The 125,263-nt window shown below is 28.1% G+C and overlaps 1 protein-coding gene across 2 annotated transcripts; it reads right to left on the bottom strand.

Moving 5' to 3' along the window:
• Positions 1-5,725: 5,725 nt before the first annotated feature.
• On the bottom strand, positions 5,726-48,585 carry LOC129968470 (carboxy-terminal domain RNA polymerase II polypeptide A small phosphatase 1-like). 2 transcript variants are annotated; one of them, XM_056082376.1, is made up of 8 exons: positions 48,333-48,585; positions 17,778-17,911; positions 16,998-17,072; positions 15,127-15,183; positions 13,853-13,945; positions 13,594-13,692; positions 13,426-13,512; positions 5,726-11,714 (listed from the first exon to the last, which is right to left on the bottom strand). In XM_056082376.1, the coding sequence occupies exons 1-8, from the start codon at positions 48,403-48,405 to the stop codon at positions 11,505-11,507; spliced, it is 828 nt and encodes a 275-aa protein (XP_055938351.1). In that variant the 5' UTR covers positions 48,406-48,585; the 3' UTR covers positions 5,726-11,504. The 2 variants fall into 2 exon arrangements, with proteins under 2 accessions (XP_055938351.1, XP_055938350.1); XM_056082375.1 differs by having other exon boundaries at positions 16,998-17,108; positions 48,333-48,583.
• Positions 48,586-125,263: the final 76,678 nt, after the last annotated feature.

Here is a 125,263-nt window from a genome sequence, read left to right as displayed (position 1 = left end):
TATTCAGTAATTTAATGATTTTCATTTATTTGGTTATTTTGATTGATGCATAGCATTTGCAATTTTCTTTAGTACTGAATGTTAACCATTGTACCTTTAATACTCTATTAGATGGTCCATTATTTGCATTCTTTGATATTCTAACAGTACAAGTATTGGTATAATATTGTATTTGTGGAAATTCAGACAAATTGTCTATATAAAATCAAGTGAAAAGAAATCTTAATAAATAGAGAATATAAATAATATTATAATAGAGAAAATAAAACAACCAAGTGTTTGTATTTTTTAATAGGTCTTATCCAATTCCTAGTTAGCTAGTAATTAGGAATATTTATTTAAAATATACTTGATTTTCATTCAGTAGATAAATGAATTATTCATTGCCATAATCATGACATCTTATCGAGATTTACTTTGGCAAAACATTTTATGCAATATTCTGCAATTTATATGACATATTTGGAGTGGAATGCATGTATCAATTAAATTTATTTTCCACCAGTTAAAAGAAATAAAATAGTTTATACATGTATGTAAGCTATTTTATTTCTTGCAGAATATGTAATGTTAAGTAAAAATGTTATGAATAAAATTAGAAGACTATTTTGCTTAATGTGAAAAAATCATTATTTTTAAAACTGTAAATAGTATATTTATATATATATAAAAAATCGTAAGTTATTTTTCTGATTCTACCAACATTTTCTTGTCACTTTTTTTGTTGAAATGATGAAAACTTCTATTTTTACATTAGCTTTTATATTATGTTAATTGTTAAAAATTTTGATAATGAATGAATATGTATTGTTGTATTAAAGTTACAAGTGTGCCTTAAGAGTTTATAAAATGTTTTTATGATATTTATTCTATTCAAAAGTAATATAAAATTTTAAGAAAATGTTATAATTAAACTGTAAAAGTATTTTTTAAGCATAAGAGCAATTAAAAATGGCATTGGTTATGGTATATATTGTAAAAAAAAATAATAAAAGCTTGACAATTTTTTCTGCTATTTTATATTTTGAATAAATTTTTATTTGTCAGCTTTTGGTGTGCTAAATATAATCCAAACAACATACCCACAACTTAACTATTAAAGAATTTATATTAACACAATACTTCAGTCTATATTGTAAAGCATATTCAGCAAGCAGCAGTTCATGTATGTGCACAGTAGGATAAACTCAGTCACTTCCCTCAATTTTTCCCAATATTTAAATTTAATTATCAATTTTTTGAATTTTATCTGTTCTATTTAAATCTATTAACAGTTTTCGTTTTAGATCCCTAGTCTTTGGGTAGTTACAAAGAAAAAGGGATGTCTTTGGGTGATAGTTAAAATGCAGTCCTTGAATAAGTATCTCACTTAAGTTCCAGTTCCTTCTTCAATATATAGATGTTAAAAATTTTAAAATGCAAAAATATTTAAACATTAGTTTACTTTTTTATATATATAAAAAAGATATGGAAATTTTTTGCAGATGTAAAATTTCAATTATTATACTACACTGTGCAAGATATATTTCTGTGTATGTTTACAACACCTTCACAATAATTACGCATCCACTATTCCTGAGTATTCCTTATGGATTTTAAAGTTTTTTTTAGAGTTTTTAAGTTAAGAGATAAAAACTGTTTCAAAATTTTAGTAGAAATGATTACTTTTCATAATAAAAACCTTGATATCGTCTATTTTACAATTTGAATTAAAAAAATATTCAAATTTTCGAGCAATACGAATAGTTACGACTTTGAAATAAAACACTCCTTCAGAGCCAATAATTTTGATTTTTTTTTTTTTTCCCCCTTTATATGTTTTATCACTATAGTAACAGAAAAATGCGTATAAAAACACACTACTCAAATTCTTGGAAATTTTTATGGTATTTATCGCAAAATAAATGTTGCTGTAGAAGTAATTATTTCTCAACTTTTGCATTTTATGAGGAAACCCAAAGTTGACCACATGTGAAATTTTTATTTTGACTATCTGCTAATTACATTTAAAAAAAAATATTACTTTTCTTCCTCCTTGTACACATGGATCAGAAGAAAAATATAATTAAATATCGATGCTGATGTAGCCCCAGCCCCCTCTTCATTTTGGCCCAAAAGCATAAAATTAAGGCATTAATTTTGGATAAACTATGCCTTAGATGCAATGTCTTGCATTCCTTAGTATAATTAACCTAATACAAATAAAATATTCTCTATTTTATTTTCAATTATTATAAAGTCAGATGAAATGCAAAAAACCCTTTTCCTCCTTTTAGGGTAGATAAAATCAATAATATAAAAATTTAGTTTCCTGTATTTTTAAAAACTAAATATTTTAATGTAAACTTCGGATTGCTACAATTTATCTAGTTCTATCGAGTCATTTTTCAGTCAGTAGGAACTATTTTTCTATCTCTTGTTTCTAAAAGGTTATTATGGATATAACCATGATAAATGATCCAATTGTAGAAAAGTTTTTACCCCCCTCCCCCATTATATAATCATTTCTTCAAAAATGTACTTGTTTCTCGTTGTAATATACATTAGTTTATATTCTAAATAGGAAACTTAAAACCTAAATTTTACAGTATATATAATTAAATTTATGCATAAACCTGAACAGTTGAGTTCATTTCAATTTAAACAAAACCTATTGATCTATACTGATTATCTTCAATTTTCTAAACCATTTAACACATATTGTTTTTTTTTTTTCTCCCCTTCCTTTATTTAGTATATCTATCACAAAAAAAGAAATAGCTAAAACATGGCACATTCAGTTTTATAACAGGTTTAAAACATATTTTCAAAATCAAAAGTTTCTTATATTATTTTTATACTGCAAATACAATTATATATTTTTCCTAACAAAGAAAATTATAATTCTACTAAATATTAGATGTCATAACTTACATTATCTTTACATGCAAGTAACAAATTGTTAATGAAAGTCATGCCATATAAATGTTGTTGTTGCCAGCTATGAATTCTTGGTAAGTTTTCCTTTTTTTTTTTTTAAGTTTATTATGCTGTTTTATAAATATCAGGACTGAGTAGAATCTTCCATTTCTGAATGTGCCTTTCATGTCACTTAATATATCAAAATTTGATTTTAAGTTAAGATCTAAATTTAAACTACAAAATTTCTGAGATTAACCTGGATTAAATATAGGCACAGTGAAATCCTAATATTACTCTATATTGAGTGAGACATACGCATGGTAAATTTGACTTGGATAATCCCATGCAGATTAAAGAAAAAATAATAGGAGTCTAGGATTTAACAATCAACATGGGTGCCTTTGGATTGTTTAAACACAGTTTAGCATCATGATGTATTTTATAATAACCAGGAAGAAGGACATTGCTCCTCATTCCCACAGAATTGTAGAATGCCTTTCACATTAAAACAAGTACATTCATGAATTTAAGTATTTTTAGTCACTATAAATTTGCAATCAATACAAAAATATTGATTGCTCTAATACCTCGTTGAAACTTTGAAATCAAGGATTGCTAGTTAAAATAATTTTTTTTAAATCTAAATTTTTATAATCTGCATTTAGCTTACTTATTAAATGAAAGTTTAGATATTTCGCTTATTTTTAAAATGAAATAGTTTAATATTTTATTTCTAACTCCTTACTGCCAAGTATTTAGAGCAATTTCTACTAAAAGAGATTTAACATTTCTCAAAAATCATAAAATAGTGAGTTTTCTTATTTAAAACATAGTTGGTATGATGATATTTGAAGTTGCAATGAGCAAAATGCATTTCATCTTTTTTTTTTTATGTCATTCTTGCAGACATGGAACCAATTCATTCAATTTTGTTCTAATATTTGGAATATAATATTTCTTGCAATAATTAGCAAACAGACACTCCATGCTAAACTAATAGAAAAGTGACATTCTAAAATAGATCATCGAATGCTCAAGAATGATCGTGTTTAAATAAATGGACTGAAAACAAAAAGGCATAGTGAAATGAAAAACACATCTGAAAATGAAAATTTCGCTCGTTTTTGACACTTATAAAGTAACACAAAAGTGCTAGCATAAATCAGTATATTTTTAAACCACTAAATTAATGTAAAACTTCAGAATTCAAAAATTGAATAAATTTAATGCATTATTTAGATCATAAATTCTGGCAATTCTCAACATCAATCAGAGTGAATATTGCTCAGAAATAAGCATTTCATATTATCAAACTGTGCAAATTAACAGAGTACTGACGGTTCATATTTAAAATTTTCAGTTCAGTTCTGTCTAGGTAAATTTTTAAAGCAGTACAGAACATCTATACATTTAATTTACGATTAAAGGAGAAAAAAAAAAAAATCTTCAGAAGTTTAATGCTAGAAGACATATCAATTATCAGCAACTAGTTTTGACTTGCATTAGCAGTTCTGCAAACTGATTTAATGAACCATAAAATATTAAATTCTTATTTTTCATATTTTATACTTTTTTATTGTATTCTTGTTAAACATAATGTTAATTGAAAACAAAGAAAATTTTAAATATTGTTATAGTTGTGTTGGAATATTATCACAAAATTTAATATGTGGATTTATACTATGAAATAAGTAATCAAGGTTAAGTGTAGTATCTTTAGTTTGATGCATTTAATAATTTACACTCTCTAAATTAGATCCTATACTTATTTTGTAAGCAGTTTGGTAAATTTTTGTAAAGAATTTTGACTATATATTGTATAACTAAAGACAATTCTAAAAAATGTTCGTTTCACTTTAAAAATATTTTACAATTCCCACTCATCTCAATAGCAGTCATATTCAAATAAATGATTACAATATATTTCATACAATGAATGAATTATAACAAATCCTTCCATGGGTTTACTAAAACAAATTATCTTCTCGGTTTGACCATTTTGCAGTATGCCTGGACTGAAGATTTATATCTAAGCAATAATTTACAGAGAGAATCTCGCAGGATTAAGTGTAAAAATTTCATATAGTTTGTTTATAGTGTTTTGCTTTATTTTTTAAAGATCAAAGTTGTTCATTGTTTACAATTACTTTGGGTTGTCAATTCATAGTTGTATTATTTCATGTCAGCTTATCATTGCCATTTAAAGTGTTACTAAGCCAATTACATATTATATATGCAAGTGGCTTAGTAACACTTAAAAAGTTAATGATAAACTGTACATCTACAAAATAAATAACAGTGCTACAACTAAAATTCATAAATCTAAACAGAAACTGAATATAATTGTAAATAATAATTGGGACAATTTTAAAACATATATTGTGAGCAGTGCCCCCCCCCCAGTATGCAAGGTAAAAATACTCACGCAATGATAATAAAAGAAAAATTAAGAAAAAAATATTTCTGTCAATATTTTAAAATGACCAGTGTGATGAAGAATTTGAAAATTATCTATAAAGAGATGCTAACAATAAATGAATCTTTTCTAATGGATTTGCCAGCAATTCATCTCATTATAAACATGGTGGATAATGCTTTCTGTTTATTAAATATTCCAGATATTTTTTATCCAAAAAACTCATATAAACCTTCTACTTATAACTCAATAACTATTCATTAAATGAAAAAGTTACTGTTTGATTAATGCATATACCTGATGGAGAGATTCGAGTTATGAATTTAAGATGCTAAATTTAATTCTATAATAATGCATGTAAAAAAGACATTTAAAAAAAATCAGACACAAGTAACTGAAACAATTAAACACAGGTCTGTTCAGTTTTTAATGATATTGACAATTACCCTCCATTAATTGTATATTTCAAAGGAAAGCTATGTATGATATAAAAAAGTCTCTTGTGAACATTGCTTCATCTGAAGCTTGTAGTTCTTGTATAGAAACAAAAGGCACATTTCTGGACTTCAGCACAACACTAAGAGGTATTTGTTAACAGAGTTTATCAATCAAACACATTCATTTGGGTGTCAATAAAAAAAAAAATAATAATAACCATCTGCACTACCAGGAGACTAATAATATGATTAAAACATAGTAAACTTAATTACATGAAACAGTGACAGTACATTAAAAATTTATATTTTAAAAAAGACAATATATATATATTTTTATTTTGATAATGGGGCAAAGAAAAATAATGTATGCATAAATCAAAAACTGGTAATTTTACATTAAATTTAGTGATCTTTAATTAACAAAGGCAACTGACTTTTTTTCCTCCTCCCCTCCACATACAGAAATTCAAAATGGTACATTTATAGAGTGTGGAAAGGAGGAAAAAAAGACACCCTTACCCCATTTCCAAAACAGATTATCAATATCATTCTTAATAGTAAATACAGCATCGAAACATTAGCAATGCATTTTAAGAAAATTGAAACATACTTGTATTCATTAAGAAATATTTTTCTGTTTTTCTTCCATAATGCACTTTTACAAAAACTAACTATAACACCAATATAAATAAAAGCAATAATGTATTAAATGAGGTATTGCATTTAAAAATATGAACTTTTCTAGAAAATATAATTTAGTATATTCTGAATTTGTACTTAACACTGATTAATATATAAATACATAACCCGAGAGCAGCAGAAACAATAAAATAAAGTTCAATATAATAAGTGCTGTTAAAAATGATATTAAATTCAATTTTAAACAAATACCATCTAGTTAACAATTTTAGTAACTAAAAAATTCAATAGACCAACAAAATCATGGAAGAAATTTTATTTGAGCTGTGATAAAATATTAAAAATAAAAGAATTTGGAGGACGGTATGATCATTTAAATTCATGTCATTTCACATAAAGCTGAAGCATCATTTTACTTATTTAAATTCAAAAATTACACTATAAATAAAACTGTAAAAGAATAAATGACAGGCCTTTACAGTAGTTTAATTTTATACAGAACTCAGCTCATTCAAGCAACTATTTTACAGCACAGTGAAAATAATACAATTTTTTTAAAACCTTGAAAAGATATTTCAAAAATTTGTTTCATTAACAAAAAATATTAAAATACACACGCTGTAAACTCTCTTTGAAGAAAACTAAGAGTTAAATGAAAAATAAAAATGAATCATTTATTTTAGGCAAAAAAGCTCATAAAATGAGCACTCCTGGCAAGAGATAAATAATATCATAACTGGTTAAACGATGCACAACAATAGTTTCTTCAGTCATGAAAATATTTTATATATTTGAACAAGCCACTGTTCATGAAATACTCCATACTTGAACAGTTACATGGAGAGCTTATGTAGTTCAACTGGACACACACAAATAAGTATTGTTGAAAGGAAGACTTAGATTAACCAGTTCCCCACCCATATAGTAACAAGTTTGGCACACTAACTTCTACAAAGAAAGAAATGTTTGAGCATATTTTAATCTTGCAAAAACTGCTATATAACAAGTCACAATCCCCCAAACCAGCTGGGGTGATAATTAACCTTTTAAAACAGTAAACGAGCAATAGCAGCTGTACATAATATTTAAATTCTGGAGATAAAAATAAAAATGAATTCAAAATTTGTTTTATGAAGTAGAATTAAAACTTTAAAATACGATAAAGCATAAAATAATACTATTTAAAAATTAACTGTAACTTAAAATTTAACAAAATGAAGCATTGCTTTGGAAGTAACTCAAAACAATCATATACTAAATGTGCCTCGATTGGGGAGGAAAGTTACTAGACTTGTATTCATGATAATGAACACTTTATTGAGCACCAATTCTTTTGAATATCTTGAAGCATGAAGTTTTAATTCTTGAATGTTGCTATCACAAATTATTTTCTTACAAATCACCATACCTAAAAATATCTCGATTATAATTTAGCCTTCCTTTAACCAAATGAGAGGCTTATGAAGACATACACACAATAAACAGATTTCCAATCAATGGCCCAACAAGCTGTATATTTAGTCCCACTTCTCAAAAAATCATATATTTAAATGAAGGATATGAATTATAAACCACTTGATACTATCATTATTACCACCCATCGTTAGACTATATTTCTAACATTAGCACAAGACACAGTATAAGTTTTTATTTAGAAACTTAAAAGAATAAAATACTTAACAATCCAAGCTCAAATGATATGAATTTTACAGAGAAGCTGCTGCAGAAATTATTCTGCCCCTAAAGGTGAAAAATAACTCAATCTTCAAATAAAACCAAGACAATAAAAAGAAATATTGTTTGCATCAGAACTAACAAGATATAAATAATTATCCTCAATAATTCTACAGATTTAAAAGGGATAATTTAATAAAATCAAAATGACTATATTTCTATATAAAAAATGAAATTCGAAAACCAACATATTGGGAAGAAAAAATAATATTAGGAAAATGCTTCAATTCAAAGAATGATAAGGATATAAAGCAAATATATATACATATATATAAAATAGATACTAACTAAACTTGCTTTTATTTCACCACAATATGTTTAAAGAACAGGATGAACCTTAACTGAAATATCAGCACGTCTACTTAAAACCAAAGTTATATTTATTAAAAAGGGATAGAACGTATGGAAAAGAAAATGTTCATATTATAAAAACAGCAATATTCAAGTTAAAACTCAACGCTTCTCGATATACACAAGAGTAACACACTTTTAACAATTTAGTCTCCTGGTAGATTAGAATCACATTATGCACCTTTAGTCCTTCGTAATCACAAGATACAAGTAGTAAATACATGACGACGCTTAACACATCATGAGCTCATCAGGCTGATGTGCCATGTGTGAAAAAGACAGTGAGTTTTTGATCAGAGCAATTGCTATTATTCTATTGTGTTTAGTTGTGTCCACATAAATCTTTGTACAAACAAGGTGTGGAGCTCATAAGGCCACTGTACACAGTATAAAAAATGTATCAATGTCATTTATAGGTATTACTGACTTATTGTTTGTGAGAAATCTAAATCTGGAGTAAGCCTGAAGGGATCCAATGTAACAAATTGGTTCTTATGATATTCTATGTACATAACAATATCAAAACCATTTTGAAATTTGTCCCAAGTTTCCCCATGGCTGGAACAATGGTAAATACAACATGGCTACATTTCTACATGTGATTCTAATTATTTGTCAATATTTATATTTATACACTTAAAAATATTCAATTAACTTAAATTATTTAACAAACACCAAGATAAGGATTGCTAAAAAAGTTAATTAAAACTGAAAAAAATTATGAAAATTTTTCATTAAAATCTATAACTACACTTTTTATATTTTTGGAGTAATTTAAATCAACATTAGACAAAGGCAATCCTTTCAAATTGAAAAGATAATCAATACCATGAGGAAAATTAGTACAAATTACAACATGTCTTTTAAAAAATATTTACAGAACATGTTCTCATTTGATTTCACATTACAACCATCACTCATTATTAACAAGAAAGCAGAACATTTTGGATATGATGAACTTCATGCAAAACTCAAACTGTACACACTAGAAAACTTTGAGGAATACAGAAATCAGTATCATCTTAAAATCAAATCAACAATACCAATAGTTCTCTCAACTTTTTTTTATCATTCATATATTATCGCTGTTTCCTTAATTCAACAAAGCAGCAGGCACATTCAAGCACTTTTAAACCAATAAAAGGATATTAAATTTAAGCAATGAATGATAAAAATGAAAGTTAACCTTATGAATGCAACAGCTCTACTTTATTAATCTTTCCTAAAAAATGGATACAAGTTTAATCGACAGAGAATCTTGAATTTTGAAAAGGCTCGAATTCATCTTAGTAATGGGAGGCAAAGAATAACACATTTTGCCGCTTAACATCATTTAGCAAAATTCTTTACTCAATATTTTTTCAAAAATTTCATACTTTACCGTTATAAACTAAATGAAATCCTTTTTTGTGCACTTTTTTTATACACCCTCAAACAAGCAAATGATGTAAAAGCGACATCCAAAAATCAATGAAGCATTTAAAAAATTTACCACGTGAGAAATTGAAATATTTTAAGAGGAGCAACAATCAGTTGTAATGTAATAAATTAGACTTCTTTATTTGAAATTCACTGGGATGGGTATTTAAAAGATTAACAGCTTGACTGCACCTACTAACAGATGCTATTGAGCATAATTTAACAGTCACTTTCAATCTTCAAGTAACTTAGTGTATCCATATAAAATGACTACTTTGAACATTTTATCATACAAATACATATATAGCTAACAAATTTGCTTTGAAGCTCAATTTTCAGAAAAACCTTGCAAATATCCAGGTTTTATATGCAGCTTCAGATAACTGCATATAAATTATTGTATTGCTCTAAGATTTTCAAAGCCAGCCAATGACCGGTATGAAAAGATAACAGTGTTATTGATATGAAGAGCCTCATTTCACTTCTAACAAAAAGTTAACAAATCACGTGGTGCTGATAACAGCCCAACTCTTCTGGTCTTGAAAATAAAACACAGTCCTGAAATGTGGCAGAATGCAGCAGATTATATCACGTTACAGGGGATTATTTTGGCAGTAAAAATTTGTCTGCCACAACACTCTGAATAAGCCGATTATTTGTCTATATCTTGCCATGGCAACATTGTTGCTCAGCTCCAAATTTTTTTACATTGGAACCAACAGTATCTTGCTTATAGAAAACGTAACATCTACAATATCTCACACATAGCACTTCCAAAATTTTATGTTAATGTAAATCTGTTGAATTATCCATAATAGAAATTGAAATAACAGCTGCCAAATGAATAAAACAATAATGGCAAAACAAATTTTCATTAATTATCTTAAAAATTTTGTAAGCCACTATTAATAAAAACTATTCAGTTGACAGTTGAATTAAATACAAAGTAAACAAATAAAAGAAACTGTCTAATAAAAGATTTTTATTCTATAAAAAATAACAGAAATAAATTGTTTCAAAACAATAAAACTATGTTCACTTCTGTAAAATTTAAACTTCTGACTAATACACAAGCAACAATTAACTGGTATGATAAAATATTACTAAAATTTTATATACATGATGATTGAATGGAATGAAAAACAGCACATAAGCAAGGCACAATATATGGTAAAAATATACACAGTGGCTGAAGTTCTGATTCAATTAATTCTCACAAGGGGTTAACAAACAAATCATACTATATATTTCAGTTCAATATACACAAGTAAAGTGCAATAAAAGCAAAAGGCATCTTCTATATATTCTTCCTAGAATCTTTAAAGAATGGAAGAATGCTTGCAGTTATGTAACAAACTTTAAATAAGCACTGAGTAGTTAAAAAAAAAAATTCATTTCGTTGTAAAAAAAAATTGCCTTTCGGAAATTTTGTTGAAACTTTTTGCCGATACAAAATTCTGCTTGATAAAAGGAAATTCAATAAATATATTTCTCATTCTGTCTCAAGTTAGAATAAACTTCCGAATCACTACAGATATAAGGTTGCCACGGCAAATATCGGCCTCCAATATCTTAGTTTGTTTCACATCACCTTCATGGTTTTTGTGCTAAGATGGTTGCATCAGACCATTTACATGCTGCGTAATGAAATGGGAGCCATTAATAGTAGGGTTCGGGTGCGGATGTGAGCCTGCAGCATGGTTTGAATTACGCAGAACAGAGTAGACATCATCCATTTTACTCAGCTGCTCAAAAAAGGGGATTAGATCCCGTAGTTCTGTGTCTGACATATCGTCAAACCATGAATTTACAGGCACCTATAAATTAAAAGTAAATTAAGATTCCTTTACATACAAATGTCACATAAATAAGTTTCAAAGACAATTAAAAATGAAACATTATGTATATGAAGATTTAATCATATTTTTTCCATATTCACACAACTTGAAATGATTCAAAAGCTCTTCTCTCTATGATAACTATTTATTAGCTTAGAAAAGATAACCTAATAATTAAAATTAAATTTTAAACAAAAAAAAAAATTCTAGCTAAAATTTTATTATGCATGCCAAATTATCATATTTAAATTCCTGGAAATATTTTCTAAACTGGACACATATAAAATAAATTATGTATAATAGTAGCCACTCTCAATTACCATTTTTGCGGCACAAATTTTTTCTAATATACATAAAGTTAAAATAAGCCCTGGAGATGGATACTCAAGCACTCTTGAGTAAGAAAGTTTTATCTATTCAATTTCAATGAAATCTATTGTATTTAACTTCTTAGCAATGAATCTTTTATTAAAATAAAAGGAAGAAAGACAGCAGAACAAAAAGGCACCAACCCAGGACTTTTATTCAGACAATATCTGAAATAAAACTAGAATAATTATCTGTCTTAAATGTGGATAGAAAGATGAAAAGGTCTGTTACTGAAACAGAAGATTCCATCAGTCATGGTTACTGAACAAGAATCAGCAGAATAAAAAAATTGAAAATATCAATTGCTCTACAAACACGTGAATAAATTAGAAGTTTATATTTTCAATAAAATTAACTCTAACTCTTTCAATAAATTAACTCAATAAAATTAACTCTAAGACTCTAATTAAACCCTAGGGGATTTAAGCAAACTTTATGCATTTTTCTTTTACAAAAATTTTTAGACCATCTTCAAGTTGAGTATTTTATTTCTTTAGACAAGTAGCAAAATTCATTATCAGAAATAATTAATTAGGGCTTCTTCAAATATTCATTTTCCAAAGATAAAAATCTTTCAGATCAACTACTTGGAATGGAGGAAGGCTAATGAAGAACATTCAGCTAAACCAATTTTTGGCATCTTAAACTAAATGACTTTGAGAAGCATAATCTAATTTCCCCTTCAGCATACTTCATTGCACCATCCACTCCTCAAGAAAAAGAATTTACAGAAATTGAGAACATATATTTTTATTAATTAGTATACAAAAGAGTAGAAAGCTGTAAAAACTAGATAGAACATTAATTAAATGCAATTTTGACAAGTTGATAAACATAAATAAAAAAATTTATGTTTTATACTGTATATGATTAAAAAAATATTCCAATTCATTAATTAATGGATAATATATATATCTATTAATCTGTACATAATATTTATTTTAACATTAGATATTAGGATTTAAAAAAATTTAAGTCAACAGACTGGAATTCATTAATTCATTAAAATATGAGAGTAAAACGATTAATTGTCTAATAAATTCACTGATACTCACATGCAAGTATGTGATCAATGACATTGGTTATCAATACAATCACATGCCATCAACAAGGAGCATGTTAAGAGTTAATATGTAAGTAAGGGCACAAATGCTTAGTACTTATGGAACATTATAACAAAACTCAAAAGTCATTTTCAACAGAACATTTTTTATGCTTTGCAAATTCTTCACTAATAAGATTTAAAAATGGATTTTAAGCTCTCTTTTAGAAGTCATTTATTTCCAAATTTTTTCTTTATCAAAATTTAAACTAAACTTACTGCATTATCTGGATGGAAGATATAGGAAGCAGGAGAATTGTCTACTATGATTACTTTGCGAAGATCTCGACCTAACCTACCCAAATCCTGAAAAAGATACAATTTTATTTGCTATGATACATGAAGTAATATACGGGTTTAAAAAATGCTTCAAAGTATCATACTAACCTTCACATAATTACCACGATAAAAAACGCATGATTCTCTAAAAAGACGCGAGCGGAAAACACCCCATTTGTCAAGAAGATCGGCAACAGGATCAGCATACTGCAATATTAAATTTGCAAATTAGTAATAATTTCCAAAAGAATTTCAACATATATTTATCTCTAAATTATTCAAAAGATATACATATTATAACAATCCCTTTTCAGAGAATATGATAGTAACTGAAAAGAAAATTTCTGACAGCAAATGCAATTCTTACTTTAGCAAGGCTAGCTGTAAATAAAACGCATTCAAACATCTCCCCCATTTTTTGCAGAAATTCATCTACATAAGGCCTCTTTAAAACATAAACCTAAAAAAAATATATATAAATTTTTATTAAAATTAAAATATGATTTTCCTTTCAATATAAATAAACTAACTATTGCAATCATTAATGAAATACAATGATGCACTGAATCACCAATAACATCAATAATAAATATTCAATTTATAGTATACAATTTTTGGTTAAAATTACCAGACTTCAGAGCTCTTTCTTATAGACTAGATAGAAAATTTATTGTTCGAAAATAAAAATTGCTCAGTAAAATAGACCATTTTATTTTTAGCTGTTTCTTAGAGAAGGGGAAGGGACTTTCTGCATCCAAAAGAATTTTTCAGAAAAATTACTGTTGCATTGTGTGGAATAAAAAACAATGATAAATTACTTTCTAGAACAATAATGAAACAAAATTAAATAAAAAGATAGAAGAGAATATTTTCAAATGATTTTAAAAGTCTAAATTATCACATATTCTGAATAGAAAAATCATGTAGATCCAATTTTTATATGACTGACAAAAATGAAAAGTTACTGAAAGCACAGCATTAGTAGATTTGAGAAGTATAAATACTTTTTAGACAAAAATAATGCCCTTCAATTAAGTGCCTATTGTGTTTCAGTATAAAATCTATTATAGGGGGAGGGGGGAAAGTTACACAGAATTTTTTTAATAGTAAGTTACATGGAATATTCTGTAATTTGATTGAATTAAAATGGATTTGAATTATTGAAATACAGTTTGACTTAATCTTGTGAATAGTGTAATTGATCTTCACTGCTCACAAGATTCTTTTCAGTTATGGTTACATGATCAATGATTAATATAAAAGCTTCTCATTTATGTCCTTCATTTAAAAATTAATAATTTTTTATAAAGAAAATAAAATTAACACAGTCCAATGACAATTGGGACCCAATGAATCACATTGTGAGAAACTCAGCATAACAATCAATATTTTAAATACACAAATATGTTTTTAAAAGTAATAAATATCAATAAAATGTTCCTTTTTTATGATAATGTTGTTCCTAATGTTATTAAAATATTTACAAACAAAAGAAAAACCATGATCAAATACTTCATTCTTGATCCCAATAAGAGTGCTAATATAGATAGATGAAACCAAAACATCTTAAAATGTATAATTTTCATGCGTAGCTATACAAAAAAATGTTTAAATTATTATATAAAAAACATTTTTAATTACCTGATGAATAACTCCATCGATTTCCACAGGAACTATAAAATCAGCATTACTAATCGGCTGAAAGGTTAAAAAAAGATACACAAATTAATATATTACCTAAAAGGAAAAATATATATTGCTGACCGAACTTGCAATTGAATTGCAAAGCAAAACAAAATATATGCCATGCAAAATGTAGAATCATATTGATTCTGAATGCTCTTTCAGCATCGTAAAATTTAAATATTTTTAATGATTTGGGACAATAATTAATCAAATGGACATTGTAATTAATTAAACATTTTGAAGTTAAGAACTATGAATACTTTGCCAATTTGAGGAATGTGTCATAGAAATCTTAAACTCAAGATTCTTAACCTCTGGAATGAACATTTGGCTACTAATATGCATTCAGTTTACTTAGTAGGTGATTGTACTTAATTAAATGAAAGTTTTTCACAGTATAATCAATAGATTATACTTCAAAGGGAAAAAAATTTTAAGAAGGCAGAATTTTACATTTATCAAGTTATGTTATACATTTGCACTTACCAAGTATAAAATTAAATTTTACGGTCATCAGCTAAATTTCAGATACTGAACGAAAGTATTTCAGTCTATGTATAGCAGCACTAAGATGAAACATGATGAAGATATAATCATCAATTACACAAGTATTTTAAAGATAAGACACAAGTATTTTAAAGATAAGATTATTACAAATTTATAAAAAATGAAATGAGCAGATCATGCTATTTGCCACTTAAAAATCACTTTAAAAAAAATCTTTCTTGCAAACTTTAATGGGGAAAAATCCTATACGGAAGATCTATAATTAGAAATACTAAATATGATAGGTATTTTAATACTATTAAATTAATTAATTGGAGAAAAATTGCAGAAAATAGGCTAAGATGTAATAAACTCGCAGAGAAAAATCGGATTCCATTCTTGGTAGTTGAGGTATTGAACAATTTTAAAAATTTCATTGAGTCTTAAATAGGGGATACTTTGTCAAAAAAATCTTAATTTTTTAAACAAGGGTAATCTTTTAATGAAAGAGCAGCATTATTACTTAATATAAAAGCAAATCTTTTTAAGGTATTCATTTTTATAATACTGAACATTTCATGAGGAAAAACAATTACATAAGAGTAAAAAGTAAGTTCTAAAAATTACTTTTATAAAAAAAAAAAGTAAAAGAAAGGTTATGGAATTAAAATGAAAACAACTATTCGTATTTACAAAGGAAAGTCAAAATCAGAATTATGTACAATAGAAAATTCATTAACTAGATTAACACAGATCTTATGAAATCCAACTTGGCTAATTAATTTTTTGAAATTTGATTTTGTCAACAGTTTCAATTATAACCTTTGGTCTTTAAATTTTTCAATAAACATTAATGCTAAAAGCATTAAATACAATTCCAATATATTTTCATCAATTCTACATCAAACTAAAAATTGGTATACCTTTTTTTTTTTTTAAATACATCAGTATGTTATTTTTAAGGCCCACTTTAATGATAAATTTAAATATATAGTAAAAAATTTATTAATTTAAAAACATTAATAAAATGTATATTCTGAAATGCTATATACTTATACTCTGTATATATATATAAATACTATATACTGCTTATCAATATAATTTAATAATTATCTTTTAAACTGCAAAAATTTACACACCATTTTAAAATTTTGTTTTCTTTTGCTGTACATTGATTATTTAGATCCAATTTTTTCTTGATTTCAATATCTGAATAATTCAAATAAGTCAAATTCCAGCATATTAATAAAATCCAACTATCTTTTTGTTATTATTATTATTATTCATTGACTAATGAAAATAAAAACTTTTAAATAACTTTAAAAAAGAAAAGGACATACCTTAAATGAACTATGAACAAGTGTTTCATCAAGATCAATGACCAGGCACATCTTATGAGCATCTTGATGTTTTACCTGTGGAAGAAGGTGTTTATCTTGAGGGAAGAATATCTGTAAATAAACATTAAGTACTGTTTTTACATGCAAGCGACTTAAGGAGTTAATTTTCTTTTACCAAGCAAAAATCACAACATGTTAAAAAATTCCTTCACCCTTTTATTATTTCTAATAAGAATTCATAAGAAGCAAAGCATTATGGTTTTTTCTATACATACATGAATTTAGTTGTATACCATATCTGCTAATGACAATCATAATGACCATTAGATAAAATAAGCACATGCAAGAAATTATAATTAACACGTAGAAAAAAATGTAATGAAAAAAGCATATAATGAATTTTAAAAATAATAAATACAGTCATCTTTAAAAATTAAATAGCAAATTCCATGAAAGCAACAATGTATTTTTAAAACTTATTCATCATACAAACATGATAATTTAAATACTAAAAAAGAGAGGGAAGGGGAAACACGATGGGCATGCAAGAAGCAATAAAATAAGAAAAATTAAAGCAAAATATGGTAGCATTGCTAATTAAGATTCAATAAAAATATTAAAAATTGCAGTGTTATTACATAAATAAGCCACAAGAATTTAGTAATTCAGAAATATATAGATATGAAAATAATATTTCCAAAAAAACATTGCAAAATGTTTTTAAAAAAATCAACAAAAACAGCAGAACATAAAGAAAAAGAATAATTTAAAAAATCTCACTTTATTTCGCCTACTCCCATCAGATGTTCCTTCTGCGTGGATTGGTGGGTTAGGTCGTTTTGATTTCGCGCCAAAGCAGCAAAGTAGGGAATTAATAAGACCCTTGTGACGAGGTTTTTTCACTGATGTTAAAGCTAAAAATAAATATACCATTAAAATAATTAACAATAATATAAATTTTCAATGCTTTTTTAAAAAATTTATGTACAGTAATTACACATCAGTGAAATAATATACATATATTTTATAATAAAACTGTCTATACCATATTAAAACAAATTATAATATTTATTTAAAATATTTTCAAAAAGAAAATTCTTATTAAAAAAATGGAAAATAATTATTTTGATTTAAAAAATAATTTTCCTGAAATAAAATAAGATTTTTCTGAAGTGTTATCACCCTAATGCAAACTATTTATATTTATATCACCATTAAATGAAACAATGTACGAAATTTATACATAATGAATATGAAACATGTACATAAAATAAAACAAATTAGATATGTCTAACAATTATGATGCATCTAATTCTTTAATCTAATCCTAATCTAGTATAATTATATTTGTTTTTTCATTTAAAATACATAGACAAGTATTTTTTTTTTAAAAAATCAGCTTTTTTTAATATTTGGTTTATAAATAATAATTTGCTATAACTTCATTTGAATGCTGTAATTTTAAACAACTAATAAAAAATACAGCAACTATTTTCAACAGTTTGCACAGTTTCTATTTCATTAATTTAACTGAATTATTATTACTAATAATGTGGGCTTACCATAATTTGCCACAAAAACAAGTTGCAATATTGAAAAGCGTACTTAATAGTCTGAATACAGCAACTATGAAACAATTTTTCTACAAAAATTTCATTTTGTTTGTTTAGACAAAACAAAGCTAAAATAAATAATTAATATTCCAGTTTGCACAAAATAAAATACAATTCCAGAATCCTGGTTAAAGGAAAATATTATATTCAAAAATAAATATTAATGTTGTTTTTTTTAACTTTCCTCTTTTAAACAACACGAATTTTATGCTAGAATAGTGGAATAATAGCATAATTCAAAATCTGATTATTAAAATACATAATTTGTTTATGAGTTAAAAGAAATAAACTATAGTAATCAAACAACAAAAGGAAAAATTATCTTTTTCAGAATCTAAACATTTAATACTCAAATTTGAAATATATAAATTTTAATATTCTAATAAAAAGAAACCAAATAGATGTTCCATTTTATGTTGCCTTTATAAATTGAGATTTTCATAAATACTAAAATACCTTTTAAAAAGTTCCCCTTTTAAATAAAATGATTTAATTTATTTTTTAAAGTTAAAATAACTCAACAAATTTTTGCAAAACACTTAACAACATATTAGTTAAATATCTCTATCCATACACCCAAGTTATAATGGATGATGAAAAATTTTAAGTAGTGAAATAATTAGTAATAAATAAAAGGAAATGCAACTAAAATTTGATAAATTACATTAAAATGTCCCAACTCAAGAAATGTTCTTACATTAACTTTGTAAACGGAAAGCATTTTGATGTATGATAAGAAGTGTTACTAAAACTTGCTAGGCACAATAAAGGAAAAAACTTCATGTTTCCATATATAGTCTCTCATAAGAATATTATCCTCTTTACATTAAGAAAGCATATGTCTTGACACAAAATCTTGGAATTTTTTGTAATAATAAGAAGAAATATTTCCCAAAATGAATTAATATACAAACTATTTTGTAAACAAAACTGCAGAATTGTACTGATTAGCTGAGTTTCTCTGCTTCTTTTTACAAGCTTACTGAAATCTTACAGCTGCCATAATCAAAATCTTTCACAACTTTTCAATTGTTACAAATTTTAAAGCCAACCATATACTTGTTCCAGTAAAGGGATAAAAAAAAAGTAGATATCATTTAATGACTTGTTCTCTTTTTTATTAAAATTCTTTTTTTCTATTAGTAAACAGAAATTTTCTAATAAAGTTTTTTTTTTCTTTCTTCTTTTCTTTTCACAATATGAAATTAACAGGATGAGAACAAATTTGCAACTAATATTTGAATATTTGTACGAATGAGACTTAAAATAATAACTGAAGACATGTTGACAAATATCAATAAATCCACCAAATTTCTAAATTCCTGGTGCAATTCCAATATAATTGATATTTTTTTTTAATTGATGCAAAAAAAAAGGCTTAAAATTATGCATTTTATTAAATCTGAAAATGAATCATATTTAGGTTTTGAAGATTTTAAATGGAATAAGCCTGATGTTGCTTTTATACTTCCTACGACTAACTGAACTAAAGAGACTAAAATTTGAAAATTATTAGAAATTTCATCTAATATTAAAGTAATAGCAGTAGTAATAAAATAAAAATGAATAATATGAAGTATGTATATCAATCACTGAAAAGGGGTGACAAAAACTAGCTGTTTTAATTACCAAATTTAACATTTTCTAATCAACACTTTTTCTATCTTTGTCTTAAGCAATTTATTGCTTATAAGCATTAATTTTGAAAAGTAATATAAGTTCCTTTTTAAAGCAAAATTAAGCTTCGCCTGACTTTTTTTAAATAATAAGTTTTGATAGCAGTTATTTTTCCATATCATATTTCTTCTTAAAGTTCTTCTATTCTCAGAAACTAACTATTTCCCTATTTACTTCCACATAACTGAAAACTGGTAATTAAAAAAAGAAAAAAAAAAACTTTAATTTTTATAAAATAAAAGTATATATCTTCCCTAGATAGGAAGACTGGAATAAAAAAAAAACAGCATTACAATAATAAAAAGAATATGAAAAATGTAGAACATGGCTTTAGTTACATTTTCAAATTTACTATTAAGTAAACAATTTTTTTTATAAGTTTTAAAATAAATGGTCAATTTTAAAGAGATCCATTTCCATATGTAGCGATCAAATTAGCAATTTATTATTATTTTTTTATAATCTGGTATTGCCATAACGAAAACATCAATAAAAGCAAAAGATATTCGCAACAACTGATGTTTCAGTTTTCAGGATTTGTGTGATCTCAACCAGGAAAGATATTCTTCCGCTCTGTTGGCGGATGACAACTCTAAAACCAGTTTCCATTCGGTGCCGCAGTGGAATCTCGAAATCCGCTAGATGTTGGGCTTGCCACAGACACCGACCTCAAGCTCGGGCAACTTCTAAGACTAGTTCTGCTGCAGGGTAAATAGACCAAGGGTGGCTGCGTATTTTCACTTAAGATGGAAACGCAGGCAATGTGAATGAAACAGATTCAAGAAATGTTTGCGAGGAAGGCAATTAGTTAAAGCATGCGTATAAATCCGTGGAGAAAACTGCAGCAAACATGAAGAGGCTATGTGAGGCTGTCTTGTTTTTGAAATGCAACGCCGTGAACTTTTAGTTTATTATTTTTATTTGTTTTATAATGCCTTGCTACCAGAAGTATAATAAGTTTTTTTTTAACGATATTTATGTTGAGATATACAATTAAGCTACTCACTTTCACGATAATGGGACATTGTAAATTCTCTTCCACATTCAAAATTTAAAATAAAATTATGAACATAAATGGTTTGATAAAGATGTAAAGGTGAGAATAAATTTAAAAATTTATATGGAAAAAAATTAAATTTATATGCCAAATAATATTAAAAATGATTTAAAACAAAGCAATAACTATTATCTGAAAGTATGAAGAAGAAATGTAACTTAAATCTCTTAATATCTTTTTACTTGATCAATCAATGAAAGAGAATAATATCGTCAAAATGTGCACAAAAATGTTTCGCGTTGAAATTATCAAACCTTAAAAAAAATTTAACAAATCGGAATATATATATATATATATATATATATATATATATAGAGAGAGAGAGAGAGAGAGATGCATTTAGAGTGATTTTTAAAGTACTTTAAAGTTTTTTAAAATTTAAATTGGTTTTCTCGCATACGCCGGAAAGTAAGGTGAACCTATAGTAATGTGACTAAGCTGAATTTGAGACAGTTACCTTTCCGCTAAAGGCAAAATAAAGCAATTACAAAAAAAAAAAAAAAAAAAAAAAAAAAGATATCGGATAAAAATTTCGATTAGAAAAGTGTTTGCTATGCTATAATAAAAACACGGGGGGGAAATCCATGAAGTTATCTATAAAAATGACGGAGATATTTGTGAAAAATTATAAACTTTCCATGTTTTGAAAAGAGGTTTGTCAAAAAATAAACAAATAATGTATCCGTACTGTATTGGAAAATATACTTTCGCAAATTTGCTTAGCTCCGAAAAAAATATATGATAATACAGGAGAATATTTTTTCAATTTTAGGTACATTTTTTTAACTGCACTTTCCAGTTACCTATTATTTCTTGTATAAGTTCTTTATTTCGCCGCTAGAACGTTGTAATCTGTCTCAATAAATTCAGTATCGTTGCTTTACTATATGTACACGTTACTTCCCTGGATATATTCGATGTTATTTTGATTTTAAAGAAAATAAAAGGACTTGACTGATCATCTTGCATATAAGGAATATGAAATCTCTTCAGACAACTCTTCACAGAAAAATGAAAACAGTATGCAAATCTATTGCAACTATTCTCGACTTTATTCGGGACATAAAAATTAAGAAACTATTTTATTTTACACACACTAATATTTTCCTTATAAGGAAAATTTGTAGTAAGAACAGAGATTTTCAACATTCGGACAATCAACAAGTGAATCGTACGAATTTATTTTAAGCATCTTCAGAACTATTTATAGCGCATATCTTTTTGAGAAGCAAATGACCACAAGAAACCCCATAAATATAATTGAAAAGAGTAAATATGAAGAACTTCACGAGAGAATGTAAGAAGTGAAACCTAGTGGAAGGCCAATTAGAGTACCCAAAATGCTGACTGAAAACTCCACAGCTGCGTGGAACGGTGACCTGAAAGACGTAAAACGAGCTTTGCGGAATGTTAACATTCAAAGAAGACAACATAAAAACTACATAATGACACGAATACAATTTTAATTGAGTCTAGTTATTCCCTGCTCTTCAAAGACAAGTTGTGCACTTTTAAAAAATTGGGACGTTGGAATTTGATAAATCTGCCGCGGTGAAAGCAATGTGCATTAACTGTGATATTTATAAATAGCTTTAAAAATAGTTCTTGATATAAACGACACTGGTTTTACAACATGTAAAAGAAAAAGGATAAATAAGATACTACATTTTCGTCTTTTCACCAACAAAGAAAACTAGGTTGACATATTATTTAACTAATTTATTACACATCGAAATATGAATACCTAGTCGTCTTTGATGAGTGTTGGTTCGCGTGAGTTAATGGTTGCTAAATATTTCAATTGTTTCCTCAGCAAAATATTTTTAGACCTCACAATTTGATAGACAAATAAATAGCAAGCATTATTTCAAAAGCATAACAACGTTTTGTTATTGAGCTATGTATTTCTCTAATTTTCTGTCTACATCTTTATACATCCAATTATATCACAGCAAAAAACGGTGGAGCTTTGAAAATTTTCCATAATTACTTGATTTTGAGCTTAAACCTTAATTTCAAGTATAACAAAAAAAATAAATAAATAAACGCACGCCTCATACTGCAACCTACTTAACATGAAAAAATAAGATGAATCTTCATATCTCTATCACAAAAATTTGGGGGGGGGGGGCAGTATGAAATATGCAGCAACAATGCGAAAGGTTTGAGTTCCAATTAAAACAATGAAATATATATAGTAAATACGCTTAAAACATTTCATGAAAATTAATTAAAAATAGAGAAAAAAATTGTGATAAAAAAATTGGTATCATTGAAAAATATATACAATTTTTTTTACCTTTAAGATGCTTATAAATCATATTTTACTACAATATGTTCAGGTTATCGCAGAAAAAATATCACTATTTTGCATAATTTTTAATTAGTTAAAATTATCATTTCTGACCACCAAAGTATAAATGTGACAAATTTGGAAGCTCTAGATCAAAAAGTTTGTTTGGCGTTTACAGCGCCAACACACAATCATCTTTTATTGTAAGTATAGGGATACAGATTGTACTAGGATGGAAAGACTGGTCACTTTAATAACACTCGCCGTAAACTGTACATGTATCCTACTAGTAATCTAGCATTAGTTACCAGAATTCAGTATTGCGAAAACAAAAAGAAAACTTCTAAAATATAACTGATAAAATCATAAGCGAATACATCAAATTTTTTGATAAAAATGACTAGCCGCAATGAGTAATATTATTACAGGAACACATTTTAAATCGTGCATATATTTTTGGAATTCCAACATTTCATAGAAATTAAACCAAACATAACTTTAAATAGGAATCGTGGTAAATAATTCCATTTCTTTCATTACATACCTTTTTCACACACGTAAACAAAAAGATTCTAAGACAGTTAAGTAAGGAAACGCACATTTATGACAGACGTATTCCTTGAAACTCCCAAATTCAATTCTGAATTATTCAGATTTCCCCCCCCCCTTCACTATAAGTATTTATTGCGATATAACACTGATAACACATATAATAGAGTTGATTTATCAGTATGCGAGTTTCTATATCTAAAAGCATCAAATCTAATCAGCGGGAGTGGTCTCCCCCAAACTTTCTTGCATACTCACTAATAAAGGTGTTAACCCAGAGAACGCCTTGCGTGGCACTGGATTTAGCCTTGGCACTCCCCACCCCCTTTTTTTTCTTTGGGGGGAAGGGTGCGATTAATCCCTGCCATAAGATTACAAAATCCAAAAATCGAATTTCGGTTTAAATGCATTTTTCCCCATAGACAGGCAAAATTTTGGCAAACTATAGTTATAGGCACAAAATCCCATACCAAATTTGATACATTTAATCACTGCGTTTTTGAGCTACCGTGTTTACATGTTTCTGAAGGTAAAGACCAGCAGACGATTAACCCGTTATTGGATTTGGCTCAAACTTTATAGGTGTCTACACTATAGATGTTAAATATGAGTACCAAATTTTATCTATATAGCTCTCTTCATTTGTAGTTATTATGTTAACTTATATTAGAACAGACGAACAGGCAGGCTTCTGAACGGATTTTTCTCAAAATTTGATCGAAATCTACAAAGCTAGAGATAAACCTTAAGTCTTGCCCAAAGTGTTTATTAAGTCATCTTTGTTACAAACGGACAATTCCAAGTATTTTTTGTGCTCAGGGAAATCTAAAAAACGTGGAGATACACCCAAATCTACGAATTTATTACAACAATACAATTACAATATTTTCTCTATACTTCATATACGAGAAAGTGAAAAGAAGAATTTCAAATTTACCATACGGATTCATTCGTAATTTACTTATCAACTGAATGATGATAAAATGGAAGAACTCGTATTGAATTAGACGAGAATAATTAGGAGAATCCAAGCGACAATAAATAATTACAAAATGCAATGAACATTTGTTAAAAAAGCATATAAAGCAAATGTATCGAATAATTTCAAATTAGTCATGTTTAAAAATAATTTGCTAAACTTTCGAACTTCGGCTTCACTGTAACTTTAATTTCTAAACTGCAAAGGCATTATGTTACCAAATATGGGAGAAGTATGAGAATAAACATTTTTCTCGAAAGGGAGGGAGGGGAAAAGATTCAATAAAAACTGATTTTTTCCAAATTTTTTACCTCCCCAATGGTAATTTTCCAATTAACATATGTAATATAATGGCATGAATAATCCTCGGAAAATCCTTATCAATGCATGACGAAAAAATGTTTTGTAAATATAAATAAACAATTCGCCATGATTCTTATTTGCTAGTATAAAGTTTAGCTACCTCCAAAGTTAGATTTTGACATCAGACTACAAATAAGCATTACAGCAAGACGTGGGGTGAATGTATTGTCAACTAAAAGAGGTCTATTGCGCACAGCAAAACTAAAAGAAAACAAAGAACGGAAACGAAATACACTTGCACGTTCTTTTGTTTCGTGTTTGAAACATTCAAGGACAGAAAGGTGGAACCATGTTTTGCATAGTTTTCAACGCTATTTATTCCGCATCAAATGCGTTGCTAATAAGACAAACACTTTGCTGCCCTTCTCATAAAAGGATAAAACACAGAAAGAACTATTTCAATCGTGTTGAGGTGAAGAGATTACTGCATACAAAGATTTCATTTATAAGGAAATAGAAAAGATGATACTGCGCACATGAATTTTAAAAAGCTGTCACAGAACTCAATTAATAAACAATAACAATTTTTTATTCTAAAACTGAACAAAATCCCTTATGACAACTATTTATTTATTCATTGTCTAACCATTTTATGAAGGTCTTATAATAACTACAGTATTACCTGGCCTCTATGTTTCCATTTGTAATGCTTTCCTGCCGTTTACAACACTTTTTGTTGACTCTCACAAATAAAATTTAAACATTGAATTGGTTCCCCATACCTCCACCCACCCACCCATGATTTCTCATTTTTCTTCTGGTTCATTCTAGAAAAATGTAAAAGAGGAACAATACTGTGTTCACGTTTGTTTGGCTTTCAAAAATAAATTGTTATAGAAAAAAAAATCTTCAAACAACTTAAAAAAATTTTAAAAAGGAAAAATTTCTGTTATTAGTTTATTATAACTGAACAAAATATTTTCAGATAAAAAATCCTTAACACAAACATAATATCATTAAACAGAATCTAGATTTAGAATTATATTTTTCTTGAATATCCTCATTTTCCCTATAAATGTAAAAATAATTCACAGTAATCTAGATTATATGCACTATAAAAGAAAATTTATTAAAAAACAGAAACATTCAAGAATAAATGTTATAGATAAATCCAAAATTACTTAATATCGTAATCATTTGTTAATTTTTCAACACATAGTTTTAAAAATAAGTTGCAACCAAATAATACAAAATCCTTTCATTGATAATGATAACAAATGAACCGTCATAAAAATTCGAAACTAAAGAAAGATGGAAAAGAATCCAGCAAGATTTTAATTAACGATAATCTTTTAAAAGTAATGGATTTTGTTCCGTTCTGATGCTTGACAAAGAAGAGAACCGTCATCCATGAAACAGACAATAAAAATAACTAGGATATTTCACCAAATAGTTAAGATGTAGAGACAAATACCAGTTATTTTCGCCCAGATGTAGAGACAAAATACCGTTAGAAATAAAGCCAGCAAACCAAAAATAGGTGTTAGTAGTGTTCAGCAATGCATTCAATTCATTACTCAAACGAATCAGTGGTCACTATTGTTTGATTACAGAAGATAATAAGAAGACAAGGCCAGTCAAGGTTACGGTAAAGAAGAAGCATTAAAAGGTGACAGAAGAGAAGAGAGAATCAGTCAAGCAGAAAATAGCTCGGCGTGCAATTACTGTTCATAACATTAATCAGATCTCGAGCAACTTGAAGCTAGAATATCAGTCAATTGAGTGAGAGAAAAACGATGGAATAAAAAAAATTTTTTTAAAAATCATACACTATTTGTGTCCAGATAACCTTCTAACCTTCTCCAGTGATACACTAACAGCCTTAAAGTACAGAGCATGTTGTAGATAAAAAGGAATAGAAAATGGCAAATGGATTAAGCACAATTAAATTCATCTAGTTTTTCATTAATAGAAATCGCATCAAATAAATTTAAAACTAACAATTTCTTCAGTTTTGATTACATTTATATAGTTTATAAAATCAGATAAAGTACTAATACTATTGTTGTTTGGTTATTTAAAGCTAAATATGAAACTTAATAAATTCTCACTATATCGTTTATTTTTAAATTTTTTGATTTGGCGAGTGATTTTAACAGCAACAATCGCTTTGAAGGACAATCATTCGAATGATATTATAATTTAAATTCTATCTCCGCCCTGACCATAAAAAATTTTATTAGTTAACAAAATACTATTAAGGAGAAAGAACAATCTTAATCGTTGTTAAAACGTGGTTCTAAGAAGAAAATAAGAGTTCTTCCTTTCTGTTCTAGGAAAGCTATCTAATGTTAAGACTTAAAAATTATACTCATGCAGATAATGTACAAAAATGTATGCAAGCATTCAAAGATATAAATCCTATTATTTCGATAGCATAAGTCATAAATATATGTGTTGAAAACATCATAAAAATAAATTATACTTTTTTATAATTTATAATAAGTATAATGATAAAAATTATGCACAATTTAGAGCTATGAATAATAAAATATTAAAGGAAATAATAAATGTGTTTTTAATTATTTGGAAATGAATGAAATTTAAAAACAATAAAAAATTCAAATGCGAAATCTTTATTTATTTATATTTTTTTTGGTTGTTAAGAAAGATTTAATAGCAATAATTTTCATCTACAGTTAAAAAAAAAAAAAAAAGTTTCGAGTTGCTGACATTTGAAAGTTGACCCGAAAAATCTAATGAATTTACGCCTTTGTAGGAATATCCGTTATATAAGTGAAGTTTCAAATACTTTCTTTTTCTATTAAGTAAAGGAGTCCTTGGTAAATCTCAGAAGATGTCTAACTTTAACAGCTGTTCCCCTTACGTACAATGCCACTGATACTGTACCAAGCAGAGTTGATTATTATTATAGCACAATTTAAATATAAAAGATAAGATATTAAATATAAAATTGTATCACATTAACAATAAAAAGAACGTTAGATGATAAATCAATTATTAAATTTAACATTCAAAATTTCAGCTGTTCGACCAAATTAATAGTATTAGTCACGTCAACCAACTTGAATGAATTACATTATATTAGACCAAAACAAAATATTTTAAAAAATGCATGCACGACAAGCAGTATTTAACTATCCTGGCAAAACGGTGAAATTAATAGATGAAATCAATTTAAATGTTCAAAATGGGGCTCGGAGTTTTATTACATCTCTTTAATATGAAAATAGTTGGAGGCTCGAGAGGGGATAAGGAACTAATTACATCGTATCTATAAATTTAAAAGTTTTTTTTTTAATAAAGATTTTTTTTTTTTTCGGATTTAGACAAGTGATTCATGCTGGGGGATTGGTTATTAAGTTTTGCCAATTATTTTTAAAATGTTTATACACAAGGGAGAGTCATTTTCTTTAAATGATACAGCTTTGGGAATTGTTTCATTCGTTACTATGAATTAATCCCTTTTTTTTTTCCCCTATCTTTCAATTAAAACCTAGGTATACAAATGTTTGCATCACGATAAAAAAAATGTATATTTATGTAAAATATAAACTATGTCTTATATTTTGCATATATGTAAATTTTTCATCGTGGTTGTTATAAATTTTTCATTGTACAATAATTTATATTTATGCAAAATATAAATAATGATTTTTATACTATTAAACATCTTTAATGCAATAATAAGTAATATGCGACAAAGTTTCATCTATCTTTCAAAAAAATACATCACGAATTATTATTTTTTATAAATAAGAATTTAAAACATATGACAAAAGAACGATTGGATCAACGTTTAAGATCCATTCGTAGATGCATTCTATTGTTCCACTAATTGAGCAATTATTATCTAGCACTTAAAAATGATGCTTTTCCTGTATGTGATACGCAAAACTAAAACTACAGTGGTGGGCAATTTAAATCCCACAATTGCGGGTGTAATTATTCCTTAGTCTAATGACGCGCTCTACGTGGCCTTGGAAACGATAGTGCACAAGTCGCATCGTACAATCCAGCAAAAAGCAGACGACGAGTAGAAGGAATAAGTAGTCGTGTCACCAGTCTGATCTTTTATTTCAAGGAGGACACACAATACAAAACACGAGACGCAATGGGTGCGTCGGCACTTATTCTGGGATTGATGCCAAATTTAACCGACAGGATCCGAGTTGTTTTATGACTGATATCACAGCGCGCTCGCCCCCACTTGCTTACTATTTTTTTTTTTTTTTTTTAAATCCAGTGTTGCATAAGTCACGTTTTCAAATATCCCTCGAAGACATTCCAAGAGTATAACTACGTAACTTTTGAACCCAGTAAATCGAATCGCCTAGGCAAGTTGACCGAATTAATTAAGGTCACGCGTGGATCGTTTAGCGAACTAAAGTACCTCACTAGAGTGCATTTCCATTAAGGATCAAGACTTGACATACATAGGAGCACGAGGTCATAACTTTTCCTGCCATTTTATCGGTTCTATTTACAGGATTTCAACGCATAAACTTACTTTCCACCAAGTGCATTGTTTTCTTTTCTATGTGCACACATGCACAATAGACTTACATTTTTATGGATTTTGTAAGGATACCAAGAAATCCGTAATAATCAAGATGATAATGGCATATGCCAGGCTTATGTGCCAATTTTTTAAAATTTTTAATTTATAGGGACAAGAAAAAAATTCACAGCTTGGCCTATGAATAATGTTTTCATTCTTGTATTATTCTACATTTGAACTCAGTATTTAATACCTCGCATTTCACCTGTTATTACACAATAAGTTTTAAATGTTTTACAAGAAAAATTTCATTTATGCATTTGGTATTTTATTTCAAATTAAAATAGTTTATAGAAAGCTTTATACTCAGAAATTTGTTGAGAATTATTAAAAAATATAAGTTTCATTTTAAAAATAGCAATACAATACTCAGATACTGCCCAAACTGCGTTATTACAAAGAATGTGTGCATACAAATTCGAACTTATTCCGAGTTACTTCATCATTAGTGTACAGAAAAATTTATTAAAACAAAAATAAGAAAAACTTCTCAATATATATTACGATAATTTACTTATTAAAATTTTGCGACAGTTATATAAATAATATAATGTAGCAATATTAATAAATATATAATTTGTAATGTAGACTTTGGAGGCAATTTTAACTTTGAAAATACAAATAATCTAAATGCACAATAGTAATATATAATGGATACGGAGATACTCATTACTGCTATTTTATATCTTGTTATTTTTTTTATAGGTTAAAAATGTTTGCAATTTTTAGTGTGATAAAACTGATAGCGAATATTAATTTCTTCTTCACAAATCTGTCACTGACGGCGCCTTAAATTTTCAGAAGAATGATTTCAATAAAATTTATATAACAGAGCTTTAAATGGTGTACTGCTATCAGAAGGCAAATCTAAACATATTTCTTCTGAATTTTTTGTTTGTAATTTTAACCATTAAATGCGTTATGAAGAGCCATTATTATGGAAATAAGTGGATTATAATCGCAAGACTGTTATACTAATCAGAAAGAAAATAAATAACAATTCTGACAAGCTTATCAGTTTTCAGAACAGCTGATTCGGCATTTTTCAGACGACACTACTACAAGTTATAAGCTTGATGCAATGGAAGCAACGTGAAGGAAAATATACCTATATACCCAACACTAGTCAAAAGTTTCAAAAACTTCCTCATCCAATATTTTTAAGATGCTTGAACTACTTGGCTAGCATTTTATTTATACCTGTAAACATAAAGTAACATTTTAAAAAATAATAAAAACTACGCATTTTATGAAGAACTCAAATAACCCTATGATGCAACTACAAAAAACCCTAAGCGTAATCACTCTCACGATCGAAAAAAGAATTTGACTTGCTGCCAAGATACAGGGGTGGTTAACTGTCAGAAAAAGCTGGATGAGTAAGAGTATTTTCTAACAGGAGGGAAAAGAGCACTTAAATCCGTAAGTTACTCTTACGTTTCTATCTTCCTCGAAGTCCATCGACATTTCATTAGGTTATGATAAAGGCGATGAAAATAAAAATAATAATTCGGAAATAGTTTGCAAATATTTATTTAATCTAATAGTTCAACTAGTCAATATGTTTTCCATTAAGAATTGTTTTCTTCATAGTCTGAATACAGGACAACATATATCTGAATTTTGAAGGGATTTCGCGTTTATGTCATTAATTAGTCAAGATCAGCTTCTCCAAGACTTTTAATTATAAACACATGTAATGTAAAAATTAGAATTAATGCATGCTAGGTTCGAATCAAGGCTCAACAGAATTCACTTGGAACATATTGGGATCGAGGAGGGTAAAAATGTGACCTTAATGTATGGATACAAAAGTCAAATGCAGTAAACATAACTTAGTTGTAATATTTTTAGACATATTTTAAATCAGTTTCTTATATGATCCCATCTCAGATGACCACCATAGTTTAAACAATTTGTTGTCATTGAAACAAAAACTTAAATATATTAATAATTAAAAGCCCTAATATTAAAATAATGCTTTTTGAAGCATCAATGTTTATCATTTTGTTTCTAGGTTATGACGAAATAATGGAATATCTACCGAGGACAAAAAACGAGGAAGAAAGACAAAAATATAAAAACAGATAACGAAAGACTGCAAACTTTTTTTAGCCTTACATATATATTCCACTAGATGACAAAGCTTCAATTTATGCACATAGTGACAGATTGGAATCTTAATGAACAAATTATCGAAGTTACATAATAAGAATTTTATATATCATTTAACAAGTATTTGAGAGTAACTATTGTAACACTCTTTAAAATGCTAATCAAAGAAATTATACGTTGTACTTTTGATTCGTTCAACAGGTACACATTTCTTAGAAACTTATTCATATTTTGAATAAAATTTTTTGAATGTTTATAAAAATAACTACAAATAAAAAATACCTTTCTTTATTATTATTTCTTTTTTTAATCATCGAGTGAGTCACTGATATAATTTCTAAAGTTGTAGTTTAACTGCGTATATTGGAAATGTATAGAGAAAAAATAAATACTATCAAAGAAACAAGATGAAGAGGAATGTACAATACATCGATAATTTCCAACTTGGAGGTTGCCCTTAAATTGCAATCACAAAATTATAAATCATGTTAAACCAAATATATAAGCCAGGCAAAAGTTTCAAAAAGAAATGCTTCATGTAAAGCAAAAGCTCCCACCTCTCATCAATCAGGATAATTAAAAACAGAAAACACTAGTTTTGTTGTTCAAATATTTATGCTAAAATAGATATAATTCGTTTGAGTTATTTCTTACTGAAATTTTTTTCAAAAATTAATGGCAAAATATTTTGATAGCAAAATAATTTTTAATTACAAACAAACTAAACATTTATTCCAAATAAAGAATAAATGCTGAAGATAAATAAAAATTAAGACTTTAATTTTGCCAAATGACTTAATGCATGAAAGCAGCTATTAATTGCAAATTCAGAATATGGATCACTATTGCATTAAAACTTCTTTCGAATGCATAGAAAACCTGCCAAGAAAAATAAAATATGTATGGTAACAAATAATTCAGTACTAGTAATAAAAATTAATGTACGATAAACATTAAAATAATTTATCAAAAATGCATTTGATATAATTTTTTTGCTAAAATTTATTGATCAAAAATGTTTTTTTTTAATAATCATAAATTTTGATGTATGATAGTCAAAAGTTTACACATAAAATAATTAAACGAGTTAAAAATGCTAAATCTAACAATTTAAGTCTCATATTTTTAGAAATAGAATAGCAGATTAAGAATTAAAAGAACACCTTTAAAGATTTTTTATAAGAAAACCTTATATTAACCTTTTTTTTAATAGTTAATTGATATGGGTACTTGAAAATGAGAGTAAAGACTTTTAACACATATATATAAATGCATCTATTCTAAAATTATATTCAATTCTTCAGTATGGAATATTAATAAAGAATTCATAATAGGATTAAGACTACTTGTTAAAAAATTATTGACAAAGGCCCATTAATTATATATAATGTAAATTGTTTAGAACTTTATTCACATACTTTATGAGAAAAAACATAACAGGACTATTTTGTACAGCTTTTATTACATATATTTTTTTAAACACACTTGTTTTTTATTAAGAATAAATTCATTGGCATTAGTTAATTGCTTTCTAACACTTAAGACAAGAATGACTTCTTTTAATTACTAAAAAAAGTAAATATAAATTTGTAAATTGAGCCATACTAAGCCACAAACTGCAAATACAAATTGAGGAGTGGGAACAAATTTTAGGAATATAGATGTAAATAGTTAAATACTAAAACACAATCCTTCTAAGCATAAGTAAATAGCAGTAAACTTTAACTGGCCATTACTCTTTGTTTGTTTAATGGCAAGTGGCTAATATTCTTTTAAAGAAAAACAACACTAGTATCTTCCAATGAAAATTCTTAAGCACTTATATTCATCAACTGCATTAATGAAGAAACCAAACAGCCATTTTATGGTTTTATAATTAATGTGTACAATTGATTAAAACTTATTAAATTAAACAATTATCAGAGTAATAAGGATAGTTGGAAAAAGTTTTTTTTATTGCACTTGCTTAAACACGACTATGTATACCTTTGGTATTTAAATGAATTTTAAGCATAAAAACAATGAATTCTACTCATATAAAAAATTAAAAATAAGTGGTGTAATACATTTAAACCAAGCATTTGGCTCTAATATCATTCAAACAAAATAATCCCATATCACAACACTGAACCAGTAAGTTATTTTTCTCATCTTGTTAAAAACAAATAATGCACATTATTAAAATAATAATGTACAATAGTTATAAAAATATAATATTTCATCCAGAAAATCATTATTAATTCCTAAATAATTTCATACCCATATTATAAAAAATAAAATATATGTTTCTTACATTAACTACTCTTCACTTCAACAGATAACGAAAATGCAAAGGCAGAGTACTTTTAGCAATAACAGTTAACTTGCATTGTATACTTATTAACTGAGGTATTTATTAGGAAAAAATTACTCATAACATTAATAAGCAAAGTATTTCTCTTTTCCAGACATTTTCGCAAATGGTTCCCATGATTTATACTTTCTCATTATTTAAATCACAATTTCTTTAATCCCCTCAAAAATGTAAAAGGAGAACAATACTGCAAATTCAAATTTTTTAAGATTTGTACTTATAATTCTGAACATATATTTGATAAAAAGAAATAAAATTGTTTATATAAATAATATGTTTTTTCATGAAATAGAAAATGTGTGATGCAATAAAAAAAACATCCCTTTCCCCTTTATATTTCTAATAAAATTCTTAATCATACAATATACTTTAGAAGTAAACCAATTGACTGATAACTGTTATGTAAAAAAAAAGATATAGTTTCAATGACTTATTTTTTTATATTTCAAGTTGTTGCAATAGTGACGCAATGGAAATTCCAAAAGTAATTTCCATATTTTTTAGCAATACTGATTAATTGATACATAACTGATACTGATAATACTGATTACTTAATACATAACTTCAGAAAATCCATACAATACCTTCTTATTTATCTCATTTTGACATATCCCCCTTTTCAATATTTGCATTACCAAGTCAAAATGTATTATTAATCTGTATAAATAATATCTAAATTAAAATCTTCATTAGATGTTCTTCAAATTTTGCATATGAATGCTATTAAGTATATGAAAGGTTTCATGAAATTTCAGTGGGTTAATTCTTTCATTAATTGAACATTTTTCCTTTCTAAAAAGACAATATCAGACATTTTAAATTATTTAATATACTTGCATTTCTTTGTCATGCTTACATTATCTATTTATATTCTTTAAAAATTACTAATAATTTAAAGAGAAAATTAGCCATTAGAAGTTGTTCAAAATGCTTGTGGTTATTTTAATTAAAAGACTGTTTACATTGTTTATTATAATAAAAGTATTTTTTACAACAATAATATTAAACATGAAAATATATTCCTCTCAAGCAATTTTAGATAACTCAGCTAATATGCAATTTTTCAGAAGAAAATTTAAGCCCAATACAGAAATTCTTATCAAACAAAACAAAATGTTGAATAAATATTTTTCAAATAGGAGTTCATTTATCTATCAATTACTAACAGAAAACCAGTTACTCAATTACTAACAGAAATCCAGTTACTTTGTCATCATCATAATGAAGATTTTATAACGAATGACATCAAATGAACGAGACTTATCAAATACTCATTTATTTCAATTAGAAGTAAATAAATAGGTAGGAAAACAGAATACTGATCTATAGAAATACGTAATATTTTAAATTTTTCTTCTAATTTTTTCCAACTAGCTTCACAAAATGTATAATTAAGAATACGAAAAAAAAAAATAGTTATGACAAAAAAGAAAAAAAAAATGATCCTACGATATAATGGAATGAACCATTTCATAAGAGAATATGAATAGAATAAGAATTTATCAATACTTTAGAGTCCCTCTCGTTAAAATATAATAAACAGATTTTGATCATCATAAATGTAATATTTAGTAATAAGAATAAGGTGAATTTGCACTGCACAATAAAAGCAAAATCGCTAAAAGATATTTCTTCTGCATAGTAAACCAAAAGTAAAGGTCATACATATATTAATGTGGCAAATATGTACATGATTTTAAAAAAATCCTTTATCTACATGAATGCAAAAATAAATTCTTTAAAGTATTGAGAAAAGACTTTATAACATAAATAATTTAGAATTATTGTAATTAAGTAGAACATCTGATCAAAGTGTGGATATTTATTAAGAATAAAATTTAAAAATTTATTCTTAAAATAATAAAATTTTTATTTCTTTCATAGAAAATGTAGAAACGTTGGTTAAATGAAGGAATCATTTACAATTATATTTGAAAATTGCATCAATTTCAAGCTTTAAACATAATAAAAAGAAAAGAAATAAATTATATACTTGAAATGGATTATTGTATCGTTTAAGTGATATTTTACTTATGACTGCAGTAAGAAAAGAGGGCTAGGATAAAAATGGATAAGTGAATCAATTTTCACTAAAGAGCAGATACTAATACAAAAGTCTCAAGAAATGTTTATCTTTAACATGCAAGAATGAAGAAACATTACTGTAGAAACATTAAATAGGCAAGAGGAGAAAGAGAGGAAGAGAAGGGCAAAATAAAAAGGAAATTCCTCATTAATTTCAAAGCTGTAAATATTTTACAATCAAAACCAAGCACATTGAAAATATTTTTAGAGTGAATAAAAGAAATTAGAATCAAGCATTTGAAGACAACTATAAAAAGAGAAGTGAAGAGACAGAAGGGATGCATCTTATCTCTAGTTAAGTAAGAAACTGCTTCAAATGTATTCAACGTAAAATATGGTCTTGTCCATGTCATTTCTAAAACCTAGAATATTTTTTAGTTTATCTCTCCTTCTCAAACTTGTTTGCTATATCCAAAGTTACTGCACTATTTTGATTACATAATTTTATTTACTTAATAGTTCCAAATCTTTACCCATATAAATTAATTGAAGCAAAGAGTAACACACAAAACGTTTCTTGTATTTTTTCAAAAGGAAATGTATTTGCCTAACAAAGACATTTTATAGCATTAATTAAAGTTTATTTTTTGCTTCTTTCACATTATTGAAATTGAGGTTACTAAAGTAAACACAATAACAATATTATGACCATGTCAGGTACAAAATAAATAGATGAAGAATGTCCTTGACGGTAGGGCAAAACAATAAAAACCTGCTTGGTATGCCAGTTAGACTACATCAATACACATTCAACAAAAGTTTATGGCTCATTCAGAATGAACAGTGTAATAAGTTCATATACCAAAAGAAAATGGATATTTTGGAAGTATTTATAATTTTGTAAGCAATTTTAATGTTTCTTCCAATAGCCACAACCCCCTCTGAAATTAAATTTGTTACATAAGTCACCACTTTAGAAATTCATTTAGAATTAAATTAATTAAACACTCTTAATTTGGAAATCTAAAAGTTTGATTTTTCATAATTTAATTTCTTTCAGTAAATTCAGTTATAGTGCAGTTAGATGTAAAAATTATCACTGAGATATATTCCAACTAAGCATGTACACATACAAGATAAATGTAATATTTAAAAAACATGCATTAATTAAAAAAAGATTAACTGGCATCAATCAAGATATTCCGACAGGTTTTCATTGGCTACTGAATGATTCAATGCCAATTGAGTAACCAATGAAAGGGGAAAAAATTGAGGAAAATACATTACTAAATAATATATAATGATTTTTATTAGTATATTCTGACTGAAAGAAAAAACCAAATAAGAAGCAAAGTCTTAGAACAAATAGAATATAAGAAATAAAATAAATGTTTACAAATAAAATATTATAAAATAAATGCAAACATTGTATGGAATAAACATTAAAGAGAGCTTTTTTTTTTATTTCAGTGAAAAGAATATAAAGGTTTTACCTGTCAAAAAATTTGAAAATTTAATAATATTGAGATTGTTTACTCTATAAATATTTCTATAAGTAGAAGAACAATATTTTTTATGATTTTGAGCAGCATTCAGAATGTTGAACATCATAAAAAAATTAATTTGTTTCATACAATATGATTACTGAAAAAAACTAGAATATTTCACCTATATTTTAAAGATTTTTCAAGAACCCAGCAAAAATGAAATATTAATTATTTTTTGAGGGGGGAAGGGGGCTGAGTAAAGAAAAATAAAATAAGAGTTTTCAAAGGCTGTGAGAACCTTACAACCTGTATTATATGCTAAGTATTGATAAAATTTGGCAAGTTTTTCTTTGTTAACCAACTGAAGCAAAGTAGTATTCTTTCTTCCTCTAGTCAAGCTGCTGAAAGATTAAATTAAATTCATTTTGAATTTAATTTAATTACATGCTTATCTATGAACTCTCATTTAGTTTATATATCGAAAATTATTTCAAAATACTGAAATTTCATCATTCATGAAATCTCAAATCATTCATGGCTCATCAAATCATGAGCTCTTTTTATACTGCATATACTAATGAAGTTGGTAAATCATATGTGGGTGTATCTGAAAGTTAGCATCATTTTTTTGTATCAGTCTGACAAGACTATAAAATGAAGATCATTTAAAATTCTGAATTCTGCCATTTCATTTGGAGGGAAAAATCTTTATATAAATAAACAGAAATTCCCATAAAACAATTTTTTTTCCCTTAAAAAATGATGAGTTATATGACAGTGTAAACAAAATGAACCGACATACACACACACACTGTCCCATTCTTCCCAAAATCATATTGTCCCATTCCGACCACAAAAGATTTTACTTTCAAAATGAATATCACATAAAGCAAGCTACATTTAAACTTAGTCTGACTGTTAGTAAGTAAATTCTATATCTACAAATTTATTATATATTTAAAATATTTTTTTTTTACAAATAATAAGATTGAAAAAGTAAGAATTTATTTACTTCTGAGGCATAAAAGTATAGTTTTCTGCTTTAAACTCAAACAGAGCTGTAGCTGGTGCAACAATTAGGATCAAGCAAGGGGATATGGCTGCAATAGCCAATGGAGAAGCTAGAAATATATTCTAATCTTTTATTTAGACATAAATGCAGCTGTCCCATTCTTCCCAACTCTCCCCAAGATTACACAACCAAGAGAATAAAATTTAGGTTGGTTAGATAAGCAGAGATCAGGAAACATTTCACAACATTAAGCAAAAAACAGGTGGGTTTTTTTTTTTTTCACCTTTTTTAAAATCTTTATTTAGAGGAAAGTTACAAGTTTTAAACTCTTCTTCCTTATGATATCTCTTGGAATAATATGTAATTTTCTTATGTATATATGTATATATATATATATATACTAGCAGACCCGGCCACTCGTTGCTGTGGCTAAGGTTTTTGTTATATTACATAGTAGTAAACTATTCAAGGGAAACGGTAGGAGAACACCAGTCATGGGGACCACCATGCTTTTTTACACAGATGCCATTTGTAAAAAAACATGGGGACCTCCATGATTGATTTTCTACTACCATTGATATTGAGCAAAAATCAATAAAAAAAAATTAAATTTCTTTATTTTTTTGTATTTAAGTTTGTAACAAAGGAGTACATTACAAAGTTGTTAGTAAAAAACACGTAACACTTAAACTTATAAATGAGGTAGGTAGGGCAGATAGTTTTAAATCTTTGACAATAATGTTTATTATTTTGAATTATAAATACTTTTAATTTCAATTTAATTTAGCACTAATCGGTGCACAAAATTTTTGGTTAACCTGTCTTTAGCTAACACAAATAGATTTGACGGTTTTCCTACACTTGAACATGCAACATATAGTTGCCCATGAGAAAAACATGGATTTTCCAAATCTAAACCACAAATGGACATTGTTTGACCTTGAGACTTATTTATAGACATGGCAAAAGCTAAACGAATGGGAAACTGTGACCTTTTGAAGGGTATCGTAGATTCTGATGGTATCATCGGAATTTTCCTTCTCCTTTAAACTTTCCAGTTAAAATGGTAGCTTGAAGTATATTTCCGGTGATCTTTTTGATGACCAAACGCGTACCGCTGCATAATCGAGGTGGATTCAAATTACGCAGGAGAATAATAGGTGAACCAATCTTTAATCGAAGGTTATGTGGTGGCATTCCAGGTATATCTAGTGAATTTAAAAATTCAATTGGAAAATGTACACTATCATTTTCATCAACAACAGTATCGATTGATTTAAAAGACATCAGATCGCCTGGTAACAACTGTTGTATTTGGAAGTTAATTTCGTCAACATCAACATTTTTGGCTGCCAAAATAGCTCGATCACTGAGCCAGTTATGATTAAAATACTCCGAATCAATTCATTTTTTCCCTGAAGAACAGTGCAGAAATTGTCTGACAGTTTAATGCATTACGTATTTGGTTGCAGTTCTATTTTACCGTTCCCAATATCTAGTAATTGTTCAGAAAATATTTGTGCTGATGGATCATTTTGCAATTGTACGCGCATGTTTATGGCCAATCGAAGTGTTTCAACACTTCGCCATAAGAATGATTGTTTTAAACATGCATTTTAATTAAAGATTGTTGAACAATGAAGCATTAATAATTAAAAAGCAAGAAGAATTCCACTGTATTACTTTTACTATAATATGAATTCAATTTATACTTTAGTCTAAATAACACGTGGTCGGCTATGCTAATACCAAAAATTGAAAAAGTAAGAACAATTGAATTTCATTGTATTGCGTTTACTACGAAATAAATTTAACTTATACTTTAGCCTCAGGAGCACGTGGTGGTTATGCCATTAAATTGTAGCTCATGTGAAACGTTGGTACTTTTAACACAGCGCCATCTGTTAGAATACTTACTCAATCCAGTCAACAGATACCGCCATCTGTTAGAATCGCTTGGAGCTAACAGATAATTGTGACTGTCAAATAATGAACAAATAATTTGTTCCTTCTTAATATAAACCCTTTATGATGTATAATAAATCCTCTAACTTCAATGATACAGATTCTGGCTTCCTTAGCTTAAAGGAAAGATTAAAAAAAAAAAAAAAAAGTTATATATTCCACACATGAAGTTGCCATGACATTTATTCCGTCATTGATACATTTGTCTGTTGCAATAATTCAAAATTCATTTACAAAATGAAATCAGTTTCAGAAACATTTATTAAATAATGATAAGCATTGTAGCTGAAGTGAATGATACCCGAGTTGATGATAGCTGACATAACTTGATACGTACATGCAGTTTATTAGTAAAGAAATGAAAAACTGAAACGATTATTGTAACCATTTTTTATTATCATATCTTCAATAATTTATATAAAAAAAGATTAAATTTCATTTAGCATTCAAATTAGTTAATATTTTTTTTATTATCCGATTAGAGGAACTTATTATTGGCTCGTTCACTTATCTTTTTTACGATATCCTTAAAAAAAGAAATAAAATCATTTAATTGAAAATTCAATGAAGGTAACAAATGTTATTGCCGTACAAGATTTTTCTTAGTAAACAGTCAGATAAAGAATCGGAATTCATTCAAAACGAAAAGTAATAATTATCCGTGTGCACCTCCAAGTATTTTTCCAAACTTCTTTATAATTAAAAAAAAGCAGAATTTTAGTATGTTATATTAATCAGTGATCCGTTAAAACATTTGTAATTAATCATTTTCAAATAAAATATCTTATTTCTGAGAATTGCCACCGTGCACAGTAATACAAAATTCAAACATAAGATCGTGATACTTTATCCGTTGCAATGTATCAAATTTATTGTATGCATTAAAAAATAATTGTGGAAAATGATATCTTATTCCTGAGAAACGTTTTCGGATAGGATCATAAATAATTCGAACATTCGGATTCGACACGTAACGCAAATGCGCGAGTGTTTCTACGGCAGTTGGGGTAACACTATGCAGATTAGAAATTTTTAATTTCCTTTATTCTGTTTTATTTTAATTCAAAAGTACTTAAGAATGAATCTGAAAGATCGATTAATTAACAATGTTTAATTTTAAATGCATCAAACATTAAGAAAATAAATAGAATCGTTTCAAATAATCAGCCGAAAAATCTTAAGAATAGCCTCATGACTGTTGGGGAAAAAAACTGGAGCCGTACTTATTTGGCGGTTTTTTGGCGGGAAAAGATTTTTTGGCGGGAATGTTAGTTTTTGATTAATAATTAAAATTCTAATTAAAAATTCAAAAAAAGGGCTATCCTATCTTTTAAGTTAGATCAAACTGCACACGGTGTGCAAATTTGATTAAAATCGGTTATGTAGTTTAGGAGTCCATCTCGGACAAACAACGTGACACGTAATTTATATATATTAAGATATATATATATATATATATATATATATATATATATATATATATAAATTTATTTCATGTATCTTGGAAAAGGATCTAACGATTTGGATCAAATTTTATGCTAAGATAAAGTTCCGCCTTTCTAGTTTATATATATAAACTTAAAAGGCTTTATTAACTATTACAATAAATATATCCAACTTTCACTCTGAAGAGTGGACATTGAAGTATAGTGATTGAGAATAACATGAATGATGTATGTGTTCGAGTCACGCTTTTTGCTTTATTATTTTACTTCTGCATTTATATTTAATACTTTTGCTTCTTTTTAAATTTATCTACATAGGTGTTTTTCCTAGAAAAATATGCAATTTTACAAGAAAAAAACACATTTTTTATAACTAACTATTAAAGCTTTTTTCTATCTGCTCTCATGCTGACAATGTCATATAGCACCATTTCAGACTCGATTTCACTATGATAAAACTGTGTAAGTTCAATAAAAATAAAGATAGATAAACTGTAAAATGAATAATGTAATATAGTAGATTATTTTGAACAATATGTTAAACTAAGTACATTCACGACTTATTGTACTTAGATAGCCAGTTCATACAGAGGTAAGATCGAAAAATATTCATATGTAATCAGTATGCGAGTTGTGTCAAAATATTTTCTCTAATAAAACACAAAATATGAAAAAAAAAAAAAAAATGCCTAGCAAAGTTTGGTCTTCCAGATATTAATAAAGATGATGATGATGATACTTGTATGTTTGCAGTCTACAGGCTAGATCACTTGATGTAGAACTACGGAATTTAACACATATATATTTCAAAGAGGGAGAATATGCCTTTCAAAATGTTTTAATTAAATGAAATTTTGGTAATTAGTGATTACTTCCAAAAATTATTTTTAAACCATTTTAAAATTTAAAAAAAAGTTGTTTTTTTTTTGTAATTTATATATCCTATTTTTAATCAATTTTAAGCATATTTTTCAACAAGAACACAAAAATACATAAGAATTTTAAAAGAATATTAAAGGTATTAGGAATGATAATACAAAAACATAGGAATTCTAGAAGAACACCAAAGGTGTTTTTTTGCTACACAATTCTTTTACAGATATTAATATTAAAAAAATTAAATTAAACTTCTATCCTTAATAGGAATCATTATTGGCAAAGCAGATAGATTTCAATAAAGCAAACAATATATTGAATTCAGAATGTACAAGAGATATAAATTTATATTTAAAACCTTATTAACAGAAATCCTATTAAGAAAAATAAAATAAAATATTTACTTCTTCTCAAATACTTTTGATATACAAATTGAATTGAATGATGAATCATAGAAATTTTGATTGAATAATGCTTTGAGATATTATATTATGAAAAATTATCTGTAGTTTTGAATGGTTATATTTAAATATTAAAATAATAAGTTGATTTCAGCAAAATAACTTTCGATATCAGTTGAAGTTTAATCACTTCCACCTCAAATAAATGTTTCGATTTTAAAGAACTAGCAAAAAATTAGGAAAATGCATAGTAAAATTTACTGTACTCACGGATGGTACATGTTTTCACAAAAATAAAGAAGTAAAACTTTTTCTTTATTAAAAAGTCAACGTGTCACAAGATTTGTACAATTTTGAGAATGTGATATGTATATGTCTTGTACCAGACACTTAAATCAAGTATGAATACCATTATGTTAACTGTGCTTATAGGATATTATTATATAATTTTGTCAATACTTAAGTATTAACTGCATGCCAATGCTGAACTGGCTCAACTGCATGCCACTGATGAAGAGTGTCAAATTTTAGCGCCAACTAAAGAACATCTTTGGAATTTTTTTTATGTGTTTAATCGCTAGCATGTAGTTACTGTAAAAGTGCTGTTTTATTACTAGTTGCAATATTTCTCAAATTTCCAATTTTAAAAACATTAAATCCAATATTCCTAGGTAGATAAAGTTTTGAAGTAATTATAATAAGTATATTACAGTTCCAATGTGAAAGCCACAACTACTAACATCAAAATGATTAAATGTTGTCAAATCTTAGTATAAGCAGATAATTGCATATAATACACATTATCATCCTTACTCCCCTTTATAAACGGCACAAACTATTTTCATGTCAACGAATATAATAAAAATTGGATGAAACTGAAAAATGGCAATTGCAAGTTAAAAAAAAAGTTAATCAAAGACAAATTTGTGCATTTCAATTTTATAAAAAATAAAAGGATCCATCAACTTTAAAGACTTAATTAAAAGTCAGAACTATAAAAAAAATTAGAACATTTAAGTGTAAAAAATATTTTATAACAATAATAAACTATACAGGCTATATGTTCAAGAATATTTACTATACTAACAATGCTAAACCTGAAACCATTAACAATACTTTGAGAAATTAACACTTCATAAGATTCATGGCCAATCCCTTAGTTGTTTAAACTCAGCTAAACTGCAACTCAACTTACAAATACTTATATATATATATATATATATATATATATATATATATATATATAGATATATATATAACCACCAAATCAATATTTTGCTAAAGTAATTATAATTATGTATCAAATTAAAAAAAGAAAAGTATAATAAGAAAAAGTAAAAATAGAGAACAATCAAAGGAGATATTATTATAATAATAAAGTTATCTAAATATGAAAATAACAGTTTGTAAAAATGCAAAATTCGTTAATTTTTCATTTCAATGAATTTTTATTTTCGTTCAGTAAATTGAAATTTGGGTACTACTTTTGCCACATAGAAATAAATGAGAACTAAATACTTAACGAAATGATTTCAATAATGAATTATTAATTTTGAATCGAGTGAAGCTGTATTAATAATATCCAAGAAATGTGTTACAATTTTGTCAAGCTAAGTTTCAGTTCAATTGTTAGTCAGCTTTTTAGAAAAGAGAATTTAGAATAATCTTAATGCGAAACTTTATTTTATCCTAATGTCTGAAAAAATTTATATTTGATATTTTATGATTAAATATTAAAACTTATTCTTAAACTGATGTAAGACTTAAAATGGTTTTAACTGTCATGAAATCTCAAGCTAAAAAAAGAAAATCAGAAACATCAGTAAATTTTAAGAAAATAGTTTTAATTAAAAAGAAAATTTTATACTAATACATAGGCATATAAAGGGAAAATGCACACACTGTCATATTCATTAATAGACTAAAGTATGCCAAATCACACTAACACTAGAATTTTGTTTAAACTACAATTCTTTTTTCAACATAATTTGATAGGTATATAGGCATACTATCAATAAATTGTATCATGAAATGTTTGCTCCGACATGAACGTTTAACTAATAGTTTTGTTTTTCCTTCTATCTAATTAGATGGCACCTTAGATTTTCAGAACCTGCTGTTCTATTGATTCAATTAAGAAACTGTAGAAAATTTGGCACTTGATAATCACGCATAATTTTTTTAGTCAAAATAGAGCATTTTAAAAATTTTTAATTTGTTTATAAGTTTCAAAAGTGATATGATGCAAACAAGTACATGGTCATAACAATTAAGAGGCTGAAAATACTGCAGATCCTGTTCAAAAGCATACATCAATACAAAGATCTACTATACCTGGAAAATAGTTACTTCTTATATAATAAATATTTATTCAGAAAAAAAATTTCTAAATTATAGTTAAAAATTAACCCAAATTTTTATGTTTTTAAATATATTATCCCCTCCCCCTAATTCAGTATTTAAAAAAAGCTTTTCAGAGTATTAATTTTATTTCTGTCCAATTTCTTTTCTAATTTTAATAAATTTTTAAAGTATGTTTAAGCGAACTGACCAACAATACTGTTCAATGTTTTAGTAACTGCATTTATATGTAAAAACTTAGTAACCGTAATATTAAAGCGTTACCATGTTATAATGATTTGTTCCTGCAAACTATGCTCTTTGGCTGAAACAAAATATAAACAGCAATTTTTTTTTTTTTTAATTAGCAAAAATGTACACTTAGTATTCAATATAACCACTTTTTTTTTAATTAATGTGAGTAAATTTAAGGTTAATACAAAATTAACTTTTGTTTCACAAATGATCATGCAAAAAAAAATAATCAGTCATTAAAAATCTAAAGGACAAATACCCTCGTTTAGTATCCAACAAGGATAGTAAATAATTCTAGAGAAATAAGAGCTTCTACACCAATGGACTAGCATAATGATAACATGAGTGATCAAGAAAGGTAACAAGTTTGAAAACAGAGGTAAAACCCCCATTCCCTTCCTTGAAACTTGTTGCATGTAATCATGGAAAGTTGAATTTGACATGACTAGGCATAAATTAGCTTTAGATGCATTAACTTTGAGTCTTTTTAGATGTATAAAAAGAAAATAATACCGAAGAATATGGCACAGATTTCTCATCAAATTCGATACCATTCAACAGTTTTGTGTTTAAATATTATAATGAATTGATACAAAATTTCAGTGTTTTCCAATTAAAAAAAAACATCTTGTGTAGTTTATTTCAACAGAACATGAAAATTTATTTTTCCAATGAACTTATTTTTTTCCAAAAAACATTTCGATTCCCTACAGATTTCAAAAATGAAATATTAATGCAGACATACTAAATGAAATGATGATACTATATAACAATACTTGATAGTACTAAATGTAAGGATGTTATGCTTCTTTTGTTTTTCTTCATGTTATAAAGAAATTCTGAAAGTTTTTAGGGTCAGGATATTTATATTTGAAACTATTATTTTTGCATCATTCAAGAGTAACAATTTCTAGGCCAGTTAAAAAAAAATACGAATAAATTCTCACAAAATATCTATGTATCCCAATATTGGTGCAATTGCTACGAAAGTTAATCCTATTAAATATTGTTAAATATAAAGCAAAAGATTATTTTCAATAGATGTTAAAAAAAATGTTTTGCTTTTAAATAATTGAAAATCAACAAAAGTGTATAGCATACAGTCACAATTATTTTTCATTACTCAAAATGAAGCTTGAACAGATATAAAAACAAATGCAGAAAACATATCTGGATATAAATAGATTAAGAGGATATTATATAATCGAAGCATATTTAAGACATTAAGGGTAACAGAAATTAAATGATGCTATAAAATAAATATACCATATAGTGTAATCTTTTTTTAAAAAAAGTTGGCCCAAAACTTTTTAATAATAATAAAATGATCAAAATAAAAATTAATCTAATTTAATGTCAACTGTGTAGTTGCAAGCAAAACAGAAAAACAAAACGCTGCACTTAAAAATACGTATAACGAACAGCTGGTTAATTTATCACAAAATAATAAATAAAAACCAATGGTTGGAATTTAATGATTATAAAAAGTACCAAAACGAGGTATTTAAGAGAAAAATTTCTATCAAAATAACATTCATAATTACAAATTTGGCTATTTAAAAATGCATCGATATTTAATTTAAGTACATTTCGAAACATTTAATTGCAAAAAATATTTGTTTTTAAAGTTTAATTAAAAATTTTTTTTATTTATGTAACATTTCTGCAAGTCAACGATTTTGCGCGATTAATTTTGTAATAGAAAATAACCTCAACCCTTCATTTACACTTAACATTAGGCCTAATTGATATCGTCAATACTAAGGCGTCTGTTTGTTGTCAAAACGCGGTCTACAATCTGTGAGCGTAAACACTGGTTACACATTGGATTGACATACGATTTCGAAAACTTTATATACAGATTTTTCCGCCTGCATTCAGTGATCAGCGAATTTAAACATGACATAAAACTGAGAGAGTAGCAAAAATAAAGCGCACACCGCGAAAAAGTTTACATTTAAAAAAAAATCGCAACGCAGCAAAGGCGCCATTTTGGACATGCACTAACCTCTTTCCGGAGGAAAACTTGTAAGTTGTTCCTCTTCCCTGCTTGCTTGAGTTATAATGGACGTACTGTCCATTTAGTCTCCCTTTCTTGAAGCCGTCTCGATGGATTTGTATCCAAACAGCTTCAACTAAAACACCATAAAATAGCTAAAAATTATCCGAGATGCTAGCAATGGCGCTCACATCATGGTAACTCCATATGATTAATTCCTACTGCGCGTGCGCGTTGAAATCCTCCATGTGACCCTTCTGAAAGATGTTGGATATTGAATGAAAATAGGGAAAAGAATTCGCTATCACATTTTCAACTTGTCAGACTCAAATCTATGCACTTTCCCCTGATTTGCTCGTTACGCATTGAAAAAAAAGTTTTTTGGACTTTCATAAACTGACAGAAAATGATTGCTTTAAATTTCTTGAAGATGAATAAGATATTGAGTTTATTTTCAATTTGTATCAGTTAAAAGTGAACATATCTGTAATCACAGCATTATCTTATTTTACTGAACAACTCTAAAAGATATTGATATATTTAAAAAGATACTCAAAGAATTTAAAGAGCAAATAGAATTTCTGTAGTCGTTTTGTTTCTTCTTGATTAAAAACAATAAACATAAATGACACAGCAAATACCATAATTTTAAAAAAATGTAGTAATATTATTTTTTTTATTATGATTTCGAAATATGAAAGAAAAATGAAAAATAGTATCTGTTAAATACATAAAATAGCTCTTTTTCTCAATTTATGAGGAATTTTCAAGTTGCTTTAAAATTTGAAAAAAAAAAAAACTTATTAGGAAAAAGCATTGTTTTATTGGTATTTCACTTAATGTTTAGTCAATGTGAAATATTTCATTTAGTATTTATTTGAAAACGCTCACTTTAGTTTAAGCTTACTTTTATTTCATCCTTGATATAAATTTAAAAAAAAAAAAAGAAGAAAAGAAATTTCTCTAATGACAAACTTTATTTCTGAAAAGGTTGTAAGCAGTAATTTAATAGAATTATGAAGTTAGTTCACTCTTAAAATAACATTAAGGTGTTAAAAGCCTGTTTTATTATTTATTGATAAAAATATAAATCAATTCTGTATAATGGTCAGGACAGAAATAAACCATCTAGGGGCCTAAATCAATGCAAATCTCACCCCCCTCCTCTACAATTTCAAAATCAAATATTTTTATTGGTTTCATATCCATATGAATAGTTTCAAGCAACAAATTTTTAAAATGTAAAACTTTAAACTGCGATTAACTTTTATGAGTTGATTTCACTGTATTGAGTATAAAAATTTTAATTTAAAAGTAATTTTATACAATTAAATTTAAAAGTAATTACAATTTTTTTTTATTCATTCTAAATATTATTTAATTATAGAATCGAATATTTTTTTGAGTTATGAAAAGAATATATATATATATATATTTTGAAAAAAAATTATAAAAAAAAAACATTAAACTAAAAAAAAAATGTAAATTTGGAAACTTTAGAAGGTTTTAGAAATTAAACAATATTTGATTTTAACTTGAATAAGTTCACGGACACTGCCTTTTTAAATTCACTGAAAATATAAACTAAATTGTTCTAAAAATAAAACAAAAAAAGCCCGGTCACGGGATGTCTAATGTTGCACAATATTAGGGTAGGCAGGTGCTACTTAGGCAGCTGCCTATTTTCCCAGTTTAGTAATATTGGTCCTGATATTGATTCCTAAATTCGGAAACTTCCGAATTTTATTTAAATTAATAATAAGATTCCATATTTTATGATGAAAATTTTTTCATTTTGTTTTTAACAAAATCATATAAGCTATTTTGAATCTACAATTATGCTACTTTTTTTAAAAAAAATCAAACTTCATACAAAAAAGTTATCTTACAAAATGATTTGAACGAATAAAAAAAAAGGTTAAAGAAATAAATAATGTTTTCTATATTTTAATAATTTAGTACATAAAAAATATTAATGGGCATTGAATCTCTTATCATTATCGCTTTAAGATCGATTTTCGATTCTACGTCACTTTTTTTTTAATTCGAAACTCCAGTCTTTTTCAAAGTGTTCATATAAGTTTAAATCCTGTGATTAGGATAATGCTCTCAGAACTTCCGAACAATTCGAAAGATATCATGGCAACCTTTGAGAACAGTAAATTTAAATGTTTATTGTGAAGGGATTGTCTTGTTTACTGAACAATATTAAAATGCTTTTAAAGAAAAAACATTTGTCTATCATAACATTAATAAACGTAAAATTGCCCAATTCTGATGTTGCTATGCATCCACATTCCTGCACACACATACAAAAACAATTTCACAGCCACGATTCAAAGCCCTCTAAGGACCCGTTGGTATACTGCAAGTCTCCGGTTGCCCTTTCCCTCTTCCACAACTTTAAAACCAAATATATTTTTATTGATTTTACTTATAATATTTATATAAATCGTTAAAACAACAACTTTTGAGATATTTTGTCAATAAAATATTTACTTCCGAATTACTATACAACTGAATTCAAAACCTCGCCAATAAAATATTCAAGAATAAAATTTAAAAATAATTTTAAATAAAACTGGAAAATTCCATAGCGATTTTTAACACAGTCTAAAGATAGCTTATAAAGTATCCGGCATTTTTTACTTAAATTGAAATACAATATATCTTCCTAGAATATAAAAGCAACTTTATATAAAATTTGAAATGTTGTTAGATTAGTGTTCCAAATTTGTATAATACTTAAATCCAGTTTGAATAAATTCGCGCCTTTTAAAGTAAATAAAAACATAAATTTAAATTGCTGCGAAAATACCGTAAAAAAATATCTATGGGCTTCAGGGCCCTTAGATAATATATTTTACCTAAAATCCAGTTCTGCTTACTGTTGCGACTAAATTTTTAAATCAAAGCTCGTTTTTTTTTTTTTTTTTCTTTTTTTCTTTCTTTTCTTTTCTTTTCCTCGTCATTATATGCTTATCTGTTCAAAAAAAATATTAAATTTATACTCATTAATGAAGAGATACGACAAATTTATTGTTAATTTCGTGGGGGTAAAAATATGATTTTTTTTTTTTTCCGTATCCGCATTTTTTTTTCTTTCTTTTTTTCTATCGGAAGATACATACAAACCAGCCGATTTCAGCACTTGTTGAGCTGTTTTACTGAAAGTGAGAAAAAATATTTTTCAATGATTTTTTTACAGTTCAAAAAAATTTTGAAAGTTTTGAACAATAAATCTGCAATTACGTCTAGATAACTTCACCAAATGAAACTTTCCTGTCTCGATTTCAATTTGATTTCCTATTTTAAATACTTTAATCGGCTATAAAACGCCAATGGAATAATTAATTTTTAATTAATCAGCATCTGAATTAATTTAACATTTTTATGATGAAAAGAAATTAATTCTCAAATAATATTATTATACAAAAGTCATTTTTACAGTATTTTCAAATATCTAGATTTATTTTTCCAACTATATAAATTTAATTGTGTAATTTCAATAAATATCCAAAATTATTTTTAAATATGATTTGCAAAAGCAGCTTTCATTGTTGAAATTTAATTCAAAATTATTGCTCAAAAAATCGTTTGTTTTTATATTGTTGAAAAAGATTTCTAAGTTAGCATTTTTAATCCAGACTTTTGCTTTATTCTTAAACTAGCCGCCTTTGGCGACCAGCCGGTTCGCCAATCTTAATGTTCGTTTAAATTTTAATAATTAAGTAGGTTGAACCGGAGTTTAACCCCCTTCTTCGCCAAGTTGCGATAACACACCAAAGCTGGCAATCTTTATTATGCACTATAATTGAACATCTGCTCCTTTGCTTTTGAACATTTCGAAAGGCCGTTGTTGGCTATTTTTAAAAATTGTACCAAGCAGGGGGTTGAACTCCGGTCGTACCATTAAATATTTTACGCAATTCCAACTTTAATAGATTCTTCAGCAAAATATTTTAAAGCTTCAAATTTTGATAGTCATATAATTCACTCATAATATTATAAAGGCCTTCAGTCATAACGTGATATGTATCTCTCTAATTTTCTGTTACCCCTCATAGAATTTATGCTTTAAATTAAAGTGTAAATGATTATTCTGCAATTAATATAATAATATTTTTTACTGAAACAAAGCATTTTTTTTAATAATATGATTACTGATAATAGAGTATCTGAGCGTTTAAACTTTATGGGCACTAAAGAATATGTTTCTTAATTTATGTAATATCTCAAGAATTTGTCAACAAAATTTTCTCAGATTCATCATGAACAGATCGATTCATTAACAATGTTTAATTTTAAATGCATCAAACACTAAGAAAATATAATGAATCGTTTAAAATAATCGGTCGAAAACAGGTTTAAAAAAACTACTTAAAAAACGATGTACTTAAAACTATAAGCATATGGAAAAATATATATAACTAACATAAATACAATTTAATTACAAAAGCATGCAACTAACCTAAAAATAATTTAAATCATTGAAAACAGGTTAAAAAAACTACTTAAAAAACGATGCACTTAAATCTATAAGCATATACAAAAAATATGTAACTAACATAAATACAATTTACTTAGAAAAGCATGCAACTAACCTAAAAATAATTTAAATCGTCCGTTGATAATGGTTGTCATGGCAACAATCAGAACACAAGGCGCATGCGTGAATTTTCTTCGCCAGTTACGGTAACGCAAATGCGTGAATTTTTCTACGCCAGTTGGGGTAACGCTATGCAGATTAGACATCTTTAATTTCCTTTATTCTGTGTTATTTTAATTCAAAAGTACTTCAGAATGAATCTGAAACATGGATTAATTAACAATGTTTCATTTTAAATGCATCAAACATTAAGAAAATAAAAAGAATCGTTTGAAATAATCCGCCGAAAAATGTTAACCCTAGCCTCATTACCGTTGGGAGAAAAAAAAAACTGAAGCCTTACTCATTTGGCGGTGTGGAAAATGGAAGATTTTTTTGGCGGAAAAGTTGGCGGTGGGGAAAATAGAAGATTTTTTTTTGCGGGAAAGTTAGTTTTTTAATTAATAATTAAAATTCTAACTAAAATTTCCAAAAAAGGGACCCCAGGTGCACATTCCCGACCTCTAAGGTATACATGTACCAAATTTGATAGCTGTATATCAAATGACCTGGCCTGTAGAGCGCCAACACACACATACAAACACATTGAGCTTTATTATAAGTACTAGCCGCCTTTGGCGACCAGCCGGTTCGCCAATCTTAATGCTCGTTAAAATTTTAATAGTTAAATATTTTATGTAATTCCTACTTTAATAGCTTCTTCATTAAAATATTTCAAATTTCAATTCACTCATAATATTATAAAGACCTTCAGTCATAACGTAATCTGTATCTCTCTAATTTTCTGTTAGCTCTCATAGAATTTATGCTTTACATTAAATTAAAGTGTAAATGATTAATCTGCAATTAATATAATATTTTTTACTGAAACAAAGCATTTTTTTAATAATATGATTGCTGATAATAGAGTCACTGAGCATTTAAACTTTATGGGCACTAAAGAATATCTTTCTTAATTTATGTAATATCTCAAGAATTTGTCAACAAAATTTTTTCAGATTCATCATGAACAGATCGATTCATTAACAATGTTTAGTTTTAGATGCATCAAACACTAAGAAAATAAAATGAATCGTTTAAAATAATCGGTCGAAAACAGGTTTAAAAAAACTACTTAAAAAATGTACTTAAAACTATAAGCATATACACAAAAATATATAACTAACATAAATACAATTTAATTACAAAAGCATGCAACTAACCTAAAAATAATTTAAATCATTGAAAACAGGTTAAAAAAAACTACTTAGAAAACGATGTACTTAAAACTATAAACATATACAAAAAATATATAACTAACATAAATACAATTTACTTACAAAAGCATACAACTATCCTAAAAGTAATTTAAATCGTCCGTTGATAATGGTTGCCATGCCAACAATCAGAACACAGTGCGCATGCGTGAATTTTCTTCGCCTTTTCCGGTAACGCAAATGCGTGAATTTTTCTACGCCAGTTGGGGTAACGTTATGCAGATTATACATTTTTAATTTCCTTTATTCTGTGTTATTTTAATTCAAAAGTACTTCAGAATGAATCTGAAACATGGATTAATTAACAATGTTTAATTTTAAATGCATAAAACATTAAGAAAATAAACAGAATCGTTTGAAATAATCCGCCGAAAAATGTTAACCCTAGCTTTATTACTGTTGGGAGAAAAAAAAACTAAATCCTTACTCGTTTGGCGGTGGGAAAAATGGAAGATTTTTTTGGCAAAAAAGTTGGCGGTGGGGAAAATGGAAGATTTTTTTGGCGGGAAAGTTAGTTTTTAATTAATAATTAAAATTCTAATTAAAATTTCAAAAAAAGGGACCCCAGGTGCACATTCCCGACCTCTAAGGTATACATGTACCAAATTTGGTAGCTTTATGTCAAATGACCTGGCCTGTAGAGCGCCAACACACACACACACACACACACACACACACACACACACACACACACACACACATTGAGCTTTATTATAAGTATAGATATACATTATGAAAATATAAAAAGTAATTTTAAAGCTGAGAGAATATTAAATTTACTTTCTTCCTGTATATTTATTTCAAACATAAAATGATTTTTATTTCAGGGTTGAATTTATGATCTGATATTTATTAAGAGCATATTAATTATTTAGGGGATTTTTAGTTATTTTTAATATCATATTTTATATGAAAATGGTTTGTTTTTGTTTTAAGAGTTAAAAGAATCTGTGACAATTAATTTAATGTTATTTACTTATACGATTAATTAGATAAAATACGTAATTTTCGATCATTTAATTAATACAATTGCTGTAATAATTTAAATTCTGGCTGGTTTTAATGTCTAAAAATCATAATATTAATCAGCTATTTTCTTTTGCTAAAAATTAAACGTTTTAAAATAATTTACTTTGTATGGATATTGATTTTTTTTTATTATTATTATTTCACTATGCTTGCTATTATGAGAATATGATGATGTTTTTCCTGTGCTTGGGATCATAAGCATATGAGCATATTCATGAGCATTCATGAGCATATTCATAGCATTCAGAGTTCATATTCATCATATAATTCAATATTTATTTAGATGGGTGATGCTTTTTTAAAAATTTTATAAATATAATATACCCAGTTGTTCATCTCGTATGTTGCCAGTTTTCCTTATTTTAAAAATCAAAACATCTACAGAAATTAATTCGGTATTCACTTATTCAATTACTTAAATATAGGGTTTATATTAATTACAATTTAAATTAAATTGATGCTTGACGAAAATGGTAAATAATCTTAAATTTTTCTCATAAGTTTAGAAAAAAAGAACCATTCTGCTTAATATTTTTAACAGATAAATATAAAGATCAAAGCATTAGCTTCATTAGTACAAACCAGCAAGTCTGGTCTCGCCCAAATTTTCTCGCTACTCTCTAAAATAATTTTATCTCCCTCTCCATGCATAAAATTATGCACCTTAGTTAAGGTCGCAATTACTTTGCATGGCATTGATAAATGATAGTTACGAAATATAGATCTTTGACGTGAATCTAATATTTTCATCGAATGGATTATGCGAATATGTATTTTGAACACGCCTTTTCCCCATTTCTTAAAAAAACAAAATCTGACAGAAACTATAAGATAACATACAGAATTTCATTGATGTGAGTCATTCCGTTTATAAGCCTTCACATGCAGTTATAACCTTCACACATTTCAAATTACAGACAGACAGACGGTCAACCGATGGACGAATTTGGTTCAAATTTTGAAATATCTACCTTTTAGATCCTAAATACGTGTACTAAATTTTATCTGTCTTGTTCTTTGCATTTTGTAGTTGTTGAGTTCTCTTGTACAAGAACTGCTATAGAGAGATTTTCTGAGATTTCGTTCAAAATTTGATAAAAATCTACTCAGGTTTAATTCCGTATACCAAATTTCATCCGTCTAGCTCGAAACGTTTTTGAATTTTCACAATTATAGTGATAGACAGACAGGTAGACTTAATGCAAAAATGTGTTTCTGAACTCAAAGAGGTCTGAAATGAAGTGATTCATCAAAATCTTGTGTTCGAATTTTTAGACAATCATAATACTTCTTATATTCTTCATATACGAGAAACCAAAAATTTTCAGCATAAAACCCTTTTATTCATGCATCAAAATTTAGTTCAAATGTATATATTGTACGTTGTTTCTTTTTCTGTATTTTCGATTTTATTTCTTGGTTACAGTTAATGATTTCAGTGCACTAAAAATTAAATAAGCTCAGTAAGCTCAAATTAAATGGTTACCATTACGAAATTAATACAATTAGTTTGATGAGAGAGATTATAGATCGGCAAAATATCTGATATATTGTTTATATAAAAAAAGCATTTAAAATATGTTATTTATGTAGAGATAAACATTAGCACAAAATTATACAGGAGCTGGGAAGTGCAAATGCTCCATTGTTGAAAAAGCATTGTTTATAAACTTGTAATAGCTGATAATTTTCAGGCAATGCTGCAACAAAAAAAAAAAAATAAATAAATAAATAAATAAATAAAATAAAACGTTTTTGCAGAACTTTTTCTGAGGAAGCGTTTTTTTTTTTTTTTTTTTTTGTCTTATTTTCCCCTTAAAAGTGTGTGTTTTTTATTATTATTTAAAATGATGAAATTTAACGTTATTTTGCGACATTCTATGAGAACATCGATATTCTTGATTTTTGTTATATGAATTAGATGTTGGCTTATCATGAATTTCATTTAATTTTCTTAAAAGTTTCTCTTAACAGGCGATGTTTCATAAAACGCCGGACAGGACAAGTGACGATACAGGCAGGATTTGCCTGTATTTCTGATATCAGTCTGTGTTGAATATTTCTTTGAAGAGAGTCCTTATTTCTGCATGGAATAAGTTTTGGCCGGATAGCGCTGTCGAATGCGACTTTAGGGGATTTGAGCAAGTGCCTTGAAGCCTTAATCGACGAGATAGTATCTCTAGCTAAGAGAGACATGAGCTTTTGGAGGTTAGAAGTAGATAGCAACGACATCGGTCAGCTGGTGAAAGAACACAGCCAGAACTAGCAAAAGCTAATGGAGCTGCATTTTGGGCTAGAGCAAACAGTTGAGGTTGAGGTTTGGTTAGCAGATTAGGAGATAACAGCCTTAGCAGAGCTACTAGTTTCCATTGAAAAAAGGGAGATGCTAAAAGTATGGAATTTTGTTGCATTGTATGTTAAAAAGCATCAACCTAAACAGGCAATAACTAGGCTCGTTGTAAAATCATTTAACGATAATGCCGTGTCTTATTTTTGCCAAATTTTGAAATGCAGTCAAAGGCAAATAAATGTCTTTAGACAACTTTAACCAGGGCGGGCCTTTAGTCGATTGGACCGATTGGTTCTAACAGTCCCCAACATCAAGGAGTCCCATGCAAGGTACTTGAATTTATTCAAAACAAAATCAAGTACCGGTTTATTTTTAAATAATTGAATTCGGGATGTTTTAATTATTTTAAATTTGCCATATTATGTGATTTTCTTTTCTATTGCCCGTTTTTAAAAAGTGCAAAATAAAACAAGAAGAAAGAGTAAAGAGCAGACAGTTTAATCACCTCTCACACGGACCGCAGTTTCCTGCAAAGAGGGCTAGTTTTCCTTCCGCTTAAAGGGCCCCACTTGCCTTTGGGTATAGTAAACTGGTCAGTTGGCAACTGGTATAATTCGATGATGCCTTTGGACTGCAACATTTGTGAAAAAGGGATTGACCCTAATAAATTTATGATCAAACTGAATAACGTGACTAATTGAACTGTTTAATTCTAACTCATCAACAGTTCGAATTTTTCTCTTGCTTCTTGAATTTCTTAATAATGCGTTTTTAAAGTATCGTCTAAAAGATACGTTTATTTTGTTTTTAAATTCAAAGCGACAAATTATATAAAAAGTTTTTTTTAATTCTCATTAGTGAAATATAGTTGTATTTTATGCCTATAGTGACCATAATTAAATAACTTTTTCAGATCCTCAGTTTCCTCGTGTACTTGATTACTATTTAGTGTATCCTATCAAAAATAGATAATAAAATTTTCCTTAATTTTTTAATTTCTAAAAAAATTTAACAAATTGTTATTATAAAATTCTATTATAATTATACTTTTTTATCATTAGAAAACTTTTACCAATAAAGATTTCCATTATTTTCGAAAACTTCTTAGCTTATTTATTTATTATGAACTATTTATTAAAATTGTTAAATAAAAGGAATGAATCATTCTGTGTCTGTGTTTCTGCGTTTTAGTTTAAAATTCATCATTTTATGTTGCTCAATTTTTAGTAAAAATTTTTATCAATTTAAATTTTTGGATAAATCGAGTTTTTGTGGAACTTCGAATTAGTAGAATTCTGCTCTTTTCCTTATTTTGCATTGTTTTTTTTTAGAGTTTATACAAAAACCGACTTTTTGAAAAACCGGTTTTCCGAATTCAATATTTCCAAAAAATCGGTTTTAGCCGGTTTTCGAATTTTTGTCAAAAAAAATAGAATAGGGGAAAATATTTTATTTAATTTATATAAAGTAACAAAAAACGAAATCAATATCAAAGTGAAAATATTAAAAAAATTAAGGATTTCATATACGTATTACTTACACAAAATAACGAAAACTCAAACAAAAATTTCAAATAATATTTATATTATTTTCACAAATTTTAATTTCTCCTAAGAAATAGGATTTTAAAAAACAAAATATCCACTGAATGGTGGCTACGCCTTGTTCTTATTTTGGACACAATATTGCCTGAAATTGAAAATACTCGCTCACTAGCTACTGCAATTGGTTTTATAGTTTTCATGGCATGAAATAACAAATCTAATTTTTTATTCTTTTATTCGTTCCCTCCAATAATGAAAATTCAGCTTTCAGCGTCTTTGGATTTGTAAATTTTTCTTCCGGGTCTTCAAGAAACTTATGAATTGATTTTTCCATGGCTTTTTTTAGAAAAGCATACCAAATTTTTCTGATGAGTAGTTTCTTCAATTTGCTCTTCATCTGAATCAGTTTTCACATAAGAATTTGGAAATATTCTAGGCAGTATCTTTCCAGATAACTTAATAATTTTAGTTTTTGAAACTAAAGAAAGTACACTAAATTTCTTCGCTGAACTAGAAATGTTTTGTGGATTTTGCAAATACAGCAAAAGAGTTGGTAATTCTAATTGCCTTCTTTCTTGAATTCTTTCTTCAAATGCATATAATAATTTCAAACTTATTTCAGTGTTTAAATTATTTAGTTCATTTAACAGAAATTCAAATATGCCTTCACTTGTTAATAAATTGGCATCTCGTCACCCTAAGCCTTCAGCTGCTAGACGAATCGGTCCCGATAAAATTCAAAGCATTTGTTTGTTTTTTGAAGAAGAGAGATAGCCAGGTGTTCTGGAAAACCGTTTTTCTTAATTTAAAAAATCGGTTTTCAAATGTGACAATTTTACTTTTAAAAAAACGTTTTTTTAAAACCGGGTTTAGAAAAACGTCAGACCCTACTTTTTTGCATTAATTTTACAAAAAAACATTATTTATGCTAATAAATATATAAATGAGCATAGTTATGTACTATGGATGTTCCTGATAACATAGATTAATAAAAAAGTAAAAGAATATATTCCAAATATTGAGATGCGAAACAAAAAATATTTTTTTACCTCGTCCGATTGCAATAGACATAATAATGATGAAGGAAAATTCAATTTCAGTTGAATTTCGAATTTTAAGCATCAAGATCAAAGTTTTTTGCCCTTAATGGTTTCAAGTTAATAGTTATGTCCTTCAAGTTAATAGATAGTCTGAGATATTCCGATTTAATTTTTTTTGGGGGGGGGAGGGCAAAGTCATTTAAATAATAAGAGTTTTGATTTAAATCTGGAAATATTTAATTTCATTTATTTGCTATATATTCTTTATTGCTCTTTGTAATTTATCTTGTAATGGAATTCTCAATGGGTGTAATTGATAGAATGTCTTTCTTTCTAACGGAATTTTCATTCACTTCTTGACGTGGTAGAGTTTTAAAATTGTATATATGTTTGTATTCACTATGAATATTATAGACAACTTTAGTTTTCTTTTTTCAGAATTTATTTATGAATTGATCTATCGTTTTACACAAATTTTTAATTTATGTTAATGATACAATTTAGTGAATTTGAGAAAGAATTTCGTCTTAAAATTCCAGAATGTATACAATAATTTTTAATGACTAGTTTAAAAAATTTAAAAAAATTTAAAAAAGTTTAAAAGTTTAAAAATATGAATAAATATTAAAAATTAAATAAATACAAAATAAGCACTGCTAAACGTGCTTTTTAAAAAAAAATTTCTTAAAAATTCATTTTATTTTATACTGTGAATGAAACTTAGCCGGGAACCAGGTACTATCCACAATTGTTGTTAATTAAGTTCCATACTTCCTAAGGTCTTCCTTGACTTTAGCTTAGAAAAGGTATGCATAATAAAATATCAGAAAAACCTTTTTTTTTTAATTAGGGTGTTTTTCTTATGAAAATATTTAGATACGAACCGCATATTGATCACATATGAATATTTTTCAATCTTACCTATTTATAAATTGGTCATTTAAATAAAAAAAAATCACGAATGCACTTAATTTAACATGTTATTCGAAACAATCTGCTATATTACAGTATTCATTTTACAATTTATATATCATTACTTATATTTTTTAACTTGCACTCACTTTTACTACGTTGGAATCGGGTCCGAGATGGTACTATATGGCACTGTCAGCATGAGAGCAGATCGAAAAAGGCTCTTATAGTTAGTTATAAAATAGATTTGTGTGTGTGTGTGTAAAATCACTTTTTTTCAGTAAAGACACCTATATAGATAAACTTGAAAAGCAAAATCTTATTTAAATATAAATTTGATCCCAATCTTTAGAGACGTTTACGAGATACGAGAAATAAATAAATTTTTATATGTAAATTAATTAATTAATAAATTACATTTACATTAATTAATTAATTACATTAATTAATTAGTAACTACATTACATTAATTAATTAGTAAATTAATAAATTACATAATTATAAATTTGATGGTTTTTTTTTTTTTTTTTTTTTTTTTTTTTTGGATTGGAACTTAGTGTCCTATTTAACATGGATTCTTATGGGGAAAGAAAAGTTTCGCATTACAAGTAAGTCCGGGGACGAATTAAATTCGTTAAGCGATGTTTCAATGTAACATGAAAGTATTAATTAATCAAACTATTTAAATTAAAACAGGAGTTCTAATTTATAAGCAAAACATATAACGACTGCAGTATGATAATAAGTGCTAAAATATGAATCGCCGAAACGAGGGTTATACCTCGTTTCGGCGATTGTTCTGATTTAAAAGTTACAGAAAGAAAAACTTTGTTGTTTCTGAAATGTTATTCTAAGTTGATAATAAGAAAAAAAATCGACAAAGTGTATTTAAACACCCAGATAATTAGTCTTCAATATGAGCCAAATATATATATCGAAATATTTTATATATTTAAAATAGTATTTTAATATCAATAATTAATATTTCGACTTTTGAAGCTCTGTATTTAAAAAACAAAGCTGATTAACGTTATGGGGCTCTTTTTTCCCTAGGCCTTAGACGCATAAAAATATTGATTACGTCATTCACGGATGATGCAGTCGCTTGTAGCTTTTTACATGCTGAGTTGCTATTACCAAATAAAATTATATGGTGCAATAAGTTTGAAATGTTCGATGCAGTACTATACTGAACTATACTGTAAAGTATTGTAAGACTGGAAGAAAAGCGTGGGCTTAAAAAATGAACTATGAGTGTTTGAAGCAAGTTTCGTGCAACAAAATTATATTTTCTAATACTTAATATTTATTACAAGGCATAGATTAAATGTAGTATGGACTTAAGAAATGTCAAGATATTAGGAAAAAAAAAGGGAATTATTTTTAATTATTTAGCATTTCAATCATACAAGCAATCTTTAAAAAATCCAATAACAAAAATAATTGTTTCATAAATTAATGAAATGCAATTTTTAAAGCGAGTCACCAGATAAATAGTTTTTATTTCATTTTTTTGCATGTTTTGATTAAAATTTTATTTATATTTTTAATTTTAATATCATCATAATTTAGTTATTTCGCTAATTCGTAATGTTACATAAGACTTCTAGGGAGATAAATCGTTCTAGACTAATGCCAGATCTCAAGCATTTTTTAAATTATTATTTCCAATCTTCAAAATGATTTATTTATTGCAGATTAGGGACAAAACACTGAGAATGGATCAGATGCGAAATATTTTTAATTCAGGTATTTTAATTAAGGTATTTTGATTTTTTTAAATTAGATTCTGTGATGCTATTTGGTGTAATAGATACTTGAATATTTAAATATTAAAAAAAAGTTAATTTTCAATCGAAAACCTAAAGATATACAGTTTTCGAAAGTCTTCGATTTCCAAGATACTGAGATTGAAAAATGTTCTCTTTTCAAACTAAATGTCAACTACGTGGAAGTAAACTCATAAAGTTGAAATTCCTTTAAACAGCGAGACTACAAGTGGAGTTTTTATTGCCACTTATGACATTATTGTATCTTGTTCACTCATTCTTGAAGTGTAAGAATGCATCCATATAAAAAAGACATATTAGAGTTTATGTAGCTGGAAAGAAAAAAACGACGTCACCAGAAGGTGTGGGGGAAAGGGAGAAATGTAAGTGGAAAAATAACTTAAAAAATATGACCACAATTCTGACTTCAGTTAGATCCGTAACTGAGATGATAAACGCCGCACTCTTCAAAAACCGAATGGCATTTTAGAGTGGCTTGAATTAAATAAATAAATGGAAGCAAAATAGTGCACGCCTTAAAAGAAACAATAAATGATTATAAAGTTTAAAACTTTCACTTGGAATTTCTCAAAATAAATGTGTTAAACACTTTATTAAAAATAATTAGAGAGAAAAATTGATGTAATGATAATTATGAAAGTAAAATAATATCGTTCTAATTTTTCAGATTAAAAGTCTATAAATAAAAAAAGCAGACGATTTAATTTCCTTATTTTCCAACAGTTTACTACTTTTATTTTTATTTATCTTACTAATTTTAAAAATAAACACAAACGAAACTTCGTTGTAATTTTTTTTTTATCAAATCAACTATTGAATCTACTCTTTTTATTCTCTTGTGTAACAAAAAGGGATGTTTATCTCGTAGAAATTCAGATTTACAAGAATTTTTAGAAAAATTCTTAATGCAATTCCCACATCATAATTAAATTACACCATTTTATTTTTGATAATGTAAATTTAATAGTTATTATTTGCTCTGGGAAAAACAAATTTAATTAAAAACTATGTAGAATTGTTTCTCATACTTCAAATTTCCGTAAAAGTTTTATAGAATGGGAAAAAAAAACAGCAAAGCCTGTGCCAGGAGTTTTGCATTAGCAGGAACTGTTTTCCGAATAGAAATTCAAAGATAACTATAAGCATTTTTTTTGTGGGGGGGGGGGAGACCCTTCTTCGGTACAAAATCGCATTCAGTATGTAATTAAAGATGTGTTAGGGGAATTTAGATCTAATTCGTGAGTTCATGAATGTGATACATTCAGCACAACACAGAATATTTTAGTTAAGTGGAAATGAATTAACAAAGAGTTATTGGTTCAAATTGGTAGTGAGATTTAAGGATCAACGTGTATTCTGTTAATAACTGGAATGGTTTTTTTTTTAAAAAAATTTGTATATGAATGTTTCAGGTACAGCCTTACATTTCGGACCTTTCTGTGTTATAAAAATCCATTTTTGGCATTGTCTGTCGAATACGATAACTCAAAAACTAGACAGATGAAATTTGGTATATGGACTTTAAACCACATTTATAGATTTTCATCGAATTGTGAACGAAATCTATCAGAGGAAGCATGTCTATCTAGCAGTTCAAGTTCAAACGAACTTGATAACTTCAAGATGTAAAGAAGCAGATAGACAAAATTTGTTACACAGGTGTAGCATCTAAAATGTAGATACATACATCAAATTTTAAATCAAATCCGAAAGTCTGTAATTTCTCATGCAAGTAAACGCAAAGGCCTAAATAAATAGAATTCAGTATATAATCTTGTGATTGCAATTATAATTCCGTGTCAAATTTTGATTACAATCGGGCAACTTCAGAAACGAATTGTCATTGGCACTAATGATATTCTACTTGTAAGCCTACATATAACAAAAATTCATGAGCTTCGAAGGTCCGCGGTGGCCTGGCGGTAAGACCTCGGCTTCGAAACTGGAGGGTTTCAGGTTCGAGACCCGATTCCCCCAAAGATCCAACGTGTAAGCCGGTCTGGTTCACGTGAAACCGTCCGGGGCAAGCCTCCTCCCGCTGTTGTGGTGTGGAGAGGGGGGTTTCAAATTAACGAGGTCCATCCCAAAGTAGCCCTTGTGTTACTTTAAAGCGGGATGTTAATATAACTAAACATTAAAATCGAAGGAATTACCGTAATGATAAGATATATTTATTACGTGTATTCTATGCACAGAAAAATTTAAGTGACCGAATAAATTAGTTAAGATTTGTATCCGATCTTTTGAAAATGAAAAACAAGATATTCTCTGACGTTCTGTTCTATCAAAAACAGGAATTACCCAAACTAATCCAAAATATTTGTTTAATATATGTTAAATATTTAATTGTCAGAATACTGATAATTATTGTCTGCCTTTTATAAGCAGTTCGGTGGCATTAGTGGCATATTTCTGACTAAGCAGCTGCCTGCCGCTAGATTGAAAGGGGGCGCTGTAGATAGGTCGATTAAAATGCTAGATGTCAAATAAATAAATTTGTAAGAAAAAAAAAGTTTTTTTTTTAAATTATAAAATATTAGAGCTACAATATGTGTACATATTAAATTATTAAAGTCAATAATTAAAGAATGAATTATTACTTTTTATTATATATCTGAATATTAGTTATTCATTCATTTCATGGGGTCAACAAATGTAAAAAAAATTTAAAAAAATAATTTTTAATGTTATATTTATTTGAAATTTATTGTTTCTTCGTAATCTTTCCTAATAATTAAAGATTTGTATATTTGTAAGTAGGATAGCTATTAACTATTAATTATGATTGATTTTTTTCAAAAAATTTTACGACTTTAGTTATTCCTTTTATGAAATACATATTAATAAATAAAATCAAAGATATTTTTAGGAAATTATTAATATAAAAAATAACTCATTATCATGCTAAAAATGTGTAGAAATTTAGAAATTATTTTACTAGTTATTAAAAAGGAGGCTTCATAATGTAGAGTCATAGAGCTAAAATGCTCCAAATCCAGCATAGAGTGGCATGTATTTTTTTAAAAAAGAACATAGCCCGTTCGACAAAACCGAATCACTTTTATTTTCGAATGCGATCTCTTTCCCTTTTCATCTGCATTTTTATTGTCTCGCACGACGTAGCCTAAAACAATAAATTCAGTCTCCTTTCATCTTATCGCCGCACGTAAGAGTCAAGATGATGGCTTTCTTTCTTTCTTTTTCTGCCTTTCTTTTCTTTTTTATGAAAATCATTGTTGGGTGAAAAGAGCTACATAACTTGACGCCACTGATGCACGGCGCAGTTACGTTCTTTACGCCCTGGGACGGAATGCGAGTGTTTCAGCAGATTCTATACGGTTATGACAAGGAAGTAATCATCGGGTTCTCTTTGATGGACCTTTGTTTTAAGGCTGGCTTCTTCACGTTCTACAGCTGCACATAACTCGGTTGGTGCATCTTGATTCAGAACACATAAAGCATAGTGCCCTTGTGGAATATTGTTACGCAGCTTTTGGAAGTATTTACCTGCTTGTCCAGGGGAAAATCTAGAATTCCATTAATTTACAAGAATAAGCCATAATTATTCTCGTTTGACAAAATCGCAATTTTCTGAAAATATTTGGAGAAAGACGATGAATTGTGAATTATTATTTCTTCATCTGAATGGATGCTAGATTTGTATATGGTTGTTTAATACACAGAAGAAAAAAAAATATCTAACTCTAAAAGTAATAAACATGAAAGTGTATTGGGTGATCTACAGGTCAGGGCATTTGGTTTACTTTTACAAAAATTAGCACAAATATACTTTGGAGAGTGGGAATATGCATCACTAAAAATTTTAATTAGAATTTTGAATTTATTAAGAATTAAATCGAATTTTGATGTCTTTCAGTGATAACTTAAAAAAATGTCATTACACAAAAATAAATTTTACCAAGTTTCAAAATTTTAAAATAATTTTTAATACTATCTGTTTAATGCTTGTACAAATTTTTATTGAATTTCGTAATATTTAAAAAATATTCTTTTACCTAATTTCCAGCAGTAGATTAAATTGTAGTTCTGAAATTCAAGCCGTTTTCGTTGTTTTATCAAATATTTAATTGGAAATTTTCTTCCAGATTTGAAGTTAAAACGGAAGGATTCTGTTTAATTTGTGTAGTTTACAGGATGAATAAAAAAAGTGAAGTTACAACATCGCGAAATGAAGAGGATAAACGAACCCCTCATATACTTTTTTAGTAGCACAATGATGCCATGAGACTAATCCCCATTAAAAAAAATTCATATGTACAATGAATTGTACATATTATGTAAGACAATTTAAACAACAAGGCTTTAATGTTTTGATAATTTGACAGAATCATGAACATGAAGATATATCTAAACGTTTTACATGAAATTAAATACAACCAATAACATCGGTGAACCAGCTGGTAGCCAAAGGTGACTAGTTTATAATAAAATGAATAAAATAATCGGAACATGCATGACATTGAATTTCGTCTTGAATGCTGTTTTATCTTTCTTGAATTCAACAAATAAATAGTTTTATATTAATTTCAATTAATTGCGATGTAGGATAACAAGAAACATCGAAAGCTTCCAAAACTGAACATTCCTCGTCGGATTTTGTCTAAATTTGATACATGATCTACATTTTAATAACTAAACCTGTATATGAATTAATAAATTTATTTCTTATATTTTATTGTTACCGTGTTTACTTTTATTCGAAAAGCTGGACAGACAGACTTCAAATGAATGAGTTTCGTTCAAAATTTGAAAGTTTAGTTTAGTTATATTAACGCCCCGTTATAAAGCAACATTAGGTCTATTTTGGGACGAACCTCGTAATTTTGAACCGCGGTCAGGTGACGAGGACGACACCTGACAAAATTTGAAAGAAATCTCCAAAATTGGTAGCAAGCCCATATATGAAATTTCATACGTCGGACTCAAATTATTTGTGAATTATTGTGTTCACAGACAAGCAGGCATACGAACAAAAATTTTATATCTATTTTGAACTTTCTTTTTCCACCGATTGAAATCGGAATTCGACACATAATTACAATATTATACACAAAATCTCATTTATTTAAGTATCTAGTTTTTGTTTATATACATGTGAAGGTAAAGATAGATTTGATTTGAAGAGAGATTTGGTTCAATATTTGATGTGGATCAACTTTTTAAATTCTAAACCTATGTACCAAATTTTTATCTTTCCAGCTCTTAACGTTTTTGTAATTATCATATTCATTTGTAGTTACGGGGAGGGGGGGCAGAAAGATTTTCTCAGAACGGATTTGGATCAAAATTTGGTATGAAACTATAAGCGAATTTCATATATCTTGCTCAGAGATTTTGAGTTATCGTGTTCAAAAACGTTATTTTTCGGATTCGAAAAGGTTTGAAAATCGTCAATTCGTTAAAATCCCGAGTTCGAGTTCTTTTAAATGATTTTTTATACAGTCTATGGTGTGATTTTAAGACAAATATATTAATGAGAGCTATTGCATAATGTAGTAGAATTCATTTGATTGCACGTTTAATTAGAAATGGCGTATTTAAGGTATTTAATCCGTTTAGGAAAAACTTGCCGAAAGATTTGAAAACGCATAACACTGAAGGAAGCCAGATAAGAATGGTGTAATCTTATTAAATAACAGAATATTTAAAAATGTTCTTATGACGCAACTGCATATTTTAAGAGAAAAAATGTATTCATTTCAAAACTCCCCAAAATCTTTCTCTGTGGATGAATTTCATTCGCAAATGGAACAACAAAAATGAGTTCAAATTGCTTATTCAGATACAAAGAGCGCAATGTGTTATCTTTGCCTAATCTTTATTTTAGAAACCATTGATCTGAGAAAAATATTTCCCATTACAAGAACATTCCAAATGAGATAAAAAATTCATGTTATTGTATTTTTAAAAATAAACCAACGGAAATCCTCTCATAATATTGCCGCATTGGAAAGAGAAGCAGTAGCCTCTCCATGGCCAAATGGTCATAGCAGTGATCTCCTAATCAAGAGATTGTAAGTTCGAATCCCGCTAGAGACAATTAGATTCATAGTTTGTGTAAATATTTAAGTCCTTGATTTTATGTTTCCATTTATTTCATGTTCCAGAAGATTCTGGACATTTCTTTAGTTTACCAGACAAGTGTTCTGGACTTTTCTTACTGTCTCCAGAGAAGTATTCTGGAACTTTCCCTGCTAGTATAAAAGCAGAAGATTTGTCAGTCACTGGGTTTTGAGTTGAGTTAATAAATTGGTTTAGCTCTACTTCTTGTGTGTGTGTGTAATTGCGTTCCACACTAAAATATCTACTTGACAATATTTTCTCACATAAAAAGGTGTTATCTTCTGCCACCTCCCACCCCATCCCTCAACACACGTAAAATTGTAGACGTGGACAAGACCGAGATCGTCAGGACTGCTCAGACTTTTAAAGCGTTGTGTGTTTCGTAATATAATGAGAAAAACAACCTGTACTTGTGTATTATTTTTACTAAATTTAGGGTTCAGTCTTTGGCGATTAATTGCTGACATGCAGTTAATGCACCAGTACCGAAAAAAACTGAATATGTACATTAAACGCCTTTATTTTTAGACTGATTGAATTCAAGATTTGACTCACTATACATATGTGGTCTATTTGCGATCTTATGGCACTATGTAGTCATAAGACCACATATCAAATTTCATTTATTTAATTACGTCTCTGAGTTATTGCTCTTAAAAGCATGCAAAATTACTGACTGACAGAATGTCAATCCCTTAATAGATTTAGTCCAAATTTGATACATGGTCTATTTTAAATCTATATACCAAATTGCATCGATCAAGCCTTTTACATTTTGTATTTATTATGTTCTCTTGCGCAGACAGATATCCTCAGAACGGAGTTCATTCAAAATTTAGCAGAAAATCTACAAATTTGGTTTTGACTATATAATAAACTTTTTCCTTCTAATTCAAAGTGTTTTCGATTGATTGTGCTCACACCAGACAGAAAGACATAATTCCGAAAATATGTTTTTTCGGACTCAAAGAGATCTGAAACAAAGAAATTCATCAAAATTTCCATTATAATTCTTTTATATTATGGATATAATATATATCCAATATTATAATACTTTATATACTTCGTATGCGAAAAAATAAACATCTGTCTTATAAAATTATAATTTCTAAATTTTTATACTATGCTCTATCCTTTATATTTATATCTCGCAAAAATGTACATGTGTCATAGTAAAAATAAGGCAACTATTTTATTTAAATAGGATAAAAAATGGAAGATATACATCATAAAATTTGAGGTGACAGTTTATCATAATTTCTTAGCTAGATTGATTTATACAGATTGAATACATCATTTGAATATAATCGACATCTTGGTCAGGGAGAACCGGATAAATGTCAGAGGAATATAAATGACCAGCTGGACTGTAATGCGCATGCAAATGGAGATTATCCAAATTAGAATAATACCGCAGAAGCTCATAAACTGATTCAGCTCCAATTTTTGAAATGAAAATTCTCTGTCAATTTTCATCTTACAGAAGTCAAATTTTGGTAAGGTATTAAAACTCCTATCTAATCTTATAGAAAATTTACCTATCTAAAACATAAAGTTTATACTAGATATAATTACAGAAAACGATAAACTGGAAAGAAAGCTAAACTTTGTAAATTTTATAAAATTTATTTATTTATTTTGCTTTCAAAATTACCATGACATGAATGTTAATTTCAGTTGAAAGCTTTTGTAATTCGAAGTTAAAGTCTAAGATCGAACGATTGTGATAATAAAGAAAAGATAAAGATAACAAATTTCATTCTGCATATGTCTCAAGCGGTGAAATGAGTAAGACTAATTCTATCGCCAACATCGCATTTTCTCAACTAATATGAAACCTAGATTCATGAATACAGTTATCAGTAAATTAGATATTTTTATTGACTTCATTGGTAGCATACTAATATTGCATAAAAACAGAACATTTGTTTCAAAATTTCAGCTTACAAAAATTTCTGTCATAAGAGAAAATCTCATTTCGGCCAATTTAATCTAATATGACACGTGCTGGAATCATAAGTGAAAAACATTTATTTGTTCCACGTATTCCAGTAATAAAGCAAATTATCATAATCATAGCGATTCGTGCTGTTTGGATCATGTCCATGTTATTTAAAATCGCACCGCGTATCATTTTTATTTGCGTTCAATATTTATTACTAGAAAATTTTATAATTTTTTTGAGGTAGATTTAAGATGTACATTCGCCAAAGTTGAATTATTTGGTGGAAATTTTCCGCCAAATATAATTGTAACAGTTTTTCATTGTAGCTTTAAAAGCCATTTGTTACCATTTATGGTATCCATCCAAAATGACGGAAGTATAGAGAGTTTCTGGTTGATTGGCCCGATTTTGACGTGTTGGCGAAACATTGGAATAAATAACATTGGAAGAATAATGCTGGCGTTGGTTACGTTAATCTTAAAGTTTTACCCTTTTTTATCTGAATATTTCAAAGTTTCCATTTTTTTTTCTTTTTGTAGATGTATTTATTGGGCTATTTATCGAAAGTTCTTTGGGTACTTTATGAAACCACTTAACATGGGGAGAAGGTTCAGTACATGCATCTCTTTGTTTTTCAAAATGGTTCCACGTAGTTTTAAATTTTATTTTTATTTAACGTATTCGGAACAATATATATTATTTCTTCTACTTAAAATCTGAAATAATTTGGTGGAAAAGAATACTTGAAAGAGTGAGTGCGACTTCGTTCCAAAAGACTGGCAACAAATCAGACGCCACGCCAAAGACAATAATGGCTTGTACTCCATGAAATGCTCTGATAAGAGAGTCTTGTTTCGGGGGAATAAATTCAATGCAACCACAAACGGTAAGCCTTAAAAGCAGAGTTCTTTTTCTCGCCAAATTTCCTAAAATCTTGCCAACCATTCAAAGCTACTCCAAAAGTCCGTCGCTTGGATGGTGTATATGGTGTCAATGTTATAGCACTTGATGAGAAATCACCAATAAAATTCAGTTTCGGTGACCTGACACTTTTTTTAAGTTGAATCCCTTGAATCCCACAAATAACAATCAGCTCAGAAAATGAAGCGACACCAGAATAGAAAACACAAACCTGCATATTTCCATAAATGAATGAATGAAAATATTTATTGAGAGAAAGCGATTGCAAAACAAAGATGCCAATGACCTCATTATTGCGCAAAGTTTACGCAAACAAACTGTTATGTAACAAAATATCCTGCTGATTTTGTTAACAATATCCTATTTATTATTTCTGTTGTAAATATTCCTTTTTCGCAACCTGCATTGTAAATAAGATATCAGAGGTTAGGATAGGTTTTCTTTTTTTTTTTATCGGTTTCTGTCACAGCATGCTTCAGACGTTATTTTAGATTCTGAACATAAACGAAAAATTAAAACAATGCCAGAATATACCATTAAAATAATGCTTACATTAACTATTTCATCAGCAAAATCATATTATTCTCGGAAAAGGAAGATTTCGCCAAAATCAACGAACACATGTTACAAAATATAGGAGATTGGGAAATATATTACAGATATGATTCCATAAAATACCAAAAGAAAACTGACAACCAACTATATATTCTAGAATTTTGTTATCTAGAATTCTTAAATAATTGAAGAAGACGACATAAAAAAACCACATATATTTAAAACACAAATACATAAAAGAATTTCGTCATAGTACTCTATGACACATGACTCTATGACAACATGTATTCTAAATACAGAAAGAGAAAATGTCGATTATGCACAAGTCAAATCGTAAAAAAATTGTTAGATATTGAAAATTTTCCAAAATATTTTGCTCCATCAGACTACAAATCGAAGAGAACTAGATAGATAAGATTCGCTACACAGATTTACAATCTATGGTGTAGATGCCTGCCAAATTTTGATTCGAATCCAACAACGGGTTGATTGTCTGTCGGTCTGTTTTTTAGAAACATATAAAAGCGATGATTAAAAAATTCTATGAACTTAAATAATTCAAATTTGGCATGGGATTTTGTAATTACAAGTGCAATTTTATGTCAAATCTTTGTTTCAATCAGTCGAGAAAAATGTGTCTAAAGCACAAATGCTTTAGATACATTTTTCTTTTCGAATACTATTAACGGCATAGCAGGAATTTATCGCCAAAAAACTCACCAATGGTAGATTCAGTAAAAAAGCTAAATTCATGCCAAGAGTTAATATTTCGTAACTATTATATGCCAATGCCACGCAAAGCGCTTTCTAACATGACAAGTTTATTAGAGAATATGCTTGTAAGTATTGGAGAGAGCTCTCCCGCTGGTTTATTACCAAGACAAAGTTTAAAATAATGAGTAAAAATTGATTAGATTGATGTTTTACAGTCTTCTGGCACGCCATAATTTGCAAAAACGCACATTGCTTTTTTAAACCTTGTCGAATCATTCACCGAAAGAGTTTAAAGTGCGTTAAAAACCGATAGAAAACATTTGATTGAAATTTAGCTAAAATGGAAAAATTAAACTATTATAAATATTATGATAAATTATTAATTCAGAAACAAAAAACCTAATACAAAAGTGCATAGCCAAATTATTTTTTTTCAAAGTTATTTAGTCCGCCCATTTTCAGTTCAAAGAGATATTTCATCTATATGAGTTAAATATAGCATTTATATAATTCTTATTGTCTATTAACGGCATGAAAATGAATATTTATGATCGAAACTACTGTTTTCTACAAAAATGTTTCCGGATGTCATTTCCATAAATGCCATAGTCATCTAAGTGCGTAGTTTCTGCGAAACATTTTTTTTTTTTTTTTTTTTTTTGTAAAGCTAAGCTAAATAAATTACGCAATATACGCGACTTTTTTAAAAGTCACTGTTTATAACAACAATTTATATAGAAAATTATATAAATTGTCAATTACAGAAAATGACAAACAAAAGATTGAAAATTATTTATTTTCTGATATCCGCTATTTTTCACAAAGATGTATCGTAAATTTTGATGTGTTCGCATCAATAAGCTCAACTCTACTGTATTTATATATATACTAGCCGCCTTTGGCGACCAGCCGGTTCGCCAATCTTAATGTTCGTTAAAATTTTAATAATTAAATATTTTATGCAATGCCTACTTTAATAGCTTCTTCATCAAAATATTTTAAAACTTCAAATTTTGATAGGCATATAATTCATTCATAATATTATAAACGCCTTCAGTCATAACGTAATATGTATCTCTCTAATTTTCTGTTAGCACCCGTAGAATTTATGCTTTAAATTAAAGTGGAAAGAATTAATCTGCAATTAATATAATAATATTTTTTACTGAAACAAAGCATTTTTTTATAATCTGATTACTGAAAACAGAGTCACTCAGTGTTTAAACTTTATGGCCACTAAAAAATATCTTTTTTAATTTATGTAATATCTCAAGAATTTGTCAACAAAATTTTCTTAGATTCATCATGAGCATATCGATTAATTAACAATGTTTAATTTTAAATGCATCAAGCACTAAGAAAATAAAACGAATCGTTTAAAATAAACGGTTGAAAACAGGTTTTAAAAACACTACTTAAAAAACGATGTACTTAAAACTGTAAGCATATACAAAAAATATATAACTAACATAAATACATTTTAATTACAAAAGCATACAACGAACCTAAAAATAATTTAAATCCAGTCCGCATCCGTTGATAATAATTGTCAACACAATGCGGAATTCAGAACACAATGCGCATGCGTGAATTTTCAACGTCAGTTACGTAACGCAAATACGTGATTTTTTCTACGCCAGTTGGGGTAACGCTATGTGGATTAGAAATTTTTAATTTCCTTTATTCTGTTTTATTTTAATTCAAAAGTACTTCAGAATGAATCTGAAAGATCGATTAATTAACAATGTTTAATTTTAAATGCATCAAACATTAAGAAAATAAACAGAATCGTTTGAAATAATCGGCCGAAAAATGTTAAGCCTAGCGTGATTACTGGTGGGAAAAAAAAAACTGAAGCCTTACTCATTTGGCGGTGGGAAAATGAAAAGACTTTTTGGCGGGGAAGTTAGTTTTTAATTAATAATTAAAATTCTAATTAAAAATTTAAAAAAAGGAACCCCAGGTGCACATTCCCTACCTCTAAGGTATACATGTACCAAATTTGGTAGCTGTAAGTTGAATGGTCTGGCCTGTAGAGCGCCAACACACACACATACACACACATTGAGCTTTATTATAAGTATAGATATAGATATAGATTTCGATGATTATTTAATTTCAATGGCCCAATAAAAAACTAAAACATATGGGAATAAAAAAGGTTAAATGTTTTCAAGTTTCACTCGAGTGTTTGTTTACATTTTATTTTAAAACAAGTTAAACTGTAAAACAATCAAGTCACATTACTTTTCAAATACTCTCATAGATCTTGCAGATCTTCACGCATTTTTTTTTATGTTGTTCAATTCGTTCTTTTAAACAAATTTGTTTAAACCATTCATTTTGTGTACCAAGCAGATATATTTCCCAAGAATCAGAAGCAAAAGAAATTTTGATTTTACGGGAAATAATTCATCTATATTTGACGAAAAGAAGTATTTGCTATTTTAAATAAATAATTATGTATTTTTATGAAGATTTTGTTAATAGTAGTTTTAAGTAAAAAAGAAATACATCTTTTATATTTCTCCTTGAAAATTTCCTTTAAGTTTAGAAAAAATATCTTTCAATTTTTTCTTTTTATTTAGTTTTTGAGAATCGTTTTTTTTTTTCTTTATTTCTAAATAGATAATGTAGTAGATATTTAAGTAATTGAATTTTATTTTTATAAGTCATATTTTGACAATATATAATTTATTTGTTCATTTATAACATATTAAAAAATTGAAACTAAATATTTGTAGATAATAACTATATTATTGCGATGTTACCGATTATTATAATAACTCACTTAACTCAGCAAAGAGATAGTTAATAAAATTTTAATGCCAAAAAATAAATAAATCATAACATAATAGTACTTCATGAACAAAACAGATGTGAATAAATGATACTACAAATAATGCATTATTAAAAAATAAATCATTTGCATATATTTCAAATACTGAACTGAGAACTATATAGAATTTAAATTTAATTCGATTTAATTCAATGAATCTGTTGCCAAAAAAATAAATCAAAAATCTGGAATAACATAGCAGAACTTCATGAATCAAACAGTGTCAATAAATGATATTGCAAATAATGCATTATTAAATAAATAAATCGTTTGCATTTCAAATACTGAACTGAGAGCTTCATAGAACTTAAATTTAATTCTATCAAATTCAATGGATTTTTTTTATTATTATATTTAATTTTAAAAGCATTTTAATTTTTTAAACTTCATAGCATCTTCCTCAGTTTCGAAATTCTATCGTTCTGGTTGTTTCTCAGAATTCAGCATCTTTTTATCAAATCAAAGATCTGATAAAGAATTGAAAGGCAAAATGTAAAATAAAGTGCTGATTCAAAATTCTATCATTCCGGAAGTTTCGAAGAATAACATCTACATATCAAAGCAAGGATTTCATCAAAGAATTAAGAGGCAAAATATAAATTAAAGTGCTGAAATGAAGTAATTCAGAAAAGGCTACGTGACAAGAGAAAGACGGAGACTGTTTCTAATTTTAAACTATCTTCTCAGTAAAAGTCAACTCTATCAGTTTATTATCTGAAAGTAGAGTAAATTACCCAGATAAACTTATCAGTAAAACAATCTGAAATGCAATAAACATTATTCAGTTTTAAACAAAACAAGAAACAAGCTCCTTTGGTGGCGAAAGACTGTAGTAAAACAAATCTGATTATGAAGAAAAAGTATCGAAAAAATTGAAAAGTCCATCTGTTATCTCGCTTTTATTCCTTTCATTTTGAAGATAACTTCACATTATGGCTGTCCAAAGTCCATTTTCTGCTTGTGAGCATCACGCATTACAGAAGTAATGGTTTATCAGGGATGGTTTTATAACAACTTATCTGTTTTGTTTACATTTCTGTCCTTAACTATTGTAATTTTAAATTATTATAAGACTGGACGCCTTTGACGACCACCTAGTTCACCAGCAATGCTGATAAGGTTTAATTTCAATTAAATCTCTTAGTCCTAATTAATTTTCATGATTTCCTTAATAATGTATTTTTAGCATCAATTGTAATAACTCGTAAAGATGTTCCATGTTAATAGTTTTACAATTTATTTATTGTGACTGTTGCTAATAGAGCGGAGTCCCATGACGTCATAATGTATTAAAAACGTGACTTCCCAGATAATATGTCTTCTAATTCCATGCTTTTTTTGTGTTAATGCAACTTTGCTTTCTTATTCCTTGTATGAATTTGAAGATAATGAACAAAATCTTTTTTCTCTTAGGTTCCAACAACGGAAGAAAGTCACAAATTTAAGCATTTAAAGAAACAATGAAAATGGTTTTAATTTTATTGCAACAATTCAAAATATATTTAAGAAATTTTAAAAATTCAGAAAAAAATTGCCCGTTGATCGAACTGATATCATAACCATTAAATTTAAAATGATAAAAAAAATTATTTTTTTGCAATAATATTTTTGGAAATCGCGTTTATCATAAAACTCACACAATTTATAATGAATCAAAATTTTAATTTAATTTTTTTAAATTGCTCTGAGGGACACATTTCCATTTTCGGAAGTATTTTTGTTCCAAATTTGATAGTTCTAAATCATACATTCTGATCTGTAGACTACCAACCAGCGCACGGATAGATATTCTACTTTATTAAGTAGAAATATAGAGAGAAATCACAAATAAAGATAAAACCTTTAGATCTAGTAACTAGTTATTGCCAATAAAAATTTACTTACGAGTTAGTTCAGAATCCATAAAAGATAATATTCAGTAATTCAAGATACATAAAATAGATTAAATAAATTTTAAAAACTATTTTAAAAATGTGTAAAACTTTTTAAATTCTATAAATTTATACGTATATTATTAATGCAATATTAACGTTGGGTTATTAATGTAAAATAATATGTTATCTTAAGAACATATGGAATAGAAAAAGCTAATAAAGACAGTTTACGATATCTCTCGGCAGGCATTGATAAAAACTGGAAAAATACACTTGGAGATTAAAAATAGCACGATTGAGCTGAGATAGTAAGTGAACGAATTAAAGTTGCATCTGGGTGACTCATAAATCTAAAATCAAGATCTACTGGATTCAAAGCAATTGACTTATAATTTTAGCAAAATAATTAAAGTAATTTCTTAATTGTGCAATGGCAAACTATTTTCAACCAAATTTTTCTTTAAAAGGATGCAGATTTGTGAGGAACACGTGCACATCCCTCTGTGACCCAGTAGTCCCAATTTTAATAAAAGAGTCTAATCACTTTTTTTTTTTAAAAAAATTCGGCCGATCAAAAAAAAAGTGATATTTATACAGTTTATGAGACTTTTGAGTCTTAATTTTTCAAATTTAATTCGATTCAGGACTTTAATTCTAATACATAATTTGGAGCTGAAAATTTTTTGTTGCGAATTTAATACATATTTCAAGTGCTGAAAATAAATAAGAAGTGTGAGTTTTTGTCTGTCGATTCTTGTTTGTAATGTATGACAATATGGTCGTTTATATTAACACATAATCCTTCTTTGATCCAGGAGTTCCAATTTTAATCAAAAGAGCCTGGTCTATTTTTTTTTGTAAAAATGTTTCACCCGTTTAAAGAAACAATTTTATTTGTACAGCTCATGCGATTTGGACCTTTAACTTTTCAAAATTAATTCGATTCAGGGCATAAATTATATCCTTGAATAAGTCCAAATTATCGAATTTTTGTTAATATACTTTTTTTTGTATTTTGTCCTATTATTTAACTGAGTTTATTAATGCAAAAGCCATATATGGCTATATAGCCCCCTTGTACTATGACCAAATACGTTACATTAGTTCGTATATAAGTTTTGGATAGAATCACTTATACTCGTGATATTCACCAAAAGAGTTGTTACAATTGAACTATGGATCGGGTATAGAGCATAAAGTTTTCAACGACAAGCAATTTTTTTATTATTAATTTTGATTTTTTTTTCAATTGACATGCGTGGTGGTGCTTGCCGTGAAACGTCGAATTAATTGAATCATTGTGTGTCTAAAATATTGCTTGACCGTCGGATCAACTATTAATGAAATAACCAACAGTGTTTGGTTTCGATATTGTCCCAAACTCTGGACTCAATGCTGGATGTTTCAACAAGTGCGTAAACCTAATTCTCATTGGCATATTATATTAGCATTCCCTCCTCTAATATAATAGGGATATTTTAGGAAGGAGATAGCAGATTCAAGTGTCATTTCGTCATCTAATAATTGTTCAAGATCACTAGATTCTTTTTATATGTAGGTTTTGAATAGTTTTAAAATCATGTTATCATCTATTCTATGCACTAAACAAATGAAATTTGAAATCGAAGCAAAGCTCGCAAATTTTAAATCTTTGCAAAACTTTCATCGATCTCCTCTATAAATATATTTTAATCTTCATAATTATCATCAGAAGGGCTTGAGCCGGCGTCCTGGCATAGGGGTAGCGCGTCTTCCCCGTGATCTGGGCGTCCCGGGTTCGAGTCCCGGTTTGGGCATGGTTGTTCTTCTGTTGTTCTATCTGTGAGATGTGTGAATGTGCCCTCCTGTAAAAAGGGGTTGTGCAAGCGACTGAATGATGCGTGAGTGGCAAAGTCGTACTCTTGGCCCTAGTTGGCGCTGCTATAAAAAATAAGAGACGTCCCCCTCAGGCTTAAATCACTGTCTTCGTAACAGCGGGCTTGTCAGTGGCAAGTGCCATAAGAAACAAACAAAACAAACAAACAAGAAGGGCTTGAAATGTAATGAATATACCAATAGGATAGCTATCGCTCTTTGAATTTAAGTCCAATGGCTTTGATATCAGTCGACGAGCATCCTAATCCACTAGAAGATTCTGACTAACTGAACTATATATGACTCCGCATTATGTTCAAAAAAATCGCTCTACAACAATTTCATATAAAGTCCATAAATCATATTCGTGCCGGCGTCCTGGCATAGGGGTGCGCATCTTCCCAGTGATCTGGGCGTCCCGGGTTCGAGTCCCGGTTTGGGCATGGGTGTTCTTCCTGTTCTATCTGTGAGATGTGTGAATGTGCCCTCCTGTGAAAAGGGGTTGTGCAAGCGAATGAGTGATGCGTAAGTAGTCAAGTCGTACTCTTGGCCCAAGTTGGCTCTACGATAAAAACAAGAGGCGCTTCCCCTTAGGCTTAAATCGGCTGTCTATTGAACAGCGGGCTTGTCCATGGCAAGTTCCATAAGAAACAACTACAATCATATCCGTACAAGGAAGTATCTCTTATAAAATCTATGGTCATATTCCCACTGAGCAGTGAAGTCTTATATTATCCACATCAAAGACATGCAGCATTGAAAGGCCATATAATGTTACAGTCTCTAGATAAGAATTCCATTTCGACTGAAGTAATCGCTCTCCTTTAAGTTGGAGAGACAGTAGAAAATAAGAAATCCTAATTTTTCGCTTCTTGAAATTTAGTCGGGAATTGGTCTGTACGTCTTGTTATGGCTTATTAGTGAAGAGAGTTTGGTTCCCGCTTTCTAATCGTGTTTTTAGTTTCACAAATGGCCAGCTACAATACATAAATAAAGATGCATTCTGCTAATAGTTCTGCATAACGCTTCTTCTTCATCAACCATATGTATATAGTCTGCCTGCAAATTGTTTCTATAAATACAATAGAAAAGTTCAGGAAGAACTCACAAGCCGCTGTCTCACGATGGTTAAATCATAATACTGCTTACAAATTCTATGAATATATCGTGATTCTTGGGAGTTTTTACTAGCTTTCCTGATAATGGTTCTTGCTGGAGTTTAAAATTGGTTCCATATCAGGGTTGTCATCATTGTAGATATTCGAGATTTGTCATCTTCAGTCTTATCAATGATTCTCTATCTCAATATACTATATAAACAGTTGCCAAAATGCATTTTAACTATAATTGATCAATCAAGTATATCAGTAAGAAAAAATACAATTTTTAGTGTCAGTTTGTAAATTAGGAAGACAACAACTGATACGCTTTCCTGACGAGCGTTCTTTTATAATATTTAAAAGACACTTGTTGCTTACTTTGCATTTACAACTCTCTAAACGATAAATGGCACAGATTTTAAAAATATTAATTACAGTTTTGTAAATAATTACGAAAAATATGCTTTTAATTTCAATTTTTCTAATATATATTTAGAATAGATACGTGATAGTAAAAATAGAAATAATTGACATTCAGTACGTTTTTTTTTATTTAAAGACAAATTCATTTGAAGGTAGATTAGAATTCTATAGATATTTACCAACAATATTAAGAAATTCATATTTCAATTTATTTTCATACTTGAAATTTTTTATAGACAAAGAGAAGAAATGTGATGTATCGGAAAGAAAACGACAATTCTTCTGTATACAAGCTCTATTCTTACTTTCTCGTATACGTAGCATTCAGGGGAAGTCTGTTGAATATACGTTAACACGATAACCCCAAAATGAGGAGAGCTGGATGGATAAAATTTGTACACAGATTTAAAATCCATAGTGCAGACATTTGTCCAGCAATGGATTGCTCGTCTGTGGATATATACATTCATGCATACGCGATAACCCGAAAACGCAATGGTTTAAATATATAAGATTTGGTTCGGGATTTCGCGGCGACAAGGCAATTTTCTATCAACTTTTTGTTTCAATCGATTGGGGAAAATGTGTATAAAACACTGATTTTTGTATACCATTACCTTCATGCTAGGGATTAATCGTCAAAAAACTCACCAAGGATGACACGAGAGATTCAGTAAAAATGCTAATTCACGCCAAAATTTAATATTTCGTATCTATTGTACGCCAATGCCATTCAAGGCGTTTTATGGGAAAACTTTTATTCGAGTGCATACGAGAAAGTTTTGGGGAGACCCTCCCACTGGTTGTTATAAAAATTTCAAATTAATCTAAGGATTAACAAAATACATCGTATTCATTTTCTCTGTTCTAGCTTTTGAATCTGATATGCTTTTCTATGGTACACAGAATCAAAAGAATAAATTAGCAATTCTAAAGAATTTACTTTCATTTTTATTTATTCTAACAGAACACCAAGATAGCTTTTTGAATCTGATATGCTTTTCTATGGTACACATAATTAAAAGAATAAATTAGCAATTCTAGAGAATTTATTTTCATTTTTATTTATTCTAACAGAACATGAAGATAGCTTTAGTTGTATCAGAGAACAACCTTCAAAAGCCTATGAAGAATTCCATTTTTTTTTTTAAATTTTTGATACATATGTATATGGAATTTAATAAAAGAAGAAAATAGAATTTTCAATATTTTTGTTATGTAAAATAATAACGAAACAAATTTTTTAATACATCAATTCAGAAATACGTGTGACGGAAATATTTTCAAAATTTTTTATTACATCGCAAAATATACTAAAAGATATTCAACAACATTTCCTGGCATTATATCACATCTAGTTTTAACTTGAATTTACATCAGAATATTTTTCATATAAAGTCGAAAAAGAACTGATGTTGCCATTTTTAAGCGATAAATACAGCAGTAAAATCTCGTTCTGTCTTCCGACCTGAAAATTCCATATCAATGTACCGGATGGTTTATCAGACTGATAAGAATGGCTGTTATCGAAAGGAAGATAATTTATGACCAAATAATCGTTATTGACAGAATGCTTGCGGATTTTGTTTTGATATCTTTATTCGGACAAGGTTTGAAAGGTTAAGTACTCGGCTCGCTGAACGAGCATTTTGTTGCATTTGATTAAAATAAATTTTGTTCGTTGTTTAATTTGTTTCTTTTACGAGCAAATGCTAATCAGGCAGCGGAAAGATTATTTTTAAAAGATGAAATTAGTTTTAATTAATTATAGTATAATTATAAAAGTAATACCTCCCAGATTTTTCTCAGTCACTTCTCACTAAGCACTGAATTTCAATAAATTTTAGTGCGTTTTGTTTTCATTTAGAAAACTGCTCTTCCATTTATATAGCATTAGAATTGTTCTTAGAATTAAATAATTTGCATATTTTTCTTGAAATAGAAACAATAAACAGCAAAAAACTGAATAAATAAAACAAAGTATGTAATGAAATGTCTTATTAAATATTAATTATTTAAAAAAAATGTACAGGGCAATAAATTAATTTGAATAAAAATCTGAAATAATCTTTAAAATATTTGGAAATATTTGCCAGATTTATAAATGTAAAATCAATAAACATTTACATTTATGAATTTTTTTAAAGGTAAAATAAATTCTTAGATGAAAATTAAAAATTTTATTTAAAAGTCGAATTTTTGAAAATTGTATCCAGTACAAAATGAGATAATAAACAACTGCTATTTTAGAACATAACAATTTTAAACTGAGTTCTTTTTTTTAAGTACTAGAATTCAGAATTATGAACTAACAGCTGTCAGTGGAACATCTCATAACGATTCTTTAAATCTGAAAATAATCCTTCGTGTTTTTTAATACTCATTTGTAAAAATTTTAACATATCTTTAAAAATAAATGAAAAATCCTGGAATTAAAGGTCAAACCATTGATTCTGTTCTCTAATTTTTTTAAATTTAACTTTTTAGATTCATCAAAATTACTTGAAACGTGAAATTAACGTGAATTAGCTTGATGAGTACTTGGACTTTTTGTTCATACGCAAACCAGAAATAAAGACTAAAAAGAATAGTTACTTATGAATGCTTACTCCTCCTTTTCATTCATTCATTCAATACCCTGGAGAGCTCAACTTGAGGGTTTTAGAGAATTAATTGGCCCTCAATGAAGGAGAACACTCCAGCGAAGAGGAGAGATGTTTTATTTATTGTGTAAGAAAAGAGGACAAAAGGCATTCAGAATAAGAATTTTGGAGTAAAACAAAAATTAAATTTTTTAAAAATATAGCAAGAATTATTGCAAACATATGAAGAAATAAGAGAAAGTAAAGTTACAGAAGAACGGTTAAAATTTACAGAGTTATTCTATCTATCTATCTATATCTATGTCTATATCTGTATCTGTATCTATATTTATATTTATATCTATAGCTATAGCTATATCTCATAATGATATATCTTAATTAATTTCCTGATTTTTATCTTAAATAAGTTCATAAATACTTTCTAAAATGTTCTTTCATTTTCTGATCCAATTCTCAATTTTTTAAATTTAGTTATTTCTAATACGCGCTTAACAAGATGACTAGGGTTTATACAAAAACCGATTTTTTGAAAAACCGATTTTCGAATTCAATATTTCCAAAAAACCGGTTTTAGCCGGAATTTTTGTCAAAAAAAAAAAAAAAAGAATAAGCAAAAATATTTAATTTATATAAAATAACAAAAAACAAAATCATTATCAAAGTCAAAATATATATATAAAAAAAATTAAGGATTCATATACATATTACTTACACAAAATAACGAAAACTCAAAGAAAAATTTCAAATAATATTTATATTATTTTCACTAATTTTAATTTCTTCTAAGAAAATAGGATTTTAAAAAACATAAAATATCTACTAAACGATGGCTAAGTCTTGTGCTTATTTTGGAGACAATATTGTCTGAAATTGAAAATACTCGTTCACTAGCTACTGAGCTTGGTTTTATAGTTTTCATGGCATCAAATAACAAATCTTTTTGTTCTTTTATTCCTTGCCTCAAATAATGAAATAAGAATCGTTTGCTTTCAATGGCTCTGGATTTATAAGTTTTACTTCAGGGTCTTGAAGAAACTTATGAGTTGATTTTTCCATGGCTTCCTTTAAAAACGCATTACTCGGATGATTAGTTTCTTCGATTTGCTCTTCATCACAATAGGTTTCCACGTAAGAGTTCGGAAATATTCTAGGCAATATCTTTCCAGATAACTTAATAAATTCGGTTTTTGAAGCTAATGAAAGTACACTAGATTTCTTCGCTGAAATAGAAATGTTTTGTGGATTTTGCAAATACAGCAAAAGAGTTGCTAATTCTACTTGTCTTCTTTCTTGAATTCGTTCTTCTAAGGCATATAATAATTTGAAACTTATTTCAGTGTTTAAATTTTTTAGTTCATTTAACAGAAATTTAAATATACCTTCACTTATCTATAGCTTTAAATATACCTTCACTACCTAAGCCTTCAGTTGCTGGACGAATCGGTCCCAACCGATAAAATTCAAAATATTTGTTTGTTTGTTTTGAAGAATATCCAGGCGTTCCGGAAAACCGGTTTTCTTAATTTAAAAACCGGTTTTCAAACGTAACAAATTTACTTTAAAAAACCGGTTTTTAAAACCGGGTTTGAAACACCGTCAAACCCTAAAGATGACTCCACCTTTCCCACACCAGGGACGAAAAAATAAACATTCGTTTCACTCCAGGAACGAAGGGATAAACGCCATATCTTTTTTTAAAAGATAATTAAGATTCCCTTGCCTAAATCGACACTTGGTAAAAAAAATCTCTATTAGTAAGATCACTGAAAGGAAAAATTTCGAGTCGTTTGCTCTTGTACCGCGATGTAAACAGACGTCCTTTTATCATCGCTTCTCTTTCGTACAAATTACGCACCCTTGATGAAATAAATCGAAGTTGAAATTTTAAAATTTTTTTCTTTCGGCTGCATATCTCTCTTTCTCTCTCTCTCTCTCTCTATATATATATATATATATATATATAATAGAAATGAAGAAAAGCGAAGGAAACCAAAAAGTAACTAATAAGGTCGCGGGAAATTTTCAGCCTTCTCTTCTTAAAATAAAAATAATAATAAATTAATCAAAATTAAATTAAAAATTAATGATACAAACTTAATATTTTGTTGGTTTGTAGAAAATATGTACTCAACGATGTGTATATTAAAAATAGCAAAAACAGGTGTTTTGTATGCGAAAGGAATTACTGCTTCTGTCTCTACTAATAATAAAAGAGAATATGTGTGTGTGTGTATTGCCGCTCTGTGGGATAAACCATTTGTCTAACAAAGATTATTAATTTTTGCACTGTAGAGAGAAAATTAACATCTAGGAGACATTTTAAAAAATTTTTAATAAGAATTTTAATCATTAAAAATTAATCAGTTTTTAGTATTTTTTTTGCGATGATTCTTGAAATTATTTTTGCCAAAACTGATTTTAAAAAATTATCTTTTTAATGATAGCCAATTTAATCAGCACGCTATTTTTTTTTTTTTTTTTTTTTTGGAAGGCAAAAATTTTTTGAAATATATTTTTTCTCAAATTTCAAAAATAGACTTTATTGCTACTCTAAAATCCAAACGTTTTTCGCAATCTTGTCAAATATTTAATCTCGCGATTTTCTTCCATTGGTGAATGTTAACAAAATAGATATTCAGTTTAAAATCTTTGTCGTTTACAGACCTACTTATAAAAATGGAAAATGTCCTTCTGTGTAAGTGCACCTCATAAGGATTTCTTTTTTTAAAGTTTTATCAGAATTTCAGTTAATTAAACATTAAACCATATTTCGGCTTATTTTTTGCAAAATAAGTTTCGGAAATATTATTGTAGAAAAATTATTTACGCATCATTTTAAAAATTAAAACATTATCCTTTTAATGATTCCAATTTTGTTGCTGTAATTTTTTTTTTAATTATGTATTTTTTTTTTTTTTTTTTTGCATAATTTTTCAGCAAAGAATATAATTGTAACTCAAATCGTTTTTCATAATTTCATCAATAAATTAATCACGTCATTTTTTTGGTCGTTTCTTCCAGAAAGATTTTTATTTAATACCTATGTAATTTGCATAAGGAATAAGACAGTAGTCACAACAGTTAAAATTGAATAATAGGAATTGTTACATTTTAAATAGGACTGCTTTAATAGGATTCATACGTTTGATTGCGTTTCACAGCGAACAGTACAGGTGCAAGGATGTTGAAATAATTAAGTTTTATGCCTGATATTTAAAAATTCTTTGTATAGGGGATCATAAACATTAAGTTATGCAAAAGAGATTTAACTGAAATTAAACACAATGCTGCGAAAATTAAATTATAGATAACTGGTCGGTTATGATTTTAAAGGCAATATGATGCCATGGCACTCAACTCTATTAGAAAGATTCGTTTACACAATAAATAGTAGAACAAGTATAAGGTTTTTGAAATAACACGGATTTCATATTTATCACAATATGCTTACTTCGTTGATAGAATCATTTTCATCAAGTTATACATAAGAGATTTAATTGGAAATATCACAAATTATATTCTGATCTTTAATGACGGCAAGAGAAAAATGAGGAAGTAATGTTAGGACTATGAAAGTTAGTTGAGCAGCAGTTAAAGCAATAGCTATTAGATTCCAAAAATAGTGAGAACCCAGTTGAACTTTGATATTGAAATATTTTTAAGCTTGAATTTAAGTGATTAAAAAAAGAGAATTAATTTTAAAACCGTTAATAATTTGCTTGTTAATTGTTCAAAATTAGCAAGCAAAGGCAAGATTTAAGTTATTCAAGAAGAAATCGATACTCAGTGTAGGATGGGTTGAAGCCCCCAACCCACTGCTTAAGTGCACTATCTATTACTGGAAACGAATGTACTGAAATTTTACTTACAGTATTTTTATATTAAAAGAAATAATATGTGCATTACAATACGAAGGGAAAATATTATAGCTTTGAAACCTCATGAATAGTGTAATCATGAAAAAAAAAATGAAATAAGTAGCAATCGAAAGAACACGGTAAAACAATTTTTTTAATGCATAAATCATTTGCCCTCGTCTCTCTTCATCGAGATATAAGGTCTTCAAGACTGGGCGACATTTTAAGAAAAGTCGCCATATTTGGAGACGTTTGGAAACGGAAGATTTTGAAAATAGTGACCAGAATTTTGAATATTAACGAAGTTACAGCGACTGTTCTAGAATATCTCATGCTTGGCTATGTAGAAAAGTCGTCAACGCTTTATGAAACGAATGAGATCGAACTTTTAAGATTAGATAAGATAAAAGCAATTTAGCGATTTTTGACGAGAAATGAAAGGTTCTGGTACCACGTTTTTTCTTTATTTATATTACCTAAAGCAAATAAATAAATTTGGAAATTTTAATATTTTATATCTCGATAATGGGAAAACAAAGACAAATAATTTAAGAGCTCTAAAAGAGCAAAAAAAAAAAAAAAATTGTTTTACTGTGCTCTTTTGATTACTACTTATTTAAAATATTTTTTCATTATTACTCTAAGGTATGGTTTCCTGGTCAGTATAAAAATCATGCAATCAATTCGAAGTGGTATATTACATGATTTAAATATCAAGAAATGATATTTTACCTTTAGAAAAAGAACATTAGATTATTTTCTTTATGGGAGATTTAGAACTTTTAGATTTAAAATCTTTTATTTATCTATTTATTTATAAATCTATAGATTTAAGAACTTTTCCGATGCATTTGAGAGATATTTATTACAATTTGGTGAATTTTATGAGTCCAATGTAGGCAGATAACTTTACAGAATTTTATGGCGAAAGGACAAAGCAATAAAGGTTTCTAATACAGATAAAATGTGGGAATTTAAAGAAAAACCGTCAAATTCCTTGACAGGCTATGCAGATTATTTAAATAATTTATTTAACAACAAGTCTTGGTCAAATCTAGAAAGAACATTTACCAAAAAATCATAGATTTCCCTAAAACGAGCCAATATAATTTTAAATCCAAAAAGAACATTTTCCCAAAAAATCATAAATTTTATTAAAACGAACCAATATAATTTTAAATCTAAAAAAGAACACTTTTCCAAAAAATCATAATTTTTATTAAACGAACCAATATTATTTTAAATCCAAAAAGAACATTTACTAAAAAATCATAAATTTAACGAAAACGAGTCAATATAATTTTAAATCCAAAAAGAACATCTACCAAAAGATCCTAAATTTCCCTAAAACGAACCAATATAATTTTAAATCCAAAAAGAACATTTACTAAAAAATCATAAATTTAGCGAAAACGAGTCAATATAATTTTAAATTCAAAAAGAACATCTACCAAAAAATCCTAAATTTCCCTAAAACGAACCAATATAATTTTAAATCCAAAAAGAACATTTACCAAAAAAAAATTCCTAAATTTCACTAAAACGAACCAATAAAATTTTAATTCCAAAAAGAACATTTACCGAAGAATCACAAATTTCCCTAAAACGAATCAATATAATTTTAAATCCAAAAAAAACATTTACCAAAAAAAAAAAATAATAATAATAATAAATTTTACGAAAACGAACCAATAAAATTTTAATTCCAAAAAGAACATTTACCAAAAAAATCATAAATTTCCCTAAAACGAACCAATATAATTTTAAATCTAAAAAGGACATTTACCAAAAAATCATAAATTTAACGAAAACGAACTAATACAATTTTAAATCTAAAAAGAACATTTTCCAAAAAATCATAAATTTAACGAAAACGAATTAATATAATTTTTCTTGAAAAGAGCTTCAAATAAAAATTTTCAGTTTGTAATTTCTTTATATCCAAGATATTCCAGTTATTCGCACAAACGTTTTATCTTAATTAATTAATAATTGATATTAAGCATTAAACGTGATTTCACGTAATTAATTTCAAACATTACGCATTCCAAAACCACTGTAACAATCACGATAAAAGAATTCGTTTCTTTAAAGGAATGATGTAATTGCAAGTAAAGACATTTTAATTGCAATTAGGGCAACAGACAATTTTTATGTTGAATAGGAAAATTTTATTAATACAGCTGATCCTTCTTAAATTATCAAATGAGCCGAATGCTATTGTTCTAAAGCTAATGTCGCTGGCATCTGAATTGTAAAATTTAAATTAATTTTTTTCGTTACAAATTAGATTATGCTTGTTCTGCTGTAAAGTTTGACTTTTATAGAAAGATACTCCTCACGTTTTATAGTTACTTGCCTTCAATTTTTCAACTTAAACCATCAGGAATGGTCACCCCAAAACTTTCTCGCATACTCTCTAATAAAGGTGATGTCCCAGAGAACGCCTTGCATGGTATTGGCTTACAATACTTACAAGTATTAACATTCGGTGTGAATATAGCATTTTTACTGAATCTGTTGTATAATCCTTGGAGTTTTATTTACGATTAATCCCTGTATGTGTTAATTGTATCGAAAAATCGAATTTGTGTTGCAGACGTGTTTTTCTCAACCGATTGAAGCAAAAATTTGGCATAAAACTACACTTGCAGTTACAAAATCTCTTGCTAAATTTGATACTTGTAAGTCACTGCATTTTTGAATTGTTGCTTTACTTATTGCAGACAGTACATATAGACAGACGTCCAACTCCTTGTTGGATTTGGTTCCAAATTTGACAAGTGTCTATATTGTAGATGTTAAATCTGTGTACCGAATTCTATCTATCTAACACTCTTCATTTTTTTTAATTATCGAGTTAACTTATATTCGAACATCTGAACAGACGGACTTCCTCTGAAAAGATTTCACTCAAAATTGGATAGAAATCTCTAAATTTGCTGTAAAGACCCTATATCAAATTTCAACTGTCTAACTCAAAGCGTTTTTGAGTATTTCTTTTCACAGACAGGAAGACAGAACTCTGGAAAATCTAAAAGGTGGAAATTCGTCAAAACCTTGAGTTCAAATTTCTTAACGATTGTTATATTTTCTCTATACTATGTATATGAATAAATAAAAATATTAGATTTTAAAATTAAATGTCATTTTGTAATTTCAACCAAATTTGTTCAAACTTTTGAAGTAATGTTCATTAAATTCATTAAGATTATTAATTAATTCATTTAAGATTAAAGTAATAGCTTAGAGCAAATTTTATAATTAAGATATGTGTACATTTGTATTCGGGCATCAAAAACCTTTTACTGGATTTTTAATTTTTTTTACAAGAAAGTGACTTTTACATGTAATTATTTTGGCTTAATTAAACTTATTATAAGTTTGATTTTTATCTTCTTATAAGTGATAATAATGTAACACAAAGCTGTCTGATAAATATTATCTCAATATAAAATTCACTTTTTTCGAAACTTGTGATGTCTTTTTTTTAGCAACAATGTTGAAGAGTGAAATTTTTTCCTCCTTTAATAGTTTGCACAAGGAAAAAATATTGATTTTGAACTTGATTTTTATTTATTGAATAGATTATTTCAATTTGGGGTAAGCATATATTTTCACCAATTACTATTTTTATACATGTATTTAATTAAAATATGTGCTGCTTAATGCTTTTAAAAAGGCATACTTTATTAAAATAAAAAGCTCATTATTACTTTTAAATTAATTTGAACTTACAACATTAAATTTGTAATAATTAAAATTGTTTATTTAAATTTCGATTATGTATCTTCTTATTTATGCGTCATTTTACATAATCCTTTGAAAAGCTGTCATATATTTTGGAGCTTAAACATCGTTACCAAAATGTAAATTGCGCCATAATTTTATTGTACCTATACATCTTAAATGCAAATTCAGCGGTCGAATTCTCTAAAACAATCAACATACCAGACGATAATTAAAAAGTTCTTTTTTAAATCAAATCCCTATTGGCTAACACAAAAATTATATAATTATTTAATTAATATTTAATATAAGAAATAATGATACAACTTTTTTTACTTTTATGTCAAAAATTTTAATTCTTGTTTCCTTATTATTTAGTTATTCAAGTAGTATCTTAAAAATCTTGAACATTATTACTTTTAAATCAATTTGAACTTGGAACATTAAGTTCATAATAATTAAAATTGATTATTAAAATTTCAATTATATATCTTTTCACTTATACATGGTTTTAATGGTCCTTTGGAAAACACATAAACAGTTTTTTATTGATTTCTGAAATTTAAACACCGTTACCGAAATGTAAATAACGCTTTGCTTTTATACATACTTAAATAAAAATTCAGCGAGTAGATATTCAAAGAAAAAAAATTTTAAAAACTGTAGAAACCAATAACGATAAAAAAAAAAGAAAGAAAGAAAGAAAAATACGTAACAAATTCTAAATTTGAATAAAAGTCGAATTCGTAAAATGTCTACCATCCTCAAAAGACAGCAAAATGTCATTGCCTGTCTCAAAACTGCACTCGTAAAGTTCGAAAGCCAATCAATGGTATAAAAAAAACGAAGTTCGACGCGGTTTTTACCGTTGCTATGTAACAAAATACCGGAATCGATCCTTTCTGTTATCGGAAAAACAGTTTCAGCGAATTGATCGAAATTCTCCAGAGGGTGTGGATACTGCTGACAGTAGGTCAATATATTCAAAATTGGGAAGACCTTGGCCGACATTCCATGTGCCAGGTATAAATGGCCAGATCTGAAAGCGGTTATTGCGATGAAAATGGATTTGACACGAACATTTAGAATGTCTGACAGGGAAAAAAAAAATTCCTTTTTCTTTAGACACGGTAATACGTTTTTCAAAATTCATTTATCATGCTAGTCATGTAATTGTTCAATAGTCTAGCCTTATAAAAGGAAACGTTCGTATATTTGCGATGCCAAAATGAATCCATGAATTCGAAACACTCATAGTCCTTAGGCTGGTTCAATGTATCTGGAAATTCGAATTTTAAAGTTAGCATCATTTTCATTGTTTTTAGAAAAAAAATATTAATTTATTATAGAAAGTTTTTATTGAATGCTTTGTGTTATTTTAGTTGATTTTTCACATATTTTCCCTTAGTGTTATTTCAGACGATCATAGGAAAAAAAATGACGATTTATAACCAAACGATTATCGTTTTAAATGTAATCGTTTTGAAAGGATTACTGATTTACTGAATTTAACAATTTTTTTTAAAAATAGTCAGTTTTCCCCTAAAATTTAAGAAGTTAAGATAAAAATTCTTGCATCGAACATTTTAATATCTTAATTTTTTTTCAAGATTCTTGAGTTAAAAACTGGAGCCTTTCTTGAGATTCTTCTCTTTTTGATTTTTAATTAATTCTAAATATTTTCTTTGTTGATCTTTGTTAGTTGATGATTTGTGAAGAAACTGAATGAGAATTAAAGTTCGAAGAAATGTGAAAATCATTTTTATACATTTTGAATTCTAATAGAATTTTTAAATTTCATTGTATTCTTTTTCTTAACGTCTTCATTTTCAATTAAATGTTCCGATTTTTAATTTTTGGCATACGATATAGTTGTCCAAATAAATAAATTTATATTCAGTTTTTATAAATAAATATTCAGATAAATAAATGATATATTCAGATAAATAAATAAATATCCAAATTAATAAATATTCAGTTTTATTTTAATTTGTGATATTGTGATTTTAATTATGTCTTTGATATTTATTATATCATAGGCAGCCAGCACCATATAAGTATCATTAGTTCCTAATAATAAAGGAGAAAGTGTGTGTTGTAGCTTTATAAAGAAGGCTGTTTGACTTACAGCTATCAAGTTAGACACACAATGAATTTCAATGAATTGAAAATTAAGCGAGATTTTAGCGTTTTTCACTCTATTTTCTTAAATATTAATGCAAAAAATAATTTTTTTATGTTTTTAGAACAACAAAAATTAGTAATTAATTGATAACAATTTAGTTGTTGTTTGATTTTTCCAGAATTTTGGGATTCTTTTAAAAATGATTTTTGCCTAATAATCAAAAATAAATTTAATTCAAACAGTTTTCATTGTTTTATCAAATATTTAATTGCTTAATTTTCTTGAATTTTTGAAAGCAAATTAAGAAAGATTCTGCTTATTCTGTGCGCCGTTTACCTGAATAATCAGAAAGTGAAACCAGAATTGAAATTACATAACTACAAAAGACAGCTGTAACGTCATGGGACTGTAACGTCAAATCACTGTAACGTCATGGGACTTGGCTCCATGAAGAATGTTCATGCATGGAATAAACAGAACAAGTGTAAAGCAATTAAAACAACACACTTTAATATTTATCACAATTTGATGTTAAAAGAATAATTTGCTGATGAATTCAGGAACATCAAGTTATACATAAGATATTTAATTAAAATTAAACGTAAACAATATTTCTGGCCAGCTGACTAATTGCCCAAGACGGCTAGTTTTTAACGTGACAAATCTGTCTATGCAACTGTATGCTCCTAGCTTTACGTGAGATTAAATTCTTCTTTAGAATAATTATGCGAATTATAACATTTCCGTTTAATTTTAATGCTTATTTGTTTATGTTTTCCAGATAAAGATATTTTTGAGGTGGGAAAATCTGTTTATGGTGCGTTTAGATAAATTTTACATAACTAATAATGCCAAAGTTGTTTATTTTCGGATGCGCTTATTTCAGAAATATTCTTTTTTTTTTTTTCTCTTGTTTAAAAATATACATTTCTTGTATTTTGAAATGAAATTTCCAATTAAAGATTTTTAAATATAATAACGTTTATAAGTTAGCATGTACAAAATCTAGTTTAGTTAAGTTTAATTTTATTAATGACCCGTTTGAAAGCAACTCTAGGGCTACTCCAAGATGGATTTCGTAATTTTGAATCTACATGATACCACTTTATTTTCATGAAATGTTTTCACTAATTTTTATAATTTTGTAAAAATATATTTTGATACAATTTTACGGTTTTATATTTCTTTGTTTTAAGTTTTGGATTTATGTCCCGGGGTCTTGCAAAGATATTGTCTCTTTTTCATGTATCTGCTATCATTGCTATTTAATTAGGATCATTTTTTTAAAAATAAATTATAAATTAAACAAGTCTAAAAATGTTATCATGCTACAACGTTTTGGAACAAAGTTATGAATCTCTTTTTTAAAAAATTATAATCTGTATTTTGTATTTATGTAAGATTTATCAAATATATTATTATTACGAGAGGAATTTGGAATTTGACTTTTTTATTTTTAATGAAATGTCAATGACAGTTAAACTTTGGCCATATTATTCCATATAATTTTTAACACTATTTATAGATCATCTGGCATTATCGGCCGGGAGAACTGATTATATCACAGTTCAATGATTATCTGGATTAACAATAGGTTCTGTAAAAATATCAACTATTTGGTCTAATAACAGTTCTACTGGACTATCTGAACAAATGTTATTGATAATTTACTGAACATTACTGAGCACTTTATGAATTATATTACTGAACATCTGACATCATTTGTCTGATGTTATCCACACAAAATGTGCATGAAATCGATTAATTATTATTTTATTTTTATCATTTTCTTATTTGTATTTCAAAATTTTCCCGACAATTTGATTTTTGTAAATAATGTAATATGATTAATAAAACATATGTTGAACAATGTGCTGAATTCTTTACATTGTGGTATTGAAATCATCGGGAGTAGTTTCCTCAAAACTTTCTCTCTAATAAACTTGTCATGCCAAAGAAAGCCTTGCTTGGCATTGGCGTACAATAGTTACAAAATATTAACTTTTGGCGTGAATTTAGTATCTTGATTGAGCCTTTCGTGTCACCCTTGGCGAGTCATTTGGCGATTAATCCCTGGTATTGGGTTAATAATATCCGAAAATAGAATTTGTGTTTTAGATGCGTTTTTCTCAACCCAGTGAAACAAAGATTTGATAAAGAACCGCACTTGTAATTATAAAATTGCACGCCAAATTTGATATATTTAAGCCACAGCGTTTGAACTATCGTATTTACATATTTCTGAAAGTATAGACAATCAATCTGTAGCTCTATTTGGCTCAACATTTGGCAGGTACCTACACTATAGATGTTAAATCTGTATACTGAGTTTATCCACGTAGGTCTCTTCGTTTTGTAATTATCATGTTAACCTATATTCGAACAGCCGGATGGATTTTCTCTGAACAGATTTTACACAAAATATGATAGAAATTTGCAAATTTGGTGTTAAGACCGAATTTTAACCGCCTAGCTCAAAGCGTTTTTGAGTTATCTTTATAACAGATAGACGGACATTTTCCAAAAATGTACTTTTCGAACTCAGTGAGGTTTAAAACGTAGAGATTCGTCAAGATCTCGAGTTCGAATTTTTTTTTACGATTACTATACTTTCCTTATACTACGTATACGAGAAAGTGAAAAAGTTATCGAAAATGGAAAACATTATCTCTGAAATAAAGTTTCAATAAATGCAGGTACTGAGAATTTATTTTAGTAGTATTTTGCATTACCTGATAAATAACATATATCATTTATTTAATGTTATTCAATTGCTTGTCATTTATTTAATATTGTATATTTATTAGGAAATTTTTAGATTGAAAGAATCTAAAATACAGCAGAATAATTTTATTTCAAATTTACCTTCAATTACATAACTGTGCATCAAGTACATGAAAAGGAAGATAACCACTTTTTTTCCCCCCTTTCACAGATACGGCTTGACATTGAACTTTCAAACGATAAGATGTTTGATATTCTGAGACCTTAACACAAATTATTTGTCTACTTTGGAGATTTTTCTGGGACTTGGGAAGTGTTAAGCAGTTGTTGAGTAGATTTTATCAAGTAATTTGATTGTCTGCAAATGTCTAGAAGACCAAAAAGATAATCGGTGGCGTGATGATTACAATGCGTTGCAACTTATTTATTTAGATTATTTATTTAGCTAATTTTATTGTCTGAATATGTTTGGAGGGCCAGAAAGATAATCGGTTCGAAGTGTAGCAGCCGGTTTTGGTACAACTGTTATGATCTGGACAAAATTTTTTGCTAAATCGTTAATATTATCTCGAACGTCACAAATAATTAGAAACGATATAGAAGACTAAAAGAGTTCGGAAATACTGCTTAATACAATACATTGAATATAATCTCCAAAATGGATTAATTAATTTTATAAAACATATAACTTGAAAAAATAAACTCTGCAAGACATAAATTACACAAACCAGAAAGACTACAGCTAAGAAGAAAAAAATTATATATGTATATATATAATGATATTTTAATTCTAATTTCAACTTAATTAATTTCCAAGACTGTATCTTAATTTAGCCCATAGTAACTTCATTCTGAAAATATTCTCTTATTTCGTGATCCAATTCCAATTTCGTGATCCTATTTCGGTTTAATCAATTTCTCTGTAAAACTAATGCGCCATCAGTACTACGTATCAAATGAAAGTGATACTTTATTTGCCCTTATCAGAGGTCAAAACATGTATTCCATTGGTGCATGGTCAGAAATCCTATCTTATATAAGACTAGTGATCATTTTTTTCGCCCCTTTTCTTCTTTATTTCTGCTTTTGTGCCGCGCTGCGTCTGCTTGTTAATAAATTGCTTTCCCGAGATGGGTATTAAAGAGAATTAAAAATACAACGTCTTGTCTATGTCTTCAAACCTGCCTTCTGCTTCAACCAAAATAATGCATATTATTTAGCCGACAGGATTCGAAATCCATTATATATATATATATATATATATATATATATATATATATATATATATAATTTAATATTAATTTTTGTTTATCGATAATTATCGTACATCCTATACTTTTATTAGAGTTTCCGGTTCTCGAAAAAACTTGCTACTGCTGAAAGACTTTAAAACTTCATTGCCACCATTTTTAGTTTCATTGCCACCATTTTTAGTTTCATTGCCACCATTTTAGAAGAGAAGGAACTGCTACGTTAGGGATGGTGTCTTCCTTCCTTCACATACTATGGAGCGGAACAAATCCACTTTGTTACTGCGCGGGTGCAGTATCAGAAATCGGTACTACTCCTTTAACAGAACCTTCCCTTCACAAACTGTGGACCGAAACGCTTTATTGCTGCGTATATGCAGTGATAAGAAACGTGCAATTCAGAAGTTTTCTCTCTACAAACTATGATTACTATAGTTCTAATATCATCAGTAGAAATTAACGTTGATTTCATTATGAACTTCAGCAAGATGATCCATTCATATACAATAAACTCTAAACATATTATATTTGCCATGGAGTAAATTAATAATAACATATATTACAGAATTATAGAACTTTGATCTCAACATCTCAGGTCCTTTGATCACGGTTTGTCTTTTAAACTGTCACTGAATGAAAATTTTAGAGCCCGAAAACTAAAAAAAATGAGGGAAATTTTTAGAAAGCAGTCAAAAATATTTATACAGCAACACGAAAATCAGGCAATTTTTTTTTTTTGTTTTCTTTAATCCTCATTCATTAAATTCAAATTATTAATTTGATTTCATTCATTAATTAGAAAGTTTGAATATGTGCTATTAAGAAATGTTACTCTTATACCTTTACAATATGGGACATTCTGTGTATAATTTCGCTGTACTGAAGAAAATGTATTTATTCACTTTGACCTTTTAGGTAAAAAATTTGTACAGATATATAATCGATAAAACCATATGCCAATTTGCGTCTATGAAATTCGGTGCGATTTCGAGTTATCATATTCATTTTATGTACTATATCGACATCTATAATGCTCACATCATGAGGCGATTTTGGATTAAAAAGAATAAAACCTCATTCTTTAGTTTTTGAGTTGTCAAATGCCTAAACATTTTGGATTTCGTGTAAAAATTTCAAAAATGTTTTTCCCGGACTCTGGCATCTTAAAAACATAGCGAATCACAAAAAATTCAAACTTAGAATTTTTCAGTTTTAGTGTTTCCTTTTTGTGTATTTCGTATAAGAAAAAGCAAACATATTGAAAAAAATAATGGAACATTTTTTCACAATTAAGAATTAAAAAAATAATAATAATAAAGCTATCATGTTTCCATTTTTTTATTTCATTTTGTATCGACTATATTAATTATAATACATAACGTTTGATACCTTTATACCAAACAATATTTTAGTGTAAGATTATTTTTCTGGGCACATTTCTAAAGTTTTGAAAGCCTTTTTTCTCCATGATACTTACTTATTTCTTATACTTTCTCATTTTAGGCTTAAATCACTTACTTCAGGGAAAAAAATCATACTTTTTTTAATTGCGAAACACGAATTAATTATCTCTTTTCTGAGAAAGAAAATAAACTTTAATAACCACATGAATAAAAGCAAACGATTTTTTTCTCATACACTATCATTTTATTAAAAAGCTTTTTCATTGCAGTCTATATTCAACTTATAACAATCAAAATCAGAAAGAATCGATTTAGTTAAAAATCGAAATCGAAATTGGTTTAAAAAAAGGAAAGAAAAAAAAATTTAGTGTCTCCAGTAATAGAGTTCTGTAGAAAACTTCGACTAAAGCAAAATGCTATGATTTTTTAAGTTAGTCAGCTAGAACTAAATAGGGTGACATATAAAACACGTACTCTCAACATAGTTGCCATAAACGCTATCCATCACAGCGTTGCACTTGGGTTGATTCATTGTTTGTCAGAAGTACATCTCGAAACATTCTGTTTTATTATCGTCTGCAAGCTGTAGTCGATATTCTAACTAGAATCTGGAGAAGCGAATATTTTAGAACTTGGTGAAAAGCCACTTTTTTCCGCCTGCATGCTCTAGACTCTTGTAAAGTTTTATGATGAGCTAGCTTTCTTTGTTATTATGTGCTTGACGTCGGTTAGTTTATGAGTTCCAGTGTTTTCAAATCGTTTCAATTCACGGTGAAATGGAGAAAATATTATGTTTAAGGCTTATTTTTCAATACGAATAAAACTTTTTATAGAATTTGTAGTCGATGACTCAATTCCTAAAAAATAAATCTGGGAAACTATACGAGCACTAAACTTATAAGAAGTATTAACAGAAAATAAGTATCGATTTGAGATTAAAAAGAATGCTCTTAACTTAGAAAACGGTTGTTGTTATTATATGAAAAAGAGCAATATTTTAGCTTTTATCATAATTCGTAATTGTTTTTGCTTTCATGTATTGGCGAATTAAGGTTACAGCGATGAAAATTATTTTTAAAAAAGAAATTAGATTAAATTTAGATTGTAAGCATTGTAGAAATTCAATTCATGTCAAATGATAATTCAACAACGTAAAGCTGGAATTAAGTCTATGATTTTATAACCAAAATTGTCTATTAATATAGAATTTTGTTCCCATCTAGCTTTAGATTGACCGTCTGTTCAGCTATATACAGTGGCTCAAAAAATTGAGAGTACACCTTACTTTTACTTGATAAATCCGACTTTCAATGTAAATAACACATTACCGGGAAGTGCAAACATGTTTTCATTTGTACACATAACAAATGGTTTAATTTAGAGTAAAAATAAAGAAAAATCGATAAAAAAAACTTCTAAATTGAAAAGTTTCAGAAGCATTTTAAATAAACATACGCAGAATTTTGCCTCAAAAAATTGAGAATACACCAATGAAATTCTTGTAATATCTCGCATAGAAACAAAGTGTCACTATTATTTTGCATGTCTTTTGGCTCTTATAATGATCTCCAAACGTCATGGTACCGATTCGATCAATTTTGGTGGTATCTGAAGATATTTTACCCATTCTTTGTTTTAAATGGGCTTTACCCACTTGTTTTAAATGGGCTTTGTTTCTAATTTTGTGTTTTTGAACCACTTTATCGAGTATGGCCTGCGAATATTCAATGGCATTTATGTCGGGGTACTAGTAAGTGGTGTGTGTAACTACTGTTTACAATGAGAAAGACAAAACATTTTTACGTTACGTGCATATTGTTTGAGGTCGTTTTCCCGCTGAAAAATGGAATTTCCATCTAAATCCAAATTTTTAATACTTTTCTTTAGATTTCTGCGACCATATGGTTCATACAACTTGTTGCAGAAGCTTTTCAAATCATAGACAGAAGTGTAAGTGCTGAAATTGTGCAAAATGCCATTAGACAAGCTGGATATAAAAGTCGCGTTGCTAGAGAGAAACCGTTCATCAGCTTGCAAATTCAGAAAAACCATTTGAAGTTTGCAAAAACTCATCAATTGAATACCAATAACCTTTGGAAGAATTTTATTTAGTAATGAAAGAAAACTCAACATTTTTGGCAGTGACAGCCATCGTACTGTATGAAGAAAGTCTAATACTGCTTTGCATCCAAAAAAATTACGTCCTACAGTTAAACATGATGGTGTCTCAATCATGATTTGAGGTTGCATGGCTTCATCCGGGGTAGGAAATTTAATTTTTATAGATGGCATTATAAACAGTATGGTTTTCTTGGATTTACTTCGAAGCAATCTAAAGGAAAGTGCTAAAAATTTGTGTTTAGATGGAAATCTCATTTTCCAGAAGGACAACGACCCCAAACAGAATGCACGTAACGTCAAAATGTGGTGTTTTTTTCATTGTAAACAGTAGTTACACACACCACCACAGTACCCCGACATCAATACCATTGAATATCTGTGGACCACACTCGAAGCAGTCGTCCCAAAACCCAAAATTAGAAACAAAACCCATTTAAAACAAGTGGTGCAAGAAGAATGGGGTAAAATATCTTCGGATACCACTAAAAATGGGTCGAATCGGTACCACGACGTTTAGAGGCCAGTATAAAAGTCAAAAGACACGCAACTAAATACTGACACGTTCTTTCTATGCGAGATATTACAAGAATTTCATTGGTGTATTCTCAATTTTTTGAGGCAAAATTCTGCGTATGTTTATTTAAAATGCTTCTGAAACTTTTCAATTTAGAAGAATTTCGTTGATTTTTCTTTATTTTTAATCTAAATTAAACCATTTGTTATGTGTAAAAATAAAAACATGTTTGCACTTCCCGGTAATGTGTTATTTAAATTGAAAGTCGGATTTATCAACTAAAAGTAAGGTGTACTCTCAATTTTTTGAGCCACTGTATCTACAAATGTATGAAACTTTAAAAAAAAAAAAACATTAATGACTGGAAAAAAGAGAGAGGCTGAGAAAAGAAACTTAATATGAATTATTTACTCAATGATTATAAATTATAATAAATTAGCCGAATTTAGCGACTAGTTATTATTATTATTAAAAGTTATTATTTGGCCGAAATAATACCTTTTCTGACTTCTAAACTATAAATTTAGAATGGATTTATTAAAATTACCCTTTCTATAAGACTGAAAAATATGAATTTAATGGAATATCTTAATTACAAAATCCTGTGATTGCAAATTAGAAAATATATATGTTATCGTTAAATGCAGTCAAAAAAAACTCAGACAAAGTTATTGCATCATAGAAAAGAAGTCAGCTAATTTCTTTTTAATTTGTGCTCATTCCTTTTTGTCTGCCACTTCAATTACAAGATATTTTATAATGTATCTTTTAGTTTACGTATTGTTTTTTGGCTTCTTTTCAGTGTGAAACAAAATATCTGCTATTTTAGAGCAAGAAAAACGACAATGTGAGATCGCTCGTTTGCTTAATGCGTCTCGGCGAATGGCGTCTGAGGCAGTCTGTTGTTTCAAAGAATTTGACAATGATGGTCGGTGTCCAGAGAATGAACGGAAACGGACGGTGGGTACTTTCAATAGTTGTAAGGCTATCAAAAAGCGAGGTCAATTAAATCCGAGGGTTTCCATGAGAAATAAGTGACCGATCAATATGACGAATAGCAAGAACAGAGCTTTGGACTAAAACGTTACAAATTCCAAAAAGTTCAACTTCTCCTTGAAGAAAACATACTCGTGCGGCTCCAAACATGCAGAAACCTTTTGAGACGGGCCGCAAGTGAGAGCTGGATGTGATTCCTTTTCATTAATGAGCAACTCTTTATCGTCCAACGAGTTCATAACTCCCAGAACGAAAGGATCTGATCTGTAGACGCTCAAAGCACCTCGACAATTGTTGGACATCGCCAACATCCAAAGTCGATCTTTGTCTGGGGCGGAATTTGCGCAAGCTGCAAAATACCTCTGGTATTTGTGGACGAGGGCTTTAAAATAAATCAAAAAATGCACCAGCGGAACATTCTAGAAGTTTTTGTAATTCCGCGAGCCAAAATGCACCTCAGCAAAGTAAAGTGGACATTTCAACAAGACTCCGTACCATTTCACAAGGCCAAAAGAGCCACTAGAGTGGTGCAAGGCGCATTTTCCAGACGTGATATCACCTGGAGAGTGGGCACAAAACTCACCAAATCTCAAACTTATGAATTACAGTGTATGGTCCATTTTGGAATCTAGCGCTTGCACTAAATCGTAGAAAAGTTTGGACTCTCTAGGGCTATCGCTTCGATGGAAATAGGATAGATTAAAGGTAGAAGACTTGCGACCCATTGCTGAAAATTTCAATAAGCGTTTGCGCCTCTGCATCGCTGCAAAAGGCGGCCACTTTTAAATCAATTGAATTTATTTATTAATAAAAGTCTACTATTATTAGTATTTATTATATTTTATTAATTTATTTATTTTTAATAAAGTTATATTAAAAACTGTTTGTTCGGGTTTTTCTGCCGTACCCTTCAGTATAATTCAGTTATTTCATAGAATCCATAAATATATCATCACGTAACTTATCATATTTTACGAAATAACAGATTTCATACTTTTACGATAGACTGAAAATCCTATTCCGAAATTAATGTCCTAATAAAGGCTTTTAAATTTAATTTTTAATTTAATTTTAAGATTTTCAAAAGCACGCGATTGAATGGTTTGAAGAGACGATGACATTAGTTTCAGTTTTATCATAACAATAAAAACCTTGTTACAGATTGTGTATTAAACCAAATTTCAAATGCAATGCACATCCGAACAAAAATCTATTTGGCGATGGATAAGCCTATCCCCGCACTTGATTAAGCTTTCTTTTTGGTATATATTTTTACTACATTGATTTCTTTGGCACCTTCTTTCCTTTGAATGAATGGAAATTTCGGTGATACGGCGAGACCTATTCCGAGCATTTCTAATAATATTTTCAGCTACTTTAATTAAATAAAGAGGAGTTAAATTAAGGCAGCTGTAAAAACGGTCGATGAAGTAATCTTAAATGTTCATACGATGATTTGTATACATTTAACTACTGTTATTTGACAATAAGTACTAAGAAAGATTCCTGCAACATGTATGTTAACGTTTTTATATATATAAATTTTTGGACCTCAAAAGATAGGAGTCCAAAGTGTATTCTCGATTTACGAAATACAGAATGCTAAATGTAATATTAATATATTGGGCAGTGAAGGGATGAATGCCTTCCACTGATTTCTAGAACAATTACTCTAGTGAAATTTGAAACAAAGAGTTCAAATATTTATAGCAACAAAGGCTGTTCTCTCATTTTTCGAGCAGTTAATTTCAATTAATTGATGCCAAATTTCAGTGAGTTTGAGCTTTTGATCTATAAGCTTTAGCTTTTGTCCGCCAAATCCATATTCCAAATTGAAGAAAAAAGGTATACTACTGTCAATGTTCACTCCATAAACCTATCATCATAATTTAAACAATGAGTAGAGATTAATCTAATAAACTTTTACAAAATTTGTTTCATATAAAATGAAAATTAATCAATATATATATATATATATATATATATATATATATATATATATATATAAATCGTCCACTGCTGTCTGTAACGGTAGGCGAAGTTGGAAATATCTCTACCACTTTAGTCTGCAACATTATTAGATGAAAAATCCCGACTTTTTGCTTTGACGTATAACAACTCAGAAAATTTTTTTATGCATAATTTGACTGTGCCTAATGCTAAGCATGAATGAAAAAATTAATAATGGAATTGTAAACATCACTTTATATTTACATTTTTTTTATGCTGATTGTGCCAAAGAACATTAATCTGAGGTCTGCAGTATTTATTATTTTACTTTTAAACTAATTCATTGGAGGATATTATAAATATTTTTTTCAAAATTATTTTGATTTTATATTTTTTTCTGTTGGTGGATCACTATTAGTTTCAATAAGATTTTAATGCTTAGTTTTGATTTGAGTGTTCGTGAAAATTATGAACAGAAAACACCATATTGAAAGAAAACAAAACATTTCAGGTCACCAAATATTTTCATCTAAAATGTACAACAAATACTTTTTTTTAATTTCTTGTACTCTGCTTATATACTTAATATTTTCGACTACAACTTTCGTTAGTAAATCTGTGACAATCATATCCGAGTCATTGTTAAGAGCAAGTCTAGAAGGAAACATCTTCTAGTATTTGATAATGATCTAAACTATTACCGAATCCTTTCAGTCAAGACGGGGGAAAATATCTCACTGAAGCAAAGTTTCCATTCTTCTTCCCTACGCTAGTAAAAACTAGGCTTTTTGAGCAACAGTTTTCTCGTCATCCTATTTATCCTAGATTTGACAATGGAAGCATTACCTGATATAAATATACACATAATTTTCGCTCAGCATCTATAAAACTGATTAGCTTAATTGCTTATAACTGAACTGTTTTATCAGATTTTATGACAAAATAAATCGAGCCTCTGTGCATTGAACTTGGAGATTCGTGGGAGAAACTAGCGGAATGGTTTCTCCAAAACTTTCTCGCATACTCTCTGATAAGCTTGTTGAGCCAGAGAAAGCCTTACAATGCATTGGCGTACAATAGTTACGAAATATTAACTTTTGGCGTGTATTTAGCATTTTTACTGAATCTATCGTGTCATTTGGCGATTAATCCCTTCCATGATTCAATAGTATCCAAAAATCGAATTTGTATTTTAGGCATGTTTTTCCCAATTGATTGGAGCAAAAATTTGACGCAAAACTACACTTGTAATCCCAAAACCCCATTCCAAATTTGATATATTTAAGCCATTACGCTTTTGTGTATCATATTTACATGTCTCTGAAAGTACAGACCACCAGACGGTAAATACCTTGTTAGATTTGGCTCAAAATTTAAAGGGTGTCTAGATTATAGATGTTGATTCTTTGTATCGAATTTTATCTCTCTAGTTTCCTCCATTTTGTAGTTATCGTGTTAGTTATATTCGAACAGTCAGGCAAACGGAATTTGCTCAACGTTTAATAGACATCTCCAAATTTAGTATAAAGACCGTATACCAAGTTTCAAACGCTTTTGAGTTATATTTGTAACAGATAGACGTGTGGCGGATTGTTAGGAGCGAGGATAGAACCTGGGACCTTGTGGTTCGCAGTCCAGTAACATGACCACGATACAAAAGCAATTGCTTATGTAGCGTAGCTGTTAACTGGCTTATAAGCTTTCGCCATAGACGGACGGATGGATATTTAATTTGTGTTTTTCGAATTCAGGACGATCTAAAATGTGAAAATTCGTCAAAATATCGAGTTTGATTTTTTTTTTTTTTTTTACTATTACTATACTTAGTATATGCTACGTATACTAGAAATAAAAAATCCTCGTATAGAAATCTCAATAAATAGAAATTCAAATTTCCAAAATATTTATATTGCCAAACCTATATTACATTTTCTTAAGTGCCATATTGTTTTTTTGAATTTGAATTCCACTCCAAGGTATTCTAAATTCTAATCTTTGTTCTTTTTATTTATCTATGTTGATTAAGTAATTATCTAAGTTTTGTCATGAATTACCTTCTTTATTATTCTAATTGAAATGCATCTTGGTAAACATCTTCAAAAAGCAACTGAAAATCTTGAATTTCACCGGCATTCATTGGATTAAGTAGTGATCGAAAACAACAAAATCGTAGAAACTGATAACACAAAGATTCTGAAGTGGAAAAATAACTTATCTTTATTCAAATACTTCTGCAAGAGAAAAGAAAATCGTTCACAAGCGTAGTGGAATGCATGTGCAGAGAACTTCCGATCAATCAGACAGTTGATAATATTTATTTAGTTATCGCAGAGCACACGTTGTAAACAAAAAAATTGAGGTCATCGCCTATCTAGTTACTCGTGAGATATAAAAACTCTATCGAAATCATTGTATCGTTTGGCCATTTTATTTCTCATTCTATCAGATTGTGCGTGGGAGAAATTTTGTGCAGAGAGAAAATTCTATTATCGATTAGCTGATTTGTGTTTATGCAAAGATGTAAATAAGCTAAATATTTAACAAATAGATTCACTGATGATTCTTAGAATAAGAGTTCTGTATTCTGTAATGTAAAGGCTTAAATTCAGAAATATCTTCATTAAGTTCTAATGTGTTTTGGAAAATGATGTTTTTGTAAAGGATACGAAACATTGCAAGTATCCAAAATTTTTAAGTGTATGTATCTCGAATACGAGAATATGGATAAAATGGAAAAAGCAGAGTTATTATTAATTCTGTTAAAATATTAAGATTTTTATTATTAGTTCTAAGAAATATTACGAATTAAATCTTTATCAAACATAATTGTCTGTTTTGCCTGCGTTTAATTATATTTATTTAATAGTTAGAATATTAATAAAATCGAACGTCTTCTCCAATAACATTGAGCATAAATACTGGTATTGGGAGTTTGGAGTCAAAACACTAAATAAAAAAACTAAACTAAATAAAAAAACTAAGACTAAACTTGGACTAAATAAAAAAAAATTCATTTTTACAGAATTAATAAAATTAGGAAATATTAAACTAAATTAATAACATGCTAAAAATTTGTTGAAATTTGAAACTATATTCATCAGTTATTAAAAAGGGGGGCATTACAAATGCACTGCATACAGTGACAAAATATCTTAATCTGTAGCTTTAATGCCTCTAAATTTAAAGGAAAAAAAGTGGTTTTGATCACCAAATCAAGCAATCAGTAGAATTGTAGTGCGAGTTTTCATGCGTTGCTCGCCGGCAGTTCCGACATGTTTTTGGTTTGTCTTTTCGGTCTTTTTTTCACGTTCTTATTATCTTTTTTTCCATTTTTCTTGATCATTAAACTTTCATATTGAAAAAATAAACAAAGTGTATAGAATTCTCAGAATGGAAAAATAAAAAAATTATATTTAAAAAACGAAATAATAATAATAATAATAATTTTATGAAATGCTGCAGCTCTCCAGTGTTAATGGCGAATCATATATAAAGGCATTTGGGAACTACAACATCCTGAATGTTTTCAATTTATAAATTTAATCACTAAATTATTAGATTGTGTTTCAAATATTGGAATTTGTCAGCAATTTAGTTGTCAGCAATTTCCATTTCAGCATTTTCCGAGAAAATACGGCGAAAAATAGTAGTCTCTCTCTCTTTGTGTGTGTGTCTTCGTAGAAAATTAAAAGCTTCTGGAAAGATTGAATTTTGTCAGATCCTGGAATACATTAACTGAACATACGTAATACTAGTGCACGGAACTTTTTCTACCTTCTTTTGTTCTCTCTCTCTCTTTTCATTCTCTTATTTTGAGGGAATAAAGCAGTCTTAGAAACTTTTAAGGAAAGGTGTTTTAAATCTTTTTTCAAAAAAGATTTCCAGAAAAGAAAGAAAAAAAAATTGTGAATTCAACATTTTTAAATAAATAAAAAATTTTAATATAATTAAAAGTAAATAAATGAACTAATTTTAACAAATATAGGACTTTAAGAATTTTATTGTGAATAAATAGGGAAATTTTTCTATATGTGGTTTATTTCAATTTTATACTTCACTCTTTTCTTTATTTATTTGTCTACAGTTCCTTAAACAAGAGCAAATAATATAAATATATTATATGAGAATATTAACTGTGGAATTAAATTTTAATTTATATTAATTAAAAAATAATAGTTGAATAGCTAAAATTCCTTAATTAAAACTTACCTACATCAAGTCAAAAATCTAATTGTTAATTCATTTTCATTAAGTTCATTAAAAATTCATTTCATTCCATTTAAAATAGAATTTTTTATTTAAACTGGAAAAGTTTTAATTGTGCATAGTAGCGCAATGCGATACAGCTACAGAATTCCCATGACCGCAATATACATAGAAGCACCAAATGAATACGAATAATTCGTATTCATTTGGTGCTTCTATACGAATAATTCGTATTCAGTTGAAGTAATTTAATTTCAGAGAACAGTGAGAAAAGATAATTATTGTTAAGAGACAAAGCTTATTTTATAATTTCTTACTTGTCACGAATATTTTATTATCTTATTAAATAATTCATAGATTCAGAGAAATTTTCTGACATTTATTTACATCTTTACAATTATATTCAATGAAAATATTAAAATAAATGTTTAATAATTGCTTTCCGTTACATCATTATCTAATATAATAGACAATCGTTAAAAATTTAAAATAAATGATTTCCATGAAATAAAACCTTTGTGGAGTTCACTATCGATCCACTAAAACCCATATTCTAAAGTGCATATTTTTTTTTCATCTTACAAATTAAGATTAAATGCCATTATTACGTTTTTATTTCTCATTTCGGTGCGCGTTTGTTTGTTGTAACTCAGTATACTTCCAGGATTATTAGCTCATAAAAGACAATAAAAACAAACAGAAGCGTAACGGTAACATTATTTATTAAGATTGACATAAGCTTCTTAACTTCACAGTTGGTTTCCTTGGATTCGATTTATTCAGTCATTAGGATCGCTTGGAGTACATAATTATTTTTCAGAGAATGCTGGTTTATTTCTGTGAGCTTAGATTTTTATTACCCCATCATTTGCTGTTTTTTTTTTTTTTTTTTTCAAATTGTAGTAGAAGGATGAAATGTAGTTGTTGCGGTTGATTGCGTAATTTATCGTTTGGCATTCAAACAAACACAAAGCTTTTGTTATTACAAAATGGTTCGAAGTTAGTCATTCAGTCTTATTCATAGCATTTGTAAAGAAAACATCACAATCCGTCTGTCTGTAATTTGTGGAGTAGAAAGAGTGCTTACAATCTAATATAATTGAGTATATTTTTATCATTGAAATTATAACAATGCGATTGTAAATTTCTGTTATTTTTCCTTTCCTTTATCAAAGAAAAAATAGTTAAAATAAGTTATTTTATAAGAGGACTGTTTTCTCTTATCAAAATTGGCTGGTCAAAAGATTTTAAATTTGATTATGTTGAATTTACTATACAACTAGCCGCCTTTAACAACCATTTGTGATTCGCCGAGATTAATGGTCCCAAAAAATTTCAATTCAATATTTTGTATAACCTAGTTTTAATGGTTTGCTCAACGAAATATTTTTAAAGAAATTTTGATAGACATACACTTTTAAAAGCTTTACGCTGTTCTTTTCAATGCGCTATGCATTTTATAAAGAGTAGAATGAGGTAATATTATGTAGTGGATAATTTCGTACATAGTAGTTTTCGATATAAAAAATACGAGAAATGATTCTGAACCACCTGCCTATATGGCAGAAGTGATATGTGTTAGAATAGCCTCCTTGAATTCTAATTAGAGCATTTTTTGGCTATGAAAGGATTCACAAATTTCAAGTTCTTAAGATAAACCTCTTTATTGTAAGCTATAAAAATAATTTCCGTCTGTAAATATTGTAAGTCTCGGTGTCTCGAAGTGCAGTAATCCATTTTTATATTGATTTCGTGAATTTTAACTGAAACAATACCTTCTGAATGAATAAATTCTGTGTGGGATAATTCTGCGCAATATGACTATTGGTGTGCTGTATTTCCTATTGTTAAAATAAATGCACAAAATATGTACTGTGCATTTATTTTAATCGCACCAAAAGTCTTTTACTGTGCATTCAGCAAAAAAAAAAAAAAAAAAAAAAAATCTTTTACCTAATGGGTACCTTGCTTATTTAATATATTAAAGAAAAATTCGAACACGTCATTTGACGATCAGTTTTTGATTCAAATTATGAATTCCAAAATTATGTTGGCAACTCTACAGTTAAACAGTGACAGCTCAAGAATGGTGAAATAAATAAATACAGGTAATGCAATTTATAACAAGCGATTTTACCTCCAAACAGTCAAAATTTTTAATTATAATTATATGAATTAGGCTTTAAAAATTATAAATATGTTTAGTTTTTCGATAAGTACCTTCGAACAAAAGAAAACGAATTTATGTCAAACAGGAAATTTTTTTGTCGGACATCATAAAAATAAACAATAATAATGCTAATAAAAAATGGCGAACGGAAAAACCCGTTTGAAACCTATATGTAGGTGGAAGATAAAAAGAGTATAACGCAATCGGCAATGCCGCAACCTGGGATGAACCAATGCTAAATTCATTTGGATGAAACTTTGATTTTCGCCTTCTGATGCGTCATTTAGCTATTGTGCAATGAGGGAATTTTGTTACCTTCAAAGACTGTAAAGCTTGTGAATCTTCTACTTATTGATTCATTTTCTGTCTTATTTCACTCCCCGGTGGTCTTCACTTCAGACCAGGGGGAAATCTTATGTCACCAAAGAAACGCCATGTAAGCGGGTCCGGTGCATGCTAATTCTATCTGGTCAAACGGAAGTTAATAACATCCGTATGATGAGGTGCGTACGTTTGGAGAAGAGAGGAATTGCGATGTCTGATGTCGTTCATATCATCTGACCGTGGCTCAAAGTTTGGAGGTCCATTCCAAAATAGTCCTGATGTTGTTTTTAAAAAAACGGGGCATAAATATATCTAAGCTGTCTTCTTTTTTTTTATCGTTTTTCTTCCATTTTCGCTGTTTATCTAACTCTCAATAGGAAAAAGTAACCAAATAAAAATAAACAAAAAAGTAAGCTTTTAGATTAATTTTTGAGGTGCTGCATTTTTACAGTCGTAATAGGCGTGCTGCCACTGAATTTAACTTAATTATTCAATAGCAGTTTCTGATAAATAACAATTTCGTTAGCAGTGCATATTATAATTGTATTGATCAACTCTTGGTCGCAAACCGTGAAAAGACACAAGATAAATGTTGCGATTAATATTTTTTTAATATTTATAAACAGACAGACTTACTTAATTCCAAAAATGCGTTTTTCACATTAAGAGAGGTCTGAAATCTAAAGATTTGTCAATATCTCGTGTTCGAATTATTTTTTTGAAGATTACAATATTTTCTCTTCTTACTCTTCACATATGAGCAAATAAAAATGGTTTAGAAAAATGCTTGTATGTTTTTCAATAAAATTGTCAAAAGAGTTAAGAAAAAAGGTAAGGAATTCCCCGGAACTTGTTTTGAATAAAAGAAAAACTTTTGTTACATTTTATTTCAATACTCCCTCGTAAGAATTCAAAATTACTATTATACTTTAATGTACAAGTTTCTGCTTATGATATTTTTGCTTTCTGATGTCTAGACTTCACTGATGAAATTTTTATAGCTCCCATCTGCATAATTGCAGCCTTGGCCTTGATTTGATTAGAAACGCAAACTTTTTTTCTAAATATAGAACCAAGAAACGGAGAACGTGTATTTATTTTATTTTATTGGAGGAAGAACAAATGGAACCGTTAAAGGAAGTGCCATAGAAAAAAATGTTTTCATTTTATATTTGTAATATTTTAACCTTTGGGAAATAATTCTTCTGCACATAATAATGTTTGTATGCATTTGAGCTGAAAAAGTCTCTGCCATTCAAAATCGTGGATTCGAAACACACAAATCAAGCTTCTAAAATCATAATTACATCATAATATTCTTTAGAACATTGTTGAATTTACTGCTCTAAAACGATAATTTAATGGTAGCTAAATGGCTGTAACAATTGACATTGTCTATAATAGTTTAAAAGTAATTAATGAAATTTCTGACATATTAATTTATTGCTTTTCTTTGAATTTTAGATAACATCGATTTATTTTTAAATTCTAGAATAACCTGCAATGATAATTGCTGTACTTTTATTACTTCAACCCTTCTTGAGTAACCCGAAAACGATAAACTCCCAAACGCTATAAACATGCGAGTGTCTAATAAAATGGTTAATATGGGCAGTTTTAAAATGGCCGAAATAGACTTCTTTAATAACTTTTTCCGTAAAAAGAATCCCCTGTCATTGGATATTTGACCAATACAACACAGCCACCATTTCTCTACTTACATAGGAAGCTGTAAGTTACTTTTTTATACTATAGTTTCTCATACACGTATTCGTGCCCCCCCCCCCCGTTTCGGAAGCAACTAACTATAAACAAAGTGATCTTAAAATCATCCTAGAAATTCGGAGGGAAAATTACTCAGATAAAAATTAGTTTTTTTAGGATGGAACATCGGGTCACAAGAGTTTGTTTTGTTTTTTTGACAGTGCATTAAATAAAAGAAATTAATACGGTAGACAAAATGTAGAATATATGTGTAATATTTGTGAAGAAATGCAAATTCTCAAAGGCATAATAAAAAATTTGTATAAATATCACTTTCACAAGCAGCAGAATAGAAATGAATTCTATTAATTCAACGTATTTTGCCTTCTTGGCAAAGTTTATGGCTTGAAGTCTGGCGATTTGCGCCATTTTTTTAAGGTTGGTGATATTCTTGATAGTGTTGCAAAATTTCTACAATTTTTCCAGAAAATTCGGAAGTCTTCTGAGAGTGTATTGTAGCCTTGTTGTATAACTATTACAAACAGCAGGATAGAAATTAATTCTGTTAATTCAACGTATTTTGTCTTGGCAAAGTTTATGGCATGAAATCTGGCGATTTGGCAATATTTTTTTAAGATTGGCGATATTCTTGATGGTGTTCAACTAAATCTCTACTCTTCTTCAAAAGAATTCGGGGATATTCTGAGAATATATTAAAGTTTTGTTACAATTTCTTATCAATCAATTGCTTTTGTGCTTTCAATAAAATATGACACTCTGTCACTTATGTTTTTGACTGAAACAAAACTGCTGGCCGGCGTCCTGGCATAGGGGAAGCGCGTCTTCCCCGTGTTCTCGGTGTCCTGGGTTCGAGTCCCGGTTCGGGCTTGGTTGTTCTTCATCTGTTCTATGTGTGAATGTGCCCCCCCCCCTTTAAAAAGGAGCTGTGAATGTGATACGTGAGTAACTAAGACGCACACTTGACCCTAGTTGGCGCTACTAAAACAAGAGACGCTCTCTTGGCTTAAAATCTCTGACTTCGTCAGCAAGCTTGTCAATGGCAAGTGCCATTATAAACAACAACAACAAAACTGCTGAGCTGTGTCAAGACTGTAAATCGATTTGTGACATAGTTTCTGGAATTTTGTTCTATTCTCTGATTGAACTAATTTAACTGCAATAGTTTGTTGAAGATTGGGTTTTATTTTGCTTTTAGCAACTGTAAATATTTGTAAACTACAACTATAAATAAATTTCTGTTTGTGACGTCTTAAAGTCCATTCAATTCACAAATCCATCCAAATCATAATAATACATTAGAAATAGATTCTACTTTAGACAATTGGATTGACTTTCTCCAATTGTGCACAGCGTCAGAGTGCAAACAATTCTTTTCAATTCTATGGTGTAACTATAATGTTACAAACTAGAAGAGTAATTAGGCTAGAAGAGTAATAAGAGATTCAAAACTATTAAGAATTTAAGAAAGCTATCTCCCCTATCTTCTTTTTATTTCAAAGTTCCTAAGAGTCTTAAGAAAAATGTGCGAATCAAGTCTCGGAAAAAGTTAAGGTATGCAGTCCTTTTTTTACAGCCTGATTTTGGGGCTTGGTAACATTCACTTTCTACCTCTTTATTATTATTATTATTATTATTATCATTTATATATATTTGCCCCAGTGAAAGTCAAGATTTTATACAGTTCTCTAAAAATAAAATAATAAAAATTTTTGGCCTTATGTTTTTTTAAATTATTTATGCCAAAGGAATTATGAGATCATATAATTTTTCTTTTTCTAATCTACGTTTCCTTTCATTTTTTAAATTCATTGAAAATGTGGAAAGAGGGGAGGGAAACTCCCTGTTGTTGAAATTTACTGGAAATCAGAGCGACCAACTTGTATTGTTTCCAAATGCACTCCATTCCTTCTAAGGAAAATCTTGATCAGCAAGTAGGATGTGATATCAAAAATATATCTTTAAATGTTCAAAAGATATGTGCTTCGCATACGACTATTCATTCAGCTGTGTTATTGTAAACTCTATTCATTAAACCTGTATTGTACACTTTATCTGGTATATCTTTAACTAAGAAACAGCTTATTTGTAGCATTTACCTTTTTTCTTCAAATATTATTTAAAAATTTGATTTTATACGATTACTTTCTTCATGAGAAAGAAAAATGATTCTTTAAAAATTCCTTGGCAACGCCAGTGAAAAAAGAAAATTGTATATATATGATGTTTGATGTGCATTCGTCTGTCCTTACTAAGCCTACTGGACCTTTTCACTGTACATCCACTTGATACATTTTTCTGTAACAAATTATGATTGGGAGATGACTTTAGTGATCGCTATTGACTAAATGGTAAAGCTCGTTAAATGAATGAATTTAGAGAGAATTAATTTAGATAATTTAGCATTGATATCCTTAGATTCAATTAAAGTGGCTAAAAAATTTAAAATGTATTAAAAGAGAAATTATTGAAGGGAGGAGGAGGTTCAGTACATTTTGGATAAAAGTATATCATTTTTTTGGTAATGAAAGAGCTGATTAACTTGCTAAGATGGCACTGGAACAATCTAAGATAGATTAGGAATTTCATTGTCATACAGTAGGTTTGTTGCAATACATTGACCACTGACAATTGGGCCTTCAACTGCATTCAGGAAAGAGTTATAGCTTGTGATGAGTTGTGAAATAGCCTTTCATGTAGGAATTTGGAATTTAATAGATAAAAAATATAATTAAGAGAAGATTCGAATAAACAAATTCCATAAGAATTTCAAGAGAGTTGGCAAAAATCAACAAAAATTAGTATCACAAGAAAAACAGTTCGGAGAGCTGATATAAAACGTATCGAAAGTAATTTTTTTTCATTAACCAGGAGTATACTGGCCTTAGGGTATTAACCTAAAATTAAAATAGATTCTTTAGAAAATCCTCCATCTGCCGATGTAGACTAAGGGAGGGTGTGGTTGAATAGGTAATTAAACAAGATGTTTGATGAACTAATGAGTGATTAAATTGGCTTTCAAATTTGACAGAAAAAAGGATTTCTACCTCTTGATTCAGAACCTTTTCTCCTTTTAAGAAAATTTCAATAATGATTCTGATGAAAGAACTGCCCTTGCCCGTTGTTTACACCACTGCTTTCTCCAATTTGAAATGTTGAATGAAATTGCAAATTTTGGATTAAACCTGGAAATAAAGTCCTTGTCACTGAGAGGATGGGGAGGGGCTATCGATTTGGATGAAATATGGTTCAAAGTCGATCTGTGATAGCTTTGCTGCTTGGGACGGTCAGAAAAAATAAAAAGATTTTTTAAGAAGTCTTGAAGTGAAAGAACTGGAAACCAATTCATATGCCACCTGTGCCTCTGTGCGAGAAATTCGAGCGATTTCATCAGACTATTCCAAGTAACCTTTGGCTAGAACAGGGTGGATTTTCTTTTTCGTCCCCCATAGAGAAAATGGAGAAAATCAAGCATCTCTCCGATTGTGAAATACGATCTGTCAAGCGTATTTTAACTGCAAAATCATGAAAATTGTTGATATACATCAAAAGTTAAGTTTTGGGTTACAATGCAATGAGTTGCAATATGATGTGAAAATGGGCGAAACAGTCCCAGGAAAGTGTGGAAAAACCACATCAAAGGATGCTGCCCAAGACTGTATAATTCGGTCTAAAACTAAAACCTGATAAAATATTTTGGATAGGAGGCATTTGATTAAATACTGCACAATTCAGACCTCACATCTAGTGATTATCACCTATTTCCGATTTGAAGACCTGCTTGTTGGAGGTCTAAGACGTAATATCCAGAAAAGTTGTTATTTTTTATGGAAAATGTTTAAACCAATAAGAAAATTATATAAGGAAATAGAGAATAATATAAATCAGAAATTAATTTTTTTTTAGGTTTTTTTTCATTTGCGACGCATTTATTTTATAACGGATCTTGCTTTAAAAACATCTTCTTCATATTAACACTTAGAAAATTTTTATCATCACCTTCATAGTCATAACATGATGGAAATAACTTAAAATGTCAGCATTCGAGATTATTGCTTTAATAGCCAATATTCAACCATCAAAAATACAATAAAAATACAGTATGTAATATTTATTAATAAATAAGGTTCATATTGTGAAAATTCAATAATATGAAAGAAAGAAGTATTATATTTTTCAAAAATGTATAGTAAATAGGTATGAATCATTATCTTTATGAACATAATCCAGTAAAACTATAAATGAATACAAAATTATGTGAAATCTTGGAAAGATTACAAAATAAACTAATAAATGATATTAAAAAGGAAAATATTCAATCTGAAAATAGAAAATCTCTTAAACTTCTTAGCTACTTTATCTTCGCCCTTTCTTTCTCAAAAAAAAAAAAAAAAAAAGCAACTAAAATTGAAAGAAATGAAGAATGATCATTAAAAGATCATATTTTAATTATTGCAGTAAAAGTTTTTGGTAAAAAATATTATAATTTTTAATTATCTTTTTATAATAATGTTAAGTTTTAAACGATTTTAATTATAATTTAAATTTTTAGCAGTCACAACGAAGAATATTAAGCCCATGAGACTGATTTCTCCTTCAAAAAATATATGTACATATTATAAATAATTAATTTTCAATAAATATTTAAGAGAAGGCAATTGAAATTGTTGATATAAAACATACAAATACGGACGAAAAAGTTAAAAAATAAATAGCAGTTTTTTTTCGGATAAGCATTCTATAGGGTGATTATTTTATTACTTTATCAATTATTTTTAAAATGATACAATATCTTATTCGAAATTTAGAAATAAGTATATTCCTTTCTACTTGTCGGAATATCAAGCAAATGCGTTAAATATATTGCATTACCAAAACATCTTTTACTTATTATTAATTCCAGTAGATGACAGCACGAAACAAATCTTTCTCTGCTTCCGATATGATTTGTACAAATCGTCAAGTTAAGATTAATGTAGATTATATTTTTTTATTTACTGAGAAAGTTCATCATCATCCATTTACTTTTAAAAAAAGTTTTAAAAAATAATAATAAATTCATTTTACCTATCACCAAATCGCAAAGAAAGATAACAATTAATTAAAGAATTAAAAAATTATAATTATATAATGATGAACTTGCAACTCAAAAATATCGGACTCAAGAACCACAAAACATAAAAATGTGTAACAAGTGTTTGATGAAGTTTTTTTGGATAACTTTTTGAAATTCCTAATTTAAACATTACTAAAACACTCGCACCTAATCCATAACTATTAATGTTGAACCATTTCCGCCACCAAGAATTGCGAATATTTTAAGAACGATATTTAAGCATATGTGAATAGAATCGAATTTATTTATATTTGAAAGAAAAATTCAAAAAAAAAAAAAAAAAAATCTAAATTTCACAAATATTTAGCTGTCATCCGCACAAACAGCTGTTATATGGAATTAACATTAATTGTTTGAAAGTATTTCTCGATGCAAGTACATATCTCCAGTTATGACAGGAAGCAAGTCTCCTGTCAGAACATATGTTACTGACATTCATCTTGAAAATAATTATTCCTAACAATATATTCTCAAAAGTAAAAAGATGGAATATAGAAAAATTGTCGTCATTAATTAACAATAATTTTGTCCTTGTTATTCTTCATGCGTTGTTTCTAAACTTTTATAAATATTTTTCTAAGACTTTACTTGCTTGGTTCGAGATAGGTATTTAAATTTGGCACTATTGCTGTAACCGAAAATAATGTATGGTTTCTTCAGCAAATGAATTCCTTCTTAACCTACAGCTATATATTACACCAGGAGCTTTTATTTATTACTTTATTTTTCTTATTCTATTTTTATTTATATATAATTTTTCTTGTTTTGTTTATTTTCACTGCATATTTTTTATTCATTAATTACAAATTCTACTTCCTCGTTTATTAATTCCGTAGAAGAATTTGAGAATTACTAAGTTCCGCAATCATAAATCGTTCACTTTTTTAAAGAGAACCAATTGTTCTAGCAATATTGTCTGTGATAAGAATTCTCAAATTTTTAGATTTTGTTCCGCTGAAATAAAAATCAAAAATATATATGCCACCAAAAGAACGTTTTCCAGTAAGAATTAGTGTATCTTAAATGGACTGTGGAGTTTTAACCCAGCTAAACTAAATTAACTCGTCGATAAAGCTTGGATTTGATATAATTGCCACCGCTTGCACTGATCACAGATGTAACGATCGATCGGTTGTACTGATTGGAATATCGAGAGTCTGATCTCCTGTATAGAAACATAGAAAATCTGCCGGTGATCAACAACTCTTTTGTAGTGATCAGTTTCGATGCTCAGGCAGTTAGACATGGAGGTTCTATTAGGAAACCATTAAGGAGGTAACTTTGATTTATTAATAAGTCAGCAAACTTTTCCGAAGAAGGAGAAGAAGGACTGCACCAACGTTGCCTCCGGTTGACAGACAAATTTAGAAGAAATAATTTATCATATATACAGATGAATAGAAAAGAAGATGGCATACAACATAAGAACAATGTCGATGAAGAGGGGCCAGAAATCGTTAACCCATGAAACTCTATAAGATCTCTATAAACTCTATAAGAAACTCTATAAGAAATCGTTAACCCATGAACCAAAAGAACAATCCTATATAATGCTGAATCTTTTGCTGAAAATTATTCGATGAAAGCTTTATAACTCAATTGTTACGGTAATTTTTTAAAGAAAGTTTTAAAAATTAAATATATATGAATATTTTTTCAATCCTGTGATTATAGCGGTTTTTCTAATTAAAATAAGTGATGTTTTTGGTTCCTCTGTGTATACTTTTAGAATTGTATTATTTTTAAAGCAGTTTGGCAATTTGATTGTTATCATTCCGAGTTACCGCTCTAGCTTGGATTCAAAATATCATTACAACCGACATTCACCGTATTTCTAGTCGTCAGAGATATAATATAAAACAGAAAATCTTTTGAAATGTAGACTTTTATAGTCAAGGTACTTCCTTATCTTTAAAGATAAAATACCTGAATTTCAAGTTCTTATTAGGGATAGTGAAAGAGTGAAACTAGACAGCAGCAGATAAAGCATTATGATAGGGAATCTATTGGACAGAAAAATCAGCTAAAATAAAGAACGTCGTGCTTAACCAGATTCATTCTTGCTGAATCAATTCGAAATATATTTTGGATTTCACTTCATAAATTTGCAATCGGATGATGAGGGCGATATCTGAGGCAACTCTCTTTTTTTTTTCCATATCAAGTCTCTATATTGTATCACAGCTGCAGAAAGACTACTAACTTTAATGGATTAATTATTAACCAGACCCAGTCATGGTGGCTTTTCTGTTAAAATCGGATTTTGACCTCAAACTCCCCAGCCAAATTACCTCCGACCCTTAAATAAATTAAAGGTTGTTAAGTAAAACATAATAACAATTATTTAAACCTAGGCTTTGTGTGAGAAATCAGCAATATTTACGGCGACTTATTAAATGACTTATTAATTACGCTTCAGCTTGAAGTATTTAGAAGCCTAAAACGATAAATAATATTATTTATTTAATTTATCGTAAACTATAAACAAAATATACTTTCCATATATGAATTCTTTTGCATTGATGATTTTTTTCTTGCAATAAAATAATTTTAATATCTGATTAATGATTCTCAAAAATAAATTAGTGATGTAAGAGTACGTACATTCTGTATATTTGCAAAGTTTCAAAGTTATTATATGCAAAGAAGCTTTCCCAAACATTTCAATATATAATATTTATTTATTTTTATGATCAACAGATGGCAGCACGATATTTACTTATATATGTTTTAAAAAACTTTCTTGTGCAAGAAATTTATAAAAAGGAAATATAGTAATCATCCAAAAATTATAACTCAAGATATTGACGACCTACAGGACACTTTTCGAACATTCCTATGTCCAAAAAAAATATCTTTGTCTTTGAACACGGTAACTCAGTGGGAGTGTTGTCCACAAAACTTTCTCTTATACTCTCTAATAAAGGTGTTATGCTAGAAAAAAACTTTGTATGGCACTAGCATGCAACAGTTGTGGAACATTAACCTTTGACCGTCCACCTAGCATTTTTTCCTGAATCTGTCCTGTGATCCCTGGTAAAGGTTTGACGATTAATCCGCGGCATGCCGATAATATTAAACGAAAATCAATTTGTGTTTAAGGCGCGTTATTCTCAACTGACCAGAACAAAATTTTGGCACAAAACTGCACTTGTAGTCACAAAATCCCATACCAAATTTCATCTATTTAAGTCACTGAGTTTTTAAGATATCGTGTTAATTATCTGTTTTTGAAAATATTGACCGAATGATGACCAGGTCCTTGTTATATTTGGTTCAAAATTTGATACGTGTCTATTTGTAAATGTTAACTCTCTGTACTGAGTTTTATTCATCTAGTTTTTTTTTTTTTTTTTTTGTGTGTGTGTGTGTGTGTGTGTGTGTGTGTGTGTGTGTGTGTGTGTGTGTGTGTGTGTGTGTTTATAGTGTTAACTTATATTCGAACAGCTAGACAGATAGACTTCCTCAGAACGTTATTTTGCTGAAAATTTGATCGAAATTTACAAATTGTTGTATACGAAATTACATTCGTCTAGCGCAAAGCGATTTATCTCTGTCAAAGATAGACATACGAATATTTTAACAAAAATGTAAACTTAGGGAGATGTAAAACATGGAGATTCTTCAAAATTTAGAGTTCGGCTTTTTGATGATAATAATACTTTCTCTGTGCTTCGTATAGCAGAAAGTAAAAACGATTTGAACCAGTGGACGAAATTATCTGTACAATTTTGCACCTAATTATTGGTCTACATTTTTGCGGCGTACAAGTAACCTCGATAACTCGTAAACACAAAATTAACCCTTTCAAGGGCCGTGAGAAGTATACCTTCCCACCGAATTTATCAATCTTTGTATGAAATTATGTAGGTCGGCATAAGTTCTGACACATTTTTTTTAGTAAGACAGAAACTTAGATGCTTCATTTCTTTATCTCAGACAAAAGGATGTGTCTTGATTTGTTACTTAATTATTAATTAACCAAATTAATTAATGAATCAAATTAAATTTATCTAATAAGCTAAATGAATCCCTTTTCTTATTCTAATTTCAAGCCTAAATATATTTTAACATAATATGACTAGAAAAAAAGGGCCCTTTAAAGAGTTAAATAAAATTTGGTATGAGATCGTGTAATTACAACTGTAATCATATGTGGAAAATGTGGAAAAATTTTGGTTTCAATAATCAGTCTCAAATAAATTCGTCTAAAATACATACTCAATTTTGTGTTACTAGCGCGCTAGCCGCAAGTAACAGAAATTAGTCATCCTTTCCCCTCCAAAAAATCGCCAATGACATCAAGTTAGATTCACTCTTGAGATCGATCTTTCGTATTATTTGCCAATAGCATGCAATTTATGCACAAGTACTAGCGTTTTTCGTTGTATTATGATGCACATTAACATTTCATCCGAAAATAAAAATCTGAGCACTTTCACAGTTAAGTGTAAGATTTACAATTTTATGCGGAAAGAAGGAGATAACATTCTTTTATATGTGAGCAATCTCGGGAGGTCAATTTCCGCTGGTTTTAGTTACATAAAAGAGTAGAGTAGTAGAGAGAGTAGCATTTAGTTCTACTTTTGAAGACCTGTTGTAATTCTATCTGTTTTTGGTTATGAAAGAAAATTAGAATTATTCATTCGTCTTGATATCGTAACAGACATATAAAGAGTTTTAAAAAAGAATACTATTATTAGTGAATGAAGACTTGCATAGTATATAATATTGAATTGTATAGAAACTAGCACAATATTTCATATTATACTGAAATGTAATTTATCAAAATATAAATTGTTATCTTTTTAATGATATATCAATTCTAGAATTTTAGGGCAGGAGGGGGAGTTCTGCAATAGAATTGGGGTCCTTGGGTGTTTTGTTTTCTCGCCAGATTTAAACGAAAGTCTTCTAGTAAACGAAGTTTTCAGAAAAAAGTAAACGAAGTATTTTATCATTAAAATGGATACGAATGAATTAAGAATGGAATAAAATGATGTATCGGTAGCGCATTTAGATATTTTGTGGCCTTGAACTGTGCACATAATGAGAGCTTATTTTAATAAATCGGTCAGTTTGATTTTATATTCTAACGCATTTTTAGCATTCAATAATCCCGCCTTATCTGATAGGTACACGGTTAGTTCTTTAATTAATAACTAGATGATGCTATGTCAGAGAGAAAATTCTTTTTTTGCTATCTTTTTAGTTCGTTTTGATAAAATTTATTGTGTTATTGGTTGTATTTCCTTTCAGTTGTGTTTATATTGTATATGAGAAATGTAGATATATGATGCCCTATTGTATAATGAAAATTTCCTTAATATTTTTGCTAACTCGCCTAATTGAAAACAGAAACCTTATTCTTCCATATTAAGACGTGAAACAAAATGGCGCCGAATCTCTATTTAACGTTGTACATCACGTTTTCTCTTTAAAACTTGTTATAAAAAAATTCGTTAAATAGAATTTACAAATTATGATAAAAAGAAACAAAAAACGCAAAGACTGAGTTTTAAAATATAACTGCAGCACCATGTTTAAAATATAAATGCATGTGAAATATAAATGTATCACCAATAAAATTTTATTGAATAATACCTGGAGGCATTTTAATTTTTATTTAGTTATTTTTTTTTATTTTTTTTTTTTTTGCATAATCTACAAAAAAAAAAAAAAAAAAAAAAAAAAAAAAAAAAAAAAACAGATTGTGACATTTTAACAGCATAAATTACATGCATGGAAAAGAACTCAAAGCATTTTTAATGCGAACTAGAAACCAGACTTTAAAAAAAGAGTTTTAATAAAAAATTCCAAAATAGAGAAGATATGAAAACATATAATTTGAAATAAATATCAAGAAGAAAAATTCTTTGTCTTATTTTCCTTTTTAGCTTCCATTTCATCATGTGACTCTATTTGTATGAAATGAAGAATAGTTTAATAGGTAAGGGCAACACTCATGAATTTTTTTTAAATCATAAAATGCATTTATTCATATAAAATATACCAAAATTTGGAATTTTATAACTTAGAATTTTTATTTTTCGTATTTCATTGTTCGATACTTTTTGTGAAAAATATAAAAATTAACAATCCATAGCATCACTTTTTTCATCTTAAAAGAATTTTATTCAAATAAAATATATCACAACTCATAATTTTACAGCTATGTGTTTATAATCTTATTCAGAACTCATGTAATGCCAAATTTTTAAAATTCCATTTCTTTTTAAAGATATTATTTTTAAAAATTTCATTTATGCTAAATTTAGAAGTATTTTTAAAGTTAATTAATTAATTTTTAATGCGAACTAGAAACCAGACTTTGAAAAGAGGTTTAATTAAAAATTCCAAAATAAAGAAGATATGAAAACATATAATTTGAAATGAATATTAAGAAGAAAAATCCTCTGTCTTATTTTCATTTTTAACTTCCGTTTGTTTCATCATGTGACTCTATTTTTATGAAATGAAGAATAGTTTAATAGGTAATGGCAACACTCAAGAATTTTTTTTAATCATAAAATGCATTTATTCATATAAAATGTACCAAAATTTGGAATTTCATAACTTAGAATTTTTATTTTTCGTATTTTAATGTTCGATACTTTTTGTGAAAAATATAAAAATTAACAATCCATAGCAACATTATCACTTTTTTCATCTTAAAAGAATTTTATTCAAATAAAATATATCACAACTCATAATTTTACAGCTACGTGTTTATAATTTTTTTCAGAACTTATGTAATGCCAAATTTTTAAAATTCCATTTCTTTTCAATGATATTATTTTTTAAAATTTTATTTATGCTAAATTTGGAAGTATTTTTATAATTATTCGTTTCACATAATTGAGACTGAGTTTGATAGAATGCAGTTTTGATTAAGACCAAATAAATTTTCTTTCGTTTATGGATTAAATATCAATTTAGATATTAGATGTATTGCAGATATAAAATATTTATCGTTAATGCATAAATGACCTTGTTTATCATCATTATCTCTCATCAAATCATCTGTCTGTTGTGATGAATGATTTTAGATAATTAGATGACAGAATATTAGATATGTATGTCAAAACATTCGTGATACATTTTTGGAGAAATTAAAAAAAAACTTTATCAAATGAAGTGATGAATATTAAAAAGAGCGTATCTCATTTTTAAAAAAATACTTTTACTGGAAACAAGAATGCTGCAACACAAATTTCAGTATTTTTTTTTGTTTAATAATAAATATTTAATTTGTTTATTTTTTCAAGTGTACATAATTAAATCCAGTGCTTCATTAATATAAACTCCAAATAACTAATAAAAAAAATTTAAATAAACTTAATTTGCTGCC

This window comes from Argiope bruennichi, chromosome 5 (genome assembly GCF_947563725.1).
Source record: "Argiope bruennichi chromosome 5, qqArgBrue1.1, whole genome shotgun sequence".
NCBI classification, from domain to species: Eukaryota; Metazoa; Arthropoda; class Arachnida; order Araneae; family Araneidae; genus Argiope; species Argiope bruennichi.
The sequence above is the reverse complement of the archived record's forward strand: the minus strand, read 5'-3'. Positions and strand labels throughout refer to the sequence as shown.

Coding starts and splice junctions, on each gene's coding strand:
- LOC129968470 (XM_056082375.1), bottom strand. CDS start 48,405: ATGGACAGTACGTCCATTATAACTCAAGCAAGCAGGGAAGAGGAACAA. Junction 15,184..16,997: donor TTGTTCATAGTTCATTTAAG/GTATGTCCTTTT, acceptor TTAACCTTTCAG/CCGATTAGTAATGCTGATTT. Junction 13,693..13,852: donor TTACAGCTAGCCTTGCTAAA/GTAAGAATTGCA, acceptor TTAATATTGCAG/TATGCTGATCCTGTTGCCGA.